Raw genomic sequence first — 144179 nt, 5'->3', positions numbered from 1 at the left:
ATCTTTGGTCTCCATGTTGCACATCTTTCTTATGCATCTCTTTGAGACCCAAATGCACATGGTATTTCTGCTACAGAATCACAGAATGGCCAGGGTTGGAAGGGACCTCAAGGATCATGAATCTCCAACCTGCTACCCCAGCCAAGGGACAAATCCATCTGTAATAAAGTCAGAATCTCCAGTGGGAAGAAGGCCATGCCTAGCAGCAGTAGAACTTCTAGGAACTCACACCTCTGTGTCACAAGTAACAGCTAAAAGGATCTGCTGTGTAGTGAATCTGTGCCCATGGGCCAAATTACTGAGTTAGGAGGGGGACACAAGAATGCAGCAGCAGTACAACTGGATGTATATTGCTGGTATAAGAGGTACAGAAGTGCTGTGCTTATCTGAAAAGCTGGGTGGGGACATTTAGAGAAACACTTGCCACGATGCAGAGCAGGAACGACACGGTCTCCCTGAGTCCTTTCCAGCACTGTGGCCATGACTGCTTTGCAGAGTTCAGTTCCTCAATGCTGAGGGCCCACGCCATGGCAGGAGATGGAAAGGATGCGTCCTGGACCACATATGTGTCCTTGCACTTCCAGTTAACTTGCAAAGCTGACAAAGATTGGTGCTGGAAGTCAGGATTTAGGCAGAACAGTGGAGCCGATTTGGGTCAGGGATTAAATGATTAAAGATCATTAGGATTTGAAATTTGAGCAACACTGGCTGATCTGTACAGGGGAATACATGGAGCCTCCCCACCTCCATAGGCTGCAGCCGCCTCTGGTCCCCACCCACCATGAAGCACAGAGCATCCACTAAAAGGGACTTTGTGGAAAACAAGTCATGCACAGCTCAGGGCAAACCCCACCAAACCTGGGACATAGAGGGGGAAGTGAGAAAGGGAAGAGAAAAAGGGCTGCTTTGCTTTCCTTTGGAATTTGCTTCTTTTGGCAAACATTTTTGCAAACAAGCTTAGCGATAGGAGTGGCAGTGAAAAGAGCAGCTGCTAAATGAATGTTAGATGGCATAAGTGGAAGACAAATATTTGATATCCTCAATGTGAATTATTATTATTTACTTTTAATAAAGTATGGCTGAGGGCCTCGGTGCTGAGTTGTCCTTGTGCTAGGTGCTGCATCCATGCTGAGAGCCTGACTGGAGGGAAACACTGTAAATTCAACTGAGGAACTAGCACAATCTATTTCTGCAATCAAATTAAGTTATACTCTTCAAATACCAAGCATCAAAACGTAGGGGGAACATTCATCAGACCAAACCAAACCACATTTTAAATCTTTCTGCAGTTGCCACCTTTTAACTAGTGCTAAGAAGTAAATCTCATGGAATGGCCCAGGTTGGAGGGGAGCTCAAAGCCCACCCAGTGCCACCCCGGCCGTGGGCAGGGCTGCCCCCCACCAGCTCAGGCTGCCCAGGGCCCCATCCCACCTGGCCTGGAGTGCCTGCAGGGATGGGGCACCCACAGCTCTCTGGGCAGCCTGTATAAATATTTTGCTCAAATTTCAACCACTTCTATAGATAACTGCTGGGGATGGGAGGGAAGGGATTCATCTTCTTCATTTCCTGAGAAATAATACAATTAGCTCTACCAGTGATTAAAAGGTTATTTGCAGACATTGGTGGATGATCTTACATACAGAACAAAATCTGAAAGATGGATTAGCAGCATCATAAGGCTGGGGAGCTATTAGATTAGTCAGAGGCTCTACTCAGAGAGATCTAGCATTAGTTTACATATTAACGAATTAGGGAAAATGGTCTTTTGTACAAAACAGGATGTTAGGTCTACTGCAATGCAATAGTTAATTAGAAGGAATGTTTTTCTAGTCAGAAGACCTGCCTCTGACAGCAGCCATCGTCATGTGAGAACACAGGAATGAAGTCACATATGATGCTCACCCTACCAATGCAGCATTCACCATGGCCATTACAGATTACACTAGAACCTGAAGTGCAAAACATGGTTATTTCCACAATTGGCTTTAATGTGTGCCCAACAGAAGGGTTGTCGATTTTAAGAAAGGAATTCTTCGTCCTTAAACACTGAAAATAAGAAAGAAAGGGACAGACATTTTAGTGGGGTCTGTGTGATGGGAGAAGGAGAAATGGCTTGAGACTTCAAGAGGGGAGATTGAGGTGGAGCTGAGGAAGAAGGTTTGGCAGTGAGAGCGGTGAGGCGCTGGCACAGGTTGCCCAGAGAGGCGGTGGTGCCCCGTCCCTGCAGACAGCCAAGGTCAGGCTGGACGGGGCTGTGAGCGCTGCTGAGCTGTGGGTGTCCCTGTGCGCTGCAGGGAGCGGCACCAGGCGGCCTTCAGCTCCCTTCCACCCAAACCATTCTATGATTCCGTGTTCTGGCTGGGAGTCCAAGACTGAGAGCGCACACAGTCAAAAATAATGTGAAAAACAGTCCTTATCTGCCCATCCTTTCCACCAGGCTGAGCACTGTTCAAGTGGGCTGTGTTTGGAGCAGCTCCAGCTTGCAAAATTCTTAATCTGCCAAATGCTGAACATGGTACAGCCTGCCCTGTACCCACGTCTTCTCCAGGATAGGAACCAATGGCTCTGCACCAGCAGCCTGCCAGGCAGGAGCCAGAGCACCCTTTTCATTACATGGGTAAAGGCAATGAGGATGATTTCTAGAAGGAGATTATTGCTGGAGGAAGCTTTTTGTACATCCTACCATTTCGAAGGAAAACCACTGATCTACAGTGTAAAAAGCCCTCCTGTCTTTCCTGCTGGGCACCTGCTAAGCCTCCTCTGAGCAGGACTGGCAGCTCCAAGGGATGCTGGGTTGTCTGGAACCAATGCTGTGAGCTTGGAAACCTGACTGGGGTGGGAATAGTGCTGGGGGTTCCTCATCACTGAGGGAGAGGAGCTGGGGCTGCTGTGATTCTCCTTCCTGAGCTGCTGTTGGTTCAGTGGCTCAGACATGGGGTAGTGCAGAGCTCTGAGTGGTGCTGAGAAGCAAAACACTGTGCATAGAAAATGTCACGTTTTGAATAACACAGTACTTGAAACACCCCTAAAAACCCACACTGTAAAGGGTTCCCCTAGAGAAAGAGCGTGGAGGAAGCTTTTCCTCAGGTTTTTACAAGGAGTTGATGGGGAGAACTGTTACATCAGATAGACATGAAGGTTGTGCAGTGTTGAAGTTAAAATTCAGTTCCAAAAAACCCAAATCTTTATCTCTCATCTCTACATCTGGAGGTGCACAAGTAGCTAAACCTGCTGCCTGCATAATCTTATTGCTGGAGAGAGAGAACCACTAAGAAAAGCAATGAGAGGATGTCCAGAGAAGGGCAACAAAGCTGCTGAGGAGTCTGGAGCACAATGGGGTGCGATGGGGAGCGGCTGAGGGAGCTAGGATTGTTCAGTGTGGAGAAGAGGAGCTCAGAGGAAACCTCACTGCTCTCTGCAGCTCCCTGACTGGGGGTTGTGGTGAGTTAGGAGTTGGCATCTGCTTCCAGGGAACAGCAATAGAATGAGAGGGAATGGCCTCAATTTGTACCAGTGGAGACTCAGATTGGTTATTAGGAAAAATTTCGTCTCCAAAAGAGTGGTCAGGCAGCGGCACAGCTGTCCAGGGAGGTGGTGGAGTCACCATCCCTGCAGGTGTTTAAGAACCGTGGAGACATGGCACTGAGGGACACGATCAGTGGGCAGCATTGGTGGTAGGTGGATGGTTGGACTGGGTGATCTTACAGATCTTTTCCAACTCAGTAATTCTAAGATGAGTAATTCAAGGGATTTTTCATCAGCATGAGCAGCAGCAGCAGCAGCAGCAGGTTCTATGGTTCTCAGCCAGGTCCAAATTCACAATGTTTTCCTAATTCCTGACCTTGCCTCCTCCTCAGTGCCTGTGGACGCCATGCCCTGCAGATCCCTGTTCCCTGCCTGCTGCTCCTCACTCTCTGGGCCAGCAATTCACCACACACAGCAGCTCAGGGCTAATATGCAAGGAACAACACAATTGCTCCAGGAGCTGCTTCCCTCACACAGAGCTCCTGGACAGGGAAACAAAGCACCTCCTCCTCCTCTTCCTCCACCTCCCTCCTCCAGCACAACACCATCGCCCTTAATTGCGGTGCCTGCTGTGCATTCTCGGTGGAGCCCAGAAAACAGCATCAGGAGACATCTGCAGGACAGAGGCTGTCAGTTTGACAGCTTTCCTGTGGCCCATCGATTCCACATCTTCTGAAGAAAATGACAATATTCAGGAAGGCACTGTAGTGTACAAACATCACTTAGACATTGATTTCTGGGAAATAGAAATGCTTTTGGAGCAAATCTGTCTCTGAACACCTTTCCCACGCAGCCTCGGGCCAGATTGGAGCTGCGAAGTGTGGGGAGGAACCAGGGCCGGCATCGGGCACAGGGCTGTGACCTTGCTGCTCCATCCTGCCCTTGACCGCTCAGTAAATCCGCAGCTGGATTAGCTGAGGCATGCTAACAATCCGTGTGGGCTCCCAGCTGGAATTAAGGTGGCTTTGCCGCAGTTAATTCAGGATGGAATTTGTTCTGTTTCAGGGCTCTGCCCACACCTGCGTCCCACGGCCCTGCATGAGCAGCCCTGATTCTGTGCTGCCCTGGCAGCGGTGTGCGGAGCTCCGACCCCATTCCCACAAGGCTGCAGGTGCCAGTCCTCCCTCTCCCTTACATTTATGATCCCATCCCCCAGCTTCCACCCATGCAGCTATTTGGATAAAAGCACTGAAGACCCCTCCTTTCAGGGCGGTTTTCTGAGTGTTGCTCTGTCCTCTGCTGAGAAACCATCGGCAGTGAAGGGCCATGAAGCACCGTCCTGTTCTGGGCAGCACCAAGAGGCATTTCCCAGTTGGTCAGGGACACTGATCCTCTCTTCCTGCTTGTGAACTAACACCGGACCTTCCTGACTTTCTCCTAAAATGAAAATACAGGAGAAGGATGGCGGTGCAGTTGGGTTTGCAACCAAAAGTCAGTTTTATGCTTTCCCCCTTTTTTCCACCAGACTAAAAACTGAAAAAGACCAAAGCCATTACACTGAGTTACAAGAAGCACAAGGTCAGCTTATTACTCTGCTCTGGAAAATAACCTTGGTGTTCATCAATACGATGTGACTGCGCCTTGCACAAAATGCTCTTGGAAACAGCTGTGCAAGATGTGCTGAACACAACAGCACTGCAGCTCTAACGTGGGCCATCGCTGTGCCTCTCAGACAGGAACGTGATCGGGTGTGGGAAGGGCAGTGGGAGAAGGGAAGTGGGCTGACCTCGAGCTGTTCTGTTTCCCAAACCAGAGCCCAGCCTTTACCAAACCTCCTGGTGACCAAACACCCTTTCATGCCCATTCTTTTTCTTGATCCTGGAATGAATCTGAGCCATGGCTTTGTAATTTTGTGCAGTTATTGAGTTGGAAATGAACCGCAGTCAGAGCTCGGGAGCTGGAACAGCCAAGGAGCTGCACGTACCAAATCATTCAACTCCTTTTATACTTTCCAGATACTTTTCTATGTTCCTGCTTTATTTTTTTTTCCCCATCCTGCATTATATGCATGTTTCTGCCTTCTGTAGATAGCTTTGCATTATCAAAGGGCAACAGGAGAAAAGAAGAAATTGTCGCTGCATTTAGCATTGATTTTTCCCCCTTCACTCTGAGTCACATAAGCTAACATTTAATTAATTTCTGACACTTTGACAGTTTTTAAGAAGACATTTGTAGAGCTATCAAGTGCTTCTGATAGCACTGTCAGACAGACACTTTTTGAATTATCAGCCATTAAGGACCCATATGCAACAAATTTCCAGGGTTTATTATACAAATTGTTCTCTGAATGAAAAAAGCGCACAAAAGCTCAGTGAAACATAAAGAAACCATTGTTCCCAAGTGAATTTGATATTTGCAAATGTTTTGCTATTTTGATCACTTACGTGGTTTTATAAATCTGATTTGCTTTGTCTTTTAGTGAGAAAATTAAATGGCCTTTTTTAGGGTCTGTTGAGAACGTGGCTGGAATTTCAAATCACAGTGGTCTTTATGGAGGTGAAGCTTGGAAATATGAAACGGGTGATCTCAGGAAGTGCTGAGAAGTGAAACAAGGTCTGTTTCAAACCTGAAACCCCAAACAAGCAGCCAAAAACTCCAGCTGCTTTTAAACTTTTTGACTGCAACCTCTGACATGTCCCCTTTATGTAATAACTGCAACTGATAGCCCAGACTGCAGAAATCTGGGGGAATTAACCCAAAATGGAAATGAACTTCCCAAATCCCTGCCCAGGTACCTGACCTTCAGCTCAAGCTGTGCTCTGGATGTCCGTAGCACTCCCATTCAGCAGCTATCTGCACATGGGAATTCAGAAGCAAGGCCGCGTCCGCATGGTCATTTTGGTTTTATTTTACATGACAACATTTGACTGTTTTTCCAACACCTTCTTTGTGCAGAGTGGAGCTGGGACCTGGCAAGTTCACCTTCATGGATCCCCTAAACCTCTCCTGGTACAACACCGGGGACAGGAATTGGAGCAAGCCACTCAACGAGTCCAGCGCAGACCAAAAGCCTCAGTATAACTACTATGCCGTGCTGCTCACCCTCCTCATCTTCGTCATTGTGTTTGGCAACGTGCTGGTCTGCATGGCTGTGTCCAGGGAGAAAGCCCTGCAGACCACCACCAATTACCTGATCGTCAGCCTGGCAGTGGCGGATCTCCTGGTGGCCACTCTGGTCATGCCCTGGGTGGTCTATCTGGAGGTAGGTGGCCCAGCTTTGCCTCTCAGCACTGAACGGTTCTGGTACAGGAGTACCAAGGGGAAAGGTTTGGTAGTTTGGACATCAGCTATTTCCAGACCTCCTGAACTTCCCCAGAAGTGTTATGAGGGAGAATTTCTTCTCAGAAAGAGTGGTCAGACATTGGAGCAGGCTGCCCAGGGCAATGGTGGAGTCACCATCACTGGAAGTGTTTGAGGAAAGGGTAGATGTACTATGGAGGGACATGGTCAGTGGGCAGTATTGGTGGCAAGTTGGACCAGATGATACTAGAGGTCTTTTCCAACTTTAATAATTCTATGATTCTATGTTTTAAATTTCCTAATAGTCGAGTTATTCAATAGACAGACCTGATAGCATATTACAGGTTTACTTGAAAATACGCTACTGTTCAGAAGGCTGAATTACCACCCAACTGCTTTGAAAATCTGGCCTATAAATCCAGGGATCAAGAATGAAAGATCTCAAGTTTGTTTTCAGGACTGCACCAACAAACTGTTCCCAAGCACAAGAATGAGCCCGAAACAACATCATGGGTGTCACACTAAAACTGCACCGAGCAGTAATCAGAAACCTATTCCTGAAGGACAAGAGTAGTAAGAAGAGCAAGCAGTTGTAGAAGTAGGTTGTAAATCCAGAGCTTTTATGTCACAATATATAAGAGACTCACAAGTGAGCTACTTGTCACATTACTGCCGTTAGCGTGTCGCTTCGGTACAAAAGAGCTCTGTGCTTCTGCAGCACAGAGCCATACTTGAGTGGCGCATTGTTTTAAGAGAGCCAAATACTCCCAAAATACCGTTTACCCAGCAGCACAGGACTATTGCAACAGTAAACAGCACAAAAGAATGAAAAGCATCTCTGGAGAAAAGAGTGGAAAAGAGAAGCTTCCCCCTGTCCTTGGCTGGGATGGCTGCATTCCTCAAGCAGCCAAGAGCTGGGATGCTGGCGACCGACAAAGAAAGCATAAGACTGGAACTACACTGAATTTGCAATTCATTTTCAGGCATTTCATTAGGAGAGCAAATGATAAAACAGAGGCAAGCAGTGGAAGAAGCCATAATCAATCAGCTCGTTAAGTATTAATGCAAAGCAAAACAAATCCGCTGATGTGACATGGGCTGTCGAGAAGCCACAATACTAATTATCACTCCAGTTAATTATTGTTTGTGTGGCACTTTAAAAATGTAAAGCATTGTGCGTGTGCTGAAGCATATTAACATGACCATAGGCTGGATGTGACTGTAGCTAATGCCTCTGGGATGAGTTACACTCATCTATTGTATTTCTGTCTGACAACAGCGCTCGTGCTGCGAGGAGCCCTGGCTCTCTTTGGGCCAGCCATGGGGATAGCAGTGTTTTCCATACACTCAAACCCATGGGTTCAGGAACGTGACTTTGCAAAGCCTTATATCTGGCTGGGAACCTTTGCCTTCGGGCAAACTCTAGTCGAAGTTACTGATGTGACTTTGTCTCTTAAGAGATTTTTTAATCACTGAGTATTCATCTGTCACTCAAGCTTCAATGCAGTCATTCTTTCTTTTTCATGCTCCCTATGGTTATGTATATCAGAGCAGAAATAACTGAAGAATAGTTATCTTATTCATTCTATTTTCAAATGCAGTAGGACTCTATTTTTATTAGAGGGAAATATACATTTTCCATCACATGCCAAATACAGCAGTCCTAATAATTGCTATTAAACTTAATTTTCAAAGTTCAGTTTCAACAGCATAATACAGGAGAAAACGTCTACTGGTAGCTAGAAGCGTTATCTCTCAGTCTTTGTCTTTATCACAACAAGTAACGTGTCAAAGGATTTTCACTCTGAATTAAATTCATTTTGTTCACAAAAATTAATGCACATTAAATTTCTTCCCCGGCTTGATAAACAAAGGCACAAAAGAAAGGATCCTTCTTCCCTGTTACTGATCTTTGCCAGGTGTAATTAAATTTAAAGCGTAAGAGCTTTAAGGAAGAGCTGTGAGTACAACTGGTGTTGCTTGGGATATGCAGTCTCTGCCTGTCCTGTCAGACCCCTCCATAGCACTCCTAGCAGGGGATCTCCTGCACTGACTGCGTTCTCTCTGCAGGTGGTTGGGGAGTGGAGGTTCAGTCGGATCCACTGTGATATCTTTGTCACCCTCGATGTCATGATGTGCACCGCCAGCATCCTCAACCTCTGTGCCATCAGCATTGACAGGTGAGGGCTCTGTGGCGACAAACCCAGGGCAGCTCTTGCAGGGTAATTCAGGTCTGTGCCTCCCGCTGCAGGTACACGGCCGTAGCGATGCCAATGCTGTACAACACCCGCTACAGCTCCAAGCGCCGGGTCACCGTCATGATTGCCGTGGTCTGGGTGCTCTCATTTGCCATCTCCAGCCCAATCCTGTTTGGCCTCAACAAGGCAGGTGAGTTGTGCCACCTGCAGCTGGCTTTTGGCATCTACCTGGCTCTGCGGGGTAGAGTGCTCCTTCCACTCTGGGTGCTTTCAGATAGAGGAGGGGGATGTTGGTGCAGGTCCGACAGCAGGGACAGCGAGCCCGAAACCTTCTGTCTTCCAGATGAGAAGGAGTGCATCATTGCCAATCCTGCCTTTGTCGTGTATTCCTCCGTTGTCTCCTTCTACGTCCCCTTCATCGTCACCCTGCTGGTGTACGTGCAGATCTACATGGTGCTCCGCAGGCGCAGGAAGCGCGTCACCACCAAGCGCAGCAGCCATGGCCTGGACTCGGACACGCATGCGCCGCTGAAGGTAAACTCTGTGGCTTCCTTCCTTCACTAAAACCATGAGGGACTCTTGGCTCCATTGCTGCCTCTCCAGAGTAGTCTCCATCCTAGCACTCTAGTCACATTGATTAATATCTGCTTCATGCCCTGTGCTTGTGTTTCCACGTGCCTCCCCCACCAGCAACCCTTCCTAATTACTATCTGCTTGTGTAACCTATGAGCCGGTGCTTGCCCCTTAGGACAAATGCACTCATCCAGAAGACGTGAAGCTCTGCACAGTTATTGTGAAGTCCAATGGGAGTTTCCAAGTTAATAAGCGCAAAGTGGTGAGTGTTAAAGAGAAGTGGTAGTTTTTCAGAGCGTTCAGCTTTCCCCTTTTCTGCCTTCTCAGGGCTCAAAATGAATTTATGCAGTGTGGGAGAAAAATAAGCTAAGAACAAAGGTTACCATTCAATCTCAAAATTTAAATATTCTTCCTGTTCCTTAGAGTGAAGCAGGGAGTTTAACACCACAGAGCTCAAAAAGCCAGACTAAGCTTACCTAAAGATCAGCTATAAAAGCCATGACATTTTAACAATTTTTGTCTCTTTGATTTTCTTCTCCTCTCTATCACTGACTTTAAGTCTTGGACTGCCTTGGCTGTGTTTTCTTGTAGATTTTGTTTTTATTTACACCGTTAAAACTGAAATCAAATATATGGGGAGGGGAGACAATGTCTCTCCCATCTCTTAACCTCCTTGTGCAATGAAGGAGCAAGAGTCATTTCCTGCAGTTCTGTCAAACTCAAATGTATTCTCACATGTAAACAACTTTTAGACCTTTCTCCAAGGCTCTCCCAAAAAGCAGGGAGGGAGAAGAGGTGTTGATTGTTCTTCAGCATCATCCAGCTTCACTCTGTAAGAAACATTCATTGCTCCTCCCTGTATGTTTACCTGCCTTATGGTGTGGGCATTTGCTTCTCATCCAGGAGGCGGAAAGTCACATAGAGATGGAAATGGAGATGGTGTCCAGTACCAGTCCCCCTGAGAGAACCATTGCCAAGCCAGCAGCACCAAGCAACCACCAGCTGGTTGTGCCCATCGCCTCAAGCCGGTGCACCTTGGACAGCCCTGGGAAAGTAGAGAAGAACGGACATGCCAAAGAAAATCTACACACAGCCAAGGTCTTTGAGATCCAGTCCATGCCTAATGGCAAGACGAGAAGCACTCTTCTCAAGGCTATGAACAGGAGGAAACTCTCACAGCAGAAGGAGAAGAAAGCCACCCAGATGCTAGCCATTGTACTTGGTGAGAGCGCACATTGGCTTCACCCCGTGTTCCTCAAGACAGGCAACAGCTAGTCAGGGTTAAGGCACCCAGTCTGAGTGCTCGACACAGACTGTTTTCCCAGGTCCCTAAAGGAACAGTTCCACTCAGTACATCAGAAATGTGTTTGTGTAAACAGGCAGGAGGCTTCAAGTAGGAAGGCTGCATCCCTCCAGCCAGGAATGTGGCACGAGGCTGTACAGAAGGCTCAGGAAGCTGTCCAGCTGTTCAGTGTTTGCAGTGCCAAAAGACAGGGGCAAGAAAGATCATGTGCTTTCTAATACAGCTTATAGCACAAGAGGCAGCATAGTTCAGTAAGAAACCGGTGCCTCTGAAGGCCAGAGGTTTTGATGCAGCCTATTTACAGCAGCAAAGAATTTCTTTACCACTTGGTTACTCAGGATATAGTCAGAGACATAGCAACAAACAGAAGGTTTGCTGTTCTCCTTCTCAGAAATTTTCCAGTTTTCAGCAATCAAGATCTGTCTCTTTCCTTTCCCCCCAGGTGTTTTCATCATCTGCTGGCTCCCATTCTTCATCACTCACATCTTGAACATGCACTGCGATTGCAACATCCCCCCAGCAATGTACAGCGCCTTTACGTGGCTTGGATATGTCAACAGTGCTGTCAATCCAATTATTTACACCACCTTCAATATTGAATTTCGCAAGGCTTTCATGAAGATCCTCCACTGTTAAAAGTAAAAACATTAACCACAATTTTAAGAATGAGAAAAAGAAACCAATGCCATTCACGTGCACAAACAGGCAGCCATGGAGAGGTCTCGAGCTCTTGCGCTGGGCATGAGGAGCGCAGTGCCGTGGAGCGCCGTGCCCACACGCCTCTTGGCAGGGACATCATGGGGACCTTCATGCTGAGGCTCTCCCACTCCTCGGGGCGACCTTTGGGCTCCGGGACATCCATCCCAGAGGCACGTCTAAGAGTTACCCTCACACTGTGTTTGAAGTGGAAGCAAAAATCGAGACACACTCGCTTGATTCTTGCCTGTGGCCATCTAACCTTGAGTGCATTAAACACAGACACTCGCAGAGCCGCGTGCAGGCAGTGATGAGTCACTGCTGCTGGCTCGTGCATGGAGTCACCGATACGATTCTCACCAAAGACAAGAGCATCTTTTCCGCTTTGCAATAGGAGCCAACAGAGCTTGCAGAAACTCCGTACAATATCTTTGCCTTCACCTCCAGCTGACTTACCCAGCATCAAACTGCTGCAGCCCTGAGGGAAAACACACCTACAAATTTAAGAGGTCCCCAGGTGGGTTAAGAAGGCTCTGCCACCTACAGATCCAACCCCTGCAACAAGCAATGGGCAGAAGGAGAAGGGGGAGCATAAGTCTCATGCAGGACCGCTACATCAATGTAAATACGAATAAATAGGATGAACTGAACAGAAGCCCAAGCCAAAAAATAAAAGGAGAGAGAAGTTAAAGAAGTGACACTTTGTACTGCACAGTATGCACTCGCGTCAAACAAGACACCAACCATCACTGATTGTCAGCCAGCCCAGCAGCAATTTCTACCCACCAGCATTTCATCTCCAGACTGTCTCAAGAAGTAAAAGCCAGGTGAGGAGCGATAGCATGATGAATGTAGAGACATGATGACTGTGCCAGGAGAGGCTGTGCATCTGGGGCCACATCTGTTTCAGATGTGAACTTGGACAGGACAAGTTAGGTCCAGTTCTTCCCACCTAACATTAAGGCACCATAAAGCCAAGGATCACCTCAGATATGGTTTACCTATGTTTCTCAACAGGGAGTGTGTAATGCCGTGCCTACTTCAAATTAATAGCAAATGAGATCGAGACTGTGATTTTGGAAAAAAAGCCAGAATAAAAGCCCAAGAATGTCCCTAGCTAAACCTGCTCTGTGTCCAGGTGGGACTCTGGATGGGTCCGGATGTTTCCAGCATCCCTTACCCTCTGCTATGTTTCATAGTTTAAAACAAATGGAAATCCATAACAGCGTAATGTCACCACGATGACTCTGGCATTGCCAAATCCACTCTGTGCTTATCGTACTCAGTTCACAATATATTTTGTAATATCTCTGTAAATAAAATACAGTAAGATGAATAAAATGACATGGAAATAGGTCTGGCTAGAAACTGATGTAGGCTCTGGAGAGCTTCATGATGACAATAGCCATATGCAGAGGCAGGCTCCCTTGTTCCAATCACCCGCTCTTTCCTGAAGATGTTAAAGCAATCCAGAGAGCAATATAATCCCCTTTTTCTCTATGCAGTTTGTGGAATATCCACTCATTTTCTGCTTTAGATCAGACAAAGACTGCTGCCAAGCAGCACTTTTTTCATTATCTGTTTTTCCTATATAGTTAACAAAGTGTTTTCCCATGGGATGGGCTGCACGGGCTGTATGTGTTCCAGCTGTACATCAAGGAGAGACTGTGTCAGGTGGCTGTAACACTTGCTCTCAGTCGTCTTCTGAAACCAAGGCAGGAGTCCCACCTTGATCCGAAGCTTTCCCATCTAATCCTCTGTTCCTGGAAGAAGCTGATAACCAGTGTTATTAGTATTTTGCCCATGGGCTTTTATAACATTTGAACATGGCTCTTCGAGGTCTGGTCACAGCTATAAATTTAAATTACAGATGCCTGAATGTGTAACTCAAGAGGTCTCAGGCAAGAAGCTAGAGAAGTTTCCACCAGGTATGTGCATGCATTGATGGGAGTCAATTCAGACTGGTCTTAATTTAAAGATTCAAAGAATCACTGGATGAGGAAAAAAACATTGATAACCCAATGCTTATTTTTCTATCACATTTACAAAAGCAGAAATGTGCCATTTGGCTCTGTGAATTCCCAGGTGAGGAGCTGAATCAAAACGGAAAATAATATGCATGTACACAAAAAAAAAAAACAAACCCAAAACAATTAAAGCATTTGGAAGTTGCCATAGGTGATATTTGCTCTTTACTAACGCCTGGTGTGGGCCCTGAAAATTACCCAGATGTGGATAAAATGTCAACCTTGTGCCATAACTTTACCTTCTGCTCAGTGTTAACTCAGGATGGGACAAAACCACCATCCGTACTTGCTTTCTGAATCCAGCTCAACACATCCAATTTCGCGTTCATCTGGTGATGAACAGCTCTTCCAAAACACCATGGGGAGAAAGAAGTTCTCAGAAGGAGTCTGTGTTCTTCATGAATTTGCTAGTTAGGGTAAAGAAGGATGGGTATATTTTCATAGAGATTACGTATCTTTTGAAAAGAATTACCCACAACCCATCATCATGGGGAGACCTCATTGCGGCCTTCCAGTACTTGAAGGGAGTTTACAAGCAGGAGGAGAATGACTTTTTACATGGGCTGATAGCGACAGGACATGGGACTATAAAAGAGGGGAGATTTAGATTGGATTAGGAAGCAATCCTTTGGTCAGGGCAGTGAGGCACTGGCGCTGCTGCCCAGAGAGCTGTGGGTGCCCCATCCCTGCAGGCACTCCAGGCCAGGTGGGATGGGGCCCTGGGCAGCCTGAGCTGGTGGGGGGCAGCCCTGCCCACGGCCAGGGTGGCACTGGGTGGGCTTTGAGCTGCCCTCCGACCTGAGTGTTCTGAGATGACCATTAATTGCAATGAGGCTTTAAGCCACCTGCTCCTAACACTCTGGACTCAGAGGCCTTCTATGGGAATAACTGTATCTCTGCTGTCCTTGGGAAGGCAGCACTGCCATGTCTGCACATCTCCTCAGCAGCAGGTTTGCCTTTCCCAAAAGCACCCACTCTTAGAGAACAAGCTATAGCACTTCCCGTCTATGAACCAAGCCTCCACAGCTCTGTGAGAAGATGAGAGCTCCTGTGGCTTTACACAGAACGAACAATTGCCAAGAGCAAGAACAGCCTGCAGTGGCACAGCACCTGGCATGGTGACATCCAGCCCCGAGCTGGGCAGCTCCTCACAGCAATAAGGCAGCTAGAATGCATGGGGCAATGAGGTCTCCTGCTGCAGACCTGAGCACAATATTAAACACAATTTGAGAAAGGTTTCTTTCTCTGCTGTGAGGTGAAATCTGCTCAGAAACACCTGTTACAACCCTTTGCTGCAGTCCTTATTTTGTGATTCAGTATTTGTGTTCGAAGCTTGAGTTCTGCTTATGGAGTGTTCCCATTCCTGCATTTCCTCCATGGCTCACGTCCCCATGCTGCGGTGCAGCATAGCAGCTGGGGGACCTCCTGCCTGAACCGATGCTTCCCTGATTGCTCCCGCTGCGGCTGTGGGTCTGTTGGTCCTCCTGACCAGCTTGTTGAATCTTGCTGAAAGGAAAAGGAGAGCAGAAAAAACAAAACAAAACAAAAAGCCACTACCTCTGTGGTGAACATCTCCAGTGAAAACACGGCTCCTGGAGAGTCAGGAATGTACATTACCCATCATCAGTACATGTGACGGCAACAAATGTCCTCATCCAGCACTGTAATTAAAGAGAGACTTGCAGAAGCTACTCTGATGTCATCTGCTTGTTTCATTCTTTTACCAGAAGCTGTGACAAAGCTGCTTTGCTGTAATGGGTCAATCATACATCATACAGACACAACAGGAAAGGATGGGCTGTAGGTGAGACCTTGTATTTTTTCTGACTTGCTTTGCAGATCAGTTGCGTTTCTTCTTTCTCCCTTATCTCAGTTTTTGTCCAGGAATCCCAACTTTTGTCTAGACAAAGCCTCAGATGTGGGAAAGAAAGGGTGCAGAGAGCCAGGCAGAAAAGGCTCTTAAATCTCCCCATGTCTCTTCTGGTCTAGACAGAGGCAGACTGGGGAGGGAGGGATGACAAACAGCCGGGCGCAGTTGCACTGGTACTGCTGGCACAGCAGCTGCCTGCAGTGACTTCTTGGCTCTGCCTGGCCCGCAGCAGCACAGGCTGAAGGCGGTGATTGAAAGGCACTGCTCCCACCAGGACACCATTCATCTGCTTGGCCTGCAAGAGTCATGAAAACAGAAAAAATGAGCCAAACTCATCCACCAACCTGCCACCAGTTTGGTGCGCAGCAATAAACAGTCCTGCGGAATGAACAAATTCTCAGTCTCCTCGTGAAGAAAACACACACAGACCACTATGGCACTGCAGGCAATCTGTGTAGGTACAATATTTTTAGCACTATAGCTATGTAGGAATGCATATGCCCAAAAAACCTAATTCTGGACTTCACTGCTCTGAGCCCACCCGAGGAGAGAATCCCCACCACCACCAGCACTACTGAGGACGAAGGAAGGGCTCGCAGGGAGCTTTTCTCCTCCTGCCTTTCTCTTGTCTTATGCTAGAGACTGCTAGAATGTGTGAGAGATGTTCATTTAGGAACATTCGCACTTGTGCTGTGCTTATGCCACACTGTTTCCTCGTGCCAGCTGCTGAGATATTTGACACTGATGCAGGAATCAATCCAGTAGATGCACACAAACCTCAGCCAGGCTCAGCACAACAGCAAGACCTCAGCCTCAGCCTTGGCTGCCACACGACTGGGGTTCTCTCCAGGATTAGTTTTCATTATACAACAAAGCAACCACAAAACCCAGCAGCTGTTCCTGCTGCCAGGGCAGAGCTACCAACATAGAATTCCGCTTGATGGCGTTTTGCTCCTCGGCATGAACCAAAGGCCCCAGTCTGCTCAGTCTTGAGCCAAAACAGGGCAAAAAGATAATTTCTTTTTGAAATGGAAGTTTTACAAAGTAAAAAGCATTTCCAAAGCTGTCAAGTTCAACTCAGACAATGTCCCCATTCTAACCCAACGGAGTAAAAGAGGTTCCAGGAAGAAGCAGCAGGACATACACACAGCAGAAAAATGAATACCAGTTGTACCTGTTAAATTAACTCATTCTCTGTAATCAAGGCTTTAATAATTAAAACAGGTCCCTCAACTCACATCTTTCTGAGGATACCAGACTGTCTGTTTCATAAATAGCTTTTGACTCATAAATAACAACTTTATTCACCAAAGGAAGAGCAGTGATGATGGACTAAATATAATTAAGGTATAATGAATAATTAACAGACCTAGAAATTACTTTAAAGAGAGTTAAAAATCAGAAGTAAACAATCCTCAGTTGGGAGAAAATGGGGTCATAGCTTCAGGCTTTCTAACTGCACCAAGTATTTGCTACTAGCTGTTCATTTAGCAATGCAGCCATGAGGCTGGTTTTGCAGACCACAAGGAACCACAAAATTAATGTTTGCAAAAAATCTGATCTTGTCTGCAAATGCTAACAGTGACAAAGGAGCTGACAACTGAGAATCTCTGCAGATCTCATAAGCTCTGTCAAACCATAAGCTGCAAAATGTACAGGGCTTCAGAGAGAAACATGGGATGTGATAAGAACAAGATGGGTTATGACACTGAAACAGAACTGGTGAGTTTGCACACAGGCTGCAGAATGCAAGTCTAACAACTTGGCTGGCTGAAGGCAGGGACACAGAGAAATGCATTCATTCATCAGTAGCACAGCACATGTTCCCTCTTGTCCCTTATCAGACAAGAGATGGCGGCCTCAAGTTGTGCCAGGGGAGGCTCATATTGAACATCTGGAAAAATTTTTTCTCCAACAGAGTGGCCATTGGCACAGGCTGCCCAGGGAAATACTGGAATCATCATCTCTGGAAGTGTGCAGAACCACAGAGATGTGGCACTGAGGGATGTGGTCAGTGGGCCGTATTGGTGGCTGGTGGATGTTTGGACTGGGTGATCTCAGAGGTCTTTTCCAACCTGAACAACTCTTATTCTATGCACTGTTTTGCTATAAATGGCGTTACAAGTCCAGAACAACAGGGATCCAGCTCCTGCAGTACATATGAAGGCTGGAGTCTAGATGAGAAAGTCACACCAAATTAACCTGGGGATGGAGATTTATGACTGAATTATTGTGGCTTGGCAATTTACTGTGCTATGGTAATTGAGTTTGGGCATGTTCTCAGCTGGTGGCAGATATGCAGTAAACTGCTCTGGGCTACACTTTCATTATGCTTGCAGTAACTCCCTTAGCTTTCACTTGCTATGAGTGAGGACTGTGTGGCACCATATCACTGCTGCTGTTACCTGCTTGGCCCTTGAGCCCACTTAACCCAACCCTTCAGCAGTGTGAGTTGCTCTGACATCCTGAACATCTTGTTAACATGAAAACACTACTTTTGCAAGAGTCTCAGCAGGTTTTGGACAAGTTCCACCTTTTCTCTCTTTTTTGTTGTTGCTGTTTGTTTCATGATGGCTGTTTTGTTGCTTCCCCCTCCTGTTACTTCTGTCCTCTGACATCTCCCTGCACTCACTGGTGTCTCTGGGGATGAGCCTTCAGAAGAGCACAACTGTGTGCAGTCGCAGGAACAAGCCAGCCAACAAATGGCCCTACTCATCTCTCTGGGGAGACAACAAATATTCCAGAAAAGTGAGGCAGGTCAGGTTCAGCAAAGCCCTGAAGCAAACTGTGTCATTCCCAAAGAGACCAATTCCCCAAATCTTTTCTAAAGAGTTACTTTTTTCCTGCTTGAGGAAGGCAGATAAGCTTGTCCAAAGAACAAGAATAAAATCTGCCGTTACCAGAGAAGCTCTCCTCTGCTTCTCTGAGAAACAAGCTCTGGTGGAGAGCAGCAGCACAAGTGCCATGGAATGAGTCCAGCTGTGCCCCAGACTTAAATCTGGCCATAGCCAAAAGCTGTCAGCATCCACAATGATTTTCCATTTCTGAAGAAGTTCACCTCTGGGTTAACAGCAGCAGAGAAAGGCTCATTTTATAGAACATAGAATAATTTCAGTTGGAAAGCACTTCTAAAGGCCATCTGGTCCCACTCCCCTGCAATGAACAGGGACACCCACTGCTCCATCAGGTGCTCAGAGCCCAACCTTCCTTTATTGCATCTGATTACTGCATCTTTTTTGGTCCATCCCGGCCAGATCTTCCTCTGCATAATTGCTCCAAAGGGAGATGGAATCTTTAACACAATATTTTTTGATGAGTTGCACTCATGCAACTCAGTATATCATGAGTATTTGTATTCTGGAGCTATTGCAGACAAGAAACCAAGGAAAGCTCTGGGATATTCATTCCAGAACTCCCCCTCGTCAAGTGGCATTGGATGGAGAGATTTGTTATAAAACCAGATGTAAGCTGTTCACGCTGATCCCGTGTGGAAATTTGTTGCCTTAGGCTGAACATAAGTGCAGGTGGATGCACAAAATTGTGCACATTTGCAGATGTGGACCTAAAGACCCCACCTGGCAATCTATGCCTGGAATTTCCAACTCCAACAAGTTGGACACTCACCCAAAGAAAAGCTTTGGTCTCACCTTCTTGAAGAGGAGAGCAACTGATTAAATGCAGCAATGCTTATGAGTGACTCATAAAGGCATCAGCAGCATTACCTGTGAACCAGAGCACAGCTTTTCAGCATGGGTACAATGAGCAACTGCCTCTTTGAAGCATGATGTGATTCATTCTGTTCTTATAGGGTTTTATTCTATTTGTAAGTCACATATGCAGGAGAACTTGGCCCATGTTGTAGTGATTGGTAACAAAAAAAATAAATGTTTTGTATACCTCTAATTTGGGACTTGCTTATTGTCAGGTGCAGTTATTTGCAACCTGATTTAGCTACAGTGCAGCATTGGAACAAAGTCCTGTGGGAAGTGATCTCTGTAACAGATGGCTCTTAAGGACAAGTTAGAGAAATATGTTGCATAAAACCATTCCTGAAGACGACCGGATACCATCCCAGAGTTCCTCCCAGCCCTATTCAAAACATTCTTGGAAACACCCATCGCTGCCAGAAAGAGAGGTGCAGTTCAGTAAAGGCAGTGTCACATGCAGACAGCCTTTGAAGATCCATTTGTGTGATAAAACGTGGCAAGAGACTTGTCACAGCCTTGATCTCATTCCCTGCTGCCTCCAAGTCTGGATCACTGCAAGCCACAATGGCTTAGAGCAGGGTGGGAATGGGTTGGACAGTGGGGAGCCTAAGATCTAACAAGTCATCTTCAGAGCAAGAACAGAACAATGGGAGATAGGGAAGAACAGCAGCATGCATTCACAGACAAATGGCATCACAGGCAGGACGTGCAGGGATTTAAATGGCACCGTGCTATCATCTACTGAGCAGATTAACACTGATAGAGAACACAGCGAGATAGAACTCAGAACACAGGTAATGCCAGGAATGGATTTCTGCTAGAAAAGACCAGAGTGTTTTGTCTCCTTTCCAGATTTCTGTCCAGAAATTTTGCAGATGTAATTCCAATTTACCTTTATCAACCTTTACTTTGATTTCAATAATATCAACACAAAAACATTTGATGTTAATGCAAAACACAAATGCAAACTGAAATACTTCATTTCAAGGAGCCGCCAGTCCCTTGGACTGCACCAACAGGGAGAGGGAGGGGGTTGTGCCCCTCTGCTCTGCCCCTGCAAGGCCCCACCTGCAGTGCTGTGCCCAGGCCTGGGGCCCCCAGGACAGGAGGGATGCGGAGCTGCTGGAGCGGGTCCAGAGGAGGGCACGAGGATGCTCAGAGGGCTGGAGCACCTCTGCTGTGAAGGTAGGCTGAGGAAGGGACTTCTCCCCTACAAGAGGGGAGATATCAGTTAGATGTGAGGGCGGTGAGGCGCTGGCGCTGCTGCCCAGAGAGCTGTGGGTGCCCCATCCCTGCAGGCACTCCAGGCCAGGTGGGATGGGGCCCTGGGCAGCCTGAGCTGGTGGGGGGCAGCCCTGCCCACGGCCGGGGGTGGCACTGGGTGGGCTTTGAGCTGCCCTCCAACCTGAGCTGTTCTGTGTCTCTCTGATTTTCAGATATTCTCCTTTAACGAGTTTAGCATGGAAAACTAAAATCTTTCACTGAAATTCCCACAAATTACTTCCACCAAGGCAAAAGCACTTCTTCTGAAAAGAAATTTTTCAGCAGAAAATCCATCATTCCATGATAGGCATGACAAACCCCACTTGCTCACTTCCCCTCAGTTAGGTTGTAAATTTCTCATGTGAAAAATTATTTCTAGACAGATGCGACACTAAGAAACCACTTAAGAAATCAATAACAGTCACAGCTTTCACTTCTCTGGTATGAATGTGAGATGTGGCAGGACCATTCCTTGCATCCACAGATATATTTACTCTCCACTGGATTTGTTTATGCAGCATTGGTTGAGAACTGTACGTGTTAAGAGTCAGAAGGGAAGCAAGAAGCAGAATGCTGATAGCATCCATCATACTCCAAAATGCTCCATGAATGTCTGAGGACTTGGAGATCCTATGAATAGAGCTGTTTTCCTTTACATAAACAACCTGAAAAGATCTAGAAGATTTCAAAGATGCTATAGAGATATGGTAATGGGGGTAGCAACCATTGGTCACTTGAACACCCACAAACATAATGCAGACGCTGTCAGTGCATGGATAGTGTTCGCAAATAACTCTTTCCCAGGTTGTGTAATTTTAACCTTTAGCACCCTAGCCTTTTCCCTATGGGTCTCTTTGATGGGAGCAACAGGAATCAAATGCGGACTGCTGGTCCAGCATCCCCAAATTGTACCCCTGTGGCTTAACGGAGCAAAGGGTTGAAAAGCTGCTCGAAGAATTGAAGCCAGTGATACCTTTGGTCCACTGCAAGGGGAAAAACAACAGCAATCTGAATAAATAAGAGAACAGAACAATTGCTTGTTTTCCTAAAAAACGAATAGGAGCTGCTCGCATTCAACCTCCCAGCCATATCTGTGTAGAGATATTTTATGTCACCCCTGCTTCAGTATGTTTCAACAGCAAGCATTTAATTAACTAAACACATCTGAAATTGCAAAAGAACCCAGTGGCCTGTAGAACTGATCCTCCAGCATCTTCCACAATGCATAGAGCTAAATAAATGCAAAAGACTGCAAAATCAGACCAAGAGTGAATTACACTCATTGCACATACACACGTCTATAACTCTGCAAGGTGCCAGATGACAGAGGTTCAGCCTGTCTGGCTTCAACTTGTTTTCCACTTTCACAAGCACAAATCACAGAGAACCCAAGTTTCAGATGCTTTAAGTCCTTTCTGTCCCACGCACAGAAGTGATGTCATCTGAACATTGCCCCTTGGCACTGTAAAGCATGTCATTTTGAGAGGGATTTGAACAACAAGAGAAGGCTGTCAGGAGCAATGACCTGGGGCTGCTCGAGCAGTGCACGTCGGCTGGGGCTGCTGCAGAAGGTGTAGATGCAAGGTAGCACTCCCAAGCCAGGTAAGCTTGGCCTATGTAGGCTGATGTGAGATCATAGAATCATCAAATCATGAGGCTTGGAAAAGACCTCTAGATCACCCAGTCCAACCATCCACCTACCACCAATGTTGTCCACTGATCGTGTCCCTCAGTGCCACATCTCCGTGTTTCCTGAACCCTGTCACTCTGTCCCTGCTTTCCATCCACAGACCTCAGAGCCTTTTACAGATACTGTCTACTAATAACCTTCCCAATCTTGTTGCAGAAATTAGGCAGTGGAAGAAAATCAGAAATGCAACATGCATTTCTGCATTTCAATGAGAGAAGCAAATCTGTGTGCTTGAGGAACGTAGCGTCCTGAGCAAGGCTGTGAGGAGCGCTGCTCTGCTTTCACCCAGACAACTGAAAATAGCATAAAGACAGGATTTTCATGAGACTTAAGGCTGGCCTTTCAAAGAATCTGAGTGGTGCACTTGAGCTGGTGGAAGATTTAGGTCTTGTTCCTGCTCCTTTCAGCAGGCACAGCTGACACGCACTGTCAGCGCTGGCAGCTCTTGCTTAAGAGATATATGGATGGTTATATCATGTTATCAGCAGGGACAAAAGACTGAAGCACATCTGAAGAAAGGAAAGGGGGGGGAGGGGGGCTTGAGGTGAAGACCCACGATTAATTATAGAAATAACAAGCAGCAAGTTGCACAGTCACAAAGAAAGTGGGGGCTGGAATGCAGCTTTCCAGAGTTTGTAAAGACTCATTTAATTTCTATAGAAACTGAGTAGCAAACAGGTAATTTTCTCTGAAAATTGCTTCTATCACCTCCGTAATGTTCTGCAAGAGGAATAAATTTCCCTTGTGCCTTCTTAATCCCCTGTTATTTTCATTATAAATTTAATTAAGCTCTTCTGGAGAGCGCTCCATGACATCTGAGCTGAGTTTTGTTTTTCTGTCAGAGCGATGATAGAAATGAGCTATTGAATTATGTGGCAATTGGATTTCTTTATTTTGTGTAAATATTTCAAGTGACAGAGATGCTCATGTTCCCCCAGCAGTGCTGAAGAGAACCCAACAAGGCTTTGCTCCAGCTCAGCACTGTGCCTGTGCTCCTGGGGATGTACATACGAATGGGAAGCGAGGAGCTGAGCAGTGGTGCTTCCAACTCCCATGTCAGAGATTATAGAACGGCTCAGGTTGGATGGAGCTCAAAGCCCACCCAGTGCCACCCCCAGCCGTGGGCAGGGCTGCCCCCCACCAGCTCAGGCTGCCCAGGGCCCCATCCTACCTGGCCTGGAGTGCCTGCAGGGATGGGGCACCCACAGCTCTCTGGGCAGCAGCGCCAGCACCTCACTGCCCTGACCAAAGCATTGCTTCCTCACAGCTCACCCACATCTCCACTCTTTCACTTTAAAGCCATTCTCTCTCATCCCATCACTATCAAACCATGTGATGTCCTACAGTTCAGTGTGAACAATGACTGCAATCAGCCTGGACAGGCTGGGAAACAGGCAGAAGACAGTCCCTCACGTCTCACTGTTTTCTCCTCCTATTTGGAGGTTAAAGCATGTGAAATGAGCACCAGAAGTTTCTGTCACAGATCCAAGCCCCTGGGAGCGCTCATCAACAAAAGCTCTCGCTGGACTGACTTGGGTTACTGCTGTGGGTTTGGGCTGTTCTTGGGGTTGATGGATTTCTTCATTTGTAAGTTCAGGCAGACAGACATTCCTGCTGCCAGTCACATCCATCATCCTGCAGAATTTCAAGCATCACTGCTAAGAAAACATCTTCAAAGTGGTATTGGAGTAAAAATGTCACACCAAGGGAGAGCTGTCTGTCTGTGCCTCATATTTAATGCAATGCCTCTGACAGCTTAACAACAGCTAAACAGCTTAGGTCTCAGCAAGAGATCTCCGAGCTGTATGAGAACGAGAAACAAGACGTTTTAATTAGAGGCAAAGATTCCAACTCGCCAGCAGCACTGCTCTGCTCAAAGCTGTGAGCAGCTCTGCAGCTGCATGGATCCAGTCCTGGCACTGCTGTGGGCAGCAGCACAATGTCTGTCCCCAGAGACCTATGTGGTGACACTGGGCACATCCTGAGGACATCCAGGTTTGCAGTGCTGAAGGACACTCCACATGGAGGCAATGCTTGGTGTTGGCCAAGCACTCATTCTTAATTCTACTGTTGTTGATGACAATGTAATGAGTTTTCCTTCAGCATGCCAGTGGAGGAATAAGAATGTAATACAGGTGTTGTCTATTTCATTCTCCTGTAACACAAATCCAGGCTACAAAGTTCTTTCATCTCACTTGCAGCAGCCTCTAATCCCACCCTGTAAGTCTTCTTCCTCCTCCCTTTGAAAACTGGCACCAAATAGTTATTATAAGAATCAAAGTGAAATTAGCAGATGTTAAGGATTTTTGTTTGCCTTTGCTTTACATCTTATCAAAACTGGATATTCTGACGCTACAAGGAAGCAGCCAATGAATCAGAGAATCACAGAATTGCTGAGGTTGGAAAAGAGCTCTAGGATCATCCAGTCCAACCATCCACTTACATTGCCCGCTGTCCGTGTCCCTCAGTGCCACATCTCCACATTTCCTGATCACCTCCAGGGATGGTGACCTCACCATTCCCCTGGGCAGCTGTGCCGGTGCCCAAACACTCTTGTGGAGGTTTTCCTAATATTCACTTTGAACCTCCCATGGCACAACCTGAAGCCATTCCCTCTCATTCTGTCACTGTTACTCAGGATAAGAGGCTGACCGCCTCAGCGCACCACACCAGCAATGAACAAGATGCATGCCACACCTGCTGAAGGCCTTGCTGAAGTCACCCACGTGTGCTGCAGGAGGGGACAGGTGTGAGCAGAGAGGAGCTGCACCTGTCATTGAATCACAGACTCATGCAGTTTGGAAAAGATGTTGAAGATCATCCAGTTCAACTGTCCTCCTACTGCCACAAAGCCGTGTCCCTCAGTACAACATCTGAATGGTTCTTGCATACCTTCAGGAATGGTGACCCACCACCTCCCCAGGCGGCCTCTACCAATGGCCACTTTTTTGGAGAAGCTTCTCCTAATATCCAGCCTGAATCTCCACTGGAGTGACTTGAGGCCATTCCTCTCCTTCTATCGCTGTTACCCAGGAGAAGAGGCCGACCCCCAGCCCACCACAGCCCCCAGTCAGGGAGCTGCAGAGAGCAGTGAGGTTTCCCCTGAGCTCCTCTTCTCCACGCTGAACAATCCCAGCTCCCTCAGCTGCTCTCCTGTCCAGGTCCCTCTGTAGGGCTGCCTGCCCTCAGGCAGATCCATGCTTGGTGTTGTCTGCCAACTTGCTGGGATGCACTCAGTGCCCTCATCCAGATCATCAGTAAAGTTATTAAGTAAGAAGGGCCCCAACACCGACCCCGGGGGAGCCCCACAGCTGCATGTAACTCCATTCACCACCATCTCTGGGCCTGGCCCTCCAGCCAGTTCTTTCCCCAGAAATGAGTGCACCTGTCCAAGCCAATTCCATTTCTTCTGAAGTAACATTGTTCATTTCCCCACAGAATGCGGCTCAGTTGCAAACAGTGCCCACACACCAGCAGCACACAGAGCTCTGCTCCCGTGGCTGGAGGAGGTTTCCCAGTTTCTCCCTGCCTGGAAGCAGCCCACCTCCTGCCCTGGGTTTGGCAATACTCCGCTATGAGTTCAGCTTGTCAAATTTCAAAAGGAAAATAAATGTGCAAGAAGGGACAAAGGGACGTTTTATAGCAGTCACAGCCACTGCAGCCACCCCACCTGCTCTTTTATTTAGCACAGTCCAGACAGCTTCAGTGGGTTGGAGCTCAGGCAAGGGGAAATGTACGCTGCATTAAGCAGTGAAATACAGTTATGACTCACATACGGCAATATATCTTCAGTCTCATGGAGCACTTAAAGATGCTTCTGTCTTTCTTCTCTGCTCTGATCAAGCAGCTGCCAGCTTTCCTGGGACAATGAGCTCTTCTTATGCCTGGAGTGAGCTACTAGCAGATCCTCCGTATACAGGGCAGCTCCTGTTGTTGGCTGGGGTGGAAAAGGAGTTCCTTGCCCTGTGGCATTCGCCCTCAACAGAGTAAACAGAGCTGTGGGTTGTTTACTGGTATTGCCACATCTTTCTAGCTAAAATGAAAGAGAGAGACATCATTGCATATGAGTCTGGAATGGCTTAGCAGATCACAGTGGGAGTATCAGAAGTGGCACAAAAATGCTGCTCACTGCAGCAAAATCCTTAAAGGCTACATGTTTTCCACAAAGGTCGTCAAGCTCTAGAAAATCTTTCCAATAGACATAAAAGACAACTTCCCACTGGTGACATCACTTGAACCTTCAGCTGAAAATAGCAGGTTCTGTTCTGCATCAGCCTGATCTGGCGCCCACAGCAGGGGTTGGAATTAGATGAAATCCAAGGTCCCTTCCAACCTAACCCACTCTATGACTCTGTGATAACTTCTTTTGGCCCCAAAGTCTCCCCAGCTGCCACACTGCATCACCTGCACTGCTGCCTAACTTGCTTCAGGACAATCCCACTGATTTCTTGCCTGTAAAAACAACCCTTAAAGTAGGACCAGCTGCATAAATAGGATGCATTTGTCATCACGCCTTTTCTACACATCCACAGAAACATCCACAAAAACATACTATCAGCAAAAAAAAAATTTGAATCTAAACAATTTCATTCAATACCATGAGCAACACTTTCCAGACAAGCCTGTCTGGTCAAAGAGAAGAGGAGCCTGAGAGCAGCCTTGCAAACTAATAGCCCTCAGCTAAGGCAGGAAGGAATCCCACCTGACTGCATCCACCAACTGCACCCATTTCTTGATTTATCCTTCAAGCCATCTTCGGAATGACAGCCTGAGTGTTTAAGGGATGGAGTGGAATTACTTTGCAGTGCATTGCATCCATTTAAATACTTCTCACCAGAGATTTTTCTTACTCGGTTTATTTTTAATAAAGGCTCTTGTTACAAAAATGAGATGTCAGAAAATCTGACACATCACTGCACCATTTGCTTGGTGTCTATTTCCAGCAGCAGGTGAGAAGACTCAATTCCCACCTGCGCCAAGCTGTTTTACACCAATCTGCTCTGTCAGAAAACAAAGAATAAAAGCAAGAAAACATATGGAAGACACCTGTATGTGCACTGCTATGCATGATTCCAGCAGTGTCCGCTGTAAAAGGGAGTACACATATCCTTTTCCACCCCCATGCAGTGAGTATCAGAACAGAGAAGCATAGCCTAACGCCAGCATCACCAAGCCAAAAGGGGCTATAAATTTGGTCACTCTCAAAAATAACTTGCCGTCTCCCCTCTGTAGCTCTCTTTTATTCTTTCAGTATTTATACTCAAAAATTGCCGTTGAAAAAAAATCCCCTGTAATCACCAGGTGACAGGATATAGTGACTTAAGGCTCTGATACTGGAAAATTTGAGTGATAAATGCCAGATGCTATGAATCTACAAATCTGTCCTTCTTGGAACAGTTCTGGGTCTTGAAATCTGAACATCATTCACCAGGGTCCTATTCTGCAATGTATTCATCTGCGAGTCCTTGCCTTGGAGCAACGTAATGATGTTTTCTTTCTGGTGCCTAATTGCCAACTGGAGGGCTGTGCAGCCAGTAATATCTTCCACATCGAGCAGAGCACCAGCCTTAATCAAGGTCTTTATAATGGCCATGTTGCCCTTGAGGACGGCGAGGTGCAGCGGTGTCCAACCCACTTTGTTCTTCACGTTGACATCTGCCCTGCACTCCAGGAGATTGATGACAGTCAGAAAAGAGCCCCGCTGCACTGCAAAATGCAGGGGGGCCCACTCGGACTTCTCAGCGATGTTGGGGTCTGCCCCACACCTCAGCAGCTCGCTGACCACCGGCTCTTCACTGTAGCGCGTGGCCAAATGCAGCGGTGTCCAGCCCATGCTTCCCCTGACGTTCAGCTTGGCACAGCTGTCTTTCAGCAGGTGGATGATCTCGATGTGTCCTTTGAATGAAGCCAGGTGCAGGGGGGTCCAGCCTTTGTCCGTCCGCAGCTCGACGTTGGCTCCGTACTTGATGAGTTTCTCGCAGATGAGATATTTCCCCCTCACCACGGCCAGGTGCAGGGCGCTGTAATGGTTTTGGTCCAGGCTGTTGACACAGGCCCCGTTCTTCAGCAAATAGTGGACTACCCTGAACTTCCCTCTCTCCACAGCCACGTGGAGTGGAGTCCTGTGGTTCTTCTGCTTCTTCTCCAGGTCTGCTCCCTGACTGGCGAGGAGCTTCACCAGGCCGACGTGCCCAAAGCAGGCTGCCACATGGAGGGCGGTTTTCCCATCCACCTCTTGGGTGTTGGAGTCAGCCTGGCGAGAGAGCAGCACTCGGGCCACATTCTCAAAGTTGTTCTGGGATGCCAAGTGCAGAGGGGTCCACCCGTCGTGCTCCTGAGCGTTGACATGAGCCTGGTGGTCCAGCAAGAGGCGAACAATTCGGTCATCCCCATTCTGAGCAGCGAAGTGAAGAGGTGTCCAGCCATCCTCATCGGGCATGTTGGTGTCCGCACCGTGCTCTATCAGCACCGAGCAGATCTCTGGTGATCTCTTCTGAACAGCCACGATGAGCGGGGTGTAGCCACAGACCGCCTGGCTGTTCACATTGGCTTTGCAGCTCAGGAGAAACTTCACCTTTTCCACGTTTCCTTGGATCACCATGAAGTGAAGCAGTGTGAGGCCATTCTCATGAACTCTCCAGATCTCCTGATACAGGATGTCCTCTGGGCTTTCCATCTCACTGTGCGAAGGTGGGCCGTGAACCTCCTGGTGACCGGTTCCTAAAGGCAGGGGAAACAGAACACCAGGGGGAGAAAGGCAGAGTGGAACAGCTCGGTATGCACAAAACAGGAGGGACAGCATGCGGCTCCTCATGTTGCGTGATGAAATAAAAGCGTCCTAGAGATAGGGAATGTGAAATGTTTCTTTCGAAACCATGAGATGTTTGGTCTCTGCATCATGGGAACTTATTTCCCATGTAGTTCATTTTGCTTAATTTAAAATGAAAAGTCACACACGGAGAAAACCTCCTTGAGACATATCCTTATCTCTGGAGAGCAATGAAATAGCCTATTCTTCTGGTTTCCCTCTTCCTTATCTTTAAATGATGAAGAAGAGTTCCCTACTTACCACTGGCTCTGGCGTCTTGAGAGAAGATAAGCTCTTCTTTGTCACTCTCATTTTCAGGAAGGGGGAAAGAAAAAAACGTAAGAGAAAGTTGCTTATTTGCATTATATATCTTTAGCACAAATTTCTTCTTTGCTCCAGAGTTTTGTGTTGTCATTCGTGTGTTTTTTTATCCAATCCTGAGAGCAGAGCAAGTCATGACACTAACGGGCATGCAGGAGCCTGAAGATATCTCGGGATATCATGAGACTTTGCTCCTTAGCTCCAACTTTTTAGATATGACAAAGCCACCGCAATAGAGCTGGAAGGAAGGACCTTTCTGTTGGACCATCTATCGTTTAGCACAGTGGGCAGCTTCCTAGATTGATTTGGACTTTTCCCATCCCCATAAATGAATGACAGATGTGCACCCTATGCAAGCACACACAGGGTGTTGAGGTGCTCTGATGATAAATAGTGATGGGAGAGGAAATACTTCCTCAGGAGCTAGTAAGAAGAGGGAGGGACTCAGAGCACTTCCCCAGGCACTAAGCAGCCTTGCTCACCTGCTGGTTCCCAGCAATGGCAGGTTTGTGGGACATCTTTCTGACAAGGCGCTCGTTCTCCGGATCCACAACAAGGCTTTGTATCAGTGACAGCAGCATGTCTGTTTCTACAGGGATATCTGCAGGAGCAGGGAGACTGTTAGCTGTGCAGATTACCCAGTCAGCACCCAGGGCTGTGGGAGTCCTCTGTTATCCTCTGCATGGGGAGGAAGGCAAGAGGGACAGAAAGGATGTGTTGACAGCAGATGGGTACCAAGCATTGCCAAAGCAACAGGCACTTTATCTGGCAGCCAGTTACATGCAAGCTTATCCCCCAGTTGTTAATTCCTGCAGCTGACCTTTGCCTAATCCATTCGCTGTTCAAATACTGCACCTGTAAAGCTTGGTCTTTGCTTAGGGTCTTGATCCCAGCACCTCTTCATCAAGTCCACCATCTGCTGGCATTCCCCTGGCCAGTCGTCACTGATGGGTTCCAGGCAGGGCCTCTTGCCTGCTGCTACCTTGACAATGATGGCCATCATGTTGGCTCCTGAAAGAGTCACAGCAGCATACATTGGGCTTTTTCTCTGTGGAGGTGGCTGTAATAAACTTTTAGTGAGTGCAGAGTATGTAAGAAGTGGATTCACTCTCATACTCACCTGCATAAGGCTTCTTCTGCATAAGCACCTCCCAAATGACAATTCCAAAGCTGCAATGAGAGATTGTGAGCAATCATTTCCATAGAGTTCTCATCGGACACAAACATAAAATCCACTAATTACTTTTGTCTTCCCAAGAAATGTAGGAAAGTTGTCCTTCATGATGGAAGAACTGGGATTGCACCCACCACACCCCCAGAGGACAATATTCTATGAATCATCACATACATCTCTGATGTCTGCCACAAGGCTTGAGCAGTGGATGAGTGACTTATAGCATTTCTCATGACAACCTACATCCCTATACAGCCCATTTTATTCCTACTGCGTTATCGAGTGCCTGACTGGTGCAAGTGCATGTGACCACATGAATCCCCCTTTGCTATTTCTCTCAGATCACTGTGCAGTGCAGTAGTGAAGGAGCTGACAGACATCCAGAACATAGCTTTTATAAGTGGGCTGCAAAGCAATTTGGCCAGAAGGATATTTGAATGCTGTCTCACCCATGTGCAGAAAGGCAGCCCTTACCTGTACACGTCGTATTTGATTCCTGGAGGCTTGGTGTTCTGCAGAAACATTTCTGGGGGAATGTAGCTCAAAGTGCCCCTCAAAGCAGAGCTTTCAATATATTGCATTCGGCTTGACTGCTCCATCCATTTGGAGAGCCCAAAGTCTGAGATCTGCAAGCAGAGAACATGACATTCTCTCTAACATTCACCATCTCACTTCTCTTCATTTTAGCTGGGAGATATCTCTGTCCTTCATGATCAGGAATATGAGGAGGTGTCTGATAAACCTGAGAAAACCCAGCTAAAACCAAAATCAGTGCTTTTCACCGAGCCCAGCAGCATCTGGATCAGCATTTTCCTCTGTATTCCCAGTTCTGGCACAACTGGGGCGGTGAGGCGCTGGCGCTGCTGCCCAGAGAGCTGTGGGTGCCCCATCCCTGCAGGCACTCCAGGCCAGGTGGGATGGGGCCCTGGGCAGCCTGAGCTGGTGGGGGGCAGCCCTGCCCACGGCCGGGGGTGGCACTGGGTGGGCTTTGAGCTCCCCTCCGACCTGAGCGTTTCTGTGATTCTATGAATCTCCTACATAATCTGGAATATGTCATGCAATTTGTTTACCAGCTGCTTCTTGCAAGCTGCAGATGTCAATCTTAATGATGAGTGTTCCTGAAGATCCTTGTTAGGCTTCTGGACTCAAAACAGCCTATGTACTACCAAGAGAAATGACCTGTCCCTGCAAACAATAAGGCCATACCTTGACATGCATATTCCCATCAAGGAGGATGTTCCCTGGCTTTAGGTCTAAGTGAAGCAAAGGAGGTGTCATGCTGTGCAGGAAATTCATAGCCAAGCCCATCTCATGGATAACCCGGAATTTGAGCTGCCATGACATTTTGTGAGTGGGCAGGATTTTCTCCAAGGACCCTCTGGCCATGTATTCCATCACTATGCCCAGAGGGCTGTTGCAGACCCCGTAGATAGTTACAATGTGCTGGAATTTTATTTTCTCCATCTTGGTTGCTTCTTCCATTAGACAGTTCACACTAGTTCTGGGTCAAAAAAAAATAAGAACCAAGAGATGGTGTCAGTGCTGATCCATAGGTGGAGTTCCTGTACAGCAGCTTAGGGCTATCCAAGCAGCCCTGTACACCCCTAAAAGATTCAAATTTCCCTTGAATTGGTCCCGAGGCAGTCTAGACAAGCCTGCCCATTGCTGCCAGCTCTGCCAGACTTGCTTTACTAAATCTTTGCAGTTCCCAACCTGCTGAACAAGTTGGGGTGCCCAGAGTTTGCTGACAGACATCAAGCAGTACAAGTGTAAAGACTTCTAGAAGTTAGAAAGCATACCCTGGCAATGAATCTGAGCTCACAATGACATCCTGCTGGGCCACCCTCATTTCCAAACACAGTTCAGCCGATCAAAACCCTCTGCCAGACTTTCTCCAGTGGAACGGACCCCACACTGGGTTACCCCAGGTGTGTTATTTCCAGTAGAAAGGCTCACTGCAGAAAGGCACAGCCTGCAGCATGGAGTGCTGCACAAGGAGGGACCCGTGTGGTTTCTGGCTCCCTTCTGGGGTAGAGCTGCAAGGCATGGCCCCCACCTGCTCCCTTCCAGCACAAGATGGTGGGTGCTGGCACAGCACTGCTTAGCCCCTGCCCTCTTGCTTTGGGGGTATCCATAAGATTAAACTTTCTTGAACTGATACATACAGAAGTAAAACTGATCAGCTTGATTCACTTATTCCCCAGAATAGAAAGACTAAATGCAATATGCAAAGCACAAACACTGCAAACCAAAGGCATGGTCACTGCCAAATTAAGCCATCTCCACAGGAGTCAGTAACATCACAGGAAAAGAAATATCAGCATGTGGGTACAAACCAAAGAGGATTCATTCAGCTTGAATGCAATAAAAATTTAGAATAAATACCTTCATCAGCTCATCGAGCCCAGCAACAACTACTAGAAACTCCTCTGCTAATTAGGTTTAAGACACACATACATGCCAGATTGCAGTGCTGGAGGAGAGCAGGCATTACCTCTCCGCGCCGGGGTCGTGCAGCAGGTACGGGGAGCATTTCACCGCATAGACCGTCCTCCACTTCTTGTGCTTGACCTGGTACACGCACCCAAAGCCCCCGCTGGCCACTTTCACCCAGTCCTCCTCGAAGTCCTCCTTGCTGAAGACAGTGAGGCTGCCACATTGCTGCTCTGTCCCCGAAGCCATGGCATCAGAGGCAGCCCTGCACTGCCAGTTGCTTCAGTGTGTGTAGGAATAACTGGGGAGCTCCTCCACACCCAGTGGGGATGGGGAGGTGCGTGGTGAGCCAAGGGGTGGGTCTCCAGACCTTGTACGTAAGGAACATGAGCACGTAAAACTGAGAAACTGCTTGAAAAGAAATGTAAGCAGCATGGAGAGGCAGGGAGCAGGGATGAAGGAGCTGCTGACTGCCTGGAGGGGCATTTCAGGTCAGGAAAGCACAGCAAGGAGCTGGTCGAGGCAGTTCAGCCAGCTCTGGCTGCTGGCTGCTTTGGTGGTGGTTGGTGAACCCACTCACAATGGCTGCTCCCATGCTCCATAGTGCATGCAGCAACTGTTGTGGGACATTGATAGGATGGCTCAGTGAGCAACGGGCCTTCCTGCAGCTCCAGAGGGCTCCCTGCAGTTATAACCAACAGATCTTTATTCAGAATCGTAGATTATAGAATGGCTCAGGTTGGAGGGCAGCTCAAAGCCCATCCAGTGCCACCCCGGCCGTGGGCAGGGCTGCCCCCCACCAGCTCAGGCTGCCCAGGGCCCCATCCCACCTGGCCTGGAGTGCCTGCAGGGATGGGGCACCCACAGCTCTCTGGGCAGCAGCGCCAGCGCCTCACTGCCCTCACTGCCAAATCTTATTCCTCAGCTCCACCTCAATCTCCCCTCTTGTGGTCTGAAGCCATCTCCCCTTCTCCCATCACACAGACCCACTGCAGAGTCCGTCCCCTCCCTTCTCACAGCCCCTTCAGATGCTGACGGGCCGCTCTCAGCTCTCCTTCTCTTGCCTTCTCTTCTCCGTGCTGCTCAGCCCCAGCTCTCGGCCTGTCCTCGCAGGGAGAGCTTCCATCCCTGCCGCCATTTCTGTGTCCCTCCTCTGGCCGCGCTCCAGCAGCTCCACGTCTCTCCTGCCCTGAGGACTCCACCTGTGGACGCAGTGCTCCAGGTGAGCTGTCACAGCACAGCAGAGGGGCAGGAGCACCTCCCTGCCCTGCTGCCCGCGCTGCTCTGCCTGCAGCCCAGGGTCCGCTGGGCTTTCTGTGCTGCCAGGGCACACTGCTGGCTCCTGTCCAGCTGCCCCCCACCAGTACCCCCGGTCCTTTTTGGCAGGGCTGTGCTCTATCCTTACGTCCCCCAGTTGCACTGACAGTGGGTGCTGCCATGACCCAGGTGCAGACCTTGCACTTGGCTTTGCTGAACCTCCTGAGGTTCTCCTGGGCCCAGAGCTCAGCCTGTCTGGGTCTCTCTGGATGCCTTCCCATCTGTCAGGCGTGTCAACAGCAACACACAGCTTGGGGTTATCTGCAAACTGCGGAGGATGCACCCAATCCCACTGTTGATATCACTGATGAAGATATTAATGAGCACCGGCCCCAGCACTGACCCTGAAGGACACCACTTGCCTCCCATCTCCATCCGGACGCTGAGCCATTCACCACCACTTGCTGGGTACGATCTCCCAACCAGTTCCTCCTCATCAAACAGCCCACCCATCAGATTCATAGATTAACAATTTGGAGAGAAGGATGTTGTGGAGGAGTGTGTTAAAGGCCTTACTGAGGTCCAGATAGGTGACATCGGTGGCTCCTCCCTTGATCACTGATGCAGTTACACCATCAAAGCCACGCGGTTGGTCAGGCAGGAGCTGCCCTTGGTGGAGCCATGCTGGTTGTCCCATATCACCTCCCTCTTCCACGTGCCTTAGCACAGCTTCCAGGAGGATCTGCTCTGTGATCTTCTCCCACGCAGTGGTGAGGCAGACAGGTCAGTAATTCCTCAGGTCATCCTTTCTACCTTTTTTTTTTTTTAATAAATGGGATTTATATTGCCTTTTTCCAGTCAACTTCATCCTTATTTATCTCTTATGACCAGCTTACCCTAGTTGTGAAAGGGACCACTTTAAGAAACAAGCTTTCATCACATAAAGCATAAAGGTGCCAGCTCTTTATTAACAGTTTTCACCTTTACAATGCATGCAGGTACTGAAGCTCACCTTTGCAAGAGGCACCACAACACTGCACAGCGCCGGGCCCTGCAGGATGCAACGGAGTTCTGCAGATAGCAGTGAGTGCAGGCACTGCCCCAGCACCACACAGCACTACTGCAGGGCCACACACAGCTGCAGAGTGATTTCTTCCCAAAAGCACAGCTGCACTGCTGACGAATCTCGGCAGCCCAGCACCCTGTCACAGCTCCGGAAGGTTGGGATGTGTTACCAACAACCACTGAGCAGCCCTCAAGCTGCAGCTTTGCACAGAACCTGCTGTGATTGCAGATGCGTCGCAGGGAAGAGGGCAAACCTTTGGTGCTGGGGCACTGCTCCTTTGTAGCTGTGTTACCTTCGATGCACACACTCTTGGACTTGCTCTGTGCCTTAACTCTCCAGCAGTTTTAATGGCACTTGTCTGGGTCATAAACAGCATTAACAGCTTAGCACAGGGACTACCTCTGTGGGTAAGGTGATGTCAGAAGGCGTGTGGTGCTAATTTCCACAGCACTACTGCAGTGCAAGGAATAATGAGTGCTTCTGCAAGACAGACCCTGAACCCTGACCTAGAGGTTTTAGCTACCTGGCAGATCTATTCTCCCCTTCGGGTGGGCTGCTTCTACAGTCCTCTACTCTGCAGTCTGTGGGCTCACACATGCAGAAGGAAAGAAAGGAAGGAGAGAGATCTTCCTCCCTGGGCCAACAGGTCTACAAAAGCAATACAGTGTGCAACTCAAAAGCGTTTGCTTTTCTGATTACTGTAGCAGTGGAGTGGGATAGGCAGGACCAGGCAGTTATGTGTAGTTCATAGGCCACGGATTTCTCCAAGTTGTGGATAACTTAGGTTTTTGGTTTTCTGTCTGTGATGCAACAAAAGGCAGATGAAGACACTGCCCAAGACAGCAAAGCCAGTCAGGGATCCCAGCAGAATGGGCACCAGCATGGCAGAATTAGGACCTGGAAAGAGAAAAATCATCTAGCTGTGAATAGCATTAAGGGAGAGGAGAAAGGGGGTTAAAATCCCTTCTTCTTTCCAGCATGCCGAGCAGGGGTGGCTGCTTCTTTCCACAGAGCAGTGGAAGCCATGCCTATGGCAGGAGGTTGGAAGTAGGTGATCTTTGAGGTCTCCTCCAACCTGAGCCATCCCACGGTTCTGTGGTGCTATGAATGGTAGTCCCCCCTCAGACACACTGCCTGCTTTGCCATAAGATCTCATCAATAAATATTCTTAGCAAAAAAAAAAAAAAAAAAAGCAGTCAGACATACAAGAAATTAACTGACTCTCAGAGATGGTGGCAGTGAGCTCTGGAGGTCTGTCATGCTCTTGATGTGCCAAACTGAATCCCTCTCCATACTAACAGCTGGGCAACATCTAATTAACAGAAACCAGCTGCTGCCTTTCAGCTGTGGATGAGAAGAAAAAAATGCTCCATAAATTGAGCTGAGATTTCTGCAGGATAGAGCTGTAAGCAGGAGACCCACCTTCTGCAGGTTTGTACTCTAAGCTGTCCACTGCTCTCAGAACTGGGCCGAACGAGACCAGGTTGTGTGGGTTCCCATGCCTGTTCCTGTCCCCTGGCAGGAGGAGTGGCTCTGCACCAACAAAGCAATCCTGAAAAGAGATGGGAGCAATGAGCAGAGCCCAGCACTGCCTGCCTCGTAGTGCTGTGCCTCTTCAACACAAGGCAGAACAACAACAACAGTGAGCACGAGGCACTGGCACGGGTTTGGCAGGCACCCCATCCCTGAGCCTTGCCAAGCTTGGGGAAGGAAGCCTTGGATCTTTGGAAGGTGCTCGGATCAGCGAAGGAAGACCCTGCCCGTGTACCTGCTCACAGCCTGTGTGGCCCTGCAGGCAGACATGGAGCTCACAGTGCAGGTAGGCCACGGAGTGATTTAGCATCTGGAACAGCTGGATGGTGAAGCTGGCAGCTCCGGATTCACTGCTTGGCAGTAACTGGATGTGTCTGCATTCAGCTGGCAGCCTGGCAAGGGCAAACAGAAAAAAGCTTCAGCTTCCAGCACTTCCCAGGTAAGGGCAGGGAAGGGCAGACACTGCTCTGCATAGGCTGTCTGCCACCATGCCCCAGGCCAAAAAAAAATCCCCAAAATCTCAGTGTCCCAGCCCGGATGTTTGCCTGCTGTTGTTTCTTGGATGTTTATTGTGCTAAAACCTCTAAAACAGCTGCAGTAGTGTGGTTCTCATTGCCTGACTCAGATGCAGCAGCAGCACAGGGGTGAGCTCTCACTGTAGCCAGGGTCTCCCACCTTTGGGCTGCTCTGCTCCCAGGCTGCGTGCTCCTCCAGGAGGAAGGGCAGGAGGATACTGTACAATGATAACACTGCACAAGAAAGTGGGACAGGTTATTTGTACGTGTCAAAGTGTGAAGGAAGGACAGCCATGTGTCTCATGGTGCTGATCACAGAATGTGTTTCCCAGCCCAGCCCCACCTGGAGCTCCAGGTGCCATACCTGGGCAGCGAGCAGCACACGGCGCTGGGGCCCTGCAGGCTGCTGGATGGTGTCACACAGCAGGAACGGAGCCGCAACACGGGGTGGAGGCTGCTCTGCACAGCTACAAGAGCCAGGAAGGTGTCCTGGGTGGGGGGTGAGCCCTGCGGCCCCAGGCTGGTGTCTGCCACAGGGCGCAGGGTCATCCGCACCGTGTAGTTCCCAGAGCCACAGAGCTCATCGCTGACAACTGCAACGCTGCAGGGGAAAGAAGAAACCAGCTGAGCCCAACTCTGCTGTGCAGCTGCTCAGTGCTAGAGTCGGTTTCCTTGGTGAAACCAAACAGATCTGCAAGATGTTTGCAAGCAAGTTGAATGAAATGAAGAGCAAGTAGACCCTGGTGTGACCAGAACCACCTCCTGCCTCTGCACAGCCGTGTGGGGAAGGTCCACATTTAGCTGGCATGTCTCATTGTGCCAGCAGATGCTCCCACATCACAGAGATGCACGTAGAGCTGTTTAGGAGGAGAGGCAGAGAGTCAAAGGCTGCTGTGCAAAAGAAAGCTGGGTCTGGAAGGACAGCGCTAACATCAGAGATGTAGAAAGATTGCTTTTTTATATACATATATATATATATAATAAATTTATGAGGTCATTGCAGAATGGACTGAGTGCTTTCAAACCAGCCCATGGAGCACTGTAGATGTTGATCCCTCCGCCCTCTGAGCGGCATCTCCTGCAGCAATTACCCGCTCAGCACGGTGCCCTCCGGCTGCACGGCGCTGCGGCGGCGGGGCTCTCCCGGCTGTGAGCGCAGAGGTGTGAGCTCGGTCACCGAGCCTTCGGCTGCTTCTTCTGTCACCTCGCGGGGTCCGACCTCCTCTTCTTCCTCAGTGCTCAGGGGCAGCCCCACAGCCGATCCTGTTGTAGGCGGTCCAGGGTGCTGCTCAGCGGAGCCGTGTGTCTCAGTCGCAGCTTCTGCAGACGCAGGTTGCGCTGGGGATAAAGCAGCCTCGCTGTCCTGCACTGCTGCGGGGTGCCGCTCCGGCCTCGAGTTAAACACAGCTGGCAGAGGAGTGCTGCTTCCTGCGAGTCCTGTTTTCCTTGCACTCGTGCTGACTTCAGCTGGCTTTGCATCTTCTCCCACGTTTCCCTGTGCTCGGGTGCTCCGGTCGTGTTTTGTGGCTGATGGCAGGAGAACGTGTATGGCCACAGAGGAAGGCGGGCCTGCAGGGGACCCGGTGTACGTTCTCGGACGGGTAACTGCAGCCAGCAGCTTCCCAGACATTGTTGTTTTTACGTGAACCTTTGCTGAAAATGGTGACAGCACTGGTGTTGGGGTCTCCATCGCTGCAGAGGGCTTGGGCACAGTGGGTGTGAACTCCAGGTGCTTGGCAAGGTCGGGCCTTAGAGATGAGGATGAGGTTGGTGTTGCCCTGGGATGCAGAGCCAGTCCCGGACAGGCGGTGCTGCCCGCAGCTGAACCTCTCCTTTCGCTGCCCATGGGAGGCGCTGGGGATGCTGGTACGGTGCTGGGCGCAATCCCAGCTGGTGACGGCAGCCTCCGGAGCGGCTCGGAGCTGAGGATGCTTTGCGGTGTGGACTGCAAAGGCACAGTGCTTGTGGGCAGCCTCAATGGGTAATTCGTGGTCCTGGCTGAGCGCAGACACTCAGCGCACTGCGCACGGGCAGAGGACGGTGCGGGGGCTGAGACCAGGCCGGTGCCTTGCGGTGCTGCTTCCTTGCTGGGCTGAGCCGGATCCACTGCCTCTGCGATTGCAAACGGAGGCTGGGCTGGGAGTGGGGGATCGGGCAGTCCTACGGCTGGTAGTGATAAGGAAAGCAACTTCCCAGCTGTGAGAGGTGCTTTGGTGGCAGTACGGGGGATGCGTGCAGACACCACTGGGATGTCATGGCTGTGCTCAGCAGTAATTGCATTCACACCTCGCTGGTTGCTGAACAAGAGGGTTTTGTGTTTGCCTTCACCCTCAGGAGAGGCCCCCCCCTGTAAGCCTGGTCTGTCGGTGGGAAAGAGGATAAATATGGGCTTAACCAGGATTAAGCTGGAAAAACTCATGTTTGGTAAGTCCCCTAGATCTAATAATGAAGCATTTGACACTGTGAGGATTTGCTGAGCAGAAACCAGAGTCCCAATGCTGATATTTGGGAATTGCATAGGCAAAGGGGAATCCTGTGTGGGAAGCAAGCATAGCATGCCATCGGTATTTCTAAGCAGGAAGGACAAATATGGGAATGATGGTAACACGCTAAGGTGATCGGTTCTGATAGCACTGAGGTTTTTGGTAGGTGTGTGGTGTGATGTACCCGACTGCTGCACCAGCAGCTGTGCCAGGTGTGCTGGGATCCCATCAGAAACAGCAGTCTGCACCACTTTGGGATGTGCAGTTGTTCTGGGCAGGCTTTCCTGAGCAAAAGGTGGGTGCAGAGACCTGGAATGAGCTGAAGTGGGTGAAGTTGGTACGTGAAGTCCTTGCCCAGCAGAACTGGGGATGCCTGCTAACTGGGGTCCAGCAGGAGGAGCAGATACACCTGTTGGCTGAAGTGCTGCAGGAACAACATCAGGAGTGGGTATGCCCAGGGAGAGTGCAGATGTAGCTCCTTTTGTCCCTGTAGTAGTCTGGAAAATGTTTAAGGTGGACATCTGTGACTGGCTTACTGAGGATGCACCAGCAGAAACCTGTGGCTTCTCAGGGAATCTGGATTTTTCAGGTTTACTTGTCATCTGATGATCAGCATCTTTTTGCAAAACCGGGGCTGTGCTTCCTTGAGAGCTCCTGTGGGCTTCCTGGGAGGAGTGCTGTTTGGTACAGCTGAGAGTCCGGGGCAAAGGGAGAGGCTGCGGTCTGTCAGCAGCATTAGTGGGCTCTTGAGATGGAGAGTGGGGTAAATCACCACGATCCAGGGCTTCCAGAGGCATCAGTGGGGAAGAGGAGTGTGCACGGCCTTGCAGAACATCCTGCAGAGCAGGCAGCTGGGCTGTGTGTCCAGACCCGCTTACAATGGCTGCTGTTGGGTTCCTGCCCTCGCTGCCTGCCATCCCTCGCTTCATAGGGGAGAAGTGACCAGCAGTTGTCTGTGTTGTTCTGGAAGGAACTGCAGCAGGGCCCCCTGAAGCTGGTTTTGGTAGGAATGCAGAAGTGGTGACCTTAGCAGCTACACCCCGAGGCTGTGCAGCTCTGCTGTGGGGCTGTGCCTGGGGGCTTGCATCTCTCGGCCTTTTGCTGGTGGGAGGTGCTGACGGTGGATTGGTCACCATCTTCTCTCTGGTGGAAAATGGAGATGCTGTTTCTTTTCTGGGAGGATGGAAATGTGCTGTTGAAGTCAGAGGAGATGTTTCAAGACTTGGTGCCTCCCTCTGCTGGATGCCTGGGGTGGACAAGGCAGGAACACTGTGCTGCATCCCTGCACTGGGAATGGGCTGAGGGGTGCCAGCACCAGAGCCGGCCGGGCTGGTAATGGTGGCAGCCTTTCCTGAGGGATGTGGGTGGGTGGCAGCCCGTGGCTCCCGTGTGGAAATGGGGCTGCTTGTGCTGCTCAAGAGCTCGTTAGGAAATGGCTGTCTGTCCTGGGGCTTTACAGCAGCTGCCGTGTGCCCTCGCTCAGACCCCTCCACATCCCTCACTGGCTCCACTGGCAGCATGGCTGTTGCTCTTGCAGCCACCTCTGTGTGGCTGGGAATGAAATCTGCTGTCATTTCATTTGTAGGATCGGCCGCTGGAGTCTGAGCATAATTGGTTGCCTCACCCAAGTCGTCTTCTGTGACTGACAGCGGACTGGTCCCAGATATTGGTTGGGGTTCTCCAGGAGAGCTCAGGTCTGGGGCTCCACCAACATGGTGCTCGGCTCTGGGGGCGCCTAACAGACAGAAATGGAGCTTTGTCTATTTCCTTGTCCATCAACTTCCAACAGTTTGCAGCAGCATTTTGCAACAGGCTGAGAGGGAAGCGGAAAGTTAGGGAACTACTTTGGGAATCGTGAGCAGAGTCAAGGGAAACCAAAAAGCAGATATTGCAAAAAAATGGATTCTGATGGATGATGGAGACTGGGTTGTTAAGTCTACAAAAATTATGAATTATGATTTTGAACAAATAGGTGGAACCTGCATAGCTTAACCTCAACTCAGCAAAGCAATACAAGTATCTACAGACAGGCACGAACTCAAATTCTTTCATGAATCAAAGCCTCAGACAAGGAAAGTGACACATACACATAAGCACAACTTTATGGGGACAAGACTTTGCTGTGAGTGGCAGCAGCCCTAGGAAGCCCTTGCTTGAGAGACAGCAGCATTACAAACTCGATTTGCTTTCACACTGTCCATAGTATTTGGCCAGACAGCTGTTCCCAAAGAAGGTTGTGCTCACTCATCCCCTCACCACACACCTGAGAACCACACCCAGAACTGGAAAGAAGGCAGAAAGAAGGCAAATGCCATGGGAACAGAAAGCATCACTCACCAGAAAGATCCAGCAGCTCCGATGTGATCAGAACAAAAATGGGAAGCAGGTCCTGCATTTTGCAAAGCAGCTCCTGAGTCAACCCAATAGCAATGTGTTCAGAGGAGGCAACTTGCTAAGCAGCCATTGCTGCCTCTCAGCAGAGAGCATTGGCTGTGCTTGTTCTGGCGGGGCAGAGTATTGGGTTACTTTATAAGAGTTTAGGTCAGGCCACAACCAATAATCTTGGTCCCAAAAGAAAAAAAAAAAAAAGAAAGATTCTGAAGCCTGGACCAATGGGAATCAATTGATTTTTAACAAAAGAAGATACTGTGCTCACGTGCATGACAAAGACAGAAAAACTGACTGTGAGTGTGGGAGGCAGTGTGCAGGCAGCACTTCTATTCGGAAGAAAAGTTCAACATGCTACCTGAGCCAAGATCCAAAGCTTTTGACAATATCTGTGAGCCACACGCAAATGGATGAGCCTGGGTCTCAGCTGAAGGATCCTCATAAAGCAAGCTGCCCAGCCCTATGAGCCCAAATAACAGCCTTTCTCCCCACGAGACCCCCTAGATGTGTTCAGTGGCAGGAAGGAGGCCACAGTTCTGCTTCTGTCAGTGCTCCAGGTCTGCAGAGCCACACCAGGGTTTGTGCCCCAGTTACAGAGCTGAGGCTCAGATCAATGGAAGTGGATCCCAGCACTATGCTAACTCTGTCCAGACCAGAGCAGTCTGAGCCAGCAGCTGATGTCATCTGCCTGGAGTTGTGCAAGGCCCATACCACATCCTTATCTCGAAAGTGGAGAGAGATGGATTTGAAGGCTGGGCTATTTGGAGGATAAGGAATTGGTTGGATGGTCGCAGCCAGAGGGCTGCTGTCAATGGCTCCATGTCCAGGTGGAGGCCGGTGATGAGTGGTGTCCCCCAGGGGTCCATCTTGGGACCGGAGCTCTTCAGCATCTCCATCAGCGACAGACGATAGGATGGAGTGATAGATAGTGATAGAGATGGGATGGAGTGCAGCCTCAGCAGTTTGCTGATGGCACCGAGCTGAGTGGTGCAGCGGACACAACAGCAGGAAGGGATGCCATCCAGAGGGATATTCCATGGGGAATGGCTTTAAGTTAAAAGAGAGGAGATGTGGGTGAGCTGTGAGGAAGCAATCCTTTGGTCAGGGCGGTGAGGCGCTGGCGCTGCTGCCCAGAGAGCTGTGGGTGCCCCATCCCTGCAGGCACTCCAGGCCAGGTGGGATGGGGCCCTGGGCAGCCTGAGCTGGTGGGGGGCAGCCCTGCCCACGGCCAGGGGTGGCACTGGGTGGGCTTTGAGCTCCCCTCCAACTTGAGCCATTCTATGATTATGATACAATTTAAACTTGCATAATAACAGAGGAGAAGGCCAGGACCTTGTTTGGCAATCCTGTGCATCCTTATTTCCTTTAACAGTGAGCCCTCCTGTCCTTGCAAACATTCACCTGGAGCTGGAGAGCAGCATCACACAGGTAGCACCAGGCACCCACACACATACAGCAGCAAAAGCAACTCTGGGAGACAGGAAATTTGGAACAATGCAGGCTGAGGAGATAAGAGAGAACATTATTACATAGCCGTGAATGTCGTGAGCGTAGTGGAAATCGCATCTAAAAAATGAGCAACATTCAGATAAACAGAACAACAACAGCTCAGAAGAGCACTGTAAAAGACACCAAGGAAGAGGCGATCGCTCTTGAGGGAAACCAACAATAAGGCATTATCTGTCCTGCAGCAGGCTGATGAAGCACAGCCCAGCAGATAGTCCTGATCTGTGCCCCATCGCTCACCAAGGTCACCTCCTTCCCACTGCCACAGCTGTTTGGGAAAGGCACGTATCTTGACTGGCATCTGGGGCAGCCAGTCCTGGAACACTAATGAACTAATGTTTTGGGTTTTTTGGTAAGACATTGTTGGCATTTGCCAAGCTTGAAGTGCAGTACTGCTTATTTGGACATGCTTGCTACAGAAAGGTGTCAAATATTTGTTACCTATTTGCCTTGGCTGGGTGCAATTTATTGGTAGGGATTTATAAAACACAGTGAGATTATTGATCAGATGCTTTTCACTTCCAGGGAAGAAAAGCAGGGGCAAGAGAGTTTCTTCCTTCTAAAGTGAGAAGATCCAGCTGCTGTTCTGGAAGGAAGATGATATCAAAAAGGAGATGATACACAAATTATAGGCTACTGTTCTAAAGGGATGAGATTATGTACACAGACCATCACGAGTGTCATGGAAGCAGCTGGAAAAGCCATTTCAAAGTCAAACACAACTGACCATGCTTCGCCATAAACATAATACATCTCTTGGTTTCCATGCTCAGAACTGCGGCAAAAAGAAACTGCGTTTATGGTCACGTCCTTGTTTGGGTGAAGTTCTGCAAGCCTTTACTAGAGATTTGGATGTAGGTTCACCTGTTTATTTTCAAAGAGAACATTTGTTAAATTTGATAGCCTTTAACCAGCAGTGCTACTGCTGCTCACCATGAAGAATCTGCTACGGATAACCTTTCAGAAGCATTGAAGACATCCACTAAAGCTGAGGGGCTTTGATTCATAGATGATTAAAGCACACTTTTGGTGCTTTGCCTTCATGCTAAAGCACTGTTTTATAGCAGGCAATGAACTTCAGCAATAAAACTGCTACACTTCAGTGCAGAAAGACAGTTCTTCAGACTAAACACCTCTATATGATTTAAAATGTCTTTTTGGAAGGACACTTAAGAAGAGCAATGCGTTACTGCCTTTCTTTGCAGGTCACACTTAACTTGGCATTGCTCTTAATTCGTTACTGACCTCTCCAGAAAACACAGACAGGAAAGGATGAACCATTTGTGTTATGGTCTCCTAACAATTAGAGATGAACACAAGAGGCCACGAGAAAGTCCTTAGGATCAAGCAGGTCATCAGCTGTTCTTACTCCACTCAAATATAAAGGCCAAAGGGATTCAACCAAATTTACAAAAGTAATGCTGCTAAATGAGACCCTAATTCATTCGTTAACCTCATTACCATAAGTTATCACTAAGAACCACAGCTCAGTAAATTAGTATGCTAAAATCAATGTATTTAAGCAGGTGAGATCACACATGCAATATCAAAGCATAAAGTAGCCCCCAGGAGATGAAGGATTGTTTCTGTTTTCTTCTAAGCTCTGGGCACTGACTCACACCACAAGGCAGGTGACCCTTTGGTTGATGATGAAGCAACAAGAGACTTGGCCCCAGGAAAGGGCAGCATCATTTACTGAAGTGAATATGAGCAGAGCAGAAGTTGTTATTTTTAGTTGTTAGCCTAGATAATAAATTACCTTCTTTCTCCTGATCTTTATGTTGATATCATTTCTCTGGCTTCTATGTATGAGCAAACACTTGAAAGCGGTTGAAAAGGTTATCTGCTTTGAATGAGCTTTATTAAGGAAAGAAGAAAACATGGAACAGTAAGGGATATGAATAGCATTTATCAAAGCCCTCTGGGGGACGTCAGGAGCTGTGCACATATTTCATAGAGGAGTTGAGGATGGCCATGCCATTGAGCTCCCGCAGTTGACAAATATGCCTGAAAAGACAAAGGGAGAGGTTGCTGAGAGGATGGGGAGTGACTGACTACAGGATTCTTAAGCTCCCACTGCTCTGCTATGCCCTCAACGAAACCATCAAGGTCACTGAACACCTTAACTCCAAAGTAACACGACAGAAGGTTTCTAAATGGCTATTCCCCATGAAAAGGAAAGCCAGAGTTCCAAATGATACTTGACAACTGTTCATATAGGCGACACCCCTAATAAGGTTCTCACATCTCTGCAGTGTTTTGCAGAGCTCAGAGCAGATCCTTTCTTGCTCATTTGGGAGCTCCAGGGAACACAAAGCACTTCTGGAACTTCACCATTACCCTTTGCATTACCCGTTGTTTTCTGCAGTGGCTCAGGAGGTACAGAAACATTGGTACTGGAACTCAGTTCTCCTAATAAGAACACAGCTCTGTGTCCACCTGGCAGCGTGCAGCCAGCTGGGGCTCAGCCCGCTCTTGGCAGGCAGCAGCACAGACATTCTGTGCTGACATCTATACTTTTGTTGTGCTTTCATTTCTGACCTCTACAAGCTTAACTGATCACTTTTCCTCTGTCCATTCTTCCAGCACAAGTAACATGAAACAATGCAAAATGAGCTCCTGCAAGCAATCAGAATGAGAAACAAAAAATCCTAAAGCAGGATGGGGCAGACAGTACAGCAAATGGGAACTCCAACTAGAGGAAGAGTGGCATGTCATAGAACACTTAAACAAGCTGCTCATCTGCCCCGTACTGCTGCCTCTCTGCGTGGAATTGACCCACACTGGTTTGGCGTTACTGGATTCCTCATTTTCCTCCCCCCACCATGTCCCAGTTCCCATATAGGTTCACATGTCAGTTTTCCAACAATTACCAACAAGTAAAATCTGGATGGTGCAGAACAGCAGTATTTTGTTTCCACTGGTTTTGGTGTGGTTTTGCTTTTTTTTTTTGCAATACCTTGGTTCTGCAACACACAGCTTCCCCAGAGCAATTGCTGCATTCTCCTGCACTGAAGTTCTTGCAGCATCACCACCAGCGTGTTTCAACAGAGCCATCACAACGTTGGAATTCAGTAAGGATGTTGCTGCTCCAGGAACAAGGAGGCACTGACCAAGGCAGAAAGCAGCATTTCCCACAATCATTTCATTTTCTGAGTCCAGGAGCTTCAGCAGTACGCTGAACTCTGTGAACAAGAAAGATTTCACGTATACAGTGAGCCCAGACTTGTTCAAATAGCACTGATATCATAGAATCCTTTGACATGGAAGGGACCCTTAGAAGTCATCTAGTCCAACTGCCCTGCAATGAACAGTATCTTCTGCTGCTTTTATCTAAGCAATAGAGCAGAACCCCCAGCACTGTTCCATGGGGAAATATTTTCCTAGAAAACCTGGAAGAGCAAAAGCATTGCTTCTCCAGGCTCAGGGTGCCATGTGCTTTCTCCTCTTCACCTGTGAACACATCTGTCCCAGCAAAATGCATCTGCACGCCAAGAGGTTCTTCAGTACAGACTTTGTGTTTCTCCATTTGTTACACATTCCCCTGAATCTGAACGCGCCGCCGTTGCTGCTTGCTGACTAAGAGATCTCGCACTGTGATGGGTTTTACAGCTCAGTTCCAACAGGAATGAATCTCCTAGCAGCAGAGCTAAGCCTGTGTTAGCAAAATGATGACAGAAATAGTGACTTTTCACAAGGTGAATATCCAGAATTTTGGTGAAAACAATGAGAATTGCTCTTGCTATCTGAGGAAACGGAAGCTTCATCTGCAGATGACAGTGAAACTAATTTGGGTGTACAAAAGGAAGATGATGCTCTGAGAGGCTTTTAATGAGTGAAAATCCTTTGGGTTCAAGCAGAGCTACATGAACTGACAATTTCTTGACAGGTTCAACTATTTAGATCACACTTAAGTATTCTCTGTGGTAATTACATAAGCACTAATTGAATCTGGATTTTAAAGCAATCTAAGTAGTGTTATACCACACAACCAGAGCAAACATTAATAACTCAAAAATACCCCGAGACACCCACCTGTCTGATACTGGCAATCCACCTCCTCACCCATTTCCTATTAGTATATTAATAGGAGACCAAATATTATTTTTTATTATTATTTATTTTATTAATATGAGACCTCATATATTAATATAAGACCAAATGTCCACACAGAAGTTGAAGGAACCTGTAAGCAACCCCGACCTCTGGAATTCAGCTGTCTAAACACAGCTTCATCTTTTGGCCACCAACTTCTGAATTGTAACAGAAATTGGGTTGCATTTCCAGAATTTTCAGAGATTTCTGCCCTCCCAAAAAAGTATATCAAACCATTTTATGAATGTAAAGGGCAGTTTCTCTAACCCAAGCTTTCTATTTGATGCACGTTTGCATCCACACAAACGAAGGCTCATTAAGGATTTCTTAGAAAACATGATAGAAGTCTTGCAAGAGTAAAACAAGTGTAGATCTCTGTCCTAGAAGGGAGGAAGGTAGGTGGGCAATGCTGAGATTCTTGCATTCTCTCTCTAATTAGTGTAGCTGTCACTTACTCTTATCTGACTTCACCACCTCTTCCTGGGCTTGTCTGCTGCTTCTTGTGCAGATGGAAAGAGTCCTTATAGCGTAACTGGATGTGGTCTGTCCTCCAGCCTAGATTTGGATTAGAATAAAGTGTAAACTAATAAGCATACAGTCCATGCCCCAACTTAAGGTTACAAAACAGTTTAGGTACCACAGATACAGTTGTTCACTATGCCTAAGATCATATCCCAAATAAAGACCTCAGAATGGACAGAGATTGAAAAATAGAATAGAAACCACTCTTCCCTGCCAACAGCACACATACAGAATTATCTCAATCTCTGGAGCCCAGTTTCTTTCCAACAGCTCTGGTGCTTACTAGTTACAGGAGTTAGACTGTTACAGTCTTTTGTTTAGGCTGCTTCAATCTGCAGGACAGCAAGTCTGGCATCTGCACAAGGCTGCGTGGATACAAACCCCATCAGTGCACAGATACACAGCCAAGCAGTGCCTACAGACAGGGGATATATTCCTCCTGGCCTGATTCAGCACTCACTGGTCATCAGGGCAAAGGGCTCCATTGCCTTCAGTGGTCCAGATTTTATCACCCCATCTTAAGCTTTAATCCTGCAATGGAGCCTGCAGTAGTGGATTCCTGCATTTGCAGATCTCCACAAGTAGAGCTGTAGGGGCATTTGGCACACGGAGAAACAACTCAGAAATTTGGGATACAGACTACAAGGCAGCAGTTATGCTCCAGACTTGTTGAAATTGTGCTAGAGAGCCCCAGCACTCTGATGGAATGGATGCAAACACATGCAGAGTGACTGCACAGGTCTTTCTCCTTGGGAAAGGAGGCTGAATGCAGGGGCAATTTAGGTTTTCTTTAGGGACTTCGAAAGGAAAAACAAAGTGAAATCAGTGGAATTACTTTACCTTCAAGAATTTGATCATTTTCTTCACCACTCCTCCTTTCACTGCTTCTTCTACTGCCAGTGGGGATGCTGCCAGGATGCGACTCAGCACTCCAATGGCTCTCTGAGTAAGAAAAGTGTGGGAGAAAAGAAAAAAATGCCCAACATTTATTTGTACAGACAAATTTATTTAAAGAGTTTTCAAATTATTTTGGTTTTGCAGATGGCAGAACAAACCCAAAGTCATTCAAATGACAAAAGGAGTTTACAGAAATATAATGAAGAACATCTTTAGGACGCAGCTTTTTTTGTTGCTTACTGGAAAGTGAGCTCAGCACAGCTTCTAAAGATTCCAATACAGGGGGGTGATACCAAAGTATGATCAAGGACACTGCACACTTATTTTTTGAAACAAATAGCACCAGTGACAACTTGAGCCTCTAATTGCACATAAAACAGATCAGAACAGCTCATGTGAGTTCAGAGAGGTGAAGAGACTCCCAGCTGAGACCACATCTGCTTCCACCCATTTGCCTTGAATAATTACTATATGTGGGAGTTACACACCATTAGTAGGGGTACAATGTCCTAGGAATGATTCACAACAGGAACTATAAAAAGGAACAGCTGTTAAACACCCAAACTGTTCTTGCTCCTTTGCTTCCAGATTGATTTAATGCTTTGCACTGAAAACCATCCAAAGGATGAAACGATTTGTGCAGGCTTCTACTTTGTAGGTTTCAAGAAAACACTGAACATCTCTTTCATCAACCAGAATATAAATAATCCAAGGGCCATGTTATTTTTTGTTGTTGCTACTACTAATATTCAACATTTGTTTTCGGCTTCAAAGCCTAACAGAAAGGCTTCCGCAAAGCTTGCACAGGTCAGGGTTTGGCACTGCAGTGTTCAGGTCTGACTGAGCAATGCGATCTTTTCTTACTCCAGAGATGTCTACTTACTGTCACAGTTCTTCCATCCTGATCCCTGAGCAGGGACATGCATCTGCCACTTATGTCCAAAGCAAGGCACTGCAAAACAAAGCCAAGAGCTCAGGAACAGCTGACTGCCACAAAGCATTCAAGCAGAAATGCTTGAATGTAACAAATTGCTCTATGTTACAAACGGAGATGGGGGCACACATGGCCCCAATTAATAACTTTTCAGCAGTTGTTCTTTTTTAATGTTTCTTTAAAGTAGTTTTGGGATGTGCCAAGCACCTAAGAACATTCCAGAATTGGAGATTGATGCAAAACAAACCATTTGCAACATGATGGCATGGAGCCATCTATGCCTTACGCTGCGTTTTTGTCAAAACTGTGTGTCTGTGGGTGAATCATAGAATAGTTATGGTTGGAAAAGCCCTCCAGGATCACCTCATCCAACCATCCACCTACCACCATAACCCCCGTCCCTCAGTAGCACATTTAGATGCTTACACAGGGTGGTGTTAATGGACATTTCTTACATTCTTCTGCTTTTTAGCTTACTTGAACTGCCAAGGACCCCAACTGGTAACCTTAAACACCAACAAAAATTAACAATTAACCAAACACCAGCAAATTCTGATGTTGGAGCCTTAGGAGCATCTCAGCACGTTTGTTGTGAAAGAAGACTCTACATCCACACAGCATAGCTGTGCTCCTCTCCTGATACAGACTGTGAGACTCATGCTGTTCTGTGGCCATTCCCTCTCTCACTCTATCAAAATGTTCCCATTTAGCTACAGAACGTTCATGGGGCCCATTTACAGTAACAAGGGAGGAAGGTGCTCAAACTGCTCACAGAATTTTCTATCACCAAGAAAGCGATCACAGGAAGAAAGCTACCAAAGAACATCTCTGGTCTCATTTACCTGGATGACGGAGTTTGATTCAAGCAGTAAGTTCATCATGAGGCCCAGCACTGCAAACACACACTCCTGATATCTGGGTGTGCCAACATCAGCACATCCATCCTGTGCACAAAGGAGAGAAAAGTGTGATCAACTCAGAGGTTCAGCGCTGCTGGGGAAGGCACAAACACATCACACAGGTGCCATTTTCAGAGGCAGCAGGGCAGAAAATGCTGCTATAGGGAGCCACCAAGCCTCCTTACCACCAGCTGTAAGCAGGCTTGCCAGCACTCATTGCACTCTGCCATCTGCACTCGGATGGCTGCATCTGCACACAGGTTCCCCATGATGCCAATGCAACGTGAGAGGGCTGCCTGGTCCACCTGCTTGGCTGAGGCCTAAAAACAGAAGAGTAGAAGAACACATTAAGAGCAAATTACAACATACGGGTGCTCCTATCTCTCTGACTGAGATTTCAGGATCTTTCATAGAATCACAGAATGGTTTGGGTGGAAGGGAGCTGAAGGCCGCCTGGTGCCGCTCCCTGCAGCGCACAGGGACACCCACAGCTCAGCAGTGCTCACAGCCCCGTCCAGCCTGACCTTGGCTGTCTGCAGGGACGGGGCACCACCGCCTCTCTGGGCAGCAGTGCCAGCGCCTCACCGCCCTCACTGCCAAACCTTCTTCCTCAGCTCCACCTCAATCTCCCCTCTTGTGGTCTGAAGCCATCTCCCCTTCTCCCATCACACAGACCCACTATAGAGTCCGTCCCCTCCCTTCTCACAGCCCCTTCAGATGCTGGAAGGAGTTGTCATGAGACATGTTATAGAAGAATATGTTGGAAACACAGAAATTAAGACCTTTCATACCAGCAGTTGGATGAACAATGGTAAAACAGATGTGGAAAACGTGAGGCGACACTGTGCTTTGAACCTGTGAGGACAAAGAAAGCCATGTTTGGACACTTAGAGCTTTAGAATAACAGACAAACAAACAGATATAAGCAACAAAACAGCAACATATAGAGAAGGTAAAATGAGTAAAGAAGGCTGGCAGCCTCTATCACAAGGTCACTTAGTATATACTATTGTAACTTATTAAAAAAAAGGAAAAAGTGCAAGTTACTTTTCCTCTTGACTTAAATCCGACAGAATACTCATGGCACTGCCAGCCCTGGCATCAGTGCTGTTGACAAACGTCACCAATATCTGCAGCCATCTGTCATAAATAAAAAAAAGAGAAAAAAACTGCATGTCAGCTTTGGCCTAATTATTAAAGACATTTGCAGGGAAGATTACTGGTGATGACTGTGTGGTTTAGAAGGACGTGCTGAGCAAACCCAACAGTTTTTGGGCGTGAGTGGGTGTTTTAACCAAGAAGCTTTACAGGTCTTGGGATGAACATTGTATGTAACACAGTGAAGTGCACATCTGTGGAGAACCTGTTCTGTTCATCCACTGGTTTAAATTTTTAGTGCAAAGTAGCACATTAAAAATTTCTGCTCTGGTTAACTCAGGTTAACTGGGAAACTTGGAAGAGGGTAGATTTAGACTAGATATTGGGAAGAAATTCTTTACTGTGATGTTGGTGAGACACTGGAACAGGTCACCCAGTGAGGCTGTGAATAGTCCCTCGCTGGAAGCGTTCAAGGCAGGCTGGATGGGGCTGTGAGCAACCTGGTCTAGGGGGAGGTGTCCCTGCCTATAGCAGGGAGTTGGAATTAGATGACCTTAAAGACCTCTTCCAACCCAAACCATTCTAAGAAGGAAATGGCAGGACAAGAGCAACGAGGTAACAGGCTTTTTATTTCTCCACTTAGTGAGCCTTGGCAACACCGACTCATAAATGCCAGCTGCCAGATGAGGAGAGAGCAGCTGTTTGAAAGCATGAGCTATACCAAGAGGCAACAATGGCAGCTCTTACTGGAGTGCTAGGCACACAGCCTTACTGGTTTAAAAAGAATAACTATGCTTCCAAGTTACACCTCTTCAGAAAGGAGGACCTCCTTAGCTTAGCTGCTTAGCTTCACAGACATCTCCAGTGCAAAAGTTTGCTGTCTCCCTACACCTCACTCCCACTTCTGCTCACCTTGGCCTAAGTCTCAACATCATGATACCCCTTTCAGAAGCCTGTCACCCACCTGGTGCTCTGCTTGGTGCCAGTGGAGCGAGCTTTGGACCTCTGCAAGCCCAGGGTAAAGGGACTTCTACTAAATTATAGTTGCATTTGTTACCTGGATAGGTCCTGGTGCCTGATCAACAGTCTCCTCCCATTCTCATTATCTGAATAGAGAGCAATTAGTGCCAGCGTCTCCTTTTGGATCTCCAACACACCAGAACACAGCAATTCCAACAGCTGTGCATTCACATCAGGGTGAGTCAACAGCAGCCACTGATTTTCTTCTGCAAAAAGAGGAATCTAAGTACAATGTCACAGGCGATGCAATCCCCATCATCACTCCTGCTCTCACTAACTACACAATTCCTCATGCATCAGCTGGACCCAGCAACACACAAGTGAACACAAGTGCAGGCACAAGCACTCTTCTTTTCCCCACGGCAGCCTGCACCACTTCACCACTTCAATCTGCTGCCGACCTCCCTGCAAACCTCAGGGAAACAGAGGCATGAGCTACCCAACCAACGACCTCTTACTGCCGATGCCAAAGGAATTCACCCTTCTCTAACAGCACTCCTGCTTTTTACAGGTAGAACTGCTTAAAAAAGACAAAACGAACGTGATGTTATCTTAAGAGCCAGCAATAATCACAGGGAATTGACTTTCTGCCCGTCAGCATACATAAAATGGGCACAGAAACAGACTGGAAACTCAGCCCCGTGCTGAAGCAGCGCTCAGCAGAATAGCTCCAACCCTCATAAAGCTTTGCTGACAGCAAGGCCTAGACCCAAGTGCTCTGGGAAAGCGATTGCTTGTGCCAAACAACAATTTTAGACCCAGTGTGTGCAATATTAACAGAACATGAACAATGATTAATGTTGATCACATTTTTACCATTCCCAGCGCACACAGCTTGCCAAAGGGAGAGAAGAGAAACACACAGATCCACTTCAGCAGTGCTCTTTCTTCCTGCACAGAAGCCCCTAAATGAGAAACATTAGCTTGCAAAAGGAACGCGGGGCAGATGAAACAGGGTTAGCTCTTTGGCTGGGGACATCAGGAAAGCCTCACAGCAATGAGGATCTGCCATACAAACACTTAAGCTCATAAGCTCTAATAACAGCGTTTAACCAGATGTGCCTTCCAGACGACCTCCTCCAATGCCAGACCGATGTTTTGCTGAATCTAACCGCCCTGAGCACACACAGACCACCCACAATCAGTATGCAGCACTGTAATGTGTTCAGTTCTGCACTGACTGATTGTGGTGAGCCAGGGAGGGAGAGCGTGGTGCGAATCTGGAAGCACGCAGAACAGCTCTTCCCTTTTCCAACCAGGTCACACTGTTCCAAACAAACTTAGTTGTGCAAAATTTTCAGATCACATCTTCCCTGTGGATCTTGCTTGCGTCTATGATCTACTAGGCAAGAGATCCCTTACAGGACAAAGTTTAGAAAGCGATTGAACTGGATTTGTTTCTTGGTTACCAAAACATCTAATGGCCGCCCAGAACACACAGCAGCAGAGAACACAGGTCCCAGAGGGAATCCCCCCCCTCAGTTACAGGACTGAAGAATTTTACAGGTTGAGGAGAGTTTTTGCAGAGCTGAGGTGAGACATTTATTGATGTCCAGCCAGACATACTTCAGGCAACTATGCTTTTATATCAGCTGTTCTCTTCCAGTAAGCTTTTACAGCCCTGCTCTCACCATTAGAGATAGGGGAACTGTGCAGAAATAGGAGATCAGTGACAGAAGCAGAAACTCATGAGTCCACTGCATCCAAAAGAGCCCTACTTGTTTGGGTCAGATACAAGTCAGTCTATTCAGACATCACAACCAGTTATTTCATTATCTTGTGATCATTTCATCTGCGTTTCGTGAGGCGATTGAGTTTCTCGAAAACAACACTGTCACTTCCTCATGCTGTAACGTGCTTCTGTTCTCTTCTGGAGAGCTCTTACCGTCTTATGACCTCGTTGTCATTGATGATACTGAACCCATTGTTTGTTCTAAATAAAGTTTGCTCAGTGCCTGGAAAGAGGCAGAGAGAAACAAGTCAGCTCTGTGAGCCATCTGGCTGACGCACCATGGCGAAGGCAGACACCTGCTCTGCTGCAACACAGCATTGAAGGAAAAGGTCACTGGATCAACAGCTTTGGGGAAAGGAGGTTTGCAATGTGAAAAGGGGAAAAACTTCAAGAGCACTTGAAGCAGAAACAGGTTTGAAGTGGAAGACCACTCTAATTGATGCCTGGTGCAGTGGAGAAAGACTGACTTCATGCTCAAGGGTTTTTATGAGGACTTAAACAGGAGAGTGGTCCTGCAAATCATTATTCTCCAACAGAGGACTGCAAACTTTTCAAAAGTAATTTGAGACCTCTTAAATTGTAGTGACAAGACAAGGAGGAATGGTTTTAAGCTACAAGAGGGTAGATGTGGGTGAGCTGTGAGGAAGCAATCCTTTGGTCAGGGCAGTGAGGCGCTGGCGCTGCTGCCCAGAGAGCTGTGGGTGCCCCATCCCTGCAGGCACTCCAGGCCAGGTGGGATGGGGCCCTGGGCAGCCTGAGCTGGTGGGGGGCAGCCCTGCCCACGGCTGGGGGTGGCACTGGGTGGGCTTTGAGCTCCCCTCCAACCTGAGCCGTTCTGAGGTTCTATGACATGACTAAGTCCTTAAGAAGTATCAACAGCTCAGCTACAGAATTGGTTTAGTAATTAAAAAAAAAAAAAAAAAAAAAAGGAAACATGCACTGTACATAAACGTTGAAATAGCAAACACCGTTTGTTATATGTTTTTTTTAACAGAGGAATGGCTTTTTGGTCTTTCAAAAACTACTGCAGTTGTACTCATCCACCCGGGTGGGTTACAACCCCTCACGGAAACAAGCTTTGCATCAAACACTCACACTCCTTCACAGCTCCTATCAGAACTTGGATCCCTCCCGTATAGTAGAGGATATTCTGGTTTGGCCTGTTGAGTTTCTGCAGCAGATCTTTTATGGACAGAGCTGCATGTTTTCCGGACTGAAATGCTTTCATCGCTCTATCTTCCTCTTGCATTCTTTTTTCCTCCAAGTTAACCTCATTCATGCAATCTTGGAAAGCAAAAGAAATCAAAGTAAGTTAACAGAATGTTCTGATCAGAAACCAAGAGACAGGAGTAGCAAAACTGACACTCCTTACCTTTAAATAAAATTTTCTTTTGGGGATCAAGCTGTAAGAGCTTCTGGTAGCACTGCCTGGACTTAATTCAGAAAAGAAACAGGCTCTTATGTTCAAAGAGGAATGAGGAGGTGCTAATACTCCTGGCTGTTAGTTCCTGGCCTACACAACTGTAAAAGTCTGAGGAATAATATTTACAGAAGGAAGCAAACCAAAGCTTTGATGTTCCATTATTTTAACAGTTTTCAGCTCCCATCAGGACTTCAGACATGAATGTGGAACTGAATCTTTTGTTTGACATTCAGCATCACAGAAAGAAAAAGAAACACTATCACTCCCATTAGCAGCTTTCACCTTAACAGTTCAGTTAACCCGAAATGCAGGGAGCTTTCCTCCTTCAGAGGTGACATACAATCACCTCTTATTGCTATGCAGTTTAATTGCTCTGTGCAGCAGAGCAATTCAGGATTAAAAGGTAGAAATACACTTTGCTCATTTGTCGCCAAGTGGCGACAAATCCCCACCAGACAAAGCATGGCCACTGAGCACAGCGCTGCCTCTCTGCCTGCAGGCTGCCAGTGCAGTTGCCACACCTGAGCAAACCATCAGAAAAGACATAAGAAGTAGAAAGAAGACTAGATTTTAAAATTATTTGTCTTTGCAGGAGGACAGAATCTCTTTCAAGCTCCATGTACACGCCTGTCTGATGCAAAAGACAACAGATTAGTCCCTTCACCCACAATATCACATCAAAATCACAGGCATGGTCTAGCAGACAAGAATTAGTCAACTCACCTCATCATAGTGCTTAAGCGCCAGGTGAGCTTTCCCCATTAGAAAATAGGCTTTAATGCATTTTGCATTGCACTGTTAAAAAAGGAATTTCACACAAAGTGTTTAGAAACTTCAAATACCTCCCCCCAGCATATTCCCACTGCCATTAGCATGCCATCTCCGTACTGACAGCTGCACACAAACACTCGACCTGACCACAGAACTGAACGTACCTTTAACGCCCACTCACAGTCACCAATGGCTTTTCCATATTCATGCATCTTCAGGTAGGCCTGAAATACAGCCAAAGAAGTCCCTTTTCTAAGCCTCGGAGTCAAGCAACACCCATCACCTTTTGTGAAACTCCCACAGGAAGCAGAACCATCCTTTTCAAGCCTTGTGCCACTAACAGAACACAGAGAGCAGTATTCTGGTCAGTACGCCAGCAGCTCCTGCACTGACCTGTGCTCTGTTGGTGTACAGCTCTGGCACATCCTTCAGCTTCTGCAGGCCATCAGTGTACCTCTGGGCAGCTGTGCTGTAGTCCCCTTTCCTGAAGGCATCGTTTCCCTTCTCCTTCAGAGCTGCAGAACAATACACACACACTCCAAGTAACACTTTGGCATTTGTTTTGTCCCCATGCAGTGACACATCTCAAAGCACACCAGCTGGGTACCTCCCCAAGGCATCAGCTGCTTGAGCCCCTGCTGATTACCATTTGCTAAGCGTTCATTTATCTTCCTTCGTTCAGCTCGTTCTTTTGCATCCTTCTCCAAAGCAGCCAGGAAGCCCTCTTGGAGGCAGGAGGAGAGTTGGTGGCATTTTTGTTATGAAAAATTAATAAAGAAAAATTTACTTTATTAAAAATTGAATTGCATACAAGAAAAAAAGTCATTTCCAATGTACATCTGAGCCATTTCTGTACAAAGAATCATAGAATCCTTAGAGTTGGAAGGGACCTTTAGAGGCCATCTAGTCCAACTCCCCTGCAATGCCCAGGGACATGCACAACCCCATCAGGTTGCCCAGGGCCTGATCCAGTTGCCTGATCCAGCTTTGCCTTGAAAGTCTCCACGAATGGGGCATCCACCACATTGTAAGAAAATCTGAAGGAAACACTTTGGAAATTAAACTGGAATGGGAATGTATTACATATCTAAGCTCTTAGGATTGTACTTTCCACAAAGCAGCTCACCTCCAGACAGGCATTTCTTTCTTTCTGAATCCAGAAGAACAGCCTTTAACATGCAGCAGTGACAAGCTATACCAATGGACATGCTCAGCCACACGGGTATGAGCCACAGATGCATTTCTAGATGTGTCCAAAGAGTTTGCCTCCACTTTAGTGGCAGTAGAACAAGGTCTTGTGTGAGCTAAGAGCAATCCTCAGTGCACCACTGCTACTGCAGACAGAAGGGGTGCTGAGGGCTGCAGGGAGCACCGCTTTACCTGTGCGCACTGCCTTACCTGTGTGCACTGCCTCTGCGTTCACTGAATCCTAAAAAAAAAAAAGAGAAGTAAAGCACATGTAGGTTTGCATATGGATAATTCAGTAGAATCCATAGCAGCAGTGGAACAGGTGGTGAAGTACGCCTTCACCAGAAGGGAGCTTACAAGCAGCAGGGGATTGACTTTCTACATGGCGTTACAGTGACAGGACAAAGAGGAATGGCTTCAAACTAAAAGAGGGCAGATGTGGGTGAGCTGTAAGGAAGCAATCCTTTGGTCAGGGCAGTGAGGTGCTGGCGTTGCTGCCCAGAGAGCTGTGGGTGCCCCATCCCTGCAGGCACTCCAGGCCAGGTGGGATGGGGCCCTGGGCAGCCTGAGCTGGTGGGGGCAGCCCTGCCCACGGCCGGGGATGGCACTGGGTGGGCTTTGAGCTCCCCTTACGCATCGTTGGAGATTTTCTGCTTGGCAGGAGTTGAAAGAGCACCACGTGCAGAAGGCAGGGCCACAGGAGCGGGGCACAAACCTGTACGGGATGGCGCGTGTTGATCACCGTCCTGTCCGCCCCGGCCGCGCTCTGCTCGCTGCCCCGCCGCTCCCGGAGCCGCCGGTCCGCCTCGGCGATCGCTCCGTCCCGGACAGCGGCGTCCGCAGAGCTCAAGCCTTGCACCAGGCGGCCTGGGGAGACCCGACAGGCAAGATGTGGACGAGCAGTGTTCCATTCATTCCCCCTTCCATCTCCCGGCCGTTTCACCCCCCCTCTGCCGCACTCACTGATGTCGTCCACGCGGCGGAGGAAGCGCTGGAACTCTTCCTCCTGCTGCGGGTCGGCCAGCGCGGCCATGGCGGGAGGCCGCAGGTTGCGCAGCGTCTGCGGTGTTGCCATGGATACCACGCTGCTGACGTAACGACAACGCGGAGGGAGAGTAGGGGCGTGGCTACGCTAAGAGCGGGCGTGGCTACGCGCAGGGAGGCGGGGGTTCGCAGGCCGCCATTTCGCGTTCTGCGCCCGCAGCGCTGCCTTGTGGAGCAGTGTGTGTTCGTTGTCTTGGGAAATCCAGGGAATAAAGCCACCCCGAAGATCAAAGAGAGTAAAAGCTATCGCGGTTAAGCCGCACACAGCACAAAGAGCTCGTTGCTAAGCTAGGGCTGTTTTGGAGGTGCCTCCCTCCTGGGCTCTGCAGATTTCAGCTTCGGAGCAGATGCTGTTTGCTCTGTGCTTTGCCATTTAAATCAACACCACAAATAATTCCCCGTGCCGGATGAATGACAGCTTGCAGAACCCCGGGTGATGCCGTCCCACTGCCCGCCGCTGTCACCGCGTGCTCGGCGCCGTGTGTCACGGGATGGCCGCACTGACATCGCCTCGGGTGGAGCAGCTGAGGAAGGGCTGGAGAGGAGAAGGACGCCGAGTGATGCAACATCAAGTGCAGCTTGTGCAGGATACTTTGTTCAGCTGAATTCAGTTGGAAAAGAAACAATGGAGGGAAGTGTATCTGTGTTACCTCGGGCTGGTGCTCAGCCCCAAAAGGGGACGTTCCCAGACCCTGAAGAAGTGGTTTTCCTATGGAAGCCACGCTGCCAATTAACATCGACTGTGACTGCTTCAGCCCACTGTTGTGTTCTGAGGAGATGGGGACAAGCTTGTGTAAAGCAGCGGCATATGTGGTTTATGTGGTTTATGTGGTCTCTCCCAGCAGCTCTGCTCCAGCATTGCCCTGCTGCACAGCATGCCGAGCTGCGCTCAGAGCAGAGCACGGCGCTGCTGGGGGTGCAGAAATGGCAGAGCTCTGTGTGGGATAACAAGTGTTGCAGCTCAATACACATACCTGTGTTATTTTCTGTGTGCAATTCCAGCAACCAAGGACTGATGTACAGCAGAGCTCTCAGCTTTTCAGTCCATGTCCTGGGAAATCATAGAATCATTAAGGTGGAAAAGACCTTGAAGATCACCCGGTCCAACTATCCACCTACCACCAATGTTGCCCACTGACTGTGTCCCTCAGTCTCCACATTTCCTGAATACCTCCAGGGACTTTACCACCTCCCTGCGCAGCTGTTCCAATGACCACTCTTTCGGAGAAGTTTCTCCTAATATCCAACCTTAATCTCCCCTGGAGCAACTCTCGTCCTCTTGCTGTTTCCTGTGAGAAGAGGCCGACCCCCAGCCCACCACAGCCCCCAGTCAGGGAGCTGCAGAGAGCAGTGAGGTTTCCCCTGAGCTCCTCTTCTCCACACTGAACAATCCCAGCTCCCTCAGCCGCTCCCCATCGCACCCCATTGTGCTCCAGACCCCTCACAGCTCCGTTCCCTTCTCTGCACGCTCCCAGCCTCCACGCCTGCATTGCAGCGAGGGGCCCAACGCCGAGCACAGCGCCGAGCTGCGGCCTCGCAGAGCTGAGTGCAGGGGACGCTCACCTCCCGCTCCTGCTGGCTGCGCTGCTGCTGACACAGCCAGGCTGCCGTCGGCCTTCTCGGCCACCTGGGCACACTGCTGGCTCACGCCCAGCCGAGCGCCGACCGACAGCCGCGGCTCCTTTCCCTCCGCACAGCTTGCAGCCGCTCTGCCCCAAGCCTGCGGCGCCGCGTGGGGTTGTTGTGGCCGAAGCGCAGGAGCCGGCACTCGGCTGCTTGAGCTCCGTCCCGTTGGCCTCAGCCCAGCCATCGGCCTGTCCAGGTCCCTCTGTAGGGCTGCCTGCCCTCGGGCAGATGCACGCTTCCCCCCACGTGGAGCTGTCTGCAAACCTGCTGGGATGCACTCGGTGCCCTCATGCACATCATCAGTAAAGGCACTGAACAGGACGGCCCCAACGCCGACCCCTGGGGCACCCAGCAGTGCACCCAGTTCTTTGCCCAGCAGTGTGTACCGGTCCAGGCCACGGGCTGCTACTTGTCCAGAATACTGTAGGAGAAATCAATGCTTAAGATAGAATTAAATGCAGTTTGATTACTCCAGCATCATCCATGTGCAGGGACACGACTTGGGACACGTTACTGACACCTTTTGAAGCCAACACTCACACACACGCACACGCCACTCAGCCTCCCTATGGGACACCCAGCTGACTCGGGTTCACAGCAACATTCAACAGCATCGGTGTGATTGTCATCTCAAGGCAGTAATGTAGGTGGCACAGAAGGACAGACCCGACCAATGCTCCTCTCTGTGGCACCCGGCACTCCAGAATTGCTCCGTACACAACTGCTGACATCTGAAGAAGTGCAGACTGCAGGCATGAGGTTTTTTGTTGGTATTTTTTTTTTTTTTTGTAATTTTTATTTGAACACAGTATTCTGACAGAATGCAAAGTCAAAATCCTCAGTTAGTATCAGTATTTACACCAGTGAGAATGGGAATAAAGGTGGAATTGATGTTTCACTCGGTAAAAAGATTTTTTGTTTTTTTGTTTTTTTAACAAGATAGAAGGCCCCCAAAAGTAGGGAATGCTGGGTAAGGATGTCAGTGGAGGTCTGAGAACAACTATCAAAACAGCCTAGTGTGAAAACCTGGGGTTTGAAGGCTCCATAGAAAAGTGTGAAAATAAAACTCCACTCTAAAAGCTGAACAACTGGATGCACTATTACCTCATCATCATTACGTATGGTGCAGCATGAAATGTAGTCACTCCACAACTAGAAGCTGATCAGTCTGAGTTGCCATATAGATATATATATGTATGGCATGGATACATATATAAACATATACAGCGCAAACGGCATCAGGTTGGTCCCTCTTCAAAGGTTTAAATAAAAGCAATGAAGCCTAAGCTACCTTGGGAATGGGATATTTATAAATTAAAACAAATTATTCTCCGTTAAGGGCAAGTATAAAAACGCTCTCCAAAATTAATCTAAGGGGACTGGGGATGGGGAAGTCACAGGGGCACTAAGGGAGCAGGACAGAGGCTCCATCCACGAGACACAGCCCAGCAGGCACTGGGCACTGTGACACCAGGTGCCGGATGGGGCCCTGGGCTGGTGGCCTTATGTGGCAGAAATGCCAGTCTGGGTGGCAGCCACCACAGTGCCAGCCGATGGGTGCTGAGCAGTGGCACTGGACGTGCCACTCCGGGTCACTGTGCTGAGCAGCGTTTGCTCCTGTTGCTGCTCAGGGAGGCATGACACGTAAGGTCAGGGGACCACGGACCAAACTTCGCCTTACTTACACCAACACTGCTGTCACGGGGCAAGCATGGGTCGAATCTGACACAAGGCTTTCAAGTGAGGACCTGTCCTGCCCTGCTGTCCTGCCTGGGACGGTACTGCCTGAGTGTCTGCGCCTGCACATCCAGCCATCCTCCACTTCCATCCCCAGGAGCTGAGGAAAAAATGCAAAAACCCCACACTTAGCAAATGACAAAACCACTGTTTTTCACTGTTTGAAATCATGTGATGCCACTGTAAAAAACTGCACACTCAGAAGGACACACCAACGAGAGTGGCTCAGTTCACCCGAGCCAAGCGTGGTCTCCCCAACCCCATCACCCTTCTGCTCGTCCCCATGGCACGATGCAACATCGTCAGCTTGGGTTTGTCATTTAAAGGCTTGTGTTCCTTCTAAGAGTTGTTCTCTTTTTTTTTTTTCTCCTGAATATATATATTTGAAATCTGAACTATTCGCTACACCTTCCACATCCAAACTATGTTGAAGCTTTTTTTTTTTTTTTCAATTATTTCAATACTATGACAAAAAACACGTTTCACACTAAAAGTCACGCACCCACAGTGCACAAGCTTGCAGATCTAAAGTAGAAAAAAAAAAAAAGGAAAACAAAGGAAAAACAAACAAAGCAAAACCCCCAGAGAAGGAGCACCTCTATACAACGGGCTGGCCTTCCTCCGCCTTCCTTCTGCTCAACCTTCTCTTCTTCCCACTCCAAAGTCCCAGTGTTACTCCATGACTCCCAGTGATGACCACAACAATGCACGTGTGACATCAGCCCCTTGCTCTGACTGCTAAAGGCATGGTGCAAAGAGCAGGGACATCAACGGGAGTGTTGGCACTGATGCCCAAGCGCTCAGCCATGGTTACATGGTTTGGATGATGCAGAGCATACGTGGATGACTGAACAGACACGGTGTGCTGGCGCTGTCCTTGCAGAAGGGGTCTTACGGAGAGTCACAGAATTGTTTGGGTTGGAAGGGACCCTTAAAGGTCACCCAGTCCAACTCCCCTGCAATGAGCAGGGACACCTGCATGCTGCTGTGCTCATGAACATCACCCGCATGAGAGCAGAACATTCTGTTTTTAGTGTTTCCACTCTTCTAAAGGAAACTTTATTTAAGTGCGGAAAGTCAATGCTTTTAAATCAGTTTCTGGGGTCAAAGGAAATGGCAGTCATCAACATTCTAAGGAGAAATGGATGCAGTCAAACAGCGGAGACAAGACCAGCCCAGCCCTAACTGTACAATCCCTCTTCTGCTTCTCAAAGCTCTGGGAGGGTTCCATGAAGGAAAGAGAAGAATGTCCTAAAAAAGCAGAGATGATATTTTTCTTATGCAGTCAGGCCCAGGTCCAGCAAGGGACTTACACTCGTAATAAATTTAAGTATATAAGGAAACTCTCGCCAGCAACTCTCTTGTTCGAAGTTAAGCGTGTTTATGTGGATTGCTGGATACAGACCTCGATTGGTGACAAGTGGTTGGGATATTCCCCATGCCCTACCCCCCAAAAACAAACCAAAGACCAGCATTACTCTTTTTTTCTTACTCCAGTAAGAAATAATAATAATAATTATAATAATAATAATAATTAAAAAAGATAAAGGGGAAACTACTGTAAACATCGATATTTTAAAATGTCTCCCTTTGCAAAGCAAGCATGCTGCTAACCTAGTAGCTAGAGTCTGGATTTACTTTAAAAAAAAAAAAGGCAGCTATTTTACAAATACATTTAAACACAACAAAAGTTAAAAAAAAATTGTCAATTGTAAACACTGGAGAGAACAAAAGTTGGCAAAAATTAACATAAAATTTAAAGAAATGTAGAGTCTGAATACTGCAAATTGAAATACATCCCCCAAAGCTGCAATTTTGGCATTCTTCCTAACAAAAAGAATAACCCCCCAAATCAATGTCTAAAGTGGAGAACAGAATTCAGCCACAAAATGCTCACGACACTTTGCATACTGAACACAAGGTGAACAGAAATTATAACTTATTTATGAGGCTTTACATATTTCAAACTCGACTGAAAAGTATAAAAATAAATTGTGGACTTTGTTCACTAAGTACCACCTGTACCAAGTAGGCAAGCAGTACAGTGGTTATATCTACTATTCTAACCAAGGAAAGAACAGGGTCTTCTTTTTTCTTTTCTCTTTTTTCCTTTCATCTAAGACTGGTTGACTCTGAGCTCCTCAGCGATGCTGTAAGTGGTATTCTGCAATTTTGAGCATACCAGGGGACAGCTGAGCCCCCGATTTGGTGATGGGTTAAACCCTGTTTCAAAATGTATTACTTTTTAAAAGCAAGTGCACGACAAATAGAACCTTCCTAAAAATCTTAAGAAAAAAAAGAAAAAAAGAAAAAAAGAGAGAACCCCCCCCTCCCCATTTATGCATTTTCTGTTTTGTTTGTTTTTTTTTTTTTAAAAAAAAGGCAACAGACACTAGAGGAATGAGATGTGTGTTGTGTTTCGTGTTGTAAATGCTTGGGTGAAGTCGTTCTGCCATGTTTTTTCATCTGTTGCTGATCATGCTTTGCTCTCATTTTCATTTGTTTGTGTGGCTTCGTTGGGGACCGTCTTCACTTCTGCTGGAGGTGTCTTAGTTTCCGTTGCTTGCACTTCAGGTTTGTCTTCTACTGGGGTTTTCCTGAAGAAGAATCACCAAAATGGCACAGTTTAGAGACAGAGAAATACAGACCAACTGTGGTAGATGAGCGATCAGGAAAGAAGACGTTGCTGGAAACACTCAAATGTGTCTCCTTGACAGAGCAAAATGACAGATGCAGAGATAAGGACAACCAGACTCACCTCCCCCCCCAGCTCACTTAGCTCTACTGAAATCCTTCTGGAATTTCCTCCTGCATTGGGCTACTATAGCAGGAGGGCTGCAGCAGAAGCACAGAGGGTGTGCAGCAGTGTGGAATGCCACAGGAAAACAGCATAACTCACACAATTGCAAATGAATTTGATTTTTACCATCACTCATTTATGCCACCTAACGTCCTGTTAGAACACACTGCAATTCAGCAGTAGATCCCTTTTTCTATAGGAAGTCATCTCCATAATTTCACAGTATGCAGCAGGAATAAAAACACAGTAAGTCAAATGCATTTTCACAAGCATATGGAAGGTCATCACCTAATGCTGATTCTCCACCTGTCCTTGGCACTTACTACAGAACCAGAGAAGCCTGTTGGTCCAACACTCTTCACAGCTATGGGAAGTGCCACACCAGGCACTCCTCGTAGCCTTCCTGTTCCATCCCACTGCAAAGTCAGCCTGAGACAGCTGGAACCCCACTGCACTCTGACCAGTGGGTGAGATGACCCGAGCCTACGGTTGCCAACTGGTTTCAAGAAGGGGAAGCAGATGGGCAGCACAGGCAGAAGGTGGCTGCACTGGCAGAAAGAACACAGCCCTGTGTTCCACCACACCAGGAATTCCTTTGTGTGGTGCAGACCAAACTGCACTCACTCAGCTGAAATGCTTCCTCACGACAGGCAAATCATCTCCTACCTTGTTCAGCTCCGCACCAGCTCACAACCCTCTGCTCTCTTTGTCTCTATAGCACCCAGCACGACGGGGCAGCAGCTTTTAGCTGCAAGGATTCATGTTCATCATGAATGAGCTCTGTGTCACCAACATGCTTTCCTTAACAAAAGGCAAAGTCCTGCCATGGTCTCTGCCTCCTGCTTTTGGGAGCTGCTTTCACAACAGATCTGAGCTGCCTTTTTGAGTCTTTCTAGCAATAAAGGACAGGCCTCACTCATGCAGCAAGAGGTGCTCCTAGTTGAAGCTGCCTGTCAACAGTGTCCATATAGGAAGCCAGAAGGAATTGGGAACTGCAGTACTTGTTTCCTAAAGAGAAGCTTATCTGTTTCAATCAGCATTTTCCAGGCTTCTGCTCTAACGGCTCTGCCACCAACCACTGTCCAAACAGACAGAGCAAGAAGATGTTCTTGTCCAACATCTGTGTAACAGCTGGGGATGCTTCTCCCAGTTAGCAGGTGAGAACTTCATGCTGTTTTCACTTCAGTTATGGTGTCTCTGCCAAACACAAGCTGTGGATTCATCTCACCTGAGGAAAGGCTCCCAAAGGACTTCTAGTGTTGTCCTGCCTAGGAGCATGTTGGTGCTCTCTCAGCTGGTATAAAGGAGATGAAGTACAGTGGATGGAGACTCATCCCAGATGTACCGGGACAACAAAGACACTGCAAGTTATCCTGACCCAAACGTACTGAGTGCTCACCAATGCACAGACAGGAGCACAACGCCTTACCCTTTTGCACTGACCTTTACTTTAGGTACAAATCCATATAGTGCCTTAGGTTGCAGGGGACCTTAAAGATCATCCGCTTCCAAACCCCTGCCATGTCAGATTGGGCTGTCCAGGGTCCCATCCAACCTGGCCTTGAATGCCTCCAGGGATGACGCATCCACAACCTCTCTGGGCAAATCCAGAGGTCTCACACTTTTACACTTTCACGTGGCTCTAGTTTCTGCCCTGTCTTATGCAGTCAGAAGTTCTGAGTGGGCCCACTGATCTGCTGGGAAACTGAATTTGGGTGCCTGTGCTCACTGAACTGGAGGAACTCGGTGCCTCTGAGGACAGCACTTCCTTTGCACCAAACCAAACTGTTTCTAATCTCTTTTAGGAAAGAATGATCTACAATAGGCAAAGCTGCAAAAAAATTAAAGAATCACACGTTTATGAGGAATTCCTACGTTTGTCTTTGTTGCCCTTGCACAGCCTATTCCTGCTTTCCTCCTGAACCTTTAAAGCCAAGCCCTGCTTAGTTAGTTCACTGGTGAGTTAGTTTGCTACGGAAAGAATGAGATTAGTTCAGAGAACACCCAACAAGAACACAGCACAAGCACCAGTGCACGAGAGACACAGCACACAACCAACAGAAGATTAAAGGCAGCCATACTCGGTCTTTGCAGGTGCAGCAGGTACAGAGCTGTCTGCAGTGGAAGAAGCAAGCTCACGAGCTTGCCCGCTAGCCACACTGGCAGGAGTAGTAGTGCCAAGAGCTGCAAAAACATCCTTTGCAAGATCAATGTCTGGTGTCTTGAAGGTCCCTTCGTCCATTTTAAAGTCCTCATTCTGGGAGGGGTTTGTGGTGCCGCCTGAAGCAGCCTCACTCTTCGGGTTGCTCGGGTTCTTGGCTGTCTCTGTTGGGCTCTTCACTGTACTGGGCTGCGCAGCTTCTTTCTCGGGGCTCTTGGTGCTTGAGACCTCCTGCTTGGGCTCTGATGGAGCTGGAGGGCTAGTGAGGTTTGCAGGGGTTGGGGCAGCTGACTTGTTACCAGCTGCTGCTTTGGAGGTCTCGGCCACGTTAGCAACAGTGCTGGGGCTCAGCACCGCACCTTGGTTGGACAGGACACTTGAAGACAAATTGTTAGTAGCTGGAGCAGAGCTTGGGGTATCGCTGAGATCAACAAGGGGAGCCACTTTGGGCGTAGAAGAGGGTGGTGGTGGAGAGACCGGGGCAGCTCCCGCTTTGGCTGGAGTAGCCTGGCCAGGCGACATGGCGTTTGAGTCAGGAATGGCCGTGGCTGGTGGGGCAATACTGGAGGTCAGGGTGGTGGTCTCACTGGTGGGGCTGTTCTGAGCAGTGGCAAAAGTTTCAGTGATAGTGTCAGAGTTAGTGGTGCCCGTAGTTACAGAAGGCAGCATGTCCTCAACAGTAGCTGCGGTATCGGCGGTGTGCCTGTGAAGAGGGCAGGAGTAGAAGAGAAATAGAGACAATGAAGCCCATAAACGACAGCATGGGGAAAGGGAAGCAAAGCATAAGCATGAGAAGGCAAGTGGGTGAAACAGCAGCAGCAGCATGGTGGTGTTACAACACAAACACAGCGTGGAGGCAGAGAAGGAGAAAGCTTTCAGAGATGAAATACACAAAGGGCAGCAAGGGCTGGCAGGGTGACTGAAGGACAATTAGGAAGAGAAGGAAGAGCAGAGAGGACACAACCTTCAGGAGTGGCTTGCTCAGACAGATTATGCTTCAAGTCTTGGTCAAATGTAACCCTGTTGACTTGCAGAGTCTTCTCTTTCAGGCTAACTTCCTTCTCATCCTCTCACATCTAGCTTTACAAGGAAGCCTTCTACCAATTCCCAGAGGTTGCAGCTTTGTGCCATCTGTAACCATGCAACAACATCCCAGTGCAGGACTCCTGAATTCAGTCTCCTGTCTTGGCCCTATGCTTTTGCCAACAAGTCTAAGGCCTCCATCAAACCACACGTAATGTAATTCCTGTCCTCACATACACACACATAATATATGTACATTCATGCAGCTTAGAAGCGACAGTTTCCACCCTTCTGACTAGATTAACCTCTGCCTATTGTTCTAGCAGGAATAGGGGCTGCTTTAGGACAATGCCTGACAGTGTAATTATGCTTTTGCTGCCACAATATAGCACTGATTGCTTAAGTACACGGATGAGAGGTTGGAAACAACAACTGATTTACTCCAATAGAAGCCAGCGTGCCTGAGAACACCACCTCAGCCTTATGAACTAAGAGAAAATCTTTGTAAAGGAAGGTAACCAAGATAAAACCCCAGTAAGACAACACAAGAAAATCACAAGCATACAGATCTTAGCTACTCTGCTGTGCTTTGCTTCTGCATTTCAATGTGCTTGTGGTACAGCCTCCTTCCTCTTCTCACCTCAAAGCGACTTCCAGCAGAGCCATTTTACCAGTGGGCTCCACTGCAAACTCCATCAAAGCAGGTGGGAGTCAGGCAGGGAAGAGAGGAAGCATTTTCTCACGGCTATGTCAGAAACCGAATGTGAAGATTTTTGCTTTCTTCCTCTCTTCCTGCCCTGTGGCATGTGCATGAGTGATCAGCAATTAAAGCAAATGAGGGCTCTGTACTGACTCTGCACTAGGACTGATGAATAGCAACATACTCTGGTTCTGTCAGTGGTGTGGTCTCGTTGGGCTCTGTGTGTTTTCCCCCATCGTGGTTGGGGGTCCGCTCCTCTTCAGTCCGCACCTCCACAATAGGCTCCTTGGACTCATCTTTCCTGTAACAAGGGAATTAATTAGAATCATGGAGATTACATAGAGATTGGTTACAGTTTACAGTAGGTATCCTCCTGCAAAGACACGCTTCAAATACTGACTGTGACTGTGACAAATAAGCTGCCCTGGACAGCAGATTCCTTTTTGTCACCCCCAACAGAATGAGTAAAAGAAGTGATGATGGTACTCACGAGAAGGCAGCTTTGCCCTCCTCCATGTCTTTGCCCTTGGCTCCTGGTCCAGACTTGCCACATAAGTTGACAGCAATGCACATCAGCAGGCCACATTTGTTCAGGAAGTAGCAGGTGACATCCACAGCCACCAGGAGCAGCACAAAGATAACAATGAGAATGCCTACGATGGCAGCAGTCCCCAGGCCTGACGTAGGGCTAGTGCTGGCTTTAGAGACCAAAAGAGAAGAAAAGAAAGCATTGTAGTTAGAAGGTGAGCCGGGGATACCTATGGCTCAGACTTGGCTATAGGTTGCAAGCATGGGAAACTCACAAAACATGCACTTTTTCTCCAGCAGCCATGTGTAATAATCAGTACTTTGTCCTATAGATGTGCAGGACAACCCATGCAGGTTTGCTGGGACCTGACAGGGCCTTTCCAGTCTCTATTGACCTAAGGACAGGGAAAGCAGACCATGGAAAACTCTTCCACTGTAATGTATACCCAGCTGGAACTCTGAATGGTTCCTGTTCTCTTTCACCACCGCCCCAACGGGCACACAGTGACTCTGATGCTGCCAGCCTAGAACAAGGACAAGCATCACGGCTGGAAGTGAAGCTCTGCAGCACAACGTTCCCTGGTGGGACACTGAATGCTGGGAAACACCAGAGGGGCCTGAATGTTGATTAGCCCTTGTAGGGCGCAAATGAGCCCACTTGGAGAAGCTGACAAGCTTTGCTCTTACAGAGGTCTCACAAAGCTGCTCCCAAGCAAGCCCTTTTGAGAACAGGGAGACTCACGAGCTTTGCCATCAACTTTCAGCAGCATGAAAGAGATGAAGAGTGGCCTCTGGCAGGGACAGATCAGCGTCTCCCAGGATCTGGGGATGCGAGTGAGGCATGCAGCAAAGCCGGGACTCGCTCCAGGAAGCGAATGCAATTGCTGGAGGAACCAGACTTGCCAAGATCCTCCAACCTTCCTCCGACCAGCACAGGCTGGGAAGATCTGCTAACTTCTTCCATGGTGTCTTCCCAAACACGGTGTACATGGCAGCAGGAGTTGTACTAATGAAACCTACAGTGATTTTAAGGCAGCAGCCAGGCAGTAAGCGATAAAATCCACAGGCAAGAAATGTATGTTCACATGCACCGCAGTACAGAATTTGACCCAAATTCGTGCTGCTCTCTGAAACTTACAATCTTTGTTGATTTCAAAATGTGAATACAAAGGTACTTGCACAAGTAAGATCGGCCTCCAAATTTACGACAGCCAAGGCAGTGCAGCTGGGCAGTGTGAGTGAGCCCTCGAGGCCGGACGCGAGGCACGGTCAGGGCAGGTGCTCTGCAAACCAAGCAGCACTAACACTGCCTGTTGTACACTGACATCCTCGCTGACCTGTACTAAAGAACGGACTGTTTGGGCTGAGCTGCTTAGTAATTCCTCTGCTATCACCTAAAACTCTCCATGTTATTTGCAGGAAGGCTGACAGGGGCTGGAGTGTACTGGGCTGACAGGACTAAGTCTGTGTAATTCGAGCAAGAACTGATTCCCTGGCAAAGGAAACTCTTCTTCAAAGCTATCAGCTGTGGCTTCTCAGCCTCCTGCTGCCATGCCCTAAACAGAACCCACTTTTGGTTCCCCTTGTTTGATTCAGAATAGCTCTTCCCAAGCTGCTGCTCTGCAGAGAGAGCATTCTGCTGAGCTCATGCAGAGTTCAGCATCCATCAGAGGTCCTGCGTCGCTCAGACCAGCAGATCTCAGCCATCCCATGCTCTGCTTCTCAGCCTGCGTGCTCAGCAAGGGCTGTGCATGTGGTAGAGCTTGTCACTCAAGTTTACTGAGACAGCTGAGAAGGATGAGCACATTTCTTGTAGTCCTTAGGAGCCCTGCATTGCTCTTTCACTAAGATGCAATTTCTACTTGCAGTGTTTTTACCATCGGATGTCACAGCTCCCGAACACTTGGAATCTCTTTGCTGGGAAGCCCTGCAAAGCAGCCCTTGGCCCCTGAGGCTAATTGATGCTGACTGTAGCATGTGAAAACATTAATTCCAGAGCTCTGGGAAGCCTCCTGGTCTCTGCCACTCTTTTATTACTTAAAAACAGGAGACAGAACATCCTTAGCATGAGGGAGGCAAACGTTTCATTTTGAGACAAGATACTGAGGAACTTGGGACTCCAACAGGAAAGAGTTTTGGACTTTTTCCTGCATTTTACTTTATCTGAAAGTCACTCTGAGGTGCCCAACTCTGACACTTGGAGCACAAGTCCAGTGAGTGCTTGGCAGAACGACTGTGCCACAGCCCCTGCCAGCACCTCGCATCAAGCTGTGTAATTAAATGAATTCATCAACCTCCTGTGTATGCAGGGAGGGAGGAAGATATATATTTTCTGTCTCCTCATGTACTCAGGATTCTTGCATGGATGATGCAATAGTTAACACAGTCCTGATCACAGCAGCTCCTGGAGGAAAATGTAAGGCTGTGTTAAACTTCTCTCATCTACAGCATCTCCCTGGGAATGAGCTCCTTGGCAGCTGCTGAAGGGCCCCGTGGGAAAGCACCACATAGAGCTGCTGCTCAAAACAGTGCTGAGGAAGAAGGCTAAACAGGGAAACACCACAACCCAGTCTGAAGAATTGAAACAACAAAAAAAACTGACTTGGGAAACGCAGTCAATGTAATGCAACCAAATAAATGTGCAGGGATGGATTAGGTCAATGCAGCCCTATAAATACCTACGTGCAGCAGAACAGTACAGACAATAAAGGCACTTTATTTGAGCAAAGATACAATAAATTCCAAAAGCTGGAAACAGGAGGTGGATGACTTCAGGCCAGAAATAAGGAATGAAATTGTAACAGAAATCCCGACATGAAAGCGAAATGTCGTATCTTCCTCCACCCATCTGACTGAACATATCTGCTTTACTTTCTAAGGAGGGATGATATTGAGGTTATTTAGTGCTGCTGCAGAAAAAGCCTGTCTGAACATTCACCTTTCTCTACTTAGGATTAGTAACAGAAAGCAAGGAATGGAAGGAACAGATGGGTGGTGTTCAACACGTGCCGTTCCACTTCAGATAACAGCAGCAGGTTCTCCTGTGTCTGTGTGTACCTATGGCCGATGTTTGGAAGCAGTTTTAGCTCTCTGACAGCCATTGGCAAGCACCAGCACAACTTATATTAGCACTGTCAAACACCTTGCACAACTTACAGGGGAGAAATGCAGACCGCAAGTAACCATCTATTCCATGTGACAGCAGTGTCTGTTTCCACATGGAATTAGGTCCAACAGCTCATGTTTGCTTTAACCTTAACTACCATGAAGCAGAAATGCCCAGCGGTCTGTTGAAAGCACTCCTTCCACATCCAGAAGGCAAGAGATACTTTCCAGAAACACAACTGAACTCTTCAGACTGTCACCAACACGTTGGCTCCTCCAGCAGTCGGCTCCCAGCACCAAGTTCTGTATTTCCCTACGACTGCCTCCCTTTGCAAGGATGAACACGAGGGTAATGAGCATACAAAAGGAAGAACTGCAAGCACAGAGGAAGTTATATGAAGATCCTGCCTTCAGGAATAAAACAGTCTGATCTGCAGTCTAACCCCTGCCACAGCATGTCCTTCCTCTGCACTACTGCAGTGCACCCCCCCGTGCCACCTGGCTGCTCACTGCACTCCGCTAGCTGCAACAATCAGGAAAGCTTCAAAAATTTGTTTTTATCTAAAAGAAATTAGGTGTGAACAACTGCAACTGATTTTTTTTTTATGAGAAAATCATCAAAGAATCATTAAGAGTGGAAAAGACCCCTAAGGTCATCCACTCTGACTGCCCACCTGCAATCAGCGTCGCCCATCATTGTCACATCTCCATGGCTCTCCAGGGATGGTGACCCTGGGCAGCTGTGCCAATGACCAATGACTTCTGGAAGAGTTGTTCCTAACATCCAACCTGAACCTCCCTTGGCACAACCTGAGGCCATTCCCTCCGATCAAACAAGGTCTCTCCCATTTGACATGCAGCCAAAGGATATCATCAGATATCTCCCCAAGAATGTAGAAACTAACTGACAAACTAAGAATAGAGCTGCTGGCATCCTGGGGGCCAGGGGAGATCCTGCACAGCTCTGCAGTTCATCGCACATGGAATCATCTCTTCTAGAGGACCCAGATCCCAGCCTTCCTGGAGCTGTGACATCCCACAGAAAATGTACTTGTGAAGCTGTCTGTGTGCTGAAAATCTGAGTATTTGAGCCCCTTCAGGTTCCATCTCTGAATCTGTCTCACCTCTGAGTACAAAAAAAAGAGTGCTAGCTTTTCTGCAAGCTTTTTGAAATGTTACTGACATCAGGAATAAGGCCTGGGATCTTGTCCAGCGCTGACTGTCAGAGATCAAGGATCTAATGCGTGTATCTGAAATCTAACATGTTACAAACCCAAGTAAACAGGCAGTGAAAATATCACTTATGCTCCTTATTTTTTCAAACACAGGGACAGGACTTCTTTTTTGTATATATTCCATGTTGACTGGACCATTTAATACAGCTTTCACCATGTAGGTGACCCGGGCTTTGCTTAGTCTCTGCAGGCAGCAGCCCGTGGGAAGGTAATGCATCCCCAGTACCATGGAGGAAGAATGGCTCCCAGAAGGGCTGCTCTCTCTTCATCCACCAGTTATGACCAGTAATAGCTTCAGCACGTTGGTTTCAATACTCCAAAGCTGGGTGCTCAACCTCACCTATGCCTCAACCTGTGCCTACAGATAAGGGGAATACAAACTGATAGTAGATCTATGGATGAGTTTAATAACTTCCCAAGCTATGGGAAGTTCACACAGCTTTTTAGGGTTACGACTACTTCCATTATACTAAAGTGTAAATGCAGGAAGACAAACCAATTTGCTATGTTCCAGAACACTGGAGGTGAGAGCGTGGCTCTGTCTGTTCTGTTTGGTTAAAAAATATCCGCATGGTTGGAGTGCAGCGCTCGTACAAAGTTTTCATTTATAATTTAGACAGAAAAGAAGTTCACAAATGATCATGAACAAGGTCTGAATAAACACAGCAGAGTCTTATGTGCAGAGCATCAAACGCACAGATAAACAAGACTGATGATGGCAGGGCTTGTTCTTTGTCCTTGTTAGCATCTGGGTAGAAAGATGAAGCTCATTCTGCACAACAGATAGTTTTTGAGACATTCTGTACAGTGAGCTCAGTAACTGCACCAACAATTCCATTCTTTTCCACCCCAGGCCCACTTACAGAGAAAGAGAGGAGATGGACACCCATTTTTAGAAGAGCAACAGAACTAAATGGATTCCCCATCACAAAAGACAATTCATGAGGTGCACAGGATTTTGTTTTCTTTTCTTTTTGAGGAGGGAAAAAAAAAAGGAAATAAAAAAAAGAAAATCACCTGCAATTTGTTCAACGAAACGCAATACACAGAGCTCAGTAACAAAGCTGCATTATATTTACACCAAGGATTAATCCTGTCTGACAGTGTCACATGCACAGTTAACCACGAATATGATTAAAGATCAGTAGTAATAACCATTTAGATCGTCAGGTCATTTGATTCAAGCTAATTTTCTCTGTTAAATGGCAAGAGAAGAGATCTCTCTATGAAGTTGATAGGACAGTAGTAGAGAACCAAGCAACGTTAGACAAGCAACCATTGCAAATCTGAATGTTCTTGGGCAGGACGATGCCTCAGATCCACTATGGGCCATGGGATGGCTGACTGCACACAGGGGCCAATGAAGTCCCAAGGGATCAAGCAGTGGAAGGAAAGAGAAAGAAACGCCTTCAGTGCAATTCCCACAGACGTTTGTATTCGCGTCACCACACCAGCACAACCTGAGGGCCGTACATTTGAGCCCACTTGCAAAGCACACAGAGGAATACGGGCGCTCAGTAGGATTCTCTCTGGCAATTTTGCTTCCCTGCTTTTACTCTCCTGGCTGACATTTGCGGGCAGGGCTCCAGAAGCTCTGTGCTCAACACAGTGGTGATCAGCACCAGATGTATCAGCAAATCAACAAAGATCCGGTTGGGGCTTTTATGTGCATGTGTGCATGGGGGACTTTTTTAAAAGGCTCTCAATACTGTACTCTCCTACGATGAAACAAGCGAGCAAGCAAAAAATTCTTCCTTTACATTCATTAAAAAGGGCAAATTCATTACAAGTAACAAAAGTTGTTAAAGATAAAACACTCGGTTTAAACCTTTCTTCCTTGTTACAAAATATGAACTCTTTCAAATGACACAATTTTTTTCTTCCCCCCCTCCTGAACTGATGGGATCCTCTGAACCAAAGTTATCAGCTTTCAACACCTCGGCAGGACCCAGGCCTCTTCAAGCAAATATTGCTTTATTTTAAGTTTCTAACAGAGCAAAAGCAGAGTCACTGCAGAAAGAAGCAATGAAACAAAGGAGGACGACGTTGATGGACTTCCCAAGGTCGCTGCAGGTGCCAGACAATGGTTCCCAGGAGGGGAAAATATGGTTGTTTAAAAAGCAAATTTGGTGCATGTGGCAAGCGTGGATGTTTCCCGTGAGATCCAAGGTGACATGTATGACGACAGACATAGGAAAGGAATAAGGGGAAAAGGGGAGGGAAGAAAGGACGAGGAAGAAAGAAAGAAAAAAGAGAGACAGAGAAAAAATAGATAAAAAAAAATTAGGTCATAAATATAGAAAACATAAGAATCAAAGGTTTATTTAATTAAGTAAACTAAAATGGCTAAAGGTTAGAAAGAAGCACAGCACATTCACAGCGACAAAAGGGCCAGGTCCAGAAGCTCAGCAAAGTCCAAAGCCGCAGAGCAGAGTTCAAGGCAGGGGTTACGAGGTTAGCAAGCAAATGGGATTCAAAATGATGGAACAGAGGGCTCAGCGATCAGCACAAGAAGAAGCCTGTCTGATATTTGAAAGGACAACACTGCCTTTTCCAAAGAGAAAGAAAACAGCAGCAAACAATCCGCCTGCCTGCCCCGTCCTGTACCGGGGCTCACATGACAGATCTGGGTGAGTAAAACCTCTGCAGATGGGAGGCCTGGGAGCACGGCTGGTCTTTCCTTTCAGCCTTCCAGCTGCCTGTGAACTGATCTGATGCGATTCATTTTTGTTAATTCTCTCACCCTTCCAGGACACTGTGAAAACTCTACAGAGGTGACAAAGCAAAGTAATGCACGGAGCCTCTTCGCCACTGCAATCTGGTGTAGCAGCCTTCATGTCAACAGAGCCCTGTGACTGTGTGTCAGAGAAATCTAGGCTGCCCTCTGGAAGTACTCTGTTGAACACTGTTAGTTTGGAGAAAGCTCAGGGAACCAAAGCATCTGGAAGAACCTCGAAAGGCCTAATAAAAGCCAAAGGTCTGAACAAAATGAAACAAGCTAGAGAAACAAGTCACCACTGCAGCACAAGCAGCAGCAGCCACTTCCTTGCACCATGCCCTACTTGTTCCTGAACCAAGACAAGTTCTTCCCAAGAAACATCTGCATTCATTTGCTCTGTCAATCCTGCGCAAGCTTGCAGAGTGAAAACAACCATTTTTCAAAGTGCTTCCAACATTTCCAAATGCAACACTGGAAGGAGCAAGCTGAGATCCTGACCTCTCCCATGCTTCACATCAGATAAAGTGAGGAGTAACTCCTGAGAGGAAACTGCACCCATGAAAACAAAGCGGACATTTAAAAAAATTCTGTTCTTTTAAGGAGTCTTTTCCCACGTTTCTGTGGCATTTAAAGGGCTCAGTGGAAACTGAGATTATTGCTCTTCCCTCTGCCATGGACTACAGCATGAACTGTGTATTCCAAAGGAAACAGAGTTCCCAGAGATTGCTAACACCCTAGGCAAGACGTCCCAGCTGTCCCAGGTACCCCTTGGTACTCCACAAGTGTGCAACAAAGGCTGAGAGAGTACCAGCACAGAGAGGAGCTCTGCAGTGTGGAAGAAAAAAACTGCAAATCAGTCCTTGGAACTTTTCCCTGAGGAGATGCACAACAGTAAAGGAACGCTCTGTCTGCTGCTTACACTCTGTGCTCTACTGTTCTAGCCTGTAGTTAAGGCACTCTTTGCCAAATTACCCCCACCTTCCCCTGCCTCATTAGTCACAGTTGTCCTTCAAATATATGAGAGTAGTAAGTAGTAGTAGTGCTGCTGAAAATGAGAAAGATGGTAAGTTGCTTAATGAGTTACGGAGTGTCGTTCCAACGCAAACTGCAGCCCTGTTCAAACACACTTCCCAGTCTTTCTTTTGCCCCATTCTCTCCCCCTCCCCATCCTCATGCTTGCTGCTGTACACATCTTCAAGCCCCAGCCATCCAGGTCACTCATTTGGACGCTCACCAATGCTACCTGGCTTGACTGAGTGGAGGTTCAGCACACAAACTGCACCAGCTCTCAGTTGTTTGCTTCAGACAGGACAGGGGTATGGCAAATTAAGGATTAAATTCTCAATGCAAAGAGAGGACTGATGAAAACAGATAACTCTGAACAAAAGCACAGGACTGACCTAAGAACTTAGAGGACAGAATACAACCTAATCACTCCCTGCAGCACGGACTGACACTGGGCACGGAGCTGCTTCAGTCGGGCTGTGCAGTGAGGACCTGACCTGCAGTGTGCCCATCTGCCTCCAGCCAGTCTGAGCTTGAATTTACAGCTGGTCCAGCAATTCCAACCCTCAGGTTTGGGGTTTGTTATTAAATGGTTCAAGACAACACCTGCATAGCAATAAACACTGTCTGTCTTTCTAATGCCTGCCAGCAAACTGTAGGATTGCTGGCACCTCATAGGGCCTGCTTGTTTCTCATAGCATTTACACTTTTACCTCGCTTTTTGAGGAGAGAAGTCTGTCTGAAACAAGTCTCCTGCAGCATTCTGATGCACTTTGGTTACCATTCTCTAACTCCCTGCCATGACATGAAAACAGTGCTACTTTAAAATTACGTTTGTTTTTAATCTCCGTTTTATTTAACGAAAGCTCTTTGGAGAAAGATTTTCCCTTTCTCCCTTTATGACTGCTAGCAAACTCCTCGTGTCTTTTTCCTCCAAAGGCTGAACTGGATGGACAAATGGGCAGTAAGCAAGCACAAAGCGGATTTGGACGGGATCTGAATTGTGAAAAGCATTGCACCAGAGACATAAGTGGTCCCCTTTGCTTTAGTTTAAGTTGTGAATCTTACTTTCTGCTTTCAGAAAGCCTTTTCTGTCCACTGCTTTTCACATCTGGCAATGCTGTTACCCTGATGCTAAAGCCACCATTCCCTGCGCACAGTCAGACAGCTTTGCCATGTTGCATTCCTACCAGTGTACTGCTAATGCTGTACATACCTTAATGTGTGCTACACTGCAGGTATGTACGTGGCAAAAATCAAGCTTTAGATGGGTAACCAATTATGATAATGGCTTTTAAGCAAGCAAGTTGTCAGGGTTACTCAGGCACATTAAAGGATGCAGCACTGTTGCATTAATTGGAAGCAGAAAACAATGGTAAAGCTTATGATTGCCATACCTGGGATGACAGTAGGCTGAGCAGATGTCCGGAAAGCATAGTGAGCAGGTTTGGACTTCCCTTGCTGGTTTTCAGCTATCACATAAACCTCATACTCTGCATTCCAATCCAGAGACTTGAGCATTACATGGTCACTGCCAGAAGGCAGTCTGATCTCTGGCTTCCATTCTGAGGAATGTTTCTGCAGGACAACGATGTGGCAGGTGGGGATGCAAAACAAACAGCACAACGTTAGTGGTCAGCTCTGAGAGCAGGGCAACAGCTAACTAACAAAGGGAAACGCAGGGAGGGTTCTACATAAAGAGCATTCTTATAGCCCTTAGAGTGTGAAGTTGGATCTTCTGCAAGACAGACCCACCTCTGACCTTGCATCTGGCCTAGCTTATCAGGACTGTTCCACCCGGCAGTGTTTAAGAAAGACTTTCAACAGGGCATGCAACCAGCAGCTTCATGATTCCTGCTCCAGTTTCAGGAAATGTAGATGTTCATTCTGCCTATGCTAATTTGAAAAACCTACTTCCAAGGTACCTTGAGACAAAGGCAGAGTGGGGTAGGCTAACAAGCTGTTCAATCTCTGCTTGAATTTGGTTTTGGTTTTGACATTACATTACCCTCTTGATATTCTGTACAGATCTACCTGCAAGACCACAGAACTGCTCGGGTTGGAGGGGAACCTTGAAGACCACCCAGTTCCATCCCCTCTGCCATGGGCAGGGCTGCCCCCCACCAGCTCAGGCTGCCCAGGGCCCCAACCCACCTGGCCTTGAGTGCCTGCAGGGATGGGGCACCCACAAGATCTCAGCTTCAATCTGCTAAGGAAGCTGCTTGCATATAGTGGTGCATGAGCTCTGAAGAGGCTACAGGCAGACAAGGTTTAAGCATCGGTCATACTTACAGCTTTGTATTTGATCAGGTAATGCCTGATTGGGGAGCCACCGTCATCCTGCTTGATAACATTCACTTTGATGGAGTTTCCGTCTTCTCCCATCTGCCCTTCCAGTTTGGGTGCACTGGGTTCCCCTGAAACAATGGTGGATTTATGCTTAATTGTAAAAAAGAAATTGTTAGGAAAAAAGTACTCAAAGCCAGAAAAATACTTCACTATTCACTAAGTACTGGCCTTACTCAGACACACCTGCAAGACCCAATTCTGCTTGCATTTGGTAGTTTGCTTCCACTGATGTATTTTATCATTTTTGCATATGCTGAATGGAGTCTGAAGTTAAGTGAAAAAGACACCATCATTCCATGAGAATACCCTGGAGCAAAACCCAGTTCTTCACTGTTTCTGTTCCAAAATGCCTGTCTGAGTCATCTGGAAAATGCTGAGTTAGAGCATACAGCAAACAGGCAGGATTCTCCACTACAACATGGATATAAGAAGCATTACTGAGAACCAACATCCTTGTCACATTGACCTTGTTTGCACTTTGCATGCTGTTTAAGTTTTATAGCCCCTGGGCCACAGTGACCTCACTGCTGTGGTCACTTGAATGGGTATGAAAAAATGATACAAGGGCAACAACACTCGTTTTCACTGGTTTACCAGATGGCAACAAATACAGGCTGGAAAGAATGTGACCCATTTCATCATTCTGTAACAACCACCTTTAAAAGAAAAAGCCATCCTTTCCGAATTTGCACCCCTGACATCAGCAGGAAATTGAAGTTTCATTCTCTTCAGGGCGCGCTGATTTTCATCCACGTCCTTTTCAAACCATGCCTCCAACTGCCCTTTCCTCACCAGCTCCCCCATAACCTTCACATACAGCCTGCAGGATGGTTCCCCCCTCACACTGCAACTTCTCTCTGTCACCTCTCCTAACAGAAATCAAACCCACACTTTCATTATATGTTCACAACATCGCCTTTTCACAAATAATGCAGCTGACTACTCAACAGACATATTTTCTTCTTCTTCTTAGCCTGGGAACTGACTGTGCAACAGATATGTCCACCTATTTATTTGCTTCTGTGGAAAAGGAAACCCAACAAACAACTACTACAACATATGCATCAAATTAGCAAAAGAACTGAGATGAGAAAGAAGGTCTCTCTTTTAAGAAATGGCACAGACTCCAGGAGCTCAGATCCTGCTTAACTTCAGCTCCTCGAAGCCTGCTTTGCTCCATTCCATGCAAGATGAAGGCACGGGTTCCCTACATCGATCCAACTTGAGATTGGACTTGGAGATATTATTTCTCCAGCACTGAAACATCCCAAGAACTCAAATGCAATCAAAAATCTTGCTGAAGCTTGCCAGGTTGTTTTGCAGTCCCACTGCTTCAGCCATGAGCTCTGGGCTTAAAAGCTCTTCAGGAACTTCTGAGCATTTCAGCTGTTATTCTCTGAAGGCTGATCTGCTTCACGTCTTTACACGTAATTTGAGCAAAACCAACACTGCAATTGTTTGTAAATTAAAGCTTTCAAATCACCTGCAGTTGGCACTTCCAACCAACTCCTAAGATTAATTGCACTCTGTTGGTTGTTCTCATTACAGGCTCATAATGCTTACAGTATTTTATATATCAATTAAGGTGGCTGAATGTTAAAAAGCAAAAAAAAAAAATCCCAACCCAACAAACCTCCCGCACCTCTATTTTGCCAATCAGACTTCAGGCACTTTAAAAGCATTTCTATTTGTTTATCTGAGTGTGTTTTACAGCTGGCCACAGGAAAATCAAATACAGAGAACACAAACCTCTGTAGAGGCCTGTGAATGACAAGCACACGCTTTACCATCCTAACTCAAGGCGACTTATGGCTCTGGCAGAGCACCTCTGTCTTTACTTGCACAGCCACTTGTGATTTGGACAATGTCTCTCTTAAGCACATGCTGACAGACCCTTGGAGTGCAGTGCAACACACAATTAAGGGATGGATCGACTCTAGACAGATCCCCAAGAGAATAACACCCGAACTCTGAAACTGTGACACCTGCAGCTTCAGAGCCTGACCACAACCAGGCCACCAAAATCACACTGTGACGTTAAAGCTCAGCCCATTGCTTGGGACAAGGCTTCTCAAACCCAGTTCTGCTGTTGTACTAAAAGGGAAAGGACACAGTAAGGCAGTACTTGCACTGAGATCAACACTGGCCAGTAACACCGGCTATGGCTTCTTTCAGCCCAACAAACATCCCCAGTTCTGAATCTATTCTGCCTGGATATGCATTCAGCTGCTGATGGAAAGCACGTGCAGCATTGAACTGGCCAGAAAAAGGTTAATCTTCCAATATCTTTCAAAGCTGATCCTCAGAAGTAACTTGAAGAAATCCTCTAAAGAAAGAAATCAAGTAGAGTTGGGTTTGTTTGTTTGTTTGTTTGTTTGGTGAAACATCTGTAAGAAAAATGCAAAACTGAGACTGAAGCAGTAGTTTAAGATTAATTCCATCTCCTTACAGGCTGACACATGCTCCAGCACCAGCTGTTCCAAGAAGGCATTTACAACCCATGGATGCACAGTTCTTGGATGTAAGAGACACTCACTGGTGTTTCACAAAGCAGTTACTTTTCTTAAAGCCATAAGGATGGAATGCTCCTTTTTCATCAGTAAGCAATGACCACATCTGCCACCTACTGTACAAAGCTGGGGATCTGTCCTTCTGTGAGCTTACTGAGGCTGCATATCTGAGAATCTCTTCCCAAACCATGCTTCTCCTGGAATTATGAATGGTGGAAGCACGGAGCGCATCACAGACTGGAAATCAAATGTGAACAGGTGAGGTCTGGATGAACAGAGGCACCTCACTCAGGCATGCTGAAAATACCAGATTACAGAAATACCCCAAGATCATCTTCCTTCCCCCAATCCTAAAAGAAGAGATCACTGCCAAGGTTACTGATTTTGAATTCTGAGTTGAAAAAGCTGTTACTGGAATAATGCCCAACAGCTAAATGGAAGCCGGAACAAATGTCCTGCTCAACGTTTTCCTCATGCAAGGAACCAAATCCCAGCAGCACAGGCCATTATTCTGCCAGGCACCGAGCTGCATGTGCTGAAACATTCATGAGCAGCAGTGCTTGGCTTCTGCCTTACTTTGACAGACTTGATAAACGACTTCGCTGATAACAAGACAGTGTAAGATCAACATCTCCTTCGTGCTCTTTCCCATTTTTATCTCAGAGAGAAAATTATTAATAGGTAAACAGATGTTGAAGTGATAAGGGAATACTGTATTTAAATAATCCGACCTCTTATCTAACAGGACTAGAATTTTTTTCCAGTGATTGAGTACCAGGACTAAACTGGGAACGAACATCCTTTATAAAGATGCTCATTCCTGATACAAAGATTTTGAAACTTTGAGGTACTGCTGCACTTTACATGCAGCCATTCCAAGCATTAATTGCTTTCACTGCTGAAATTTCTTCGCTGTGAGCTGCATGGTTTCTAGCTCCTGATTCCTTCTTTTCCCCATGGCTTAAGTGTGCCTCTGCTTCAAGAAAATCCCCTTCTAAAAGGAGAACATGGAGCATTCCTGACTGCTGAAACAAACAGCTGCAGCGGTGCAAAACCTGGTAACGAACGTACTCCTTACATACACAGGATTTAATTGACCTCAATCAAGAAGATATAATCCAGATACAGGGCTGAAAAATTAAAAACGGGTTAGTGTGTAGTTTCAAACAAAAGAGGAAGAAGTTTAGTGGGAGGAGTTTAGTCCAGCAGAGTCAGCATCTCTACAGCGAGTCAGTGTCAGTAGCTGAAGAGAAAAGGCTGTCAGCTGAAGGTTAGAAAGGAACTCATGCTCACAGGACATGCATCCTCACTACAGGAGAAGGGGCTGAAAACAAAAGTGCTTATAAAGGTGTGCTACATGCCTGGGGGGGGTTCTCCCATTTACACTGAGCCTCTCACCACCTCTCTTCTCTCACAAAACGTGGTCTTTCTGCCCAGCTACTGAAAAGCAGGTCAATTTGGTTACCAGACAACTGCTGCACTGGAGACTAGGAGCTTAAATCCTTGTCCAGCTGGCAGCAAAGGACAATTCTGCATCCTTGCTGTGCTCAGAGAACACAGCTGCAAACTGTCTGCAGTTATTTCTGCAATACGCAAACAAAAAGCTGATTTGTGCATTTCTGACTGCTGTGTAAATGGGATTAGATTGTGGTCTACAGTGTCACAAGTTGAAGCTAACAAACACATCACAGCTATCGAAGTCTCCACAATACAGCCGGGGGAGAAAGAGCAGGTAGAAGTCTGCAGAATGTAGACAAGAGAAATGAGTATCAACAGTAAGAAATAAGGAACAAAAAACATAACATGCAAAAACGAGACAACCATGTCTTCAGCCCTCCAGGATTTTGCCTAGAGAGGGAAGAAAACCTGGAAGAGGGGCTGCTTCGGTGCATGCAGTCAGGCAGGAAGGTTACTGGTGTTAGTTTTGCTTTCCTGGCAAATCCCTGCTCAAACCCTCGCCTGGTGGTGCTCCACGACAATCAGGCACTTCAAAACTCATCGATTGAGGGGAAAAAACCCCAAATCCATTTGCTCCCTGGATTGCAAAGTGATTTATTAATGGGGACAGCAGCAGGGCTTCCCCTCCTCTCTTCAGACTGTGCACAGAGTGGTACTAAGTGAAGTTTTCAAAAACACAGTGTTACAGAAAATATTTTTGCTACCATGTCTTAGAGACTAATTTCATCTCCATGAGCTGCAAGAGTCAATCATTTGCTTCTTGATATCACAGAAATCCCCAGTTAGAGGAGTTCAGACCTGGATTAATTCCTTTGCCTGGCTCCAAGACATGGCGTGGGAGGGGTGAGCTGCTCTGGCAAGAACAGTGCAATAGTACCTCATGTATTTACTGCTAAGTGTAGCTCCTGTCACTACTCTGGGTGTGCCTATATGTGTACACACAGCTTATAAAAAAGTGTATCTCCTGCACTAGCTGTGGTTTTGTGCTTGACAGATTTATTTCTTACATCATAACTTGACATGCTTAGCAATAAGCACATCTCAGAGATAAGGAACGTCTAATCCTCTGGATGAGCTACTGAACATGGACAGCATGAATGTATGTACACAGACATACAGCATGGAGTTAAAGTATTGCTCAACAAGAAATAAGGTGATGTGCATCATCTGAACACTTTAACTCACAGTTACCCCAATAGCATGTCATTGGCACTCTGCTCCCATAAGATGCAGAAGGGTTTTAGCCATTGGTAATAACGGCAGACAGTTTTTGAGCATTACTTGGATGCTGACTGTAATTCTGACAGGGAAAGAAGCAAATGACTGAGCCGTATGGGTTCTGCCTTCTTTTTTTCCTCTCTCAGATGGCCTCAAGTTGTGGAAGGGGCGGTTCGGGTTGGGTGTGAGGAAAAAGTTGTGCAGCAGTGGTGGGGCAGTGGACAGGCTGCTCAGAGGGGTGGTGGGGTCACCGTCCCTGGAGGTGCTCCAGAGCCACGGAGACGTGGCACTGAGGGATGCGGTCAGTGGGCACTACTGGTGGTAGGTGGGTGGTTGGACTGGGTGATCTTAGAGGTCTTTTCCAACCTCAGTAATTCTGTCCTATGAAATTTCTTCAAGCTCAGTGCAGACGACTGAAGTTTAGTTCTTCACATGCAGACAGCGGTGAGCAACTTCTCCAAAAGGCTGCAGAACGATTTTGGAGCCATGGAATTTGGAGGACCCTGGTCACTGACCAGAGGGCATCCTCCCCCCAAATCTAGGCGACCAATCAGAACAAAGTGTTTTACCTTCTGTTCACCAGCGAGGACGACATCATCAGCACCATGCAAGCCACATGACAAAGGCACATGATAGGCACGGACATGATTGGTTGAAAGGAAAGTGGAGGAGGTCACATGAAAAATACAAAAAAAATTAAAAAACTGATGTAAACAATGGGCAAGGGAAAAAAATCAACAACAGAATTACAGACCAAATAAAATAGGAACTGAATTAGCCAGTATATATCAGAAACAGTGGGGAAACAGTCAAATTGCCTGGAAACACAGGAATATTAAAGCGCTGGGTTACGACCCTGGGAACGTTAGGCACAGCTGTGTCACTGCTCATTAATACCAAGTCAGGGAAGGAACAAAAGTTATTCAAGAGAAGGACTGTGGCCCAGAACTTGGACAGCTGAAGGAATCCACAAGACTGTTGGAAAGAAAAAGGGAACACATTGTTATTCAGAAGCAGTCCAGGCATCAGAGGTGAAATGGTCAAAATCACAGCCCACGCAGTTCAGTGGAGACAAAACTTGGCATTTCACATTGACGTGTTCTCCCCTCTGCAGAAAGAAAGGTCTTCCTATTTATTAATGACAGCAACTGAAAAAGGAAAATCTACAACGCATTGCCTTCCCAAGGACAGAGCTTTTGCCCAAAGAGCTGCGAGCAGGATTTGGTCAGACTGACAATTGCCACCCCAGGCACAGAAGCTCCATCCAACATATTCAGGAATACTGATGAGTTATGTGCAGTGATTTCCACTGGTGAGCTCAGGTGTGCAAGGGTTTTCTCTGCCAGTGAGGAACAAAAGGTGGTGCACTGGAAGCTGACTAAGACAGCACGAGGATGGCAGCGACTGCTCACTGAGATGAGAAACCCCAAAGACTGCATGACAGGAATAGAACAGAAAAACAAGAAAAAAACCAGTTGGTGGAATGGAGGACACTGCTAAGTCCATGCACTGCCTCCCTTCCTAATTTGCTATCTGCTTTCTAGCTTGCCTTCTTCATGAGTGTTCCTTTGCCTCATAAGAAAGAGGCTAGTGGGTAAAAGGATCCACTCTTCCTAAAGCACGTCCTACAAAACAGCAACACAATATTTTCCCTCACAGTTAATGCTACCTCCCAGCCCCACAGATGGACAGCTAAAAAGGAGCATCTGCCTCCTAAAGCATCCCACAGGTTATTACAGCCTTGCTACTTGCTCGCCTCTCCCTCTCCACCCAGCCCCAAAGTCCGATTAGAATTAAAAGCCCTCTTCAGCAGTGCAGAACTGCTGTCACCTCAGACGTGTCAGGAGTTGAAGTCTGCCTTATTGAAGCCATAGAAATAGAAGAGTGTTCACTGTGGTCACCAGCAGCTAGAAGTACAAGTCCTGTTATGTGTAAGAGCATGCAGTGTGCCAATCATACACATCACTTTTACCTATTTCAAAGCTTCCTTCAGCAGCTCTAAACTAACTCTCCTCCCTCCCCAAACACAAAAGCAATCACACACTTCAAGCTTTTATTATTTCCCATTTAGAGGCCACGGGCCATTTCTAACCCACGACACGTCAACAAATGGCTCGTTCGCTTTAAGGCCATCTTCACAGACATAACTTTATTATTGCAAATCAAAAGAGAAAACTGGAGTTTGTACAAATGATTAGTTGAGAACACACACATGCACCGTGTAAACCTGTGTCTTTCTGAACTGCTTTTTTTGTGTTCCAGGACTACACGGCAGGTAATTGCTTGTTTCTCTACGGCATGCAACTTTACCCTTAGAGGAGAAATCCCTACTTCTGGGGGTGGTGATTAAAATTACACCATTTCTACATCTCCTCTGTGTCAGGAAGGTCTGCCACTGAACTCTGTACAGCTAACCTAAATCTGATTTTTCACAATGGCTCTTCTGCCTCCAAATTCACTACATGATCCAAGTTTTATTCTCACAGACTGCCCAGATCCAGCATTGAAGTAACTGAACCTGATTCAGTATCAGAATGAATCTCACCAACAAGGCACAGAGCTAGGATGGAGGGAATCCAAATCCCACTCCCAGCTGAGATGCTGACTTCTTGTGAAGTCTCAGACACTCTCATGCAGGCCAGATAGGAGCAATGCTCCCCCTCCCTGCAGTCCTCTCTGCTGTATGATACTCATCATGTGCATCTTCTCTCAGCATCCAGCACTGAGAGCCACAACATGAACGCCTGTCTCTAAATTCGCAGTGAACAGACCGAGGCAGGATATCAAGCAGATTACTTATTCCATGCCCCTTTTGTGAAGGCAGCTTTACCTCTCAAAATCACAAATGGAAAACATTTTGGAAATGATCACCTTTCTTTCTTTCCCCTCGTTTCTTCTAAATCCCACTTGTCAATTTTTTACCGCATGCTTGGCAGGACAACAGTAAGGAGAGGAGTCAGAGTGGAACCATGCTGCATTTAACAGCTACATGCTCACATAACAGATTAATGCCTGGTTCTTGGTTAACAGACATCAAACCAACAAAGCTTCATGCCTTAATTCCCTTGACAGAAGGCTACAGCATAACAAAGAGCACTCTGGACCAAAGGGGAGCACTTCCCATCTACTCACTTGGTGGCTCTGTGCTTTCGGATGCAGGGAGAGGCTGAGTTGCTATGGAAACATGAAGGATAGATAAGACATGTAAAGGTGAAGCACAGCATGAAAATAAGTTATCAGAGGCAGGGAGCAGGGGTGAGGGGAAGGAAAGAGAAAGCCTAACAAAGAGAGAATGAGAATGACACTGAATCCCTATGGCAGATATGATTCACCTGGAGAGACTGCAGAACTGTGCTGCCCTGCCAGGGGAAAAGGAGCCAGCCTGCGTTGGGTCCTGCAGTGTGCCAGGCTCCAAGGGTCTCCACTGAGGCTTTTTTGTCCTAAGGAATTCTGAAGCTCTGAATCTAACTTCAGAGACAGCTACAGTGTTTCTGACTAATTTGGGCCCAAATAGCAACCTGATTCATGTTGCCAGACTGCTAAGCACTAGGATTCTCAAGAGGAAATATGGCATTTTTTGAGGAGGTAACAGAATGAAAAGCCCCTTAGAAGTGCTGCTAAGCAGCTCCCTTCCAAGAGCAGAAGACAGACTGTATAAGCACCAAATATGAGGATCACTAGGAAATAAGCACAAAGAAGAATGTCACTAATTCTAAACGCCCTGGGGTGAATGCAGCATGAGAAACCTGAGTTGTGATGACTTCTCTATTGCTCTACAGAAGCACCATCTGCTGCTGATCATTTCTCCCCTGTTTAGATAAGAAACAGCCTCTTTGGTTTTCTGTGCTGCGAGGATTTCAAGAAACTCAACCTCACACCACAAAAGCCAAACACATCCCATGAAGTGGAACACAAGTTGATTAGGAATCTTAAAATCAAAGGCCAATGATGAGAGCTTTCACCCAGGCAGGCTTGCTCTCTGCACCAGGGCAGCACACCTGGGAGTCGTCTGTGATATTTCCCTCTCCTAGAAATCAAACCTGTGCTCATCTGCAGTTCCTCTACCAGGAGACCCAGTTCTTAATTAGGGGAAAACATCTGCATAGAAAAGAAGGAAAGCACCCAGGGATGTTAGGCAGATTGCACCACACTCAGTGAGGAGATGCATGCAGAGCAAATCCAACAGGACAACTCTCCCACCATACTCACTCTCTGCTAAACACGTGGGGGCAGCAGCACTTGCTAAAGAAAGAAAGGAAGGTGAGGAAGGGACTCTGTTAAATGCTGCCCAAAGGAGGGCAACTACAGTGCAAAACAGACTGTCAGATCAAACCTCTCTGGACACAAAGCACGAGCAATGGAAGCACTGCCTCCTAACTCAGGACTTGGCACTTTGTTAAACCTGCATGCTGGACTCTGAATCCTTGTTTTAAAGCCATTTCCTCATCATGTGGGATCACTGAGCACACTGTCATTCACCAGCTCTCCCATCGAACCAAAGCCACACAAGGGCAGTGGAGATGCTGCCCAGCACTCTGCGTGGCTTGAAGTACAGCCCACATAACCACTAATTAATAATTAGACAAGTACTCTAACTATTTGAATCACATGCTGTACAAGAAAGACAGATGTTAACCCACAGTTCTGCTCTATAAAAGATTAGTATTACCTATAGGATGACTATTCTAGTGTCAGTTTTGTTAGGAAACAGGCAGTACCAGTTATTTCATTTCTAATGAACCTGGAGGAAAAAGGCACTAGATTAACAGCTAGTGCTATGTGTGTTAGAGGAACACTCTAGGAACAGAAAAAGAACAAAACAAATGCAGAGAGGCACTTACGTGAGTGAGGGATACCTGCAGTATTTCCATGGATGGAACAGAGACAAAAATAAGAGACAGAGATAAACACAAACACACACACAAAAAAAAATGTAGAAGAGATGAGAAGAGTAGACAATGAATATGGAGCTGGAAATTCAAAATACCACCAGATGTCCCAAATCCAACCCTAGGGAGTGGGGGAGGCAGTAGGAGTTATTACAACAGAACTGGATTTCAAGCACGAGGGCTGGTGTGTACTGTGGCTTCCTGCACAGAGCCTGGATTTCTAAGCAACAAGGAAAGCATACTGCCACACACTGCTCAGTTCTGCTGAGGGAAAAGTTGGGAGATGAATTCAAGACCATGCACAGATCTCAGGGCCTCCAAGCATGCAGATATGTATGGGATAGGAATACTGCTGGCTCTGAGCTCAGGAGACAGTCCTGCACAGTGGTTTCAGAAGAGCTATGAACTGGGTTCACAAGTACAGGTGTGATGGAGGGAAGAAGAACATGCTCTAGGTCTAAACACAAAGGGAATGGGGAAGAAGAACCCTAGGAACCACAGGGGGCTGAAACAGGGAGAAAAGAATTATGGCGCAGCAGAGCATCCTGCCATCAGCAGGGAAGATTGCCCAAGTAAAGCAGACAAGAGTCTATGGAAATCATTTCATGCATTGCGTGGACATCCTTAAGAAGTAATGTGCAGAAAAGAGAAATCACCCTCCTTCTTTTCCTTCATTGCTCATGGAGGCTCCTTTGTTGAACTTACTGATTTCTGACTTGCAAGGAACCTCATATTCTTTATTACCATGCCTTTCTCAAATTGCTGCTTGTTCTTATTACAACTCTCCATCACATAGCCCCTTCTATTTGACAGAATACAGCTTATCCTTATAACCCAGAGCACAGACCAGTGTGAATAACTTCCCTGCCTCTCACCTTTAAATAAGATTTTTAATTAGCGAGGAAATTCACTACATTCAAAAAACACAACAAAAACAAAGGGTGCAGCAAGGTCTGCAGGAGAAGGCATTGTCCATGCATGACAGAGTCCTTGGAAAATGCAAGGAGAGAGAAACCAGAAAAGCAGAGAGAGATTCTCAGTGTTACTTACGAACTGGCTGTGTCTTGAAGTCGGATGGCAGACTAATCTCACCTACACCCTTGCCATTGACTGCAGACAGTCTCACTGAGTAGGTTGTCTCAGGTTTCAGGCCACTGATAGTGATTGTGCCCTCCACATTTGCTGTTGCAGAAACAAGACAGAAAAAGCAAAGAAACACTCAAGCTCTGAGTCAAGTCATCAATGCCATGTTCCTACTGCACTCCTGACACATTTAGACCACGAACAAAGCCACATAAACAGTGAAGACAAGGAGAAAGGTCAGAGCTACCATTTCTGTTTGAAAGAATTGATTAGGGAGGGACAGAGCCACAGCCTTTCTAGAGGGGATGTAGTAGAGCTCACAGTAGACACCAAAGGGAATCATCACTCTGCTTGTACCAAGCTGTTACTGAAAAACAAATGTTAAAGAACTGGTGTGGGGCCTCAATGAAATTGCTGAAATTGCAAAGCTATAGAATCCTCCACGCTAGCTTTCCCCCGAAGGAAAGAAGGGATGTTTGAGATGCAGATCGAGAAGGTAACTTTTTTTTTTTTAATTTTGCTTTACCATCTTACCTTCTTTTGCATCATACAATCTTGAGTGCCATTCTCCTTCGCCCAGTGCTCTCCACTCTGCTTTGTACTTGAGGATGGGCACCCCACCAGTAGCTTCAGGCTCATCAAACTCCACGCGGGCAGTACTAGAGTAGGGCTCAACTCTGTCAATGGAAGGAGAGGACGGAGTATCTGGGGGAGGAAGGGGAAACAACCAGTGACACATCAGACAGCAGGAAGCAAGGGCTACCAGCTCCCAACCTGGCAGAGAAAGCAGAAAACTAGGAACACCAAGAACACTCTAGTCATGGCTTGATAAAGGAGAGGACAAGGGCAGCCTGTGACAGTCCTCAAAGAGCTTTTAAGAATACTAATTAGACAGTGTAGAAACCTTAATCTTGTGTCTTCTCTAAGAGGTCAGAGACTCAAAGTGCTTTCTCCAAAATCAAATATTTCCTTTAAGAAAAAAGGACAACCTGAAGAGTAGCATTTCCTTATCTCCCTGCCTGGGATGCTCACCCGCCTGCACAAGAATGAACTCTGAGGATTCCTGGCCAATGCGGTTCACAGCAGTGCAGTTGTAGTTCCCAAAGTCATTTTCAGAGTCTGGTGTCACCTACAGAAGAAATTGAAGTGCATGTTTGGATCAGAAGGCACTTTTCATTCTGCTAATGCCATTTGCATTTTACTGGGGAAGTAATAATAAAATTCATGTGCTGACACAGAGGGCTGCCCACAGATGAGAGAACTACAGTGAGCAGAAAGTCAAAAGCAAGGAGGGGGTGGTGTTTGCCATGACTTGATGTCCTTTGCATTTGTGTGCCAGAAATGCCACAACCTGCTGCCCACTAACAGGGCACCCTGATGAAAGACTGGGCTTCATCAACAGAAACACATTATTTGGTAGCACTGAGCCTTCCTGGTGCACATCCCCTTCTCCCCTTAGTGCTTTTCCTCACCTCCAGGTAGCTTGCTGATGGAGTGTTGTAGATCTTGATGTTGCTGTAGTTTGAGCTGGGGAGCAGCTGCCCATCCCGGAACCAGGAGATGACAGCACTGGGGTAAGCAAATACCTCACAGGTGATGTTCACTTGATTCCCTTCCCAGGTATAGACGGCCACAGGGCCCTGAAGCTTGGGAGCATCTGAAAGAAACATTCTTGTGAAGGCAACATAACCAATAAAAACTCCTGAAGGAGCCCAGCCAACTTCACTGCAAGAACTCCTTGGCTGAGATCCAGGCTGATGTGGGAGAAGGAACCTAACGTGGGGACAGGAGACAGCCCTCTCATCCAGGGGGCTGCTGGTGGTGGTGGTCTTTTGCTGAAGGACATAGGAAGAAGTCTGCCCAGAACCAAAGGCTGTCCCTCACGCAGAGCGGGAGGACAATCAGACAGCAAGCTACACGCCTGGGGAAGTGCAATGTTGATACAATCCATGAATGAGCCCACGGCAGATTCACAGCCCATGATCTTCCCAGGATGCAAACAGTGCCTCAGTTGGAGTCAATTCATGCAACCATTTGCACGTGTGCACACAGCAAAATGCAACTCTAACAGCATTATTTCAGACTGAGCTGCTTCCCATGCCCTCTGCTTATAATAACAACAACAATAACACAGATTTCCCTACTCGTAGGTGCCTCCACCTCATCAGAAAACATCCTCCCCCCCTGCCCACCCGCCCCTATCCCGCGCCCTGCCCCTCACCCACTTACACTGCACTTCGAGGTACATGGCCTGCGAGTCCTGCCCGATGGTGTTGCTGGCTGTGCACACGTACTCTCCAGCATCTGTGTATTGGATTTCTTTGAGAGTCAGGGACGAAACCCGCGCGTGGCTGCGCACCACGATGCGCCCATCCAGGGTCTGGCAGGAAAGGAATTGAGAGTCAGAGGTTGGGCTTTGGGCAGCGCTGCAGCTCAGGGACAAACACAAATCTACCTCACAGCAGCCCTCCAGTGCTCAGCACTTGGAAGCGATCACCTGGCAGGTGAAACCACGGGCACAGCACTTCCTAAAGCAGCTCAGCCTTGTTGCACAGGACTGAACAGAGCATATCAAAGCACTCAGGTAACGGGAACAAAAAGAAAAGAAATGAAGGACTGAAGTATCAGATGCTGCTACACGACTGAGGACAGCTGGATAACATCAAGCTGCTTCTTAGATTAACAACTGCGGAGATCCAGCTCTGGTTAAAGCAGTTTTGCCAGGATGCTTTTGCAGAAAACCTCTGTAACTAGTACCATTTTCACTCAGAGAATTTGAGACTTCTCTCACTGATACCTGTTTTATTTCAGCATCCGTTAAGTGGCATTAGTAAAAACAGATCCAAACCTCAGAGCTGAATCAGGCAAAATGAAAGCTCAGAGCTTTCACTTCAGCACAGCACCAAACAGAGCAAGGTACAGCGAGCAGGGCAAGCAAACTATGGGACCCCTCTAAAGACAGCCTGCTTCAAGTTCTTGTTCTAAGAAAGTTCTAGAGCAAACTCTGTTGATTGGAAGCCAGTTCAGAAATTGCTCCCACAAGCAGGAGAGTACAGGGACATCAATGAGAGAAAAGGAATGTAAAATCCAGGCTGTCATCTGTTCAAAGGGATTGCAGCCACGCAGGGATCCAACCCAAACACCCTCCATGCTGATCCTTGTGCTAATGTGGTCAGCTTGGAAGCTTTAAAGGACAAGCTTTCTCATCCTGTTTCCAACAAACTGAGCACCCTGCTGCCACTCTTCAGACCATCAGAGCTCCAAGAGCACGCTGCTTCTTGAAGGATGTGAGACAAGTGCTGAGATTATGAGGATGCAGCTTGAGGAAATCACACGGACAGGCACTGAATTGTAGCACCAAATGTGTTTCTGATACCTCAGGTGATCCTGCAGGCCTGAGGCATCCCTCTGCTCGGAGCTGGGGGCCTACAGCTGCGAGACTAAGCTTCTACACAGAACAAGGTGCTACCTCTGCTGGCTCTGAATACTAGTCCATTAGTCCATTTGAGCTAGCCAAATTTCAAATGAAGAAAGTTATTACCTTTTGACACAAAAGCAGTTAGTATGTGCATCTCTTCTACCACGCACACAGGCCCACTACAGCCAATGCCACAAGATACAAATTCTATGCCCTCTTCTGTCCTTGGTCCCTTGTGTTGCTGGAAACTGTGATTTATTTCAAGAACACATTTCCTAGAAGTGGTGAAGGGTCCCATAACTGTGTATCTTACACAGCCAAAATCCAGCTCACTTCTGAAACTACTGCAGTAGGATCCATGAACGTAAAGACTTCAGACCTGCAGTTTCCTCGCCTTCTTTTAGCTCACAACTCAGGTGACCATTCTGTTGGCCTCTGACTCAATCAGGCAAGAGTGTAACCACACCTATAGCAAAACAGCAGCCCACGATCGCTGCAGCAAAGATGACTTTACGCCGTGCCACCTGCCTCTCCAGGATTCAATACAAACAGAACAGTGCCAGGCAGTTCAGATAAATGAATAACTTAACCAGAAATATAGCTGATCCTGAAGATGTGGCTGTATATCTTAGTACAAAAGGCATGTATAAAGGAAAAGGAAGATTAGGGAAATATATTCAAGGAGAATAATCTCCATGCAAGAAATCATGCTACTGCTTCTCTTCATTTCTATTTCAGACCATCAGATACTGACAATCCCTGGCTATTAGAGACATGGGGTAGGTAGAAAACTGTGAGCCAGAGCTGTGGGCACCTGTAATCCCTTCACCCAACTGCCCTGACTTAGACAATTTTGCATAGCAATGTTTCCCATAGTGGTGGGACAACCTACAAGACACAGGCAAAAACTCACACCACAGCAAGGCCATGGATGGGGCCCTGGGCACCCTGAGCTGCTGGGGGAGCCCTGCCCAAGGCAGGGAGTTGGGTGCTGGTCCTTAAGGTCCCCTCCAACCTAAGCCATTCTACAGTTCTGTGACTGCAGGTACCACTTCTCTCCAGAGAAGTGTGTGACGGTGTGCCGCATTGCTGAGTGCTACAGGTTGTGCTGAGGAGCACAAAGGTGTTTTTCTTCAAATTCCAACAACGCCATGCAGCACAGCCACTGCATCAGCAACTGGAGTAGACGTTAATACTTCAGTGACAAGGGGGAACAGACGAGACAGGCAGGGAATGCACCTTCCCCCTTCCCCTCTGTAGGATTTTTCAATCCTTTCACAAGCCAAAGCATCCATGCCAATCTAACAGCCTTGCTTGCCCACTTTCCATACAGGAGAGGTCCTTACAGAAAAGCCCCTGGAAATCCTGACCACAGCCACAAACTCCAGGGACAGAAAGTGAGGTGTCCTCTCCCAGCTCTGCGCTTGCATTTCACTAACTCATCTGCAGCTCCTCATATTTGCAAAGCTGAGCTAATACCCAGTTAGCAGGAAGGCATCGCCGATCAGGGACGTAACTGAGGTACAATTTTGCTTTTAACTGAGTTTTTAAGCATCTAGTGTTTTTATGAGTGAAAGCAATGAGGTGCACTTAATGGCAGATGATTATTATTTCTACAACACAGTAATGAATGTGAAACAAAACAGCAACACACCATCCTGTATTTTCCTGTTCCCCTTCACTGACCCTTGAAAATTAAAGGCAAGTGACAATGATTCAGTAAGTGGGAGCATTTTCTGGAAAAAATATAACTTTGGAGAGATTTAATTGCATTGATTTTGAAACAGAATACGATGCAGTTATCCTCTAAGAGAAGGCCAAACTGAAGAGGTGCCATGAGCAAACAGATGAGTTGGCTGGAGCAGAAGAGGCTATCTCAGAAAAAAGGCACCATCCCACAATACACACAGCTGCTAACTCTGAAAACTCCAGAACAGAGGCATGACCCACACTTGCAGACTGAAGGAAATGGCGAAGCTGTATTTGTCAGGCTGCAGATTTGCCTTCCCTTTCTTCTCCCTCCCCCGGCACTTTTTGTCCTTTTTTGAAGTGACAACCAGGATTACTCACTCCCAACACAGCCAGTTTGCTCATCCAGAGATGCAGAACTACGTGCCAAGCAACTTCTAACACTATTAGCAGTTTCTCTTCAGTACCGGTACTTAATTTATTTGTATTATTAATGCTGGTTTAGTTGGCGTGGTTGCTGGACTAGAGATTTGTTAATCTGTAATGCTTAAAAAACAAACAAAAATAAAAACAACTAGGAAGTTTGCTAAAGGTCTGGTATAAGATTATACCTCTTGTTTCTCGGGCCGGGTCCACGAAGCCTGGAGAGAACAGATATAGAACACAACAACAGGAGAAAAAAAAGCAATACAAGTTTATCAAAGGTTGCTTTCAGGTATCAGCACCACGCTACGTCCGTGCGCATGCAGGCTCCGAGCTGTGTATCTCGTGTGTGGGGTGACTGCAATTTCCATTTCCCAACAGAACCTGCATTTAGACTTGCATTCAAAATTCAATATCCTCAAAATTGATCTAATAATACCTAAATCCTTTCTCTGCCTCTATTCTTAAATACTGAGTGACTATTTCCCTTGTCACATCTCATCCTTTCTGGAAACACAGGTAGGTATCCAAGGGAAATAATCCTGATAACCAGGGTCACTTAATTGAAAGATAAGCTATTGAGCTGGTTGCCACCTGGACACACCGACTGCCATTAACCCCTGTGGTTCGTGTGCTCATGCATTTGTATGGGTTTACATGCACACTGTGTGAGGAGTTGGAGCCCTCGAGCTGCAGAGCAACAGTCTGAGCCCCATCTCCAATTCATCACACCCAGCTCACCAGGCTTAGGGCTACGTGTGCACCCAATCCTTGCTGGGCTTGGGACAATTAAGCAAACAGGCATCAGTCAAACATGCACAAACCTTGCTAAGAAACATACACTGCCATTCAGAGACAGACAGCAACACTGTGGACCGTATTCACTCTGGTTCACAACGACCAAAGTCACAGAGTTCCCTTTTTCCCTATGAATTTCAAACGTGTTTTTTTTTCTCTTCTAGTGTCTATTTCGATCACAACTTGATCCATTTCAATTCAGGAGTCAAAAATCACCTGCTAATATCACAGTCACAACAGCATTTTTGAATGTGAGGCACAAGCACTGCTGGCACGTGGATATAACAGCATACACAAGAGTGATGTTACAGACATGGAGATGAAAGTTAAGGAAATGAGGAGAAAAAGCACAGTATTGTTTCCACAGTGCTTGCAGTGAAAACTATGAGACTTCAGTATTAACAAATGGTACAGACCGTTCTATGAAGTCTTTGGCAAAAGCAGGCTATTTACTTCTGATTAGAGGCCTGAGGTGGGCTCTCCAATGGAAAAAACAAAGCTCACCAACACACATGTGGGCTGGGGATCTGCCCAGAAACTCCATATCTCATAATTTCTATGTATCTATATCCTCTTGTGCACAAGTTCCTTGAAAACCGAACAGGCAATCATCATCAGGATTCAGCATCATTCCCTTTTCATGTACCAGTCACTACCAGAACCAGTCAGGACCTCACTGATGCCCATGCAAGTCTCCTCTCAAATCTCTCCAATGCGGTTCTAAAGCACCAGCACAGAGGTGTAAAAAGAACAGACGTGCCGTTTCCCTGTGGTGTGCAGCACGTGTCAGGCTCCAGGAAGATGAAGGAGGGAAGAAGCCAGTTCCCACATTCCCCCAGTTTGCTGCTTCTTTGTACTGGGGCTGGTGGGTGTGGGGAGAAGGCAGAACCAGAGCCTCCATCCCAAAGAGTTTTTATCTTAACCCTTCCTCACCAAGGCCAAGAGACATACAAGCTCCAATCTGTACAATTCTCCCAGAGGAGAATCAAGAAACTCACACATCTTCCCTTCCATTTGGGAAGGATGAGTTGCTACTGTGAAAATAGTAATGTGATGCAGGTACTGATAGCTGGCACGGCAGGCCAGGGACGCTCACCCCACAGGTACAGCTGCTGCCACGGAAATCTTAGAACTTAGGAACATCAACGTACTACAGATCCAAACTATGCACACTGACACCTCTTTTACAAGGGGAGGAAATGTAGTAGAGGTGATGAGGAATATGGCATACTGGCTTAATCAGCATTACATCTGGTAACAAAAAAAACCCCCACATTCTTCCTCCCCACAACGGCACAGCAATAATTAGTTGAGGAAAGATAAAATGACTTTAAATGGCTTGACTTTATGTTAATGACCTCCTATGGCTTATAGCTCTTGCTATCTTTTGCAGTAGGGATAAACAAGAATTTCAGCCAGGGACAAAGCTTTTCCTAAGTAATGCATTTCTACATTCACAACCAAAGAGCATCACAAAGGCTGTACGCAGCATGGAATGTCCAACAGAGCTATTTTGTCCTGAGAATTTTCTGGAAGTCTGTACCATTTACCCACAGAATGGGAAAAAGCTTAAATTAAAGAAGAAAACAACAAAAAAAAAAAAAAAAAAAAAAGAGAGAGAGAGAGAGGGAAGAAAATCCTGCCTAGAAAATGAATGTTGTATGACAGCAAATCTTTGCCCTAAAGGTTTGAATCCATACATAAACAACACGGTGGTACCTCAAACCTTTGATTTTCTCCCCATCCACTAAGATATTACCAGAACACGTAACGTCATTCTTTAACACTGATCACTGATTTAACTGCATTAAAAAGGATATACAATATATGAGTCTCAAAAATGGTTAGCAGTTTTGCCACTGAGGTCTTGTTAGCTTAATGAGGCTTGGCAGACAGGACTCCCTGCAAACAGGCGCTCCTACAGACTTCTACTCCATTGAGCCTTATTTCAGGTCTCATATTCTTCTCCCTGACAAAGCTCTTCTCCCTGGCTGTGATCCAAACCCCAGTGCTGGAAGCAAAGGAGGCATTTAACTCCTCCCATCACCTTTCTAGACTGAGAAAAGACCACAAATAGCCTTGTCTTATTGAAACAGGTCCCCCAGTCATGCTGTGCTAAGAGACCAAGCCAAGGGCTTTCAAAGGCAACAGGAATCTCTCCTGAAATGCTCCCTGATTACTACACAAACTCCTGAATACAGAAGATACTAACATTTCTCTGCAGAGGGCACCCTGATTGAAAAAGTTCCACGTTAACACAGTGAAGAGCTGACATCACGGGGGCAATACATAAAGCTCGTTTAGGAGGCAGTGGAGCAGAATGTGGATGATTAAGAGCGGTTACCTCTAAATGACTGACAGCCGTTGCCTCTGAGACTTCCAGGCTATCAGCTGCTACCTTCATACCAAGTCAGACCCCCTGATATTCCCATGTGAGCTGAGCCTTGAAGCATCCTGTCATTGTAAGACCGTTAATAAGCAGTAACTCCCTACTCTAACTCGTGTCTAAGCTTTCTTCAGCTCTACTATGCCTCCTAGTCAACTTCTTACATAACTATTATGTAATATCCAGAATAACAAAGTGCATTCTAATCTTCTCTGGTAAAAGGGAATTATGGCCAATAATAACGAAATAAATGAAACAGCACCCTTCTAAAAGAGAAAAACTGCTAATTATTTTTGCCTTTTAAGAACAAAATGGTTTTGATGTGATCCACAAAACAAGTGAACATAAAGGCAGCCAGGCTTTTGTGCTTCAAGTACGTGTAGAGTTAGCACAATAAAGAAGAGCAAGAATGAATTAACAGGTTCATTTTGGTCCACTGCATTTTTGAAAGAATATCCCACACCTTTTCACCTGCCACCCTCCCCAGTGAAATCATCTTCATGATGACAGCATGGACAACACTGGAATCAGGGTGCTCATTCCCATGTCTCAGCTTGGAAACCCTTTCAGAAGTCCTGTATCTCTATGCCCACCACAAAACTCCTCCAAGAAGGGTCCAGGGCTTCGTGCTTTGTAAATCAATTCAGCTCAGACCAATACAAGCAGGAATTAAAGAGCATAGTCTCAATTGTTACAAACGGTGATTGCTCTTTGTATAAAGGACACCCATGGGATTACTCCAGCTACAGAGCTGGCCTCCAGCAGTTACTCTGTGCAGGACTGCAAGCATTCTCACTATGGAGGGGGGAAGCACCTTGATCTCCATGTGCCTGCTGCCATCATGCAGCACTGACCCCTGCCCAAAAGACCAGAGTCTTGGGAGTGGTGGTACCTTCTCTTCGTTGCTGATGTTCCGGGTGGAGGTTTTCCACGTGATGGAAGGGATTGGGTCCCCAGATGCCTCACAGGTCAGTGTGATCTGATCCTCCAGCTCCATCGCTGTTTTATTCTCCACGTACGTGATTTTGGGTTTTGCTGGAAAGAAAAATAAAAACAACCTTCATTCAAGTTGCTGCTCAGAATGAAACCCGCCTGTAAACAGCAACATCTGAAACACGCAACATGAGGGGAAAAGAGGGTTTCTGAACAGGCAAAAGCTCACCAAAGACTTTGAGATGAATGGTGGCATCCTGCTCGCCAGCCTTGTTCTCAGCAATGCAGATGTACTCTGCTTCATCACTCTTATCCACTTTCTTGATGATCAGCTCAGACCCATCGTAGTTAAAACTGTATTTGTCTTCATTGTCCTCCTGCTCTATCGGCTCTCCATCCCTGCAGGGCACAAAGCACACTGGCTGTGATGGGGAGGAGAAGCAGTCAAATGCTGCTTGTGAGGTTTTATGTTAATGAGAACTGCATTACTACACTGAAACTCAGTGCCAGAGGTATCTCCACCTCTTCCCAACAGTGGGAAGGAGGAGCTGCTGCGTGGTGCTTCGCTGCCTATCAACATTAACTCACAACCAAAACTAACTGCAATTCCCTGCTAAGAGGTCATTCCTTCTCTTGGGAGAAAAATGGATTCATGTCATTGCGGTTAAAAGGTTTCCCCTCCTGCCTGGTTTTCCAGGGCCTTATTGAAAACATCCATGCTCACAAAGAATCAGGACACTGCATACAACATCTTACTTTGTCCACGTCATGGTTGGCTCAGGAAAGCCATCAGCATCACATGCTAAGGTGACAGACTGGCTGAGGTTGGCAGTGGCGTTCATAGTGCTCTGCCTGGCACGCACAGAAGGAGGTACTAGAAGAGAAGGAAACCACACTGAAGTTAGAAAGGGGAGACAGAAGATGTGAGCAAGAATGAGGCCTGGAAGTCTAACTAAATCTCAGCAATATAGACAGATGTCACTAGCGATTCAAACCCTTTCAGCTGCCACGTGCAAGTTTCAACTGTCAGGTTTGATGTATGAGCTCTCCAAAGCAACTGGTGTGAGGATGGAGAGATGCACAGAAAATCTGTGCTGTCGACAAAACCACTTGTAAGCCTCAACACCTCACAAAGTCGTTAGGCACTTAAACTTACTCTGGATTTGATCATTTCCAGTACACATTTGGTAACCATGGATGCTTTTCTTTGACACAGCAGAGAAAGATTAGTAAGCTGATAGATAGTAACCTGTGTGTGTGAATGTGGATAACATTTCCACCGGCAGTCTGGAGCGCAGACGGTGCAGCCCTTTGTCACTTACTGCTCTCAACTCTGTGCCACTCACCATTTACAATGACCTGAATGTCTTTGAAGTTGATCTCCCCACGAGCCAGGATGCGGCCCTCACAGCGGTACGTCCCCTCATCTGTTTTCTTGATTCCCCGGATCTGCAGGTAGTTGTTGGACAGCACTATAAACCGAACTAGAAGAGAGAAAAGGAAGGTTCATCCAAAGATCCCTGGGAAAGCTCACTGCACGGAACAGGTTCTTCACCTCGCCTCAACCTTCCTGAGTTGGAGGGAAGGCTGAATGCAATGAAACTTCCTTTCGCATCACGTTAAAATGGAGATGCTGCAATCAGATCTGACATTACCAACAAAGAAATGAGACAGAGGTAGCAGACAAACTGCTCTGTGTTTTATACTCAAAGTACAGTGATAAATAAAGATACACAAACATTGCATTTAATTAATATCAAACAAGAATCATGTTAAACCTTGCCCCTTTTGTTGAGTGAGGGAAGAGTTTGAGTCTCACTACAGTTCCCTTGTGCCTGTAAGAAGCTGATGGTGGAAAGAGAGCTGAGGTACCAGTGCTCAGCTGCAGGCAGGCACTGGACTCCTCACTGCCAGTGAAATGCCACTCTGGGAAAGAAGGTCTGTAGCATTTTGAATGAAAGGGAAACACTTGCTAGGAGCTCTCAGCAGTTTCCTTAGAAATACTGTAGAGCAGAGCATCACAACATACAGCTTTTCTGTTCTGATGGTTTTGTTTTTGTTTTTTAAATCCAAAAAATGTATTTTTATTGCAGCATCAAAGCCTGATGGTCATCTCTGTGGGAACATTATATTCCTACCATTCCCAAATCAAAGCACCTGGAATAACGATGTTCACATCCTAAGCCCTTGGGTAACATCCAAATGGCTTCCCTTTCTTCCTTGTGACTGTACAAGGGGTACAGGAGAACAAGACAGCATGAGCCTGCTGGGAGATGGATATTTGACCCCTAAATGGACAAGCACCAGTACATCTTGCATCTTACCATCTTTTTTCAGGATGACATCCCTGCCTTTGTGTTTCCAGATGATGGTAGGAGGCAGCGAGCTGACCACATCACACACAATCACAGCATCATCCCCTTCCTTGAATTCCTGAGGAGTGGGGGCATTCTTGAACATGAGCTTTTCTGAAAGCAATGGAAGGAATAAGTTGCTGCAGCTTTTTCAGCACACATCAAGCTGTGTTCCCAACTCAACCCAACTCCAGCTTGAAAAAAAGCAATGAAACCCCAGAGGGCTTGTTCTGTGGAAACCTGCATGCCCCAGAGAGGAAGATACAGCTGCACTTGACTCAACACACTGCACTGCAACATCAGAACCCCATTTAACTTGGGAGCAACAGCCCAGCTCTTACAGTGTGTTTGTCACCCACGGAAGCTGCCATCTACGCTTCCTCCTCCTACACATTTATGATGCACTAGAATCTTCTCCTTCTGCCTTTTGCTCTCTTATCCTTCAGAAGAATTTAAGCAATAGTAAACACCTGACAAGCAAAGGTCTCAACATTCACATCCTCCTCAAAACCAAGAAAGGAGGAGAATCTTCTTAACGCTCCCTTTTGAACCTCATTTCTCCCCTTCAGCAATAACAGCCTTTGGTAGGAAGGTAAGGTGTCTCCCCCTGCCTAATTTTGCCTCATATACGTCCAGGGATACCCAGAAAGTAGCCCTGGAGTTGTTCTCTTACGGAAAATTTTCACATTGACGGTGGCTTCAGAGTCTCCCTCCTCCACGCTGCTGACAACACATTTATAGATGCCAGCATCATCAATGTTTGCATTGTAGATGGTGAGGGTGGAGGAGAAGTCGTCGTTTCGCACCACTGAGATGTGCTGTTGGTTGGGCGTCAGCTTCTCACCATTAGGGGAAAACCAGGAAATGTCTTTGTATTTGGCTTCCCCTGCCACTGCAGAGAATAAAAGAAAACAAAGCAGATGAAGGGAGTTCCCAACTAACAAGCACAAAGGAAACTAAATACAACCAGTAGGGAATTGAATACAACCAGTACACAGAATACAGTATACAGTATACGGAATACAACCAGCACTTTGTGGAAAAACCGACCCAAGGGAAGAAGAGCTTCTGGTACCTGAGAAGCAAACAGAGAAAATTCTCTCACAGCGCTGTGAATGGTCAGCTGCTATTGTGCAAAAGTTACATTAGGCTGTTTCTTGAAATCTAAAGGGGAACAATTTTGTTTCATTTCATTTCAGAATGGCCTTCCATGCATCCTGGGATTTTATGTCTCAGCCCCTCCACTGTGTCAGCCCCACGTTGGGCAGCTTGAGAGCAAAAGAACAAACCATGTCTTCCTGCTCCAGTTCTGCCATATTGTTGGTAGATATGTGCATTTGCTGCTTTATGTATCAAAATTGTGATTTGCTGTAGCAGCAGCTCTGGTGTTCATCAGGTTAAACCTTCTACTGCATTCAGTGTAAGCAATTATTGTCACTAATTGGTTGCAGGCTGCCCCTCTCTTGCATCTCATCCCTCTGCATTCCCCCACGTGGCTCCATTATTTGGGACAGGTTCCTATTACTGCAGGGGCTTTAACTGATCTCAGACTTTTCTGAAGGCATGCATCATCACAACAGCACTTATTCAGAGTATGCTTTTGCTTTTGAAGCTCTGGCATCAACTAATTACCTTGCAGTGAAGCATCCCAGACAACCTCACTGTTGCTCCTGTTGGTATGCTCTTGAGGAACTGACGGCATTTTGCTCCCAGAGCTCACTGATCACCTGTTAGCTATAAGTCATGCCCCAGGATGCTATCACGTTGGGGTGCCGACACAGCACCTCCTCCCATCAGAAACCAGGCCAGCTGCTTTGAACAGGACAAGTACTAATTTGAAAAACATCACCAAATTGAAAAAAGGACTTTGGGGCACAGGGAATGTGCCAGCACTGCAGCTCACGGTGCAGTAAGGGAGCTGCACAAACACTAACTTTTGTCACAGAAAAAGAAGATTTTCAGCGGCATTAAAATCCTTAGTTGCTGCGGTGGTGACTCTCAAGTGACCTGGTGCTCCCATCGCTGCTCTTAGCAATGGGCTAGACATATAATTTGGAAAAAAATTAACAACCAAAAATCAAGCTTAATTCTAAACTCAAAAGACCAAAGAGCTGTGGAACGATGCAAATTGTTGTGGCTATTGCTCCAGCACAGAGGCAACACTTCATTTGCTGTTTTGTTTCTTTTTGCATTTTAAAAGCTGTTTCCTGGAGCTGCTTTCTGCTGCCAGCTCTCAAGGGAGTGTTTTTAGTCTTCCCAGCAAACACCACACGTTGCCTTTTATACTTCAGTCTTACCAAATCTGAGGGCATATGAGAAAGAAAGCAAGAAACCTTACTGCCTAAGCAGCAGAGCTTTTATCTCAGACCTAACATGCAGATCGGCCTTCCCAGCAAACCCAGACGTGCAGACACCCCATGCCAAAAGCCAGCACTCACCTTGACATAAAAAGAACTTGGATTCCCCAACGCTGATCTCTCCCTGACTGGGAACAATATCCACTTGTAGAGAGGCTGCAAAGAAAGGAGCACACAGAAGGGGTTTAGACAACAGCAGCTGTCTTCAGCAAAGAAGCTTGGCCAGGATTCCAACTCATCTGACAGAAGAGCATTGGGTGGAGCACATTTGGCACTTTATCAGTATATATCTGAGCAGATAGTGCCACAGACCCCTGGGAAACCTGCAAACATTCAGAGTCACTTCCAGCTCAACATAAAGCCACATCAAGCGATAAAGAAAGTGCCGATTTCCCTTCAAATCCCTGCCCACAGTACAACACTGGGAGCAGTGATGGCACACAGCCTTTAAGCACACCCTGAACACTGACCGGAACTGGCCCACAAACCTGTTCTGGCAGCACTGTACAGCCATTCTCTTTGCTCTGGAGTTGACTTCTTGCTCCGATACCACATTCTTACAAGCCCAACCATCAGTCATGGTTGGGAGCCACTGGCATACTCTGGGTTCTCTGCAGCATTTTCCAGGCAGAATCCCAAGTCCAAACAGCCAGTGAACCCCAGATGGATATCTACAGCAGCCAGAGCATGCCTGCATTAAGAAAGAAATCTCCAAAACACTGACAACAACCACTGACAACTGGTCCTTTCTGCCTTTACAGGAGTGGCTGAGGCTTGCTTCCAACTTAATCCAGGCACACTTCCCCTTACTTTGTCCTACTGAAAAGCAGTAGCAATATTTTGGTCTCTTCTGCTGTCTTCTCACAGGAGATCATCAACTCTTGGCTTATAGGCTAGGGCTGTGTTTTTGTTTGTGGCAGCAGAAATAATTCCCCCGCATGGAAAGATGGCCTCAAGTTGCACTGAGGGAGGTTCAGGCTGAATGTTAGGAAAGAGTGGCTGGGCATTGGAATGGGCTGCCCACGGAGGTCATGGTGTCACCGTCCCTAGAGTGCCCAAGAAACATTTAGACCTGGTACTAAGGGACATGGTTTAGTCGGGGAAATAGTGGTGATAGGCAGACAGTTGATCTGGGTGATCTCAGAGGTGTTTTCCAACCTTGCTGAGTCTATGATTAACACTTCTGGGTGAATCATCTATTACCTGTTTGCTTGTAACCTGGACTCAGCAAAAGATGCTGCACTTCTATGCTCCCTGCAACTGACTGCAGCCCCATCCCTAAAGAATCACTTAAAAATAATCCAAGTTAGATAATAATTCCAGAAAGAAATGAAAATAATTCTTAGGCCTTTGAGATCTCCCTTAGGACATCTTTATTTAACTCATATGTTTTGTCTGAGGGCAGTCTCTCTCTCCCTGCTGTTTTCAATGAAGCGCACATTGCCCTTTCAGCTCTTGCATTCAGCCTGTTTTATTGCTGGCTAATCTAATTCCTCTCAACCATACTACTTCAGTATAATTCACTCCCAGACAGAGCTGCAAATACAAAGAACCAAATATAATAAAAGGCTAAAGGTTTATTAGGTTCACCGCAACAAGGACTAAATGGCCTCCTTTTGTAGGTATACTTCTTGTTCATTTCTTGTTCCCTAAATCCTTTCAGCTTACAACATGCTTCAGGTGGAACAGCTTTAGCACAGGGTTGGAACAGATGATCTCCACAAGTTCCCTTCCAACTTCAACCATTCTGTACATGAGCACAAGAAAAACCAAGGTTGCTACATGTATTAAAACAATCCTGCTCCAATACGTTGAGGATAGGAAATCGACAATCACTTCCAAGTAAGTTAAAAAGCCAAGATGAAAGCTACCCAAACTTCTGGCCTGTGCTGCGTATCCTGCGTGACTGTTTCTTCTCTGGTTTGAATTATACTAGTGCTAAGCAAATGAAAAAGGAAAGCAGAGAGCTGTGGGTGCCCCATCCCTGCAGGCACTCCAGGCCAGGTGGGATGCGGCCCTGGGCAGCCTGAGCTGGTGGGGGGCAGCCCTGCCCACGGCCGGGGGTGGCACTGGGTGGGCTTTGAGCTGCCCTCCGACCTGAGCCGCTCTGTGGTTCTATGATAGCTCCCCATTTTTCTGTTCATATACAATCATACATTCGACAGAAAATGTAATCAATTTCTGGATTTCCTTCCGCCAGATCCCGACGCTGCAGCATTGCTGTGGCCTAACAAGTCCAGCTCAAGTGTGAATTTCAAGAGGCCTGAACGAGTAGTTTTTATTTCTAGACTGCAGCCATTAATTGAGCTATTCCTCTCTCCCATGCAGCCAGAGCACATCTTGGCAACTTCACTGCAAGTGCTTTGTCTGTTGTGCCGGCTGTTTCCACGCCATCGTGCCCCCACCAGGCCACAGAGGCATTCCTCTAGCTGCCAAACACACCTGGCTTTTCTAAGAACACACTCTGCTCCAGAAAGAGCAGCTACGTGCCAGGGGCAACGCTCCTTGCAGTGCTCGGGAAACAAGCATGAACCGGGGGATTGGGACAGCAAGTGCAGAGCTGTACACAGAGCAAAGGACTCCCGATAAACAAACAAGAAAAGATGCAGGATTTTCTGGTGAAGCATCTGAACAGGGGAGCAGTGAGGCAGCTGACATTCCACCAGCTGTGTCTCTGGTGCTGGGACAGGCTCACACTGCTTGATGAACTGTGTCTATTTTAGGATGCCCTCCCTGCTTTCATCTCCTCTCTAGCATACATTCACTCCTTTCACAGGACAGGCTTTAAAACAAGCAGAAAAGGCCAACCTCCAAATGCTCATGGTAAGAGAGGAAGTGCTGACACGTGAATCCCTGCCCCTCACACTTGATCTACCTTTCCCCAGGAAGGCTGCATAACACTGAGCAAACTGCTGCTGTCAGAAGCACTGATTTCTCTTCTAAACATGTCAAGTGTCTCATCGATGGCTGCTATTAAACAGTGAAAACGTGACTACAAAGCCAGTGGTAGGCAGTGCCTCAGTACTAAGCAGGCTGGAAAACAGGGCAGAACAGCAGCACTGCTGGGCTGACCCTTTTGCTCTGCTGATTCAGTCTCTCCTGTACAGAGGGTGAATTACTCAGCAGAGAGCTGTTTCCCGATTCCTTCTGCCCTGCAGGGACACTCCATGCAGCTCCCTTGCCCTGCAGACCCCCAGTAACACCACTAAGCACACAGGAACCCAGCGGAGCGCATCCAGGAGCCCTCGAGTCAGGGAGACTGAAAAATCTTCTGGAAATCAGGCATTACCTGAGCAGAACGTTCCTCTGAATTATTCACATTCAGCTCATCTACAGCCTTTATTTTGCACCAGGGAGAATTCAACTCTAATTGTTCTACTGATAAAGGCAGGTTGAAGCAATTTGTTGACCTCATAACCTGGATAAATGAGTTCATCCTAACAACGAACTATGCCTTAAATTACACCAACAATTGTTCCCTACCTGCTACTTTGTTGCTTAGTATATGATCAGGCTAACAAACTCAGCACCGACATGGATCGTAATCACTAATTATTATTTTTGCTCTGCAGTTCAGAGGAACAGAGACTGTTTTTCCCCACTCTTCATTTAACAGACACCGTAAGCCCATTTGTATTCCACTTCGAACTTCCAGCAATAAGGGCCTTTTTAGCATTGCATAATAACTGCATTAAAAAGGCTCTTCATAATTGCACAATAGCACTTTTTATAGGTCTGCCCTCCCCCATATCTCTTATCTGGTTACAAAGTCCCCCAGCTCCCAAATAACTCTGAATAACTCCCCTTTGATTTGAAAAACTGTTAATGTAACTTCACATTCATCTGTGGTTAAATACAACTAGTTCTGCATTTAAACAAAGAAATGAGCCCAAATTAAGCCACGATTTCAATGCAAGGCAGGGAAGTCTCCCTGCTGGCTATGACTAAGGCTAGCACGGCAGGCTGCACCTGCTAAGTGACTGCCGTGAGCAGCAGAGGTGCGTGTGCTCACTGCTGGGAATTGGTTCCGCATCCCTCTGGCTTCACAGGTAATGCTCCACTTTACCTGCAGGAAGGCTGATGCCCACACTGCTGCCTTTCTGAATCAGAGCACACAATGACACTGAACCTTTCATCACATGGAGCCAAGCCATAAATCTGAGAGCCAGACGGATTGCTTTTGTGACAGCAAGCACAGAATGAAGCGTTGCCTCTGCTATATCCTTGCCAAGAATCCTGCTTCTATCAGTCCAGATGAGAAATTATTGGGATCAACTAGATCTAAGCAGCTTTCAGCATCTTCAAGCTTGATGGAACAATTCCCCAAAAGCTCAGGATTCTCATCTGCCTTTCTGCAGTGGCTCCAGTAATAGCTCGAGAGAGAAAACTGATGGAGCACTTTATGGTTAGCAAGAAAGAACTACTGTGACCTCAGCAAGCACAGTGCCTGCAGCAGGCCGAGAGGAGATACAGACAAGAAAGACAGAGAGCTGTTGGAGAGGGTCCAGAGGAACCACAAAGATGATCAGGGGCTGCAGCACCTCCCCTATGAAGACAGGCTGAGGGAGCTGGGCTCATTCAGCCTGGACAAAAGCAGGCTGCAGGGTGAACTCTTGCAGCCTGCAGTACCTAAAGGGAGCCTACAAACAGGAGGAGAATCAACTCTTTGAAAGGGTTGATAATAGCAGAACAAGGGGAAATGGTTTTAAGTTGAGGGAGGAAAGACTGAGATTGGATGTCAGGGGGAAGTTCTCTGCTATGAGAGCGGTGAGGTGCTGGAACAGCTGCCCAGAGAGGCTGTGGATGCCCTGTCCATCCCTGGAGGTGTTCAAGGCCAGGTTGGATGGGGCCCTGGGCAGCCTGGGCTGGTGTGAAATGTGGAGGTTGGTGGCCCTGCATGTGGTGGGGGGTTGGAGATTTGTGATCCTTGAGGTCCCTTCCAACCTTGGCCATTCTGTGATTCTATGAACTTGAGGTTCACTTCTTGCAAACTGTACCTTTCATTTGGCACACTTCTGAAGCTCATGTAAAATTCCAGAAATAAACAGAAATGATTGCAAAACAGCAGACACCGAAAGCAAAGCACACAGTGCTAAGGAGAGAATGTGTAAAGGCCTGAAATCCAGCAGATTACAGAGAACCATTGCAGATGACTCAAGATGCAACGCACAACAAAGGCCCAACAGGACAAAGCGCTGCCTCCTGCGCAGGGCCATTGTGCCACGAGGGCAGTGAGCAGGGATGGAGCCCAGCTGCTCTGCACATCCCATCCCATCCCATCCCATCTCCCCGTTGCCATGACAACCGTGAGCTGCCACCAACCGGAGGAGGGGGCTGCGATACCGTTGGGGAATAGGAAGATTGGCAGAGGGAGTGGATGCGTAACCACAACAACACAAAGACGGAGTTGAAGATTTCCTCTAAGCTGAACTCAGGTCAAAATTACTTCACACGGCTTCTCAGAGATATCAATGGTTTTTACATGGAATTGTTTTATGCCTCTCCTGATGGCATTCTTGATAAAACACGTTTTACTGCTCTGAATCATAAAACTAACAGCCCTATTTGCCACAGCAAACATTTTCGGTTACCGGAGGCAGAGTAAGGCACGATGTTTTACAGATCTATCAAACCAGGGTATGGACAACTTTAATTAAAAACTAAGCTACCATCCTCTGCTAAATAGATACGTATGTGGATGACAGTGCAGTGTAGGTATATTGAGAAAAGGGAAAAAGTGGATTTGAAAAGCTCGTAATGGGGGTGTGATCTTGCAGCAGCTGTTCCATCCCAGCAGCTGTGTGCACACTCACTGTCACAGGGCAGCACTCAGCACTACAGCAGCAACATCCATTTACTGATGACAGCATGGAAGAGGAGCTGTACATACAGCATTTCTAACCCACAGGTCATGTATTTATAACCTGAGAATCTTTTCTTTGAAAGAAAATTTCATTGTTGAAGGCAGAGAAAGAATCACGATTTATCAAGTTTCTGTTTACAAAGAGCTGAAAATTGGACTTTCACTGGGTGAGCAGTGTCCCTGCCAAGGGCAGAGCATGGTTTGTAAGGTCCCTCCAACCCAAGCCATCTCACAACTCTGGGATTCAATTCAGCCTACAATTTTACCATAAAATCTGCTGGTTTTTGCCAAGATTCCAAAGGCAGTACGCTTTTGCAAAGATTAAGACCCAATTTCTCCTCTCCTGGAGAAATAACATTGAATACCACCTTCTACAGAGAAACTGCTGTTGAAATGCACCTCACAATAATATTAATTAGAAAACAGCCCATCACTTCTGATTACTTAGCTCTGTTCTTTAAAAGAGTGGCAATAAGGTAAAAAGGGACGGACTCTACAATGGGTCTGTGTGACAGGAGAATGGGAGATGGCTTCAGACCAAAAGAGGGAAGATTGAGGTGGAGCTGAGGAAGAAGGCTTGGCAGTGAGGGCGGTGAGGCGCTGGCACAGGTTGCCCAGAGAGGCGGTGGTGCCCCGTCCCTGCAGACAGCCAAGGTCAGGCTGGACGGGGCTGTGAGCACTGCTGAGCTGTGGGTGTCCCTGTGCGCTGCAGGGAGCGGCACCAGGCGGCCTTCAGCTCCCTTCCACCCAAACCATTCTGTGATTCTCTAACAGTCAGCTTTCCACACAATTCAGGGGCTGTCCCGCACAACATCATTTTTCTTCCTTGTTTATCTCAATATCTTGTTTTCTTCCTTGGTGCGAATCACAGTAATCAGCTCTTGCTTTTGGTTCCTATTCATCTCAACACAGAGGTGACCTCATTTCACCCAAACTCTCGGCCAATTAACTGGGGCATTATGTGGTGCTCTGGCACTCCATATTCAGACACAGCATGGTCTCAAAGGCTCAGCTCCCTCCACAGCCAGAAACTGTGTTCAGGAGTCACATGGGATCGTTGATTTTGAATGACATGACACAGAAAAGCGTGTACTTGTGCTTGCCCAAGCAGGTGCCCAGCTGGAGCCCTGGGAGCAGTGTGACACAGCCTGATCCTCCCATCCCGTGCTCTCCCTGCTATCCTGTCCCATGCAGGCAGAAGGTTGATGGCATGCGTTGGCACGGTGCAACGATCTGCACCTCCTCCTGAAGATGGAGGCGGCTGAGCACCCAGCATTCTATGTGTGTAATTTATTCTGCACACAAAATAGCCCATAAAAATGAACGCTCTGCTACAGCAGTTTTGTGGAAAGGAAACTAACAGGTGGAGGCTGTAAACCATGGTCACTCAGCCTAAGCCACAGCTAATCGCCAAGATTACAACGAGGCAGCCTAGTATTAAATCCACAAAGGCAAGACAAAAGCAGGACACACCTAATCCATGGCTAAAACAACTGCAACTGTACCAAAGATACCCATTAAAATTTAAGCACAAATCCATAATCCTAGGGAAGTAAACTCAGCCCGGTGCAGCCATATACATCAGCTGGCACTTGCACTTTTTCCAGCTATCGTTTGGCTGCGCTCACATTTTTGCTTCCACTTCACTCTGCCCCCTCTAAAGCTCCTCCCTGCAGGACTCACAGCTGAGCACCCCGTGCTGTCAGCTCACTGCCTTCCAGAAGCAGTGCTGCACAGCTCTGTGCAGCACACACTGCTCTGCTCTGCTCTCCGAAGTGCTGCTGTTATTCCCTGCACCACTCCACGTCCTTTGCTGGATGCAGCAGCCGTTTCCATAGCAATGCCAGTTGCCCACCCTCCTTCTTCATTGATTTTGACCACGGAATGGCTGTGCCTTGGCTAAACTTTATCTCCTCAGTAGAATAAATCAGCACAAGGTGCGAGACTGCAAGCATCCTGATTGCTGCAATAACGTGAGGGGCCTGCAGGGCTCTTACAAAGTGGGCTTATAGATTTATTTTGCAGCCAGACTAAATGAGTACATCTGAATAAAGGCAGTGAGAACCCAGCCTCGAGCTGTTATAAGGCACAGCATTTGCTTTTAAAAAGCCATGTCATGGGTGCAGGAAAGGAGAGAACACTCACTGGGTTCCTCTGATAACTGGAGAATGTTCAGCAGCTGCTGACCAGCCTGACTGCAAAGGCTTGAAATTTGTGGCAATACCACATTGAGTGGTAACCAAGATTTTGAGAACAGCAAAGCTTAAATAAGGAGTCAGAGAATCACCAGATACCATGAGCTAAAGCACAGAGCACCTGGGGCCAAGAGATGCCCCGTGTCTGCTCTGCAATTCCAAACATCACATCTCTTCCATTGAGATGCATTCCCTAAAGAGGAAAGCAGAGACTGTCACAAGGGATTACGCTGAGCAGAACAGCAGCTGAGTTCTTTAGGGCTGTGCTTCTTCCTGGTTTCAAGGGCCCTCAGCACAACAAACCCATTGGTAACCACAGCACCGGTGCTCTCGCACAGCACAGCTGAGTTGGGTGCAGTGTGACAGCACCAGCTCCTGAAACACAAGGATGGTATCTCCAGGATAACAGGTAACCAACACGAGACTCCGCTCAGCCCCATCTGCTACTGGTCGGGGCATACGCTGAAGGTCTGTCTGTCTTCCAAAGCTCTCTTTTACACAGTAACTTCCTTACTAACTCCATCAAGCCCTCACTGGCAGAACTTTCACTAAAAGGTCTATGACTTCCAAAGTCAAGGTATGACTGCTGAATGCAGATACATCTTTTCTTTTTCCTGTTTAAAACAACAACAAACAGCCCGGTGTGTTTTTGACTTGGAAAAAACAATCAACGATGACTTGAAACAACAGAACGAACTTCCAAACCAATCCATTTGTGACACTCCTCTGTGCCAGAACAGCAAATTGTTTCTCAAAATGTAAGTTTCCCACTTCAGCCATCCTTCCTACCACCCTCTGTCATCAAAAACACGAATGCAAGTAGCCCTGAGCTGCACAATGCAATACTATTAAGACTATAAATCTTCGGTGCAGACGTTAATAAAACAGTTTATTGCCACTGCATTAAAATGGGGCTTGATAGGAGGTGTCGCATAGGGGCAGACAGCAATGATATATTGAACCCAGTGACATTTAGCTAGAAGAGTTTTCAACAGAACCTATTTCCTGTCTGCTTAGCCAGCTCAGGGAAGAAAATGTCAGCTAAATGAATGCCAAGAATTCATTTCTATTTAGATGATATTCAATATTACACGCTGGAGTGTAGGAACTCTGATGAAAGAAAGCAGGGAGGGGAAGGAGGGCTGCAGGGAATGCCAGGCTTCAGTGCTCTGCCTGAGCTGCTCTGAGACCTTTGGGCCACTCAAGCATCCCTTCCTGAAGAGCGTTCCTCCCTCCTCCACTTTGCAGGGCATGAAATAAAGGCCTATGGAAAACACCGCTGTTATGTGATATGGAACAGCAGAAGAGAAAATACAGAAGGAATCAGATCAGTGTCCTCTGGGAGCACGAGAAGAGTGAAAGTGTCCTCAAACAGAGAAGATAAAGGAAAACATACAGGAAAAAAAATAGAGTAAAGCAATTAGTCCTGCTGAAAGAATAAGCTTCAGTGTCACCGCGCTGCCACGATTAAAAATAGCAAAAGACAATGCACCACTAAAAAGCAGCTTCTATAATAACCGTTACCACTATTAATTGCTCTTTGCTCTACAGGCCCCCAGGGAGCAGTGAGATGCACGAGCGCCTGACTCTCCCAGATACAATATCCTGCCTTTTATCTCTACCATCAAAAGCCTATGTTTATTGTTGCAGCCAAAGTCCCAGCGCTTCATTTCCTAACCTTACCAGCACCACAGCTACGCAAATAATCACAGATTCACACAGGTCAGTCCCAACCCATCCAATTTTTGCATCCATTTCAGCCTGAGAAGCAGCCGAGCAGCACGGTGCCAAAGGAGCCTCCCAGAGCCTGCAGGGATGCGCGGTATCGGCCATCTCTCACAAAGCAGCGGGCACGAGGTGTTACATAAAAACCAAATGGATGCAATAAAGTTGTCGGGGGGGATCAATAATTTCCATTACCGACCTCCTCTGAAAACCACAGCGGCTCCCGGAGCGCCGCCCTCCTGCAGAGCCGCCCTCCGCCGCCAGGGGGCGCGCGTGTTCCGCCTCGCCGGCAGCGCTCACCGGCACGGCGCGCACTGCGCAGCTGCTGCCTGCTTTACACCGCGTAGAGCAACAACAGCAACAACAACAGCAAGGCAACTCTCACCCCCCACGGGAGCAGAAGAACGCAGCGTTGCCACCCAGCTCACCCACCCCCCGTAACAGCGCTATTTTGTGCATTTTTGCGAAGTATTTTTAATGAATGCCAGTTTTCTGCCGGGTCTCTGAACACCATTACAGGTCTATCAGTGCCAATAACTATAAACAAGGAAAAAAAAAATCCTACAGAAATACCTTCAATTATAATGTTTTAACTCTTGTAGAGGTGAAAAAAGTTCAATTACCATCCCTACCTGATCTGCTTACATGTAGGCTTCGAGCAGGCATTTTGTGGGGCCAGCTCTTTTTACAGACAACGCATAATCATAGAATCACAGAATAGATAATGATGGAACACTAAGACATCCCATCCAACCTCCCGCCTATCACCGGTCCTGCCCTCTAACCTCATCCCTAAGCACCAGCTCTACCCTCACTGCAACAGTGTGCATTCCTAGCAGAAACAATGCAGGGAGAAGAAGCACAGCTGCAACTCCCATCCCTGCTTTGGTGCTCGCTTCTGCTCGGGGAAAGGAGGGAGGAGGGAGGAGATGCTGCAGCAGACAGCTGCCTCCCAGCACACACCACCCAACTGCTCCTGCCTGCCACTGCTGCGTGTTTTTGCCTACATGTTTTATTAGGAACAGATGGGGCCCCTGGCTATTATATTATCAAGCCTCCCCACACAGCTGCGCTGCTCTGAAATTGCCGAAATAGCAATCTCCTGAATAAATTTCTCCTGCTACTAACAACTGCTTTCCTCACTGCAAAGGAGACCATAGTGGGTCTGGAAAGCTCTCTTCCAGTGTCAAGAGCCATTGATGGGTTTATTTTGAGCCACAGTGTATTTCTGTATTCCACAATGAAATTCTATGAACAGATGCCAGAAATCCTCTTCCCCGCCCCCAAAAGCAACCAGTACAGTCTGCAAGAAGCACAAAGCCAATGGGCCCACAGACAGACCAAAGTAAATAACCAGCATTTCTCACTCAAGGGCCATCTGACAGAAGAGAGACTTGCCCACTAACCCTAATTGCTTCTGTTCTGCTTGGATCAAACCAGAAAGGAGCCAGTACCCAAAACCGGTGTTCCCACAGCAGGGAAGAAGCTGCAATGATTTTCACCAACAGCAATGGGTTCCTTCCAGCAATGAGCAGATCTTTGCTAAGAGTTGGAAACAAAGATCTACAAAGCAGAAAGCACTCCGTCTGAGAAACATAAAGGGAGAGGTGGACTCCTCAGACATGCAGAAAGCTAAAGTACTTGATGAGTCTTTGCCTTGTCTTCATGGCCATTCGGGCTTCCTGTATCTCTTGTGTTCCTCAAATTGTAAAAGGAGGTCGGGGAGCAAAATCCCTCCCCATGTAAGAGCGGAGTCTTACATTGTCTGAACATTGCACAAGTCTGAGACTGCTTCATGAGGCTAAACGTGTACAGGTTTGTGGGGCTGTATGACATGCGTTCCAGGGTTCCAAAGGATCTGGCTGATGTGGTTGCTAAGCTGCACTCTGTCGTATTTGAAAAATCGTGGCTGTAAGGCAAAGGCCCCAGGGATGGGAAAAGGGAACTATCACTGCCATGTTTAAGAAAGGGAGATCTAGGCAACTGCCTCACCTCTGTGCCTGGGAAGAACATGGAGCAGATCTTCCCAGAAGAGATGTTAAGGCACATTGAGGTGAGGGGGTGACCCGAGACAGCCAGCACGGCTTCACCAAGGGCAGAGCGTGCCTGACCCATGCAGTGGCCTTCTGTGATGGAGTGATGGCATTGGTGGGCAAAGGAAGGGCAACTGATGTCACCTGCCTGGAGTTGTGCCTTTGACACAGTCCTGCACCACATCCTTGTCTCCAAAGTGGAGAGAGATGGATTTGAAGGCTGGGCTATTTGGAGGATAAGGAATTGGTTGGATGGTCGCAGCCAGAGGGCTGCTTCAATGGCTCCATGTCCAGGTGGAGGCCGGTGATGAGTGGTGTCCCCCAGGGGTCCATCTTGGGACCGGAGCTCTTCAGCATCTCCATCAGCGACAGATGATAGGATGGAGTGATAGATAGTGATAGAGATAGGATGGAGTGCAGCCTCAGCAGTTTGCTGATGGCACCGAGCTGAGTGGTGCAGCGGACACAACAGCAGGAAGGGACGCCATCCAGAGGGACCTGGACGGGCTCAGAAAGTGGGCACGTGAGAACATGATGAGGTTCAGCAAGGCCAGGTGCTGCTCCTGGGTCGGGGCAGCGCCAGACATGAGCCCAGAGTGGAGAAGAACTCGTTGAGAGCAGCCCTGCGGAGAAGGACTTGGGGTCCTGATGGGCAGAAGCGGGACATGAGGCAGCAGTGTGCGCCTGCAGCCTGGAAGGCCGACAGCCCCCTGGGCTGCATCAGAAGGCAAATGAAGCATGGTCACTACTTGCTCACTATGAGGATTCTGCAAAATGGTGGAACACCCAACACCTCCAAGCCGCTAGTCAGCTGAGTTCGGGGACTTGCATTCAGTGACTTCAGTTGAGCAGTTACCTTGCTTTGAAAACTTAATCAGATTTCCAGTACTTGCTCAGAAGAAAAATGAACACTTAATGAAGCCAAGACCTGGAAATAATAATAATAAAAAAGTAGGAATGAGGAAACAAAGTGTGTCCCCTCTCTGCACTGCTCCATCAGCAGCACACTCAGGCGGGATCTCCAGGGGCTGGCTGGTACCTGATGTCCATGCTGGGGCCAGCAGGCTCTGTCTGGCAGCCCCAGCTGCTGTCTGGGTGGCTGTGCCAGCTGGGGGCACATGAGTCCCCGCAGCGGGACGCCTGGCACCAGCATGGCCACATCTCCCTCACAGGAGAGCTGATTTTGATCCCAAGAACAAACCGTGCTTGCCTATCCTGGTGTGCAGTGTGCTTTCCATACACATACATTATTAACTTGAATCCCCAGAGCTTACTCAGGCTGTTTTCCCCTCATCCCAATACAAATTCAGAGAAAACAATACCTTGCTGCATGCCTGGCAATTACCTGGCATCCAGCAGCACGGTTCAGAAATACATAACAGACACTGCAGGAACGTTCAGAAAGTTAACAGACTGAATTATACACATCCTAAGGAAGCTAGGCTGCATATATTCCACTGCAGAACTCTACCTTATGATCTAGAAATGCTCTGGCACCCCAGATTCAATCTGGGGATCTTCATATTGCTAAGTAACACTGCCAGTGATGTGATAGCATCCAATTATCTACCCACCTATGAGCATGCTAGAAGCGTTAACGCAAAGTGCAAGCACAAAAATGCCAAACTGATTTGCTTTTGGTACCCTTTCCTTCCAGCAGCCAACAAAGGCAGTAAAACAATCCACGCTTCATGCAAGCATTTATTAAGCCAGGGAGGCAGGTAACTGAATGAGCTGCCCTATGAAGAAAACCGTGAAAGAGAAAGGTCTCATTGGGATGTTAATGAATGCTGCATCATTAACACTAAATTACTGGCTGCAGAGTTAAACACAGAATGCAAGCAGACTTTGAACCAAGCCAAGCAAGCTAATGGTTGCATCAAACAACAAGGTCAACCACTCTGCTGCCCCAGTTATTGAAGTGGGAATTCTTGTTATAGGAGGACATTAAAAGGAATTTACTGTCACTGCCATGTTTTACATTCACTCTCGGTTACAGTTATTTGGCACACCGAGTTTGCAACAGAAAGAGATGTTTTGTTTCTGGTAACACAAAGGACAAGGACAGATAAAAACAAGAGGATGAAAAAGAGAATATGACAGAGCAATGCAACTGCATTGCTGCACTGAAGCATCATACTGAAGTTCCTTTAATTTATTAATCTACTGATTTGTAAAATCCTGCAGTAAAATAACCACCAACACTCAGGAAACCCTGAGTGCCATGCATGATGTGCTTCCAGCAGTGCTCCATGAACTGTGGCTATCATTCATGGCAGTATAGCAGGTCTGACAACCATCACATGCCTCCCAAAGCAAGATTGCAGCGCAGTCTGACCACGTTCTGGTCTTGAAACATTTCCAGGAGGAACCTCAGAGGGACAGCGAAGAAAAACTGTGCACAGCTCCGGTTCCTTGCAATAAGAAGCAACACCATCTTTTGTGTGAAAAAAAAAAAAAGTCCTGAGATTTCCAAAGCAACCACCTGCTGGAAGAAACATTGTGAGAGGAGGAAGAGAAAGGAGCAATGAAAATGGAAGCAGTTCCACACTGATAGGAGCTTCCTGCCAAATCCCTCCCTCAAAGATTCTCCTGCAAGAAGTCATATCGGACCCCACAGGTGGTTCAGTTGTCAGTCCTACAGAATAAGCCAAATCTTTGCTGTATTCCAAGCTTTTATGCATCACCCACATTGCAGGGCTTCCTGTCTGCTTAATCCCACAGCGCCCTTATGAAAAAAACAAAGTCTTAGTGGGTTTTGTATTCAGTGTAATAAAGATAGCAGGGGCCCTTTGATATAAATGGTATAGTCCATGAAATGGCACCTTTAAAGGAAGTAAAGAAACCTCCAGCAATGAAGTAAGACTCTTAGTACATTTTATTTAAGTCCACCACTAAATGCCACAAGTGCATGAGCAAAATCACAGCAAAGAGACAAGGACAGCAGCTATGTGTCAGAAGGGACAGGATGACGACAAGTGATGAGCTGCACAGCCCCATGCCTTAGTATTGAGTCGTCTGATCAGTAGCTCCGTGCGATTTCTTTCCCATGGTAATTAGAACCACAGAGCTCAGGTGGGAGGGCAGCTCAAAGCCCACCCAGTGCCACCCCCGGCGGTGGGCAGGGCTGCCCTCCACTTCACTTCAGGCTGCCCAGGGCCCCGTCCCACCTGGCCTGGAGTGCCTGCAGGGATGGGGCACCCACAGCTCTCTGGGCAGCAGCGCCAGTGCCTCAAAGGCCTTGGGCAGCTAAGCTGGGACATTAACATTGAATTTTGGTAAGAAAATGATGATTTCCTAAGAATTCCAAGCAACAAACAGTGATGTTCAGAGTCTGACCAATTGCTGCTGTGCCCTCCATCATCATTTAAGAAAATCCCAGACAAACCTATGTAATAGTTAACAAAAAAAAATCCGTCCCCCTTCCTCACTTAATGGAAAGCAAAAGAGCTGAGCACCTTTAAGGGGTAACAGAATGAAGATACGTACAACTCTGATTCCACCCAGTAACCCCAGGACCCTCACTGTGAGCTGACACAAGCCCACCCCTCACATCTACCACTGCATGTTAGCATAACTAAAGTACCACAGGGAAAGAAGAAAAAAGAAAGAAAGAAAAAAGCTGTAAAGGAGAGCACTCAGGTCATGGCAGTAAATCACAGCCCTTAATTTCACGTGAAAGAAGGGAATGTTAGACTAACACAGAACCCTCAAAGAGTCCTTTGTTAGGATGGAGGCTTGTGCATAAATAGGTTTCAGAAGTGCAGAGAAAGGAGGTTTAGAAAGGAAAATGACTCTGGATTTTTATTTTATTTGCCTTGTTTTATTACCATTCAGAGAGTAAAGCAGCTAACAAAAAATCCGGCAGAGATAGAACTGACAATTAACCTTTGCCTGAGCACACATAACAGTGTGTGCTATTTCAGTGGCAAAGAGCTCCTCCAAAGAGCTCTGCTGCACCTTGAAAGTCAGGGGAGCACAGAAGCAGAAGAAAAGCACAAAACAGAAGTCACTCCATCTTCATTAGCATTGCAGATTATACTCACCAGTGATAGAGCTGCAAATCTAGATAGAGCCACAGGGAGATGCTGCACTTGTGCTGTCTCCCATTGTGATCGCTGCCATTCCCCTACACCTCTCACAGTGGTTTTTTTGCACTACAGACCTTGTCTTGCATGAGGAACTACTGCTCCTAGTATGAATGTGTCTGAATGGCCATGGGAACGTCTGTGCTGAATTGGGGAATGGTAGAGAGACCTTCAGACAGCCCTCTGTGCTGTGACTTACCTGCTGGCACTCGGTCATGAACTGAGGATATCCCAGAGCTCGCACAGGGCCGGTGGGGAACACAACCAGCACAGCTGGGTCCTCCCCAGAATCACCTCTCTGCCCTCCACTGAACCAAAGCCATTGAAATAGGCATGAAAAAAACCAACAAAACAGTCAAAAAGCCAAGGGCATCAGAATGGAGCTGAAATGTAAAATGCCACAGCAGCAATCAGCAGATGGGCCACGGAAGGTATTTATACAGCTGAGAAACGTGCGCAGTTGAGAGAGAAGAGCCACCCCCTGTGCCCACACTGCACACCAAAGCAGTCCATGCTTTACCATCCCCACACCCTTCCACACTGCATTTAACATCTGACAGCTTTTTTTCCTTTTCTTTTTCCCTAAAAAGGTGCGTTTGTGTGGGAATGGGAACATTTCTAATAAGAAATGAATTACCCCATTCTCCGACACCGCACGCCGGTGTCTATAATTAAAGATCTTCAAAATGGATGCAGCAGTTTTCTAGAACTGAATCCCTCATTAATTACAGCCCACAAGATGATCCGCATTGTTCAGTGCTATAAATGGAGCGGTTATCAGCACACGCCCTGACCGCTCATTAAACCACGTGGCAATGAAGCAGCTGAACTCGTACTGCATGGGCACAGCCTCAGTGCTCCTTCCCAAAAGAAAAGAGCATGCTCCGATGGCAGCTGGACGTCATTTTGCTGTAAGCTGGGCTGTTTGCTAGCAGCCAGATGGACATTGCCAGCCACCTTCAGCCTTTAGGAACACGCTGCCAGGCGTTCCTGCTTGCAGCCTGATGCTGCAGTGCTTTTCCAACTGCAAACTGGTTGCCTTCAGGAAACCTCCAGTCCTTTGTCCAGCACAACTGCTGTTCAGGAATGAGTTGTGCCTTCAAATTAAATGAATGCTCCATGAAGAGGGTAGGATCTTAAGGTGACAGACTCCTGGATTTCCACCATGACCCTGCTTGCTTATAGACCTAAAACAAAATGGGGCAGGAGCCCATGTGCACCTAAGGGTTGGTTTGGTGGTTCTTATTTGTGAGTGCCTCAGCTGTGGTTTTCTCCCACTCACCCCTGGGCACCTCCTTTTCTCTTCATCAGGAAGGCCAGCAGCAGAGTCTGATGCAGAAGCACTGGGCACAGCAGCATTCTCATAGCAGTCATCTCTCTAGAACCAAGCAGCTCTATTTGCTCCAAGTCCTGGAAGCCGACGTCCAGCCCAGGGTGCATTCCTCAGGAAGTGTCACAAGTCTCCTGGCACTGGGAAGCTGCTATTACATTTACTAAATTTAACCAATTCCAGAAGGCTGTAACTTCCAGCACCTACATCTGCCTCAGGAAGCAAAGATAAAATCCTGTTTGGCAGAAATCTTTCCAGGCTTGCAAAGTCCCTCAGTTGGAGAATCCAATTACATTAAAATCTACATGAATTTTCTACATTAAAAATGCTTTCACTTCATTTGCATTTTAGTTTTTGGAGAGAGAACTGCAGAAGATCAGAACTTGTGTAGCTCACTGGTAGCTGTGAGTCGCCCAGATTGCATCCTCACAGAACAGTGCTGTGGGTATGGAGGACATCCTGCTGGTATTACTGAGCTTCATCCCCACAGTCAGCCAGTAACACAGGACAGCTAGGCAGCCTCGTACCTCCAGATGTGGAACGCAGAATTGCATACCTCCTCAGCTAATGGCAAAAACACACTGCCACGTCCTTTCATTCCCAGGGAAAGGCCCTTCCACATCCATCACCCTGTTCGTAATCAGCACATCAAAGTTAACCGATGGTAGAGTGTAAGACATAATAAACAGTGAGTCATGGCATTTGTGTTATCAACTGCATCTCATAACGGCATAATGACTAGGCTTTCATGATCTAATTAGACTTTGAAGACGTTAATCCAGAATTAAGCATCATGAAAAGCTTAATTTTGATATATCGACAATATACATTAAGTGTATTATTATGAACAGCTCTCACTTTACAGGATGCTGTGCAACTTGCTGCAGTTCCTACCTGAGGCAAATCACAGCAAGCCGGCAGAAACAGAAGGGGATGGGGAACAAAAGGTTGGACTATCAAAAGCAGAACAAACAACGCGGCCGATGGGCAGGCAGGAACAAAGCTGCACAACACAGCACTGCTGCACAGCTTTCGTGCAGTAGATGAGCCATTAAACATGTCTTTCAGTACACTTACCCTCAGTCACATAAAAAACAGTGAAAAAAGATGTACACGTTAATGGCAGCGAACTCTTCTAGAAGGAGTTTGTATGAAGGAATTAAAACAATGCTAATTTGCTTTGCACAAAATGCAAAGATGCTCCTCTCCTAAACAATCAGAGGGATGACCGGATTGCTGGGTGGACAGTCCGTAAAAAAATTAAGGGAGCAGCCTTTCAGACGTCCCCAGGGAATGGATTATACAAGGCTTGCACAGTGCAACCCCGTTAGTTTCATCAAGTCCCATACAAACAAGGTCAGTGTGACTGCTGAACAGAAGCCCTGTGAAATTGTAATGGCGAGCAATATGCAGTCACACAGACCAATCTTCTCGATGGAATCGCTTAATCAGTGGCAAATTTCACAAAGCCACAACGGGTGTTTGAAACAGAAGTCCTGACACGAGCTTAGCTACCAAACGTGAGTAGGGATGGTCATCACTGCTCCAACGAGCGCTCGGACACGAGGGCTTCTGCAGCCATTTGTACACAGAGGAGATTTTAATACTTGCTTAATTATTGTCTGCAAATCCGAGGGAGCTAGACGAGTTCTGGAGACCTGTATTTCTCACTGCAAGACGAAATGACATGGAGCAGGTAAACAGTTCCAGAAGAAACAAAAGGTGACTGATGGATTGAGCCAGCAGAGATTTCATGGGAAATCAGAATTCTGTGACACCTCCTCTGAGTTCTGACACATTTTAACAATTTCTATCGTACAGCAGAAATAGGATGTGAACTAGTTCAGCTGGAGGGTAAGATCCGACTCAATGACACAAACATCAAAGCAGGAAGGGAGTGCAACCCTGCACAGCTTCCTTGCAATGACTCCATCACCAACAGCAGTAAAACCTGTCCTTAAAACAGATGTGAAGATAAACACCAGTTTAACAAACTCTTGCATAAACTCAGGTGCTCTGCTCATTCCAGTACGAAAATGACTTTCAGGTTGCTGATATTTGCTTCTGAGTCTAAGTGGTGATGGTAAACAAAGACACAGAGCCTTACCTGCATGGACACAAAATGAGTGATAGAATTGCTCAGCCCTTACGAGAGGCAAGGGGACGGATCTTCCTCCCTTGGGTTGTGTTTAAGCAAAACTACACAGTAGAAAATACACATGAGACCATATCTAAGTTCAGGCTGTCTTCAGTCTCCTGACTGCCCCATGCAGATCAATCACTGCATTGGCAGCAGACAGCGACATCAATATTTTAGATGCTGCTTACTGAAAAAGACTGCGAGCTCCAGAAAAGAATACAGCTACCAATACCAAGAATCTTCCTCTAGAGGAAACGAGCAGCCTCGTTCATATTTAGATGCACTTTTGTATTATTTTGAAATGTCTTCACAAAGAGGGAGGAAAATACACTCATATCTGCCTTGATCCTCACAAATTGAAATACCACCACAAAAACCATTCAATATGCATTATTCCAACTGAGAGAATTATAGGAATGAAAGAGAGGAAGAAGAACGTGGTGGTATGTTTGATTGGTGCTTTGTTCATTGTGTCACATCACTTTCTCTTGAAAAAGCTCAAGATGAATGAATGTGTCAGGAGATTGGTGCTGTTTATTGATTCAGCAAACAAACACCAAAGGAAACCAGGCAAACAGTATGTATTTCTGCTTGCCTCTAATGGGCAAAATAATTGCAGGAAATCATATTGTGCTTTATTTCTCATTTATTTTGCGTAAGGAATTAATAGCAGAGGTGGAATACTAAGAAAAAAGAAAAGCTGCAATAAAAGGAACATCAGAAGGAACAAGGCAGTATGAGGTACCATGGTACCAGGGATTTTACTTTGCTGATAACAAGTGATTAAAAATACCACCAAAAGCCCTGGAAAAAAGCAAAAGGAAAAAAATACAGACTGACTACATGAAATGCCTTCACGCTGCAGAGGCCGCCGATGCTGCCTGCAGCACTCAGCTCCTGACAAACAGCACTGCCTCGCTGCCTTCACCAAACGGCCAAATATGGCCCAGATCTTCATCTGCAACTGCAGCAAAGCACAGCGTGTCAGAGCACAGCAACAGGAGTCAGCAACACCACGGCACTCATTGCACGAAGGCGTTCTGTTCCTTAAATACCTGTCAGGATATCCTGGGAGCCACCAACCTTTTCTTCTTCCTGGATAATAACTCTACACAGAGTCAAACCTATGAGATGTGATTTGGGACAAGAGGCGAGACCAGCATGTGAATTTTCCATATTTGTTTTCATAAGAAAACTGTAATCATGAATAGCACTCTTGTTCATCCTGAGGCATCATGAAGTGTCTGGCCAAGTTCACCAACTGGGGACAGACAACAAGGAAGCAGAGTTTTTCATTCCAGCATCACACCAACAATACTGCTGCTAATTACAAGTCTATGAACCCCTCAAAAAAAAAAAAAGGAAAAACCTAAAATGAGTTTCCTTAGGAGCAGATGTGCAAAGAGTTCATGGGAACATTTTGTACAGCAGCAATCCTTAAAAAGGGAAAAATATAGAGACGACTATATGTGCCTTGAGATGAACGCTTCATACATGAATAAAGCAGTCTGTACTTCCTAAAGGCTTATATGGCACAGGACAGATTTCAGGACAGCACCATGAATGAGAACTCCCTTCAATGCTGTCCTAATGATACTGTGCTCCTCGTCAATGAAATGAGGTGTCATGCAGTCATTCAAATACAAAGAAAGAAATCAGCTGGAAACTCTACAGAACTTAATTTCTAAGTTTCTAAAGAACTCTACAGAATTTAGTTTGAATAGAATAAGATATCTAAGATCACACCTACAGACAGACAAGGCACCGTCTATGGCAGTCAAACCAGCAAACCAAACGTGAGTTCCCCACTGAGAAGAGACAGCTGAAGGAACAGAACAAGGGTCCTTTCTTCCCTCAGAGGTCAATGGCTATTTTGTTTCTACACCCATCACTTTCAAACTCCTGTTTCCTCATCCCCATGCTGGGCAGCCAGACCCGGGCCGCCCTGAAGCAGGCACCAGAGAGCTCCACTTCCAGTAACGCTGCTTTGCGTGACTGTAATCGCTCAGGAATGTGCCTCTCAGCAAAGCAAACTGGATGAAATCAGCTGTTCTCCGGTTAGAAAGAATGAAGCCTATGTATCATCCCAGCAGTGACCTCTGTGTGCTTCCTGGGAAGTAGTGAGAGCCCCAGTGCAGGAAGGAGGGAGCGCTGCTGCTCCTCCAGTTGTGGCCTTCCTGATGTATTTGGTGCAGCAAAGCCACCAGCGTTTGGCACCTACCTGAACAGGGTTATTTCCATAGAATGGTTTGGGTGGAAGGGAGCTGAAGGCCGCCTGGTGCCGCTCCCTGCAGCTCACAGGGACACCCACAGCTCAGCAGTGCTCACAGCCCCGTCCAGCCTGACCTTGGCTGTCTGCAGGGACGGGGCACCACCGCCTCTCTGGGCAACCTGTGCCAGCGCCTCACCGCCCTCACTGCCAAACCTTCTTCCTCAGCTCCACCTCAGTCTCCCCTCTTGTAGTCTGAAGCCATCTCCCCTTCTCCCATCACACAGACCCACTATAGAGTCCTCCCCTCCCTTCTCACAGCCCCTTTAGATGCTGACAGGTAAATCCTTCTCGCAGTCCCCTCACCATACAAAGAAACGTGAGAGCTTTCCCCTTCATGGAAAAATTCAGCATCATCACACTGTTAGTGAATTACAGCACCAGCAGAATTTCAGCCACCATTGAGAATTCACATGCTTTTAAGCCCTTCATATCAAATGAAATAGATCTCATCCATATAATTTTGACAAGTCTTAAAACATCTTAAAACATGAAAATTTAGTCAAGTATTTTCTAGGAGGTGATGATCATTTAAATGAATTAAAAATCAAGCAACCATTGCCAAGTGAAGTCTTGGCTCTAACTTCTTCTGGAAGTGCGTTGTGGGGAGCCAGCTGAATAGATCGCTATACAGCTCGTGCTGCTGGCATCTGATTATTTCCGTTTTTCTGTTCTTTGGCTGCATATGATAGTTTTGCTTGTACAAGCAGTGTCAGCTGTGTAAAAGGGTATCTGTACTGAACAGTGTTTTAATGTTCATTTCACATGGAGAGAGAAACAGTTGAGTTCAAAGACGTGCAAACCACTGTCTGAATGCCAGTTATCTACAGCCTTCTGCTAAAATATAACCAACAGAAAGCAACATGAGATTAAGACAACTTTTCAGTAGAAACAGTTAAAAGACTGCAAAACACTCAGTGCCACAGAGGATGCTGGTAAGAAATAAGCACATTATTCCTTTTGCAAGCACATCGCTGATCAGACAACCTTTATGGGTCCCTTCCAGCTCATATGATTCCATGGTTCTGAGATTAGGAGGCTGGTGTTAAAGTACAGCCATTATTTTATATCATTCTTCATGCGCATCAGGAGCTTGCTTCTTTTAGCTTTAACTGCACTCAACTTTGCATTGTCTAATACAGCTTTTACTTTGTTTCTGCGGGTAGCTGAATTTTACCCCCATCTTGTTCCTGTAGTGAAATGAGCATGCAGTAACCACAACCATAGAATGGCTTAGGTTGGACAGACAGACCGTAAAGCCCACAGCTCTCTGGGCAGCAGCGCCAGCACCTCACGGCCCCCTGAAGAAGGATTGCTTCATCACCTCACCCACATCTCCCCTCTTGTAGCTTAAAGCCATTCCCTCGTCCTGTCACTATCAGGCTCTGTACACAGTCACTCCTCTCTTGTTTATAAGCTCCCTGTAGATACAGGCAGGCCGCAATGAGGTCTCCCCTCAGCCTTTTCTCTCCAGCTGAAGAAGCCCAGCTCCCTCAGCCTGTCTTCATGGAAGAGCTGCTCCAGCCCTCTGGTCACTTTACATACCTGACTATTTCTGCTTCTGATGATGATACAGTATTCCAAAGTCCCACCAGAGCCTACAGGAAGGCACACAACAGAACAGCAGTGCACACCACGCTGATCCTACACACGACACAAGGAAGGGTGAGCCCAAAGCAGACTGCATCTCATCTGTGCCACTCGTGGAAAACACCTCCCACGGTCCAGCATCCTCACAAACACTCCAAAGCATCAAAGACACTTGAGAAATATAATGAGTGCATGTAAGATACAGTGCCCTTCATTAACATTACAAACCTTGCGCTGGTTATAACATGGCTGCAGCAGAAGACGATGGACAAGACAAACATTTTGTGCAATTCCATAACTCTAAAACATGCTCTGCACAGACAAACATCGCCTCACGATCATAGAATCATAGAATCACCAAGGTTGGAAAAGACCTAAGAGATCATCCAGTCCAACCGTTCACCTATTCCCAATAGCTCCCACTAAACCATGTCCCTCAACACAACATCCAGTCTTTCCTTGAACACCCCCAGGCTCGGTGACTCCACCACCTCCCTTGGCAGTCCATTCCAGTGCCTGACCACCCTTTCTGAAAAGTAATACTTCCTAATGTCCAGCCTGAATCTCCCCTGCCGTAGCTTGAAGCCATTCCCTCTGGTCCTATCACTAATGACACGAGAGAAGAGGCCGACCCCCAGCTCACTACAACCTCCCTTCAGGAAGTTATAGAGAGCAACGAGGTCTCCCCTGAGCCTCCTCTTCTCCAGGCTGAACATTCCCAGCTCCTTCAGCCTCTCCTCATATGGCCTGTGTTCCAGACCCCTCACCAGCTTTGTTGCCCTCCTTTGAACACGTTCCACGATGAAGCTGACTCCAACTCCTACACATATGCACGTCTTAGGAAAGCCAATGAAGTCAATGAGTAAATTAATTATCAGCTGGTGTTCCAGTGACACCTGAACACCCTTTTTAAGATGGCCACCAAAAAAATACTGAGCACTTTGAGATGGTAAGATAAAAACAGTTTTGAAATATCAGATTTAAACCCTGCGGAGACTTAGAGATTACAGGAATTCACTGTGATGACAGGATAGGACTTCCATTGGAACAGAAAAAAAAAGGAACCCCGCCCATTTTTCTGACCTCCAAATGAAGCCCTGCCTACACAGGATCAGCACTGACTTCTAAATGACGAGGTGTTTGGGTTCTTGTTGAGACCCATCTTCTTCTCTTGATGGAGAGCACTGTGCCTTGCTTGTTCTCATGCTGATTCCATTTCCTCAAAAGACAGTTCTGAAGGCTCTCTGTGTCCAACAGTAAACTGAAAGCTTTACACCACCAACACACAAATAATTAAATATGCACTTCAATGATTTTTCCTCTTGCACTTGCTGAAAGGAGGAAACAAACCCAAATAACAGCTACTACAGCAAGCAAACATCAGTGTCCAACTGGGAAGCTCCAAAATAGGACAAACTAGGAGTTGTTAATATATAGAATGAGGTACCTTTCTATTATATAAGCTCATTAAACCACGTACACAGGAGGATGTGGTGTGCATTGGAACCAACCCACAGGTGATTTTGTTATCAGCCGTTTCCTCCCGGGACATCCTTTGGTTCATCAGAGATAATGAAGCGCAATCACAACTATGAATGCTTTTCAAAGAAAAAAAAGAAACAGCGACTGGTTAATGACAGGGAATCTTCTGTGGGAGGCTAATGAACAGCTTAAAAACCCAACATGGACACTTCTCCTAGCATTACACCATTACAACAACGAAACAACAATGCTCTGTGTTGCCCAAACCCCATTAGATTTTTACTCTTAATCACCTGTTCTATTTCTCCTTCTCCTCCTAAAATTGCTGCAAACTGGCAAAAAACAAAATCTCAAAGTTTGGTAACAGATGGTATGAGAATGTGGTGTCTGATGTATGCATAAAGCATGAATTTAGTCACTTCTGTCATTTAGTAAAACAACAAAAGCCCTGTGAGAACATGACTTGTTGTTCTGAAATAAAAGTTATCGCTGTCGAAAATATAAATGAGACTATTAGTAAGCTTCCTGGAGACCTAGCAGTCAGATACAACTGTTCAATCATAGAATCACAGAATGGCCTGGGTTGCAAAGGAGCACAGTGCTCATCCAGCTCCAACCCCCTGCTGTGTGCAGGTCGCCAACCAGCAGCCCAGGCTGCCCAGAGCCACATCCAGCCTGGCCTTGAATGCCTGCAGGGATGGGGCATCCACAGCCTCCTTGGGCAACCTGTGCCAGTGCCTCGCCACCCTGTGTGTGAAAAATCCCATGTATCAATCCCATACAGAAAACTCTGAATATAAAGCCAAATACGTTTATGGGGTTAGAAGTTAACAAGCAAGAAGATAACCACACACTGAGTGGTATTTCTGAAGTTTCTTCTTGCTATACGTGTTCACACCCATCCGGTGCTTCCTTTCTCTGGAATTCAAGCAGACCTGAAGATCTGCAGCACCTGAAGACCACAAGAACCCCCTCAGTACAGGAGCACCCCAACACCACGCAGTCATCAGTCCCCACTGTGGATGCAGCTCTTCCACTTGGCCAACATCGAAGGGATGCCTCAAATTGCTGCTTCTGGAAGCTGAGAGTTACAGTTATGCTCCACCAGGCTGCCCATCTGAACACCCCAACACGAGGTCTTACTCCATCTTTTCCTTTATAGGCACCCATAAAGAGCAAAGAGTTCTCCATCTCCCATTGCTTAGTTCACCTTGAAACATCTGCCATAGGTTTTAGAGATATTCAGTAAGTAAGGAAACCATTTAGCTGGCAAGGTAAAAGAAACATTTTAGCTACTTTACACCAGCCCCAAACTTAATTCTAGATTCACAAATTCTAAGCAGAAATAGCTGCTTGTGTTTTGCCAAAATGTAAAGTCACTTCAATTAGAAGTTTTTCCACAGCCTCTCTCAGCTCTAGGATTTTTTCCCCTTTGAAGTACACTTCCCCCTCAATTAAGTTAGATTTTTCCCCTTGAAGAAGGCCAATTTTTCCCTTCTCATCTATCAGCCAGCACGAAAAGCCTGCTGCTTATAAAATGCAGTGCCGCTAAAATTCTGACATAGGGCTGGAGTTTAAATTCCTAGGCCATTTCCAGCCAAAGCCTCGCATGGAGAGCTGTGCACTGCATCCTGCCCAGCGCTGGGAGCTCAGCGCCAAACAAAGGACCAGCGCTGGGAAGCAGTTGGATGCCAGCAGACCCACCTGTCCCTCCCCACAGCGCAGCACGCGGTGCAGCTGCCGGCAATGGGCAGCTCCAGGAGCTCGTGCATGAATTGCTTTGCTAGGGATGACATCATGATTTATAATGCAATTTTCTAATTCTAGAGCAGTAATCCATAATGAATCAGACGAGGCTCATATGGGACCTGCTTAGCTTTTAACCGAAAACAACGGCGTTGTAATTCTTCTTATTTTGCGAATTAAGGAGAAAAAAGAAATGCAACCTCTCATACCAGGAAAAGGAAGAAGTAAGTCACAGCTTTGGAGTTTAAAATTAATCCTTCCATCAGATGATGTCAATACATTACAAACAGGAATGATGGGGGACAAGTGGTCGGTACCCAAGCCTTCCATCAAAAAAAAAAAAAAAAAGCCTCTGTCTACTGTTGACATTCATGTTGTTCTTCAGTTTTATTAGGAAAAGACAAACTGAAACAAAAAACCCAGACAAACAAAAGAGAGCCACTGACTTGAGGCACCTCAAATTGAGATGTCCAAATCAGACATACTTCTAAGGTAATGTCGCGTGTCCAGGAACTCTAGGACTCTCGGTGCCATCTCCTCCATGGCCTCATCCCACACTTCAGGTTACCTTTAGACATTACTGACGCACTTTCCCTCTATTCCACAGCCCTGTTGGATGCTTTGGGGACCTTTAGAAGCACTGCCCATCCCAGCAGCATTCAGCTGAACACCACAGAGTTTCCTCCCACCGATGGATCTCACTGTTCTGTTTTTCTAAGCAGACAAAAAACAAAAAGGTGTGTGTGGGGGGAGGAGGGGGAAAGAAGGCATATGCAAAGCCTGGTTCCAAAATTCTTTCCCTTGCAAATTTATGAGCACAGTGTTTTCCATCTGTTTTCAAAGAATGGAAGATAATAAATTACTATTCCACCTTCTGTTCTGGCAGGCAGACCTCGCTCTCGCCCCCGCCGTGTCCCAACCCACCGCCCCCAATGGCCGTCCACACAGAACGAGTCACACAGACCCAGGCATGCTTTGCCAAACTTCCTCCTTTTAGGTTAATTTACAGTTGGATGGCTTTGTGTGTCCGAAGAACAGCAGGCACCCGATGCCCCAGCCTGGGACAGCACACAGAAGCGTTCCTACAGCTCACAGCTCCTCCCAGCACAACAGCGCTGGCAACGGTGCGTTCATACAGTCCTATCAAAATTGCAAAGTGGTCAAACATATGCTGCAAACAAGCAGCAGATACTGTGAGGAACAGACAAACAGCAGTGGGAAAAGTCATTGGAGAATATGATTATAACCAAGCAGTAATACATTTTCACAAAATTCCATAATTCAGTGGCATATGCCTGAATAAGATCCAAATAATTAACATCAGCTATACATTTATTCAGGTTATACTGTCCTTGCACATTGTTGGAGAAGCTTTTCCTCATATCAGAGGGTGGCCAGGCACTGGCACAGCTGCCCAAAGGGGTGGTTGGGTCACCATCCCTGGAGATGTTCAGGAAACGTGGAGATGTGGCACTGAGGGACACGGTCAGTGGGCACCACTGGTGGTAGGCGGATGGATGGACTGGATGATCTTAGAGGTCTCCTTCAACCTTTATGACTCTATGGCTCTAAATGCCTGATGTACATACATTCCTGTGAAAGTAAATGGCATCAAGTGGAAATAAACAGCAAACTGTATTTTAAAAGCCTGCCATTTTGATGGGAGGAGCCTATGCAGACTGGTGTGCAATACCTGGTGAAAGATAACTGCAATTAAATACTGAAGCCAGACTAACAAATGAATCTAGAGTTCAACAGGAGAAAAAAACAACCACACAACTAAAACCAAGAAAGAATATCAAAACATGAATCGGGTTGTCTCATGGCACCTAAAAGATAAGTGCCAGAAGGTAGATTGCCAACCAGCAAGAATATCTTAACCCCCTCGTGTGCATGAATACTGTGCCTTGCCCAATTAAACCACTGTCAGTGCAAACATCTCAACAGGTTTTGAAAGATTAACACCCAAACGACATGGCTGGAAGAGCTGCTTAACACGGGAGTGAGATTTGAGATCCTGAGAACTGCTGCAGGATGTTTTCCCGAAAGCCTTCATCCCCTCCAAGACCGAGCAGACAGAAGGCAGATATTTTCAAGTGCAAAAAGAAAAGTCTGTTTTGTGTGAGCCACTCACTTGCAAATCATTTCCCAGGAATGTAGAGCACAGTTTTCTTTATGGAGGGACAGAGACCAGAGGACCCATACACACTGCAAACACAACAGCCAGAGCTCTGTAGTCCACATACTGATCTGAAGAGAAGCTGCATTTCTCTTCTCCAGCACTCGGTTCAGTTATCCACTATTCTGGATCCTAAGCAGAACTACAACACTGCTTCAGGCTTCCCTCAGCTTGGTGGAAAACAAGATTAAATGAAGAAAATAAGTTACTGTTTGGTAGAACAAAGCCTTATTCAGCGTTTATTCTCATTGAGCATCCTAAAAATCTCCCTCGCTGGCTTGAAACTGGGGTCCACATGAAGCTCACGTATTTACAGTGCCATCAAAGACACTGTTTGATCGCACTGGCAACACAGGAAAAAGATGAGAATAGAATTTCCTGCACGTCCCCAAGTATGAGCTCTACTGAGCAAGCGACAAGCTGGAGGTGTTCTGGGATGGTATTTGTGGTAGAAGGTTCTCTTCCTCAGCCAGTCTACCAACAGCAAAGACAAATTTCCCCCGAGCAAGCCACAGATCAACAGCTAACTGAATCAAAGGCAACTGGCTCCAGATATCTTTCTTGGAAGCATGCACTCAAGGCTAGCGAGCAACACACAGCCGAGCCATCTGATAAAGCTGTTATCTTTGCACAGAGCACATACAGATCTATAGATCAGCTCAGTGTGATGCACAGGATCTCTGCTGAGAACCCTTTGTGTGTCAAATAGACAAAAATAGCCATCGTGGCCCTTCTAGCCTTTGTGTGGGAATAAAATATGCTCATGTCGTACCCAATGCCCTTCTGCACCATCACGTTTGAATCACTTTGACGCTCACTAAAGATAGAACTTGGATGATTACAATGTGCTGGAAATACTCTTGCCTTCATCCAACCAAGCTTCTGAGTACAGAGATGTCTTGAGACAGAATTATGGAATGTTAATCTGCCCGCCCATCAAATTCTTCTGATTTGCTAAAAACAAAGACGTCAGACCTGTGTGCAGCCAAATGCACCGGCTGCTGGTTCAGGACTAATGATGAATTTACCTGTGTTCTTCCCCCCAGTGTCACAGAGCCCCTCTCTTTTCTCCTACCTTAGTTTTGATGGTGTGCTTCAATCTCACTGTGAGATCTCACCCAAAATATCACCTCATTATTCTGCTTCAAAAGCGCAGGGTTATGAAGGACACCACATACACAAGGTGAATAGTTATGTGTTAATTATCTCCAAGGATTTATTTATAATTATTATTCCAAATGAAATCAAAAATCCCCCACCACTATCCACAAAGCGTGTTTGTTTTTTTCCCCCCTAGAGAAAGCAACTTCACGCAGAGAACAATAAATGAGTGCCATCTAGTGGAGCTCAGAGCACTAACCTGGCACAGGGCTGTCAAACCATCCCTTCCACTACACTGCCCTTCATTTATGACCTCATTTACTAACATCAAAACTTCCTGACAGTAAGTTGATTGAAAATAGCATCATAGAATGGTTCGAGTTGGAAGGGACCTGGAAGGCCGCCTGCAGCGCACAGGGACACCCACAGCTCAGCAGTGCTCACAGCCCCGTCCAGCCTGACCTTGGCTGTCTGCAGGGATGGGGCACCACCGCCTCTCTGGGCAACCTGTGCCTCTCCACCCTACAGTAAGTCTAGCTGTAGTGCTGCATGCAGTCTCAGCACAGAATAGCTCAGAATGGGTTTGATATGTGGGTAAAGTGACATCGGTACCTTGCACCCACAAAGCACAAGGAATGCAAGGCAGACCCTCGCCCAGTCATGGGCACACAGAATAAACGCAGTGCAGAAGAAACCACAACCCATCAGAGACCTTTTGCTTTACTTTCTCTTTAACAAAACAATTGGTAACTTCTAAGGAGCTTGCATTTACTTCATCATTTAGCAGAATTGTGGAATTCTTGTTAAATGTACATCAAATAAGTAAATGTGGGTACTTTCAAACGTGCCCGGATCTGACACGAAATCAGGCAGAGATATTTATAGTTCTAATCCATTTAAAGTGCTAAATTCCACAGGAATAAGCAGCACTGCTTTCACTCACCACCTAAACTCACTGCCATCCTTAGGAACGAGGAGATAAGATAAAGCCATTCACCTGATAAGAAAATACCATTTTTTCCCTCTTTTTTTCCCCCTAAAAATACTGCTTACAGGTACCTCTGCACATCCCAATAAATCGACTACATTCATAACGCAACACACGAACAACACAGTGCCATAACACAGAAGCACACGGCCACATTTTATTTCCTTGGTGCTGTTGTAACACGACTTCCCTTCCTGCGTGCACTGCCCACCTCAAGCTGCATCCACAGAGCACGAGCAGACTGAACTCCAAAAGCATCTGGGAGACTCCAGACCAGCACTGCATGCCTGCTCCCAGCCCTGGATGCATGTTATACTTCTAAGAGATTATCTCTTGAAAGCACCACAATTGAAGCATGTTTACAGTTGTCTGTTCTATTGAATTCCGCAGGCTTGTAATAATTTAATAAGTTACTTGGACAAGCAGCTGTTGATTATATTTTCTGCAGTGCTGTACACAAGTGCCTGATGACTGTTTCTCTCAGTATTAACACATTCAAAAAAACACAAAATCAAGTTCTTGAAAAATTGTAATTAGCCGATACTGTCAGCATACAGTTTGCATTCCAGATCGCGAACTGCACCAATGAATGCTGTGAGCACGTTGATAAGTGCTATTTAAACTCTCAGCTACGACGACTTTAAACTGCTTATTAAAGGGCTTTCCAAGTGCACTGAGGGCATTGTTTTACCATCACGGAGCAATAGCATTAACCAGTGCACACCTACATTTCTCACGGTCACAAAACCAACCCCAACCCCAACCATCTACTGCCCAGACAGCAAAAAAAGCTATTTGCTGTTACAGAAGACAACTAAAACAGCAACAGCTCCATTCTTGTACCCTGAAAAGCTCCTTCCAGAAATAAATCACAGCAAATTCACGCCAGCCTGAATATCCCAAACTGCCACTGGCTCACACTTGGGCCAGAACCTTATGGAATCCATGTTAGTAGAAAAGTATCTCATGTTTTCCTAGCTACACAAAATTAACTTATTTCCGTGTAAAAAAAATATGCCCAATTAGTAGATAATTCAAGGATAAGCAAAGGAAAAGAGATAGCAGAGTCTTTAGCAAACAGCAGAGCTCAATATTATTGATTAAACACAAGCATATGGTAACGTCTCTGGGTTCGGAAAGTACAGCAATTACGTCAGTTATCCCAGCTACATTTTCTCCCTTCCACAGATGTCTTTATTTCCTCATTGCCACCAATAGAAATAATATCAGCAAAGGAATACATTTGGATTCACCTGTTCTGAAAGCAGAAGGTGTTGGCAACGCTGCTCCTAACAACCACAGTTACAGACTCAACCAGCAGGCCAGTGCTCCCACAGGTCGTGCCACACGTTGTATCTGCACATCTTCTCATTTAGGATACCAAGCAAAACAGTTTGAGAGCCATCACTCACTGAAACCTCTCCAGCACACCTCTTCAGACATGCTGGTTCACTTTTAGCTGGTGCTGTGTGGAGCCAGATGATGATGAAGAAGCCAAAAGGCGCTGGCACTGCTGCCCAGAGAGCTGTGGGTGCCCCATCCCTGCAGGCACTCCAGGCCAGGTGGGATGGGGCCCTGGGCAGCCTGAGCTGGTGGGGGGCAGCCCTGCCCACGGCCGGGGTGGCACTGGGTGGGCTTTGAGCTCCCCTCCAACCTGAGCCATTCTATATGTTTGACCCCTGGGAGCCCCCTCCAACCTGGGATATTCTACAACTCTTCCATTCTACCATTCCCTGAAGTTAAAATTTCTGAAATTTGAGCTTTAGATCCTACCTTGTGCAAGGATGCCTAGTGTAACAGAAAAGCTCACCTTTGCTGAATTTGCTGACAGAAGACAAAAGGAGAAAAGACAGCAAGACTCGTATGCATCGACCCAACTTTCCTCCAAAGCACCAGTCACAGCAGCCTAAAACCACGGCAGCAAAGGAGCAGATCGCCCCTAAGACGGCTTGTTATTCCAGAATTTAGGCAACCTGAAGATGCTCCCAGCCTTTACATCTCCTTTACATCTTCCAAAGGCTTCCAAAGGCCTGGAGGTTTGGTCACTGCATTCGGAAGGCAGGCACCACAGAGTGCACACAGGGTGAGCTGAGGGCATCTCCCACCCCAGAGATGACACCGCACGCAGAGGAGTCGCTCCCCTCTCAACCCTGCCCCCAGCACTCAGAACCAGGCCGGCTCCGCATGCGACGCAGTGCCCAAACGGGACTGTTCTTCTACACAACACTGCGCTAATTCTCCTGCATTCAGTCCCTCCACTTGAATGGAATAAAAACCCTTTTCAGAACAACAATTCCGATTCTCCCCCCCCCCCTTTTTTTTCTCAGGCGCACTATGGGACTCCTCAGTGCATGCACAATGCAAATAAGGCAAACTTCCTTTGAAAGAGTGATTAATATGCAAAGACAGCCCGCTTTTTGTGGGATGCGAAGAGCCACCAACAGGCATTTCCAAATTCCGAGGTTCCTTCAATTATTTCCACTGTTTATGTTCAGATTACGCAGTAACACCACACATTAAGACCGATTTGCCAATATTATGTAAACAACGCCAAATTGACCGTTCATCTTTTGTGTCATATTTAAATGCAGCCCTGGACATCCCAGCTACAAAGATGTTGGAAGAAAAAAAAAAAAAAGAATTGAAATTTGAATGTTTTATAAATCCCAGTTTTCTTGTTAAAAAGATTACATTTTAAAAATACAGTGCAAATAATAGCTTTTTTTTTTTAATTAGCAGAGTGTTTTTTTTTTTTAAATGCAGCAACAAATTCTACACACCTTGAAATATTTAAAATAATATTCACTACCTCATTAGAAACTCATTACAGCGACAATTAACTAACATCTGTATGGATACATCACACAATTCCAATAACCACTCAGAATATTCTTTCCATGGAGACACCAATCCTCACTCACCACCCGACCAACATCTCCTCCACACAACCCATCCACTCCCCTCCTACAGCTTTAGGCTGCCATTCTCTTTGGACCAAAAAACGTCTTCCAAAAAGCACTCCTACAGTCCAGACTTTGGCTCTCTCCACTTTCCAAGACATCTCCTCAAGGCATGGGTTGGACATCACCAACCGAGCTCGAATCTCAAACTGCCACCACGCAGAGCTATCGCTGCATCCATCTCCGCCCATGTCATCACCTCCACCTGGCAAATCAAACCGTCCCCACCGTGCCGACAAAGCATCACAGGATAGGGAACACATAAGGGAAGGGACACATAAGGATTGCTGAGTCCAATTGGATGTAGTTGGAAGCATCGCTGGTCCAAATTCAGTAAATTACAACTCTGGTTTTCTGAAGCAATTTGCACTTGCTAAACTGGGTGAACCTTCAGTTGCCAGCCATTCCCAAAAAGAAGCTTTTCCGTCAGCAGCTGCCCAAAGATCTGACGTTACCAGGATTAAGGCCATTATTGATGTTCTGCATCTGTCCAAACAACAGCTTCACCAAAGTATCTGCAACGCACACACTGCAAGTGATAAAACAAAAGCAACCTCAGACGCCCGAGCCCATTCATATCCCATTCCCCAAAAATGCCACAACCAACGCTGTCCGCCGGCTTCTGTCGCTCTCACACACATCAGCATCTCTGCTCATAGCCCAGCACAGCTCAGCACACGCTTTTCTCTCATCTCTCATGGAAGGTTTGGGCGCTGCAGGTCTGACTGCTGCCATTATCTGCACTCTTAGATACAGTGGAAACCATCAGACTCAGACCAGAGGTGGGGAAATGAAGTATTTTAACATACAGTTTTTCCTTTCTTTGTATCTGGGAATAGATGTCTCCTTTCAGGCGCCCATACTGTACACTGAAAACGACTCCAAAATCCCAATCCAGCCCTCAGACAACAACTGCTCCACTATTTCTGCCCACCTTCCATATCTCTGCGAGGGCACAAAGTCAGGAAAACAAAGACACGACCTCTTCACTCCACCTGGAAAAAGCTGACACGGCCCTACTTTTCCCAACAGTCCCCCGGATAAAAGCTACGACAAACCACCAAAGAACAGCTTCTCCCCAATCTGGTTCTGCACGCACTTTCATTAACTTCAGAATATCTCCAGCTATTTGCAAGCTGCGGGTTAGAGGAACAACAGAATCATACATTCTCTCCACAGACGATCACAGCAGATGTGTTAAATGACGAGCAAAACGCAGGACGACCTTTTAAACAAGAAAATAAAGCGTGCTTTTGTCTCTTACTGACGCTTTTCTCTGCTCCTTGCAGACTGATGGCAGCAGATGCGGCGCTCCTTCCTCCTTCCCCCACCGATTGGTTCTGCTTTCTGACAGCCGGTCGAGGCAAACCCTTGGCGATGCCAAACAAAAACCACCGACCAACCCAACGAAACGCCGCCACCGCCAACACCCAGCCCCAAATCCCACGACAAGGAAGGAATCGCTGCTTCCCAGTGGCAAGGAGCTCTGGCTGTAAAACGTGCTCCTGGAGATGAGCCGAGGAGCGAAGGCACTTCCAGCCTGGAGAGCAGCCACAATCCCTAACACTAAAACACCGGGTATTCATTCAGTTACTGCTATATTAAGTGTCTTTTAAGAAACAACAACCCAAAACCACGCCAGCCAGGACTTCTGCATAGGTCAAGAGGATAAGGTTCACATAAAAGACTATTATTTATGAAACCGTAGCCCTCGGGATGTAAATGAAAGGAGACGAGCCATCTGCTGGACCCATAAATCAAGTTCTACGTTACGGGAGAACATCGCTTTAATTTAGCAGTAAATTAAACCATCACTGCGCCAACGGGAACACACAGCACGGCGTTCCCCCATCACAGCACGGGGAGGTCGGTGCCAGCCCGGAGCATCCCATAGCACAGCGCCGGCCGGACGGGCTGGGGCCGCCTTTACCAGCAACAGCACTGCTGCTTTGTTCTGGCTTTTAAATATTTTATTTGGGCTCGGGATTCATCATTTTATGCAGCTTTAGCAGCCCAGTCCCAGCGGCGCAGCTCCCCAGGCGCTCTCTCTGCATTCATAATTACTATTATTGGATAAACACGCGCAGGAGCGGGGCAGCAAACGATGCTGGGCGTTAAAGACGGGGGCGGGAGGGGAGAAGGGGGGCTTCAGGTGCTCGGAAAGCGCGCCGCGCGGGGCGGGCTCCGGCAGCACCTCCCGCTGCACCTGCCCGGCTCCGGGGCCGCGCCCACCCCCCGGGGGTCGCGGGGGCCGTCGGCGACCCGGGGGCCGCTCCAGCCCGGCGCTGATTGGCCGCCGCCGACCCCTCCCCTCCCGCGCGGGCAGCGCTGCTCGTGCACGGCCGCCGCTCCCCGCGCCGCCGCGGCGCGCGCCCCTCGCACGCTCCCGCGCCGCCACCCCGCGCCCCCCCGCCGCGTCCCGGCTGCGTTCCCCCGCCGCAGCCGCCCTGCTCCGCCGCTCGCCTTTTTTCCTTCTTGTTCCCCGTAGCCGCTCTTTAATTGCGACCGCATCCCTTGCGGTCGCATCCTTTCCCGTGCAACTGCATCTCCTGCAATTGCATCCGCTTCCCCGAGATCGCATCCCTTCCCTTACGATCACACCCCTCGCGATCGCATCCTTTGCCTTGCAACCCCGTCTCGTACAATCGCATCCCTTCCCTCGCGGTCGCACTGCATCCCCTCACGATGCGTCCCCTCCGACCGCATCCCCTCCGACCGCATCCCCTCCCGTGCGGTCGCACCCATTCCCGTGCAGCCGCTCCCCCCGCCGCTCACAATGCGCCCGCCGCGGCCGCACCCCGCCGCCCATTGTCTGTGCTCCCGCAGCCCCCGGCCCGGGTCTCCCCCCGCCCCACAGCCCCCGCCCGCAGCCGGCATCGCCCCGCCGGTACCTGCGGCTCCGAGGAAAAACAACGTCCAGGGCAGCGCGGCGGCGGGCAGCATCGCAGCCGGAGGGGGGGGAGAGGGGCCGCTCCGAAATAGCAGTTCCGTGCGGGCGGAGCACCACGCGGCCCTCCGGATGGATCTTCCCGTTTTTGCCCCGCGTCCCCTTCGCGCCGCTCCGCTCCGCGCGTGTCCCCGCTCCGCCCGCTGCGCCCCGGCCGCCTCCCGGCGCCGCCGCCGTGACTGACAGTGCCGCAGCACCGCGCGGATCCCTGCGCGCCGCTCTCTGGAGCGGGCGGGCACCGCCGTGTCCTTCCGCCCGCGCCCGCCTCAAATAGGCCGCGCCGGTGGGCGCTGGCGGCCGCCCGCAAAACGCGGCACGGAGCGGAGCGGCTGCGGGGTGTGCTTCGTAGGGGGGGAGATGCGCGGAGCTGATCGTGTCACAGAGTGCAAAGTAGCACGGTTCAGTTGCTCAATGACCATTTCCATCATTAATGCTGTGTGAGCAGACAGCCACATCTCCACATTTCCTGAACACCTCCAGGGATGCTGACCCCACCATTTCCCCAGGCAGCTGTGCCAATGCCCGACCACTCTTCTGGAGAAGAAATTTTTCCTAATATTCAGTCTGAACCTCCCGTGGTGCAACTTGAGGCTATTCTCTGTTGTCCTACCATTGTAACCTGGGAGAAGAAGCCAAACCCCCACCTCACCACAATCTCCTTTCAGAGCACTGTAGAGAGCGATAATCACAGAATCATAGAATGGCTTTGGTTGGAGGTGACTTTAAAGACCATCATGGTGCCAACCCACCAGCTCAGGCTGCCCAGGGCCCCATCCCACCTGGCCTGGAGTGCCTGCAGGGATGGGGCACCCACAGCTCTCTGGGCAGCAGTGCCAGCACCTCACCGCCCTGACAAAAGGATTGCTTCCTCACAGCTCATCCACATCTCCCCTCTTTTAGCTTAAAGCCATTCCTCCTTCTCCTGTCACTATCAGACCATGTAAACAGTCGGTCCCCAAGCTTCTCCAAGCTGAACAAGCCCAGCTCCCTCAGCCTGCCTTCACAGCAGAGGTGCTCCAGCCCTCTGAGCATCCTCGTGCCCTCCTCTGGACCCACTCCAGCAGCTCCGCATCCCTCCTGTCCTGGGGGCCCCAGGCCTGGGCACAGCACTGCAGGTGGGGCCTTGCAGGGGCAGAGCAGAGGGGCACAACCCCCTCCCTCTCCTCTCCTCTCCCTGCTGCCCCCCCTCTGTTGCTGCAGCCCAGGGGACTGTCGGCCTTCTGGGCTGCAGGCGCACACTGCTGCCTCACGCCCCGCTTCTGCCCATCAGGACCCCAAGTCCTTCTCCGCAGGGCTGCCCTCAACGAGTTCTTCTCCACTCTGGGCTCATGTCTGGCGCTGCCCCGACCCAGGAGCAGCATCTGGCCTTGCTGAACCTCATCATGTTCTCTCGTGCCCACTTTCTGAGCCCGTCCAGGTCCCTCTGGATGGCGTCCCTTCCTGCTGTTGTGTCCGCTGCACCACTCAGCTCGGTGCCATCAGCAAACTGCTGAGGCTGCACTCTATTGCACTGTTGAAATCCCATTGTTCCTGTGAGATCTCCTCAGCTCGGGGTTATAAACCACAAAGTGGACTTACTGACTGCATTCTTTAGCCTACCTCAGCGGCTGCTGACAGAATTCACCATCGTAGTCTGTCCGGTTAGCCTTATTCCATCTCTGCCTTTGTGCTGTGTTAACAACACTGTGCAAAATGCTCCTCAGGTCTATGCTGCTCTTCTCAGGTTGGCAGGGCAGGCAGTGATGTCCCTTCTGTTTGTAGCTGAATTTGTTGGAAGAAGACTTATCAAAGAGTAAAATCAGTGTCTGCTTTGGTTCCTTTCAGCAATACGACACAGAAA

The 144179-nt window shown here is 47.3% G+C and overlaps 4 protein-coding genes across 7 annotated transcripts; 1 reads left to right on the top strand and 3 right to left on the bottom strand.

Moving 5' to 3' along the window:
* Positions 1 to 6451: 6451 nt before the first annotated feature.
* On the top strand, positions 6452 to 11475 carry DRD2 (dopamine receptor D2; the record flags this gene model as incomplete). Its single annotated transcript, XM_079545750.1, has 7 exons — positions 6452 to 6727; positions 8836 to 8945; positions 9017 to 9153; positions 9307 to 9497; positions 9712 to 9798; positions 10440 to 10758; positions 11282 to 11475. 7 exons carry the CDS (start codon positions 6452 to 6454, stop codon positions 11473 to 11475), a joined length of 1314 nt encoding a protein of 437 aa, XP_079401876.1.
* Positions 11476 to 27463: 15988 nt separating this feature from the next.
* Positions 27464 to 33077, bottom strand: ANKK1 (ankyrin repeat and kinase domain containing 1; the record flags this gene model as incomplete). The annotated part of the gene is made up of 8 exons (XM_079545738.1): positions 27464 to 28812; positions 29162 to 29207; positions 29704 to 29822; positions 30077 to 30232; positions 30342 to 30391; positions 30870 to 31021; positions 31602 to 31896; positions 32890 to 33077. 8 exons carry the CDS (start codon positions 33075 to 33077, stop codon positions 27464 to 27466), a joined length of 2355 nt encoding a protein of 784 aa, XP_079401864.1.
* Positions 33078 to 45507: 12430 nt separating this feature from the next.
* On the bottom strand, positions 45508 to 59230 carry TTC12 (tetratricopeptide repeat domain 12; the record flags this gene model as incomplete). The annotated part of the gene is made up of 21 exons (XM_079545828.1): positions 45508 to 45583; positions 46536 to 46761; positions 48127 to 48226; positions 49034 to 49135; positions 49974 to 50042; positions 50867 to 50968; positions 51109 to 51243; positions 51715 to 51778; positions 51971 to 52063; positions 53079 to 53247; positions 53858 to 53946; positions 54927 to 54996; positions 55869 to 56057; positions 56146 to 56206; positions 56920 to 56991; positions 57132 to 57191; positions 57361 to 57482; positions 57614 to 57691; positions 58366 to 58396; positions 58871 to 59022; positions 59119 to 59230. 21 exons carry the CDS (start codon positions 59228 to 59230, stop codon positions 45508 to 45510), a joined length of 2172 nt encoding a protein of 723 aa, XP_079401954.1.
* Positions 59231 to 65038: 5808 nt separating this feature from the next.
* Positions 65039 to 142335, bottom strand: NCAM1 (neural cell adhesion molecule 1; the record flags this gene model as incomplete). Of its 4 annotated transcripts, none has more annotated exons than XM_079545707.1 (20): positions 65039 to 65159; positions 69431 to 69547; positions 69737 to 69944; positions 79236 to 79416; positions 80131 to 80255; positions 90215 to 90229; positions 91313 to 91444; positions 91880 to 92050; positions 92378 to 92474; positions 92818 to 93002; positions 93575 to 93725; positions 97064 to 97093; positions 100952 to 101094; positions 101222 to 101391; positions 101749 to 101866; positions 102339 to 102476; positions 103317 to 103460; positions 104020 to 104238; positions 105785 to 105859; positions 142284 to 142335. In XM_079545707.1, the coding sequence occupies 20 exons, from the start codon at positions 142333 to 142335 to the stop codon at positions 65039 to 65041; spliced, it is 2592 nt and encodes an 863-aa protein (XP_079401833.1). The 4 variants fall into 4 exon arrangements, with proteins under 4 accessions (XP_079401833.1, XP_079401831.1, XP_079401834.1 ...); XM_079545705.1 differs by lacking the exon at positions 90215 to 90229 and adding an exon at positions 67444 to 68226; XM_079545708.1 differs by lacking the exon at positions 90215 to 90229.
* Positions 142336 to 144179: the final 1844 nt, after the last annotated feature.

Source organism: Tetrao urogallus, assembly GCF_951394365.1.
Source record: "Tetrao urogallus genome assembly, chromosome: 22".
Lineage (NCBI taxonomy): Eukaryota > Metazoa > Chordata > Aves > Galliformes > Phasianidae > Tetrao > Tetrao urogallus.
The sequence above is the reverse complement of the archived record's forward strand: the minus strand, read 5'-3'. Positions and strand labels throughout refer to the sequence as shown.